Below are 133,639 nucleotides of genomic sequence, written 5' to 3' on the forward strand. Positions count from 1 at the left end.
AAAAGTAAAAGTCGTATTGACAAAATTCTTTCACCGTGAGCGACAGCAATGTCTAGTCTACCTAATTCTCAGTTTTCATGCCTGTGGAGCTTATTATATGGACGTGGTGACAGTGGAAAGACACCATGCTCTTCTGATTTTCAAACGAACCTTCTGAGCCATTTTAACATTAGAGTCTATGGAAGAGTTGGAGGGAGGAGGCTGTGCATTGGTGACATTTATGAAAGAACCATAACACCTAGGACAATAGTAAACACATTGGATGAAAGAGGACAGCCATGGCTACGTTTTGAGGGTAAAATCATACCTGTAGAGCAAACGCTGCGGACACAGCAGCAGTTTTAAAAAAGATTTTAAGATAAATTTTTTTGCTCCTCTCACTCTAGCAGTTGAGCTGTCTCACTCTAGCCCCAACATTCCGTCCCATACACACCCATTATAAATTTTGAAACGGGTGAAAAAACATCATGAAACTTAAACTGGAACTGAAGAAAAAGTATAATAGATATTGAAAAGATAAATACAAGTTGAATAGTTGAATGTCTTGTCTTCATTTTAAAGTTTGAATGGTGGCTCTATGTCAATGTATGTGGAAGTAGTAAGAGTTTAAAAATGAGTAAGTTGAATGAGAATTTGAAGGGTCTCCCCATTGAAATACATGGGAAATTTTTGTTGAATAAAGTTGAATAAAATTAAAAATATAAATGTTAAAAATGAGAAAAATAGAAGCAGTCATGTCCAAAATAATAGGAATCTAACGATGTTTGAATGGTTTTTCTAAGTTGAACGGTTTTGAAGGAGTTAGATGCCAAAAAACGTACGGAATATGGAATAATAGATAATAAGAAAGATTAGAATAACAATACTGTGAATGCTTTTCAAGCATTCACACTAATAACTAGAAAGTGCATTTTCTGAAGAAACTGCAGTGTGAATGCTTGAATCTGAATGTATGCACTGAAATGAATTAATTGCTGAATTTTGAGTTAAAAATATTGAATGAAATAAAAAAAAAAAACAAAACAAAAAACCAAATTTAACCTGAAAACAAAGGTGCTGAACTGCTAAAAGCTGAAGGTTACACAGAAGAAGAAGTTGGAAAAAAAGCTGAAAATGTTTTAATTGTAAATTAGAAAAACCTAAGAAATGAGAAAAGAACATTTAGAGTCAGAAAACATCTGAAAGAATATTAAAAGGTCATATTCTTTGAATCACTGAATGACTCAAATGTGATCCCTCCACTTGGACCCACACAGTTTAAAAAGTTTACATCTCTGAGCTTTGAAAGACAAGATGTTGGAAAAAGAACAACGATGGCAACGTTTTGAGGGTAAAATGATGGCTGTAACACTGTGGACACAGCAGCAGTTGAAAGAGAAGTGCTTAAGATGAATCTTGGTACAGTGGCAGGCAGAGCTCGTTAAGCAGGCAGGTGTGAGCCTGGTTGCTATAGTGACTGCACCCAACGGCTCCATACACACGTACACAGACATGCGCCTCACTTTTGCTGCTTAAAATGAACAGAAAAGTCAGGCCGAAACAAATCGCTCCCAAATGAAAAGTACATGTCGTACTGACAAAATTCTTTCACCGTGAGCGACAGCCATGTCTAGTCTACCTAATTCTCAGTTTTCATGCCTGTGGAGTTTATTATATGGACGTGGTGACAGTGTAAAGACACCATGCTCTTCTGATTTTCAAACGAACCTTCTGAGCCATTTTAACATTAGAGTCTATGGAAGAGTTGGAGGGAGGAGGCTGTGCATTGGTGACATTTATGAAAGAACCATAACACCTAGGACAATAGTAAACACATTGGATGAAAGAGGACAGCCATGGCTACGTTTTGAGGGTAAAATCATACCTGTAGAGCAAACGCTGCGGACACAGCAGCAGTTTTAAAAAAGATTTTAAGATTAATTTTTTTGCTCCTCTCACTCTAGCAGTTGAGCTGCCTCACTCTAGCCCCAACATTCCGTCCCATACACACCCATTATAAACTCTGAAACGGGTGAAAAAACATCATGAAACTTAAACTGGAACTGAAGAAAAAGTATAATAGATATTGAAAAGATAAATACAAGTTGAATAGTTGAATGTCTTGTCTTCGTTTTAAAGTTTGAATGGTGGCTCTATGTCAATGTATGTGGAAGTAGTAAGAGTTTAAAAATGAGTAAGTTGAATGAGGATTTGAAGGGTCTCCCCATTGAAATACATTATAAATTTTTGTTGAATAAAGTTGAATAAAATTAAAAATATAAATGTTAAAAATATGAAAAATAGAAGCAGTGTTGTCCAAAAGAATAGGAATCTAACGGTGTTTGAATGGTTTTTCTAAGTTGAACGGTTTTGAAGGAGTAGGCTTTCAAAAAACGTACGGAAAAATAATAAAATATAATAATAAAGATTAGAAGAACAATACTGTGAATGCTTTTCAAGCATTCACACTAATAAAGATTAGAAGAACAATACTGTGAATGCTTTTCAAGCATTCACACTAATAACTAGAAAGTGCATTTTCTGAAGAAACTGCAGTGTGAATGCTTGAATCTGAATGTATGCACTGAAATGAATTAATTGCTGAATTTTGAGTTAAAAATATTGAATGAGATTAAAAAAAAAACAAAAAAAACCCGAATTTAACCTGAAAACAAAGGTGCTGAACTGCTAAAAGCTGAAGGTTACACAGAAGAAGGAGTTGGAAAAAAACTGAAAATGTTTTAATTGTAAATTAGAAAAACCTAAGAAATGAGAAAAGAACATTTAGAGTCAGAAAACATCTGAAAGAATATTAAAAGGTCATATTCTTTGAATCACTGAATGACTCAAATGTGATCCCTCCACTTTGATCCACACAGTTTAAAAAGTTTACATCTCTGAGCTTTGAAAGACAAGATGTTGGAAAAAGAACAACGATGGCGACGTTTTGAGGGTAAAATGATGGCTGTGACACTGTGGACACAGCAGCAGTTGAAAGAGAAGTGTTTAAGATGAATCTTGGCAGAGTGAGAGAGAGAGCTCGTTAAGCAGGCAGGTGTGAGCCTGGTTGCTATAGTGACTGCACCCAATGGCTCCATACACACGACACAGACATGCGCCTCACTTTTGCTGCTTAAAATGAACAGAAAAGTCAGGCCGAAACAAATCGTTCCCAAATTAAAAGTAAAAGTCGTATTGACAAAATTCTTTCACTGTGAGCAACAGCAATGTCTAATCTACCAAATTCTCAGTTTTCATGTCTGTGGAGTTTATTATATGGACGTGGTGACAGTGGAAAGACACCATGCTCTTCTGATTTTCAAACGAACCTTCTGAGCCATTTTAACATTAGAGTCTATGGAAGAGTTGGAGGGAGGAGGCTGTGCATTGGTGACATTTATGAAAGAACCATAACACCTAGTACAATAGTAAACACATTGGATGAAAGAGGACAGCCATGGCTACGTTTTGAGGGTAAAATCATACCTGTAGAGCAAACGCTGCGGACACAGCAGCAGTTTTAAAAAAGGTTTTAAGATTAATTTTTTTGCTCCTCTCACTCTAGCAGTTGAGCTGCCTCACTCTAGCCCCAACATTCCGTCCCATACACACCCATTATAAACTCTGAAACGGGTGAAAAAACATCATGAAACTTAAACTGGAACTGAAGAAAAAGTATAATAGATATTGAAAAGATAAATGCAAGTTGAATAGTTGAATGTCTTGTCTTCGTTTTAAAGTTTGAATGGTGGCTCTATGTCAATGTATGTGGAAGTAGTAAGAGTTTAAAAATGAGTAAGTTGAATGAGGATTTGAAGGGTCTCCCCATTGAAATACATTATAAATTTTTGTTGAATAAAGTTGAATAAAATTAAAAATATAAATGTTAAAAATATGAAAAATGGAAGCAGTGTTGTCCAAAAGAATAGGAATCTAACGGTGTTGGAATGGTTTTTCTAAGTTGAACGGTTTTGAAGGAGTAGGATTACAAAAAACGTACGGAATACAGAATAAAATATAATAATAATAATAAAGATTACAACAACAATACTGTGAATGCTTTTCAAGCATTCACACTAATAAAGATTAGAAGAACAATACTGTGAATGCTTTTCAAGCATTCACACTAATAACTGAAGGTTAAATGCAGCAAATATGTCCTGTTTTAAGCCAGGCACTTAGACCTCCACTCCGCTGCGTCTCAGCGACCATCGGTCTGGCACAAAGGGCACCAGAGCCAGAGTGGGGGAGAGGCGAGCTGGAACAAACCATTTTGGGAGGAGGGGTATCTATGCTTTTGTTGTTAAAATATTACATCTCAACCAAGTACTGTGTGCCTTCTATATTTTTTTGTAGTGTATCACACACAAAAAAATATGACAATATCATGTACCAAATATTGTCAAAAAAGTAAGAAATCTTTGGGGGGAGCTTTGGCACCCCCAAAATGGGCTAAAAATGCCCCTGATCATACCTATGTTTTATCACGGGAGGAAGGGTCCCATTCACCAAAGAAGCGATAAAGCAAAGCAAAAAAGTCAACGCAACCAGCATCTGAATAAAATGCCATCCTCTTCATCCTCACCTCAAGCCTTACCTCCTGAACTGAAGTAAAAGCTCTAAAACACAAACATTTTCAGAAATATGCCTATTTATTCCCAATGTTGTCAAAATTAATTATTATTAGGAGATTAGACATGTAACCCTCCCGTCTCTGGACAATTGATAGCGAGTCGGCTAAACAGCAACAATAGCTAGTTAATAGCTGTAGAAATCATGCCAGCTAATGTTAGGCTAGAGTGACCTATAAATCACACTTTCCCTCTGATAAATAGTGATTACATTCTCATATAGTATGAGAGTTTTTTTCACTAAATGTCCGAGTCTAACTATGCTGCATCCACTTCAAAGACAGTTTCACTAAGGCTAACTAACAGCAGCTAACACCGGCTAACAGCTAACAGAGACTAGCAGCAGCAAAAACAGCAGCACTTAAAGACAAAACTGTTGAGGGTATCCTCAAAAACTCATCTCAGTATTGCTGTCATCGAACAGACGTGAGCTTCACTGAGTCGTATCAGACTCTTTACCTAAAGTTTTAAAGCCTGGACACTTGTGATACCACTGATTTCCTTTTTGATCTGGTATTGATGATACTGATTGGGTAATACTTTGTACAAAAACCTAAAGTGTTTGGAAAATCAAAAACATTGTATTTCAAACCATACCTTTAAATGGATACAAGACATCAGCCTACTTCTTCTTATTGTTTAATTATGAAGAATTGTCATATAAAAAATGAAAAACCTGACAAGTCAGTGACTGCATTTTTCAATCAAAACAAATATGACTAATTGAAAATAACAATAAAGCTGAGAAACACTTTATAGGTATATTTTAAAGATGCATATTTATATAATTTATGATCATTTGAGTTGTATTATTATTTTTAAAAGGCCTAAAATGGCTGTTTTACTGCAAGTATGCAGTATATTTTAATGACACCTAGCCTATATAATCTACTTTAAACGCTCTACTCTACAACCTTTCCTGGCTAAAACTAGGCCAACTCACATTGATGTGAGTGATCCCTGGTGCACACATAATACTCCAAGCTAAACTGTAGCTTGCATTTATTTCATTACTTATTTAATAACTATATTTATTATTGTAAATCTGAAAAAATGGGATTCCGTAGTTTTAAGGAATTCCCATTGTTTAAACATCAACACAAAAACCTAACTTAGACCTAAGTCACTTCAAAAATTCAGAAACAGTGCTACACGTCGCTAACAGCACCACCTTTTCTCACTCTGTACATGGATAGCGCCTGCCTACAGCGCCAAATGACTCCGCAAGCTGTCTTGCCCTAGCAGCACCTGTCCCTCTCGTCCTCTTCAGTTCGCATCATCATATACTCATCATCAGGTTCTGTGCCACAATTTACTTTTCTATGTGTTTGACAAGGTTTGTGGTCTTGCCACGTGTGTCACAAACCACGTCTTGGCTGTTTGTAAAGCTGAAATAGTTTTGCACATGACTCTGCTTACGATCAGCCATTATTGTCAACTAAGTCATTGAGTACACGTGAGTCGCTGCACCATCACAGTCTATCAAATCATGTCAATCATGTGCCTTTTCTTTCATGTCTGCATATTGTTTTTGATTCAGATCATGGAAAAACAATTCCTCCTCCACCCACTAGCTGCTGCCAGCATAACTCAGATCTCAGACGATAACTACTGTTGGTCTGGTTCACATAGATCAAATTATTTAAATTACTGAGAACTCTGGTGTTTTACTCTTAAAACCAAAAGATGAAGCACTGAAAAGAAATAATGTGCTTTAGCCACTAATTCTGTGGACCAACATAATATTTCACTCTCATAATTTTTTATTCTGCAGTGCTTTTACAAAGTCTGCAATTTATCAAAACATATTCTCATTTCAGGAAACAGCAATTTTTAACGAGATGCAAAAGATTTTGACGCAGGATAAAGTCAGTGTTTTAAAAAGAGTTAGCATGTTTTTCATTAGGCCTAACAGTTGCCTTCAGTTTGATTCAAAACTGAACAGACTGAAGAAGTTCATGGTTTTGTTTGTGTGGGTTTACTGTTATTGTTTTTTTCTTTTTGTACATGTTGTACCTTTGCTTTTACATTTTAGTACACCACACTTTTATTTACTGCGCCTGAGTGTTCACAGTGCTTTGAAATATGCTTGGGAAAGAGATGACATTTGAACCAGTGTCTCATATAATTATTATGCGAGTGGCTCTGAGCATGATGAAAGTAGTCTGTGAATCTATTTCATCCTTTGTGTCAGGAATCGCTGTGCGGCAGGCAGGAGTTGGACCCAAAATGCAGGACTCACAGACTCGGGGAGGTGAACTCAAAACACAGCTTTATTTGCTGGGAGAACAAACATACAAACTAGACTAAACTGGGAAACCATAAACTAAGAACTCACAGGGAGATCCACACACAGCATGAGGGACGACGTCACGCCGAACAGAGGGAGACGCAGACAGAAATACACAGAGGGTAAACGAGGAAAGTGGGAACACACGGGGAACACAGGTGACACTGATAATCATAACGAGACAGGGCGGGGTGAACTGAACATGACATGTACGGGCGTGAGAGTCACAAAGTAAACAGGAAGTGCACAGAGGTTCAGACAGGAGGAGAGAGAGCACGGGGAAAACACAGACATAACGGGCTGGGGAAACATGAAACAACCACAAAGGGAGACGAGGGCTCATAAATACACAGGGCACACAGGGGGGAGAGAGAGAGCACGGGGAGAACTTGGACATAATGGGCAGGGGAAACATGGAATAAAACATAAGGAGAGACGAGGGCTCACAGATACACAGAGGGGCACACAGGGGGTAAAAGCCATGAAGGGAAAACACTTAGGGAACAACACAACAGGGCAACTCAGAAAACATGGCCTAAATAAGGAACAAAATACAAACATACAAGAAAACTAAGAACACTGGGCCAACATGGCCCAGGACCATGACACTTTGTCCATCACTTTGTTCCAGACTGAAATGTATCAACTATTAGTGTCCATGAGGCTAAATTTTGTTATTTTCTAACCCCCTAAATTCAAATTCTAAGCTTTGATTTATCCAGTTATTACCTCAACATAGTGGTTGCATTGACAAATGTTTTGCAGGGACATACAAAACTTAAGACCTTGTCATTATTTTCCTCTTCCGTCATCATGAGGCTTATGTTTTTGTTTTCTAGTGCAACTTCCTAACTCCACATTCATATTCCTTAAGAACTGTAATCACCTCCTAATATAGCAGTGAGATCTTTCTACTGATTTATGACTAAATATCTGTAAACAGCATTTCTAGTCACCCTCAGCTTTACTTTGTATCAGGTTCTAATTAGCGAGCATGAAACACGAAGCAAAGATGGTAGCAGTGATAATTGCTCAGCGTCAGTATGTTCACATTGCCACTGGGGGCATGTGGGCCTGCTAATATTTAGCTGAAAGCACAGCTATCCATTATTAGAGTCTCACAGAGCTACTCGCATGGCTGTAAAGTGTTTTTCGAGATAGTCGACTCTTCGCCTTGAGATTTAAACCCTAACGTGATTTTTAAAGTCGTGCAAGAACATCACACGCATACGCACAAAGAAGAAAAAGCAAACACACTAAAGCAGTTACCCTTCCATGTACACACAAAACGTGACCGTTACGAGATTGTAAATGTCAGCCACAGAGTGCCTCTGATGATGTCATTGCACTTACTTTTGCTGACTGATGACAGCTCTTTGTTCCCTGAGATACAGGCACACTTGCCCATAGATCCAGAATAAGAAACCGCAGGCACAACCAAGACACTTTCCCACGAGAAGCCAAGAAAGATACACAAACATTGTGGAGCTTAAATGCATTTCTATGTCTGTGTTTTCAGCATTTAATAAAAGTCATGTCAGGGCAGATGTCAGCTGACTCCTCATTGAAGATTTAGACCTTCTGAGTACATAGGAGCCAGTGGTCAGACTTTAAAAGCCTACAGTCTGGTCGGGTGAGGCTTACACAAAAGCGCTTCCTCTCTATTGAAAGACACACAATGGCAGAGGCCCTTTTTGAGACTTTTGCTTTGAGGGTAAATTATGCAACTTAATGGATTCATCTCTGGTCCTGTTTGCTGAGATAGAAGGAATGGAAGGAGCACAGCAAAATGTCTCTGAATGTGGAGAATTACAAGTGGGATGAAGGGATGTAAGAATTGGAGTGAACGAGAGGAAGGAAAAAGGGGGAGATGGGATATCTCAGAGGTGAAGCTACAGCCACAGGCTTTAAAGCTGTAAATCCACCTTTCTTGCAGAGATGTGGGTTTTTCATTTTTGTTCTAGCTACCTTCCCATTGCACCTCCCCGATTTTCCCTGATCACACACACACGCACATAAGCATGAACACTAACATAAATGCTGAATCACACTCCTAACAGCCTTTCTGCTGCACTATCAATACAATCCAGCAAATTATGTGGAATAGCCTGCAGTAAAACAGCAGAAGAAAACATGCTCACAGGCTCATCACAAGGGAACTATTTAATATCAGTGAAGGTTCATTAAAATGACCTGTGAACAAATACCTTTCATCTTCTACTTCATTCCATTTCCACTTTGAAATATGAAATTTCAGCATTCATGGCAAATTTCATAAACATTTGTAACGTGCAGAAGAATTTCTGAAAGTCTAGAGAGACAAATGTTGAAATCCTTGATTTTTGCTCCCTGTGAAAAACAATAGTAAATCTTCTTTTGACTTAAAAAAATAATCTTAAACGCAACAGAAGACTTCTTCCTTTGGGCATGCTACACCTCTCCAACAAGTAGCTTCTGTGTAAGCATTCTCACTAAAAACCAAACACACAAAAAGCACTAAACAAATACCTTTGCCTTGAGTCTGCTTTGATGCAGGAACAAACTAGAAGGGCACACAGAGAGCACATCCTTTCCCAAAACCAAAGTTCTGTATTACAGTTTTAACAGCTCAGTTCCTCCACAGGTATGTCAGGAGCACTCTATATTTTCTTGATAGTTGCCTTCAGTTCCTTCTAACTAATCCTCTGCACTCACTGATTCACTAACTGTCCTCTATCCGACCTCCTCTCTCTCTCATTTTCTTCATTCGTGAGCTCCTCAAAGAATTCCTTCCACCTTCCCAGCACACTCTCTTCCCTTGTTAGTACATTTCCATCTCTATCCTTACCCTGACCTGCTTCAAATCTTTTGCAGTCCAATCTTTCTGCCTGTCTAGTTGATAAAGCCTTTTTTTCCCTTTACTTGAGTGTCCAGCCTCATGTACAACTCACCTTAAGCCTTTGGATTTGCCACCTCTCTATTAGACAGGAGGAACTTCCCAGTACTGTTTACTTTCTTCATCTCCCTGACTATCCCACTTTTTCTTTGCCAGCCTCTTTCCATGAATACTTTCCAGTATTTCCTCATCCCATCACCAAGTCTCCTTGTTCTCTGCCCAAGGACACACCAAACCCCTCCTTGACAACTATGTACACTTTTATATGTTACCCTATGTTCCTCACTCTTCCATAAATGTGTATTCACCACAATCATTTCATCAGTTTTTTCACAGTCCAAAACCATCTGTCCTTCCACATTTCTCTCCTGAACACCATAGTAACCCATCACATCCTCATCACCTCTGTTTACTTGACCTACATATGTCCTCTGAAGTCTATCAATCACCAGTGGTGACCGGACTTCATCCAGCTTACGCCATAGTTCTTTTTCCTACTTTAACTGACACCCAACATGTGAGTCATACACAATCACAACATTCAGCTTCACCCCTTCAATTTCTAGCTTCAGGTTCTGCCCGACACTCTCTTCACCTCAGCCTGCCACAAGCCACTATGTAGTCCCCGGCCCAGATAAAGGCGGAGGGTTACATCAAGAAAGGCATCCATGCCAAATCAAACATGCAGATCACCGTTTCACCTGTAACCTAACTGACTCTGAGACCAGGCCATTACTTCATATGGTGTAGGTAACTTGCTCAGCAAAGGCACCATTAATGCTAAATGACGCTTGAATGATGAAGTTTTGGAGCAACGTTTTCCAAAAACACCTTTCTTGCTTCACTAACGCAAAATTAAACCCCATTCTTCATGTATTCCTTTGTAAAGGACACCAAATACTGAAACTTTAAGCCCTGCCTTTCTGAAGCCCAGACTTGTCACCCACTGAAATCCTGCTGCACAGTGTGAAATGAAGGACCAAGACAGTTGAGCAGCTATCAGGCAAGAATGGGAAAACAGTTTGCCTTCAAATCTACAGCAATAGGTCTCCTCAGTTCCCAAACACATGCAGAGTGTTATTTTAAAAAGAAAAGGTGATGCAACACAGTGGTAAACATGCCCCTATCACAACGTTTTTGAAACATGCATTAAATTGAAACTGAGCACTTTTTTAAGCAATTCGTTTTCTCATTTTCAATTAATATTGGCAATTCGCAGTTAAGTACAAATTATATGAAAATACTTACATTTTGTTTATAATTGACTATTTTGGAGGAAACTCGGTTATGTTATGTAACTTTTCTTTGATGCATCTGACTTCACTGCTTTTCTTTGACTGTGGAACAGAGAACTACATAACCCGAAGGAATAATTACATTAATCACACTCACCATGTCACCCTCATGAAGTTTTAACATCTGATGTAATTATTATTTTTTCAACTTGGGAGGTTTGGCATTGCAAGTAATTATAGAAAGTGGCAAAAGAGAGGAGAAAGGAATACTGGGCTGGATCTCTGATGCCTCGCGGAAGCTGCATTTGATCTGCTCTAGCACCACGATACCAGATCCTTAGAAACCCACTGAGCTAGGCAGAGACTCGTGATACGGTCAATTAATGTTACAATACTCTAAATGTCAAAAGTGTAAAATCCAAAACATAGTGTCTCATTTTTTATTTCTCTTGTGTCAGAAAGCAGAGGTACTCTAAAGGACAATTCTTGAGTCAGCTCTTGATTAAATAGATCTATGGATCAATTTTTCATCCTAAAACCTCTTTTTCAAATGACTAGAGGAAATTACTTCAGAGTTTGTCAAAGGTCTCCTCTCTCTTCCCTCTCTCTGTCTCTCGCTCCTTTGCTTTCTCTTTGCTTGCATCACTCACATCTGCCTTTGTAGAGTGCATAAGTAAAAAGACGGCACTAATAAAAGAGCAGCCATCCAGAGCTGACTGATTGAATTAATAAGCAACATAATCATGGCTGATCTGTAAAGTTATCTACAAGCCAAAGCATTAGGGGAGTTCGGTGTAGCACACTGGAGTGCGTCTGGCTGCCTGTCACATCTCTGCATCTGCTTTCTGCTGCTGTCAATCGTACCCTCGCCTAATTGCTTGAGATAGAGGATTGCAAATGGTCTTAAAGAGCTCCCTCTCTATTTAATTTGCATCCAATAAAAAGTTTGAGATGCCTGGCTTGTTTATGCCTGTCTGCTTTGAATGTTTACTTCTGTGGAATCAAAATAAACAACAATTTCGAGTACCATAGATTTCTGAAGCCGAGTTGCTCTTGCAGTTATTGTTTGAGAAGGTTTACTTTTGGCTGTCATCAAACGGCAGAATTCCGTATTTGACGACTGGCTCGCGTCGCCATTAGAGAAGCTTTTTGTCCGTGTGTCATTTGCGTGGCATCTGAAGCATCCAAGCCAGGAGAATAGTGTGCTTCATCAGTGATTTGAATTCAAATTCATGGCTTCGAGGCTCTGAGTTAACAGTGGCTTAAAAGACAGAACATCAGTCAGCTAGCCTTTATCGTAATGTCGTTGGAATGCTTCAGACAAAATCGCTCTCATTGTGAGCGGACTTCAGTGATCCCTTTAGTGATGCATGGCCGTGAGGCTGGCATTTGTGGCTTGGAGTAAAATACAGCTGCTGAATGAAGTGCTATGGGAATTGATATTCCCCTAGCGATGGCTTTAGTGAGTGTCAATTACATCATATTATTAATTACATTCCCATGAGCCTCGGCTGTACTTTGTGTTTGGTGGGAGCTAGGAAAAGCTGCTAACACTCTCAAATAAGGTGACGAAGAAAGCAACATAAAGCGATAAACAGCTCCATATTAGGGTTCCCTTTTGAGCACATTAGTATCTTGACAGTAGTGTTAAAACATGACTGTGTTCAAGTGCAGCTTATCCACTGTTTAAAGGTAATTTTATACAGTCTATGGAGACGCAGGCTGTAGGATGCTACTGTAGAAAATGCTTTTTGAGAATTTGAAGGCAGAAACCTCATTATTTTAGCATAATTGAGGGTGAGTGAGGTTATAATGTTCAAGGACAGAGCCACATTCAGAACAACCAATATAGGCTAGTACTTGGTAGTTATTTTACACTGATAAATAAAACAAGCCTGTGCATGTGCCCCGTATAGGCACGTGTTTGATCCAATGACGTTATGATTATTGCGCAGCGTGGTCCCTCAAAAAGTTAAAAATGTGCTGTGTTTTTGCTTTATATGCAAAGACAGTGTTTATATAGAAGCATGCAGATGCATGCCTTTTATGAACAATGCCATAGTAAAGGTTTGGCTAACTTGACAGAAAGGATCCGAACATTTTTTTTTGTCTAAATGATAAGCTCCTCCTTGCTTAAGAGTTGCTATGGCAGTAGAAAGGCTGAAGATAAACCGAGATCCAGTGCTGACATCATGTCTCTCTCTTTGATTACGCCTACACAGAAATACCATTAAACTGCTTCACACCATTGACCGCACATTTGACATGGTAAGAAATTCTGCACACTCATTAATGCTTACACCCCTGGCTGTACCTCAGGCTGTGACCATGTTAATAATTTCTGTGTAGATCTATATATTTACAAGATTCCTGCATCACAGTTAGGAATGTTTGAAAGTTTGAATTGGATTATGGATTAGCATGTTTCTCGTGTGGGTGCTCAACACCTTAGAAAACAGGATTCAAGACTGTCCTAAACAGTAATAAATTCAAATAATAAGATTTTGACAGTTTCCAAACCCACGTGCAAGGGCTAGCACCTCAAAATAACCATGCCCATAAATTCAGAGAGACTCATTATTACCACTCACAGTATAAAAGATTCTGAAAAGCTTCTGGGTCTGGAAACTGATGGTGCGTTCCTGAATAAGTTGGACGTTGGAATTTCTGAGCTCCCAGCCAGAATTTTAATCTAGACTACCACCTTTAATTCGAATTTCCTAGTCAGAAAGCCAGAGCTGCCTCAGCAACCGTAAGCTAACAATCAAAAGATGGTTGAAGTGAATATAAACAGCTGTAAAACTTTTAATTTCCCCTGCCACTGTTGTATATTTGTAAATATGCAAAAATGGAGCACTTTAAAACTGACCAAGTTATATCCATGATAAGTTCTACCTTGCTATGAACTAAAACCAACCCTGTTCTTCATGCTTTCTCTAGAAAATGCTAATGCTAACCTCAATCAGTTTAGATATCTGGAAATGCCTTTAACCAGGGGTGTCAAATGTGTGAGCTATGAGAACTTTTATGTGTACATTTATCAATTTTACATTTAAAATTGAACTTATTTATCTTATATTAGGATACCTCGGGGATTAAATGTGTAGTTACACTAACAGAAAGTGAAGTTTTAGTCATCTGGCCCACTTAAGATCAATCTGTGTTGCATGTAGCAAATGAGTTTCACATCCCTGCCCTAAACCTTTAAACCTGCATTCTTTTTAAAGTCCACCAGGGAGCGATAGCTTCGGTTGCAACAGGAGTTTCAGTTGTACATGTACAGACATTTATGGGAAGACAGCCCTCTGTGAACGATATCCTGCCAAGCTTATGGTCTCAGTCACTCATTTATAAAATGGACTCACACTGAGACCATTTTATGAATGCTATGTTGTAATTTTGCTAACCGCTTGCGATCGACAAATCACTAGCCAATGATGGCAGGTTAGTCAGACCATTCCCTCATCTGGTTTGAAAATATCAAGATGCTGAGGGCAAAAACAGGACTTTACAAACCAGGGGGTGACGTCATGGTAACTACATCCCTCTTTTACGCTTTCTTTTACTGACAGCGAGAGAGCTAAATGCTCAAAAGTGCGGTTTAGAGCAGATGCACTCTAAAGAAGTTATGGTCTTGGGTATGTCTAATTGAATCTGCAAGAAACATTTACATAAATGTGCTGCTACCAAAAAATAAATTAATAAAAAATTGAGAAAGCCAGAAATGTTACTTATGCAACATTTGAAGATCTTGGTTTAGGATTAAAATAAGTGCTTAATTCACTTTAAAGGTCATCATTGTTACATTAAAAAAACAACCCTGTATGAATAGAGCATGCACAGAACAACAGCTGTACGTGACGCCCTGGCTTGAGAAAGTGTTTGTGATTTTTTCTTCCTTTTAATTATTTATATTTTTTCTAAATTACACTGTGACTTTACTTTGATTTTCCATTAGAAGAAAGGCTGAAGATAAACCGAGATCCAGAGCTGACATCATGTCTCTCTCTTAGCATTACGCCTACACAGAAATACCATTAAACTGCTTCACACCATTGGCCACACATTCGACATGGCAAGAAATTCTACACACTCATTAATGCTTACACCCCTGGCTGTACCTCAGGCTGTGATCATATTATTAATTTCTACGAAGAGGGATCTATGTATATCTATCCACAAAATTCCTGTAAATAATTGGTGTTTGTGGTGGAGAGCAGCAGTGTGAAAGAGTCACTGATACCCAGTCTATTAACTTGTTGACACTTTGGGGTCGGTCTGACTCTGGGCTAATGTGGAGTGTGACCGAGCAGAACCATCTTCATTATCCTGGCGTAATGTTTCATTGCTTCAGGCTTGTGCACTGATGGCTAGCCACCCACTCCTGTGCCTGTACCTCTCTTCTACTACTGCCCCATGTAACTGTCTGTTCTGTGAACGGCTGCTTGACATTCAGCGCTTTTTTATGTATATGTAGAGATATATATATATATAAACATAAAAGAAAATCACTGACTTCAAGTTTCTTCTCACCCTTCCATCCGTCCATTCATTCTTCCATCCATTCATCCATCTCCTTCTACTTCCATCCTTCTCAGTAGTGTCAGAGCTTTCTTGCATCATCTTTCTTTGGTGTATGTGCGCTCATTTTTCTTCCTCTCATTTTGCTTTGCCTTGAGATGCTGCCATATGTCTGCATCCTCTGGCCTGACTGCGCTTTGTATTATTTGTACATCTTCTTCACAATTTTGCAGGGCTAAATCACAGCTGCTCTCTGTAATTTTCTCTTTCCTCTGACTTATTTTGTCGCCTTTGCACTTTGGGGTTTTCAACTGATTTTAAGGTAACAGACTCGGCCAGCGGGGCGTCTCTTGATAGCTGAAAAGAATTTGTGATTGACAGCTGCTTGAAAATATTATATTTCCATGTCAAAAGAGACAGTTATGCATTCCTCTTATATCGGAAAAGCAGCGCTATAAAGCTCAAAATTGCATGTTATGCTTTTAGTACAATTTCACCATTCGTAGCTGTGTCGGGCTGTCAGAAGAGTACAGCCTTTGAAACATGTCCCAGTTTTACTTTATTTGCATTCTTGATACTTATTGTAAATCACTGCACATCTACACGAGCGGTGCCAATTAAAGTTCAGGGCGTAAACAGCTTTGGAATCATTATGCATTAGAGGAATATCAAGCAATATGATGCTGTCCAGAAGAATCTCTCACTGTCTTTCTACTGTTTCCCAAGACTGTCATTTTGTCACTTGGTCTGTCGGGAGCTCTTAAATCAAACTAACATGATGTATTAAGAAAAAACAAACTCAGAATAAATGATGCAGAAGCAAGGAGTAGAAAGAATGCAAAGCAAAAATAAAACAGAACAGTCAGCCAGGTGCAGACAGTTGATTTAAATACAAAACATGACCTTTACAGTGCATTCACTCTGGCTTTCCTGCTCTAATAAGGTATAAACACCACATCCTAATCTTTGAATGCCTTATTTTTCCTCTTTGTATCACTGAAGTAACTGCAGCAAAAAATAATAGATAAAAGTGTAAAACTCATTTGCTTTTTGTACCAAAAATACACAAAGCAGCAAATCTAAAGGGACCTGAAAATGAAAAGGTAATGCATCACAAACAAGACACAAGGGGGGAGGGAAAATGAATAAAATACTATCTGATTTGTTGCCATTCATTAAATTATGCTGTTTGTGTCTGGAAAGTCTAAATCTATAAAATAAGACAGGTAGTTTTAGTAGTGACAGCATAGCTTTGTAAGTTGAGTGTTTATATTAGAGGCTGTGGATGGACTCCAAACACTGTACTCAATGGACAGATGTATACTTGCATAAGCTGATGACATGAAGACTCCAGCGACACTTAAACAAACAGCTTTTGGCTTGTGGCCTTCATCAGGGTCATTGCTAAATACATAATTTAACTAAATGGGTCATTTAATCATCAGGGTCATTTAACTAAATACAAAAATTTAGTCAAAAACATAGATTTTTGTATTGTTTCTCCCTCTTTTAACGTCCCTGTACTTTAGTTTTATATAAACTTATTTGCATTTGTCAGTGTAATTTTGATTATGTATTTCTTTTAGACCTGCAGGGAAGTTTTCTTTTATTATTTTTCCCCCTTTTAATCTGTAGTGGTTCAGTCCAGAATCTATTTGGGCTGTAGCTTAACCAATTAACCAATTAGCCAGTACCACCTCGTTAAATGTTAATTGGTCAGTTTGTTTATTTGTGAAGGTGTGACTGGTCCTGTTTTTTATTTAAACAAAAACTGTGTTGCTGGAGTCTTCACGTCATCAGATCTTTGTCCTCTCCATGCATTTTGGAAGTAGGTGAAGTTGTGCCAGAAAAATGTGTTGCTATACATGTATAAGCTCCCAAAAGACTTTGTAAAAAATCTGTTTTAAATAGACATGCTAAATCAAAGCTGATTCTAAAAAACGATGCATCTTTAATAGTTTAAATTGCAAGAATTCAAGAAGCTTTTCGTGTGGTTGTGGTTGAGATTTGATTGACAAGCTGTTGATTTAAATTCAAAAGCACTCCCATTTTGGAAACTGAAAACCAACTATTTCAATGTGGACTGAATTGACGAAATGGAAACAGACTAATACTTACATTTAGTTGAAGACTCAAAATGCTTTTGCAAGTGTCATTCACTCAATCATATAACATTTTTATCTTTGTCTAAGTGCTTTCTAACATTTGGATACATCCTGAGCAACTTGGGGTCCAGTATCTTGCCCACGGGTACTTTGGCCTGCAGACTGACAGAGGCAGAAACTTACTTTACTAAAATGTTGTATTTCAATAGAACAGTTTTGCTCGTAAGATACAGAAAAAAAAAAGATATAGAGGAACTCTTACTCATTATTAAGGCATGCAGCTGGAGAAGCTGTGTCAACACATCCACTCACTCCCAGTGAGTGTGACCTGATAAAGACCATCCTCGTGCTTTCTGCTGTAATTGGAGGAGGCTAAAGTCCATTCTCTCCTAAGGTCAGCCTTGCTAAACCTGCAGGGGAAAAAGTTCAGCTGGATGACAATGGAGACAAAAATGCAGGCTGCCTACCAACTTAACTTATTAATCTTGCAACTCAACCACTGTTAATGTTGCTGATCTACAAAGGGAAGCTTGTCAATTCACGTTTGATAATGCAGGCCAGCAAAAAACAAACAGTTACTGTAGCTGCCATGTGGTTGATGCTAAACTAGCAACTATTACAGCTGCAATGTAGTAAAAGAACTCCGTTCCATCAAACATTATCACTGAAACTGTCATTATAAAAGTACTCTAATGAGAGAGAGTCTGACTGAAAAAAACAAAAGAAAAATTAACGCTCAAAAATTAAAATAAAAAAATATGCACCAGAGTGATAAATGACTGGTAAGACAGGAGACAGAATACTTGCAGACCAAAACAAAAATACATGTCAGGAGACATTTGGGGTAGTGGATAGCACAATCACTAACACACAGACTCCAGTAATTTCAGAGAATCCTTTGTTTTTCAAGTCACCTCTGTTTTTGTTTTTGTTTTTCCTTTTTCCATCGCTCTTTATTTAGGGTAAGGCACTAAAGTCAGAGTTCAAACACAGGCATTCACCCACCATAACACACGTTAAAGGGCAGTATTTCCCACAGATATTTCTTTATTACTTTGGCTGAATGCACAGCAACAGTCATGTCCCTGAACTCTGTCAGACTGTCTTTAAAATGTGAAGGCTATAATGTATTGACCAAGCATCAGTCTGTGATGATTTGAGAGTGTGAACGGGGTGTATAAACATTAAAAAGAGTAAACTCTGTGTTCCATGGGTGTCAACAACTCTATTCAATCTGCCAGCTGCAAATAAAGGGAGAATAAAAGCAACAGGGTATGTAATACAAAAGGACCTGACACACAGCGTTGCAGCATAGATGAATGTTTATTTACAGTGTTTCTTTGCCACTTTGTGTTTGCACAGCTTTCCAGCTGCCTCCTCCAGCTCAGCACACCACACAGCTCACTCGTCAGGTCCTGGCATTCTATTCAAATAAGGGAGGCATGATTACATGCTGGAAATATGGAAATCTGCAGAGTCGGTGTCAGCCTCAACTGACACCACACCTTGAACCCCGACCCCAACCCAGAAGCGGGAGAATGTTTGGATGCGATGGAGCCACTGGAGTGGGGCATGGTCCGAACAGAGGGTGAATGGACGTTCCAGGAAGTACAGCAAGTATTATCAAAGAGAGTCAAGTGCTCTCACCAGATGGCCAGGAACTCCTTCTCTACTGTACTGTACCTGGCCTCTCTCAGCTCTAACAAATCCCCACTGATATATTTCAGAGGGCAATTGACCCCCGCTTACCTGCTGGGATAAAACAGCCACCTGCCTTCCGTTCAAGATCAGAATGCAGACTGAAGGGGAGGGAGAAGTTAGGAGTGTGGAGCAGCATTTCCCTACAGAGAGCCTTCTTTACCTGCACGAATGCTGCCTGGCACTGCTCTGTCGACTGGACCAGATCTGGGGTGACTTTTCAGGGGAGGTCAGTCAAAGGTCTAGTCAGCTCTGCAACAGTTCTTGAGACAAGAGAATCAGTTGGTAGCCCTTGGTTAAATCCATTGTCATGAAGAAATGACCAGTCCCTAACTGGCCCATGAACCATCGACCTGAGCATGGCATAAAATCGTGGCATCTCTTTCACTTTGTGGTTGTCAGCACAATGTTATAGACCCACCTTTCTTCACCACAAGAACTGTGGGGCTACACCACGCACTGTGGGACTGTTCTGTTACTCCCATCTTCAGCAGTTCCCCCATTTCCTCCTAACTATTTCTCTTTTTTCCCTTTTTTGTCTTCTGTCCAGGAAGCTGGTCGAGTCCTGAATGCACCATCACATCAGGGCGCATTTCAAAATGGTGCTCTATGAGCGAGGTATGACTAGGTAGGTGGGAGGTAACACATGTGCAAAACACTGCTGCAGTCCAGCACCATCCACTCTCTGAACCTGTGTGACATGGTCATCACAATGGAGGGAGATAGGAATGGTGGAATTCGGCACCTCCGGCCCCAACTCATCTCTTTCCTTCACCGAAGAAGTGGCCTAAGCCTCTCCATGCTTTGAGCAGGTAAAGGTGTTAAACTTTTGTGGCTACTCCCCTGTCTGACCGCACCACCTCGTAGAGGCAGCTTTTTAGCACCAACAACTGGATGTGTTCCTTTTCCATTCAAGTGTCACAGATCACTAGATGCAATCTGTCTGTCACCATCGCAAAATGCGAGTAGGTTAGCGCTACATCAGGGCACACCATTTGACCAATGATTTTCATCACCTGGTCAAAGGCTGAGCTTAGAGTATCGTCTTGAGACTGCTCTGGTGGGAAACCTCCCATTGTGTGAACCGCTGGAAACAGTGAGGCCTCCCAGGAAGGCCCACCTATCTAATCCTCCCCAGAGTCACCGTCAGACGACCTCTTTGCCCTTTCACAATGCCCCTGGGCAACGCAGGGTTGGGTGGATCAGGACTTCGTGTAGCCTGAGTCCAACAAAGCTGCGTATACACCCTTGATGCGTTACTGAGACAATGTATGTTGGAGGGTTGACAACACTGTCCCACCCCCATCCGTGGGCATTCCCGGTGGACATGTCCCAGTCGCTCTGCAGCAATGGCCCATGGTGGTGCTGATGGATCCAGGAGGGGACAGTCCGGTATCGCCCAGCGGATGTCCCCCAAAAAAGTTGAGGGTGTTACGTCCAGGTGGCTGGAAGGCAGCGTGGACCCAAATGCAAGACTCAGTGCTGAGGCAAGAATACCTTTTCACTACTTTTACTTTTACTACTACAATTTACAGTGACATGGTTTGAATTTAGGAGCCCTGGTTTGGTTGTGTGAGTAGCAGAGAGTCTCTGGGGAAAGGGACACTGGTGGGACAGTGATGTTGGTGCGGAGCAACTAGGTCCTCAAACAGCTTCAACTAGCACACCTTAACCCTGCAGACGGTCAAGCTATTGCTGTTGTACCGTTGCTTGTTCCTGATGCACAGCTCCGACACTACTTTTACCACTTTTTTGGTCATGGATCCATCATCCCATGACTGGGTTGCAGCACCTCTTTTGATACAAAAGGACCAACACACAGTGTTGCAATATGGATGAATGTTTATTGACAGTGTTTTTTCTCCAGGGCAACACATCAGTCAGCTCTATTGTCAGGTCACGGCACCCTACTCAAATAGGACAGGCATGATAAGATGATGAAAATCTGCTGTGTTGGTCAGCCTCCCTTGACACCATACCCTGAACCCACTGCTCCACCCCTCCCCTATAGCTAAGCTGCAAACTACACCCTACCATGGAGTATATGTATACATACATACATACATGCAGTTGAATGCACTTGAATCCAAGAGGTAAAGGCTTGCTTGTTAATTTGCTATTATATCTAAACCAGTGATATTAAATTCAAGCATGCACATCAAATATAACATGAACTTTAAAAAAATTATTGCTGTATAATTCATAATCTTAAACTCACTGTTGGAATCGCAGTCTTGAGCTGCTGTTATTACTTTGTTTTTTTATTTACTAGAATGGTCACAGTTTAAACCTTGCGGCTCTCAATCAAAACAACTCAGAAGACCTTAATGGTTTCCTCACAGTGTGAAAAAGACAGAAATAACACCCAGCAGGTTAAGAACGGCTCCCCCAGGGAGCCTCCCCATTTTTCTAATTATTGACTGCCAAATTTCACATGTCATTTAATGTGTTACAACAGTCTCCTCTGTACGTTGAAAGCTTGTTTACCAGCAGAAGAACAAGCTGATCCTCTGATACACTGACAGTAACAATCACTTGTTCATTGCTCTTCAGTTCGACACCCTAAATCAATTTCACGTGTTGTGATTGCCTGAAATGCCAAAAAGGTCTCTGTCATCATGTTTGACATGTCTGCACTGCTGATGACAACAATCAACTGATTTTTTATTTTATTTTAGGTTTTTTTTAATGTAGTTTGTTTAGTAAGACCTTGAGATATTTCCCTATTTGACCTTAAAATGTCAAATCATAGATTGTGTGGCGTGCATGCTTTTATTTTCTCAAACAGCCTTGAACTTCAGCAGTATTTGAACTTTTTTTTCTCTCTCAGCTCAGGTTTGTGGCTGGTCTCCCCGTGCAATGATTCCCTTTGCACGGGCCCCGTAGCTAATCAAAGCCTCTCTTTCTGCTTGGCTGTCATGCACACAAATTCCCAACAGCACATCCTTATTAGCCCTGAGTTTAAAGCGCACCAAAGTCAACTGACAGGCCCTCCAGGCCCCACAAGAGCAATTCTTAAGAAGTGTTTCATTCTGTGTCTGTCAGACACATGTGAATCTGAGTTGATGACTTTGCATCTTGTGTCTGAGCGTTCCTCCTCCCACCTTGGCATACGTATTCATGGTGTAATAATTTTACTGGAGGTGGATGTCAGCTACTTTTTATGGCAGCTATAATAGCTTTGACCCAAGCAAGGTCAAATTTGAGCTGAAGATCAAACAAAAATGTTCACAGACATTTTTGATAAGATCACCACCAAGTGTCCCACTTCTGCCCCGAAACTAGATCCATGTTTCTGTTTTTTGGTGGCAGGTGATAAGCCACTGAGGTGCATGTTTTTTTTTTTTTCTTACCTCAGGGTTTAAGTGAACTGATGGTGCTGTAAATGGATAATCTTCTAAAGAATGAAATGGCTCTCTTGACAGCAGGAACTCCAAACTTTAAAATCCCTGTATGCTGTTGCCATCTCAAGCTGTGGGAGGAAAGCATAACCTGCTGCAAACATCTGCGGGGTGGGGGGGGGGGTACTGCTTTTATTTATAATTTTACATTTGAAGAGTAGTCCCTAATTTTTAAGCAGGTGCTCATTAGAATAAGCCACTGAAAGATCCCTGAAAGACTGAAAGCATGAGCTTAAAAACTGTACTTAGGCAGATATACAGTTAGCTTAGACAGAGACGATATTGCATAAAAATCTGAGGAACTAAAGCGTTGTTGTTTTTTAACGCAAACCCTTCATTTCAAGGGCTCAAAAGTAATTGGACAATTTAAATTAAAAAAAATTTAATGTTCATTTCATTTCAACTTGGTTGGAAACCTTTTACTGGCAATGACAGCCTGAGGTCTTGAACTCATAGATATCACCAGATGCTGGGTTTCTTCCTTTTTAATGCTCTGCCAGGCTTTTACTGCAGCAGCTTTCAGTTGCTGCTTGTTTGAGGGCCTTTGTGTCCGAAGTTTAGTCTTAAGTGAGATGCATGCTCAGTCGGGTTAAGATCAGGTGACTGACTTGGCCATTCAAAATTATTCCACTTCTTTGCTTTAACTTCTGGGTTGCTTTGCCTATATGTTTTGGGTCATTGTCCATCTGTATTATGAAATTCCGCCCTATCAATTTGACTGCATTTAGCTGGATTTGAGCAGAAATTATGTCTCTGAAAAACTCAGAATTCATTCAGCTGCTTCTGTCCTGTGTCACATCATCCATAAAAACTAGTGTCCCAGGGCTACTGGCACCCATGCATGCCCACACTGCCTCCACCGTGCTTTACAGATAATATGGTATGTTTGGATCAGGACTACCAAACTGTAGATTTTGTCACTCCTATGTTGTAGTCATTTCTCAGATGTTTTTTTCTGTTTTTGCTGCTTAAGGATGGCTTGTTTCACCTGAATGGAGAGCTCCTTTGACCGCATGTTGTCTGTTCAAAGCAAAATCTTCCAATTGCAAGCACCACACCTCAAATCAACTCCAGCCCTTTTATCTGCTTAATTGATAATGATATAACAAAGGAATTGTCCACACACGCCCATAAAATTGCCTTTGAGTCAGATGTCCAATTACTTCTGGTCCCTTTAAAAAGAGGGTGGTACATGTTAATGAGCAGAAACTCCTAAATCCTTCATCCAATTTGAATGTGGATGCCCTTAAATAAAAGCTGAGAGTCCACACATTATGTCCATGCTTATTATATAACTATAACTGGAATATGTTTCAGTAAAAAGGTAAAAAAAAAAAAAAAAAACTGGGACAGTCTCCAAATATATATGGACATAACTGTATGAAAATATGAAATTCTAAAATCTTGTTGTAATAATTTAAAAACTTATACAAAAAGATTTTGTAGATTTCATAAAAGTTACTTCCAGTTTAAACTTGTAACTTGGCTTGGCCTCAAGGTTTTTTTGGTTTTGCCCTGGTGATCTCACAACTCGTCTCAGACTTGTGGATATGTAAGTACTCTCAAAGTTGTGTGAATCCTATCAAGTTCTGTCAGATCATCCTCCTGCTGTGAGCACCTATGTGCTTGCACCAGAGCTCATTCTGTTCTTCGGCGGTGACAAGCCGATGGATTATTCAATACTATAATGAATGAGGTGTCACAAACATTAAGCTCTGCTGTTGGGCAGAATGATTTCTCTCTGTCTGGGTCTGCCTAGCTATACATTGCTCTTATTGATTATGATGAGACTTTCTCCTCCAGTTATTACAATATTGATCTCAGACAAATGCAGAAGAACAGAGTGAATAGACCAGGGAAGTTTCAGAGGCTGAGAAACTAAGAGCAGAGGCAGCAAAAAGAATTGATGGATAGAGCACATACCAGCACACTAAGCTAATTTTGATATTTCATAGAGATCAATCCAAAGCTATTCAATTATTTGTTTGCTTGTTTTATTTTGTTCTGAGGTCTTTATTATGGGAGGCGACACACCAGGATTGGTTACTCTAAAGTTTGGCCTTATCAACAAAACTCTATTGTATTTTATTTTATTCATTTATATGTGTATTTATTTATCTTGTTAGGTATGGAAATCAATTAGTCATTTATTTTATTTTTGTACAAGCTTAATCTCAGATTTTCTCATAAGATCAGCTATTGCTTGTCTGTTTTTGTACTCACTGGCTAAAATAGTTTTTGGAACCATCAAGTACGCCAGCTAATGGTTAGCTAGTACTGTTTTTGTTGTAGCCAGCAACTGTTAGCTACAGCAAAAAAGAGCTTCAAAATTATGGTATGAATCAGCTGAGGAATTTTTATATTTGTAGCTTTTTTTGTTGTTGTTATTGTTGGTGTGATTTCTTTTGATTTCTAGGAAATCAAAAAGAACTAAATGTGTAACTTGAGGACATTTTGTTTTTGGTTACTGGCTAGATGTGTTTGGGTTGGGAGTGTTCTGCTGCATCCTACAGGAAGTGGTTTAGTCCAAACATCAGATCACGTTGTGCCGTATCATTGGTTTGGAATCTAAGCAAGGCTGTCTTCTTCAAAGCTTCTTGGTACAGATGCTCTGGTTCATACCTGAGTACAATGAATATGCTCACATCTGGACAAAGGGGTAGAATGAAACAGACTTCTTCAGTTGAATGGACTAAACAGGACAGGTGTGAAAACACCCTTAAGGTTTTAAGGCTTTTACTCATAAAATTGTGTCAAAAGTTACATGCCTAAAATTTGTGCAAATATTTTGTGCTTTAAAATATTTTTCAGACTAAATTATTCTTAATGCAACAACTCACAAATGTGAACAAACAGATCTGACCAATCAGACCACAGCATTTGGCAACAAGTGCACTCGTAGCTCAAACATGCACCAGTACTGAATATACAATGATATGAAAATAATAAATTAATGCTACTTTGCTCAGTCACAGAGCTAGATGCTGCTCAGCTCTCTGAAAATGTTTCTCTGCCTCCTCAGACGAGATCTCAACTCTGCCAACAATACTTCACAGTGACGTCCTGAAATATGTACGAAAGCAGAATCTCCATTTCTTCCTTTTACTTGTTCAGAACTATCAGAACCACCTCATCATCGCTTGTTGTTGACTTCATATATTTCACTGTGCATTTTTTGAGAATTTTCCTTCTTCTTTAAGTCTGTAAATACCAGGGGTCCCCGATCCCAGTCCGCAAGGGCCGGTGTCCCTGCAGGTTTTAGATCTTACCCTGGGTCAGCACACTTGAATCACATGATTAGTTCATGGCCTCTGGGGAACTTCAAGCCATGTTGAGAAGGTAAGTTATCCGTTTAAATCAGCTGTGATGGAGGACACGTCTAAAACCTGCAGGGACACCGGCCCTCGTGGACTGGGATTGGGGACCCCTGGTATATACATTACACGGCAGGTTCACATCTGAAAAATTTTGAATTAAGTGTCACTTTTTCACAACGCCCTAGGTGACTAACAGCTTTTAGACACAACTTTTTTCAAGGCATCTAAAAGTGTCAAAGACTACAGTTTCTCAAACAGCCGTTTTAGGCTGTTTACCAATGTGAGTCATTCAATCTATCTACACTTAGGTTTTAATTAAAATGACTCATTTTAGAGCAGAAACACACATTTTTACCTCCTGGTAGAAAAAACTGATTGACAATTAATAGATAATTTCCTTCTCTGTGGTGACTGTAGATGGGTGTATTTTATTGTATTACCAACTTGTTTAAATTGTATTAAGGCAAAGTTTGACACAATTACAAGTGATAGGCTTCTTCGAGTGAGGAGTGGGTTCTGTTTTATCTAGTTCAGCATTCGGTTATGGTGACATATGCTTGAATGAGTCAGTTGTTCAGTTTCTCTGGCAGCTACATTGTATTTGTCTGTCCAAACACACTCACAGGCAGCTTTAAGAAATCCAACAGAGCAATGGCCTCAACGCTCAACTTGAGTGTTTGTAGCAGCAGTCCACAGATCAGTGGGTGATGTCATGGTGGGTGACTCATGAAGTTCCTGATGCCGTCTGTACATCAGGGTCTACTCTTGTAGATATTTGCTTTTAACCATGGAGCCTTTTGTGCATTAACTTTATTTCTTTGACGTGTGTTTTGACGTTTTTGGTTGCATGTTGAGCTCTGAGCGACATCATATACGGCAAAACCATTTGGGACATTTTTGTTGAAAAGAATCTAAACTTCTGAGTTGGCATTTTACGTGAAATGAAACTGCACACGCTAATACACATTCTTTAACTTCTCATTCTACAAGCTGGGAACTGACACAAGATCGCGTCACCATTGGTTGTATATCACAGGATATAATGCCTGACCTTTTAAAACACTTGACAGTGAGGAGGACATACTCCTCTATTATGTGTCTATTCCATTAGTCTGGTGCAAGCTAGTAAATATAGCTAGTTAATGTTAGCACTGGTTTACAATATTCATGAAATTTCCGCCCCTGTTTAATCAGTGAAACATTCACTGGCTGTCTCTTGTGTATGCACAGTTGTGGAAGTGACAGTATAGCATTTCATACTGAAAATGCAACTAAGTATCATGATGATCACATCGTATTATCTGGCCTTCTGAATATCTTTGATCTCAAGATTATACTCAGACTCAACTCTGCAGGGCTCTCCTGTATTTTTTAATGAATTCCGTGGTTTCGAGTAGTTTTCAGGTCTTTGCTGTGACTGTCCTCAGTGTGTCCCTGACTGTCTCCCTTTACTTTGTCTCTAAACCCAAACTCTACTGTCTCAAGGTCTGGGGAGGATTGCATCACCCTAGTTCATTTCTGTGGCTGTGTGCTCTGTCCATAGAGCTCAGTAAAGCAGAGAGCCAGTCTCTCTCCTAACTCAGCCTCCCCTGGTGTGTGACCTCAATTACAGAGGCAGAGAGATTATGGGTCAGAATTAATACCACTCTTAATCTGTACACTCCTCTCCAACTCCGTCTATCTGCTCTTATCCGCTGTCTTTAGCGTCTTGATTCAATGCCAGTTTAATAAACACAATAGTTTGATCACTCGTTCTTCCATCAAATGTGCACAGACATCAACTTTCTTCCTCTTACTTGATCTGTATGTTGTTGTTTTTTTGTTTTGTTTTATACAATACAGCACTGATTTTGTTGATCCATAATGCTGCGGGGAGAGTACAGACAGGAGAGACCATATTTGTCCCATATTGGCTTCTTTTTGTTGGTTCCCTGTTAAATTTAAAATCAAATCCTCACATACAAAGTGTTGATTAATCAGGCCATATTTCAACTTAAAGACGTCATATTACTCGTATTACTGTATGGCTGCTAGGATATTTAAAACTGAAATGGGAGGCAGAGCCTTCAGCTTTCAGGCCCCTCTTCTCTGAAACCAGACCCCAGTTTGGACTCAGGATACAGACACCCTCTCCTCATATTGATAAAATCTACTTGCATAATAACTAAGCAAAATCTACTTAGTTATTATGCAAAACTATCAAATTTACACATAGTGGAAACATGTTGTAGGCCACAGGACAAAACCATTGCATTTTGGTGCAGATCTATTTCTTTTTTAAGGAGGGCAATGGACTTTTTAATCAGTTTGTTTAACGCAATTTTGCAGAGTGAGAAGATCCATGAGAAATGGAGAATAAGTGTACTGGTACAGATTTTCAAGAACAAGTGCTGAGCTGCTGTAACTACAGAAGGATAAAACTGATGAGCCACATAATGATGCTATGGCAACGAGTTGTTGAAGAGAGAACTGACGATCAGCAAGAAGCGGTATGGCTACATGCTGAGAACAACCACGAGAGATGCAATGTTTACTTTGAGACTACTGATGAAGAAAGAGCAGGACAGAAGGAGTTGCACTGTGTCTTTGATGATCTAGAGAAAGCATATGATAGGGTAACAAGAGAGGAACTGTATCATGAGGAAGTCAGGAGTTGAAGAGAAGAATGTGAAGGTGGTGCCAGACATTAATGAAGGACAGAAAGAAAGTGGAGATTTGTATGGTAGGAGCCACAGATGGGTTTACATCAGGGATCAGCTCAGGGCCCCTTCTTCTTTGCACAGGTGATGGACAGGTTGACAGATGAGGTCAGGGAGGAGTCTCCGTGGACTATGATGTTTGCAGATGACATTGAGATCTGTAGTGAAAGGGAGCAGCTAGAAGAGAGTTTTGGAGGTATACTCAGGAGAGAAGAGCAAGACAGAATAAATCTGTGTGAATGGGAGGGAGACAGGTGTAACGGTGAAGCAGCAAGGTGTAGAGATACTGAAAGCAGTTGAGTTTAAATACATGGGGTCAACCATCCAAGGCAACAGACAGTGTACAAGACAGGTGAAGGACAGAGCAAAAACATGGTGAAGTAGATGGAATCAAGTTTCAGTGATTTGTGAAATATTGCAGCATGAGTGAAGGAGAAGGTTTACAAGATACTGAGACCTGCTATGATTTGTGTGTTTGAATATGATGGCACAAAGTTACAATAAAACGTCTTTAAAAGAAAGAGGTTAATATAAGTTAGGAAAGTGCAAAATCAGTCAGGATGACTGGTGAGATTTGAGGTCTTATTCGGGCAAAAATCCCCTGTCCTTCCAAGACAGGAGGGCGAGCTGGAGGTGACAGAGTTGAAGATATAAAAACATTTTTTATTTTTTGGGGGGAGTGGCAGAAGGGACAGGACTAGAACTGAATATATCAGAGGGACAGCTCAGGTTAAGTAATTCCAAGACAAAGATAGAGAGGCAAAGGTGGTTTGGACATGAGCAGAGGAGAGATGGTGGATATATTAAACAAAGGATGCTGACTGTGGAGCTGCCAGACTGGAGAAAAAGAGGAAGAGCACTGAGAAGATTCACGATGTAGGAAAGGAGGACATACAGAGATCTGATGATGGATGCAAGGGATGGGGTCAGACGGAGGTAGATAATCCCATGTGGCAGCTGCTAAAGGGAGCTGCTGCAAGAAGAAAAAACTGAGATTTACTAGGATTTTTTCTTTTTTTTTCTTTTTTGAATTAGAAAACTTCCTCGGGTTTTTGTTTCCCTGTTCAAACTGTTTCAAAACATGTTGCTAGCATCAGTTTCAAAATAAGTATACATTTTTAGTTTTGATGACTGAGAGCCAACATATGATTGCAGGTCACACAGTGAGTTTCGCTTGTGTAATGATGACAGCATGTCTTCATATCTTACAGCCACTTTTAGCACTTGTTTGTAATTTAAGACAATGAACTTGGCAGTAGTACAGTAGTGCATTGTATTTCCTTGCTGGAGTCAAAGACCTGTCTTTTAAGCCATGGGATGTAAATGGACGGCAGCACAGTGGTTAGCACTGTTGCCGCACAGCAAGAAGGTCCTGAGTTCAATTCCACCATCTTTCTGTGTGGAGCTTGCGTGGGTTCCCTCCAGGTACTCTGGCTTCCTCCTACCGTCCAAAAGACATGCAGTTTGTGGGGATAGGTTAATTGATCGATCCAAATTGCCTATAGGTGTGAATGTGGGTGCAAATGGTTGTCTGTCTCTGCGACAGACTGGCGACCTGTCCAGGGTGTACCCTGCCTCTCACCCTATGACAGTTGGGATAGGCTCCAGCACCCCCTGTGACCCTGAAAAGGATAAGCGAATGGATGGATGGATTTAAATGGACCACTGCTTACATATATATTTACTAATTTCAAGTAGATGTGGTACATAATACTGCGTTTTAACCCAAAGTTGGAGGCGTAGCATCATTCTCCAGTGATACAAGGTAATCAGCATTATTAACTTAATTAATCAAATCTTACTCTTTAACAAATAAAAATCAGCATGTAGATGATGGACAAGAACCTCAGCTCATTTGACTGACAAGTTCTACATGCATAATGTTAAAATGAATACAGTTCTCTCTCTCTCACTCATGCCCTACCAAAAAACCCTGCAAGTCATTATTGAGCAATAATTAAATCAGAATTTACAACAAAAGCTCAGTCTTGTGCTGTCGATTCATCTTGAGTAACAATAACACATTGTAAATGCAGAAAACAGAAACAGGAGAATAGAAATTTCCCCTTCCCGATAGTACTGCATAGGTTTGTTAATAACCACATCATTGTGAAGAAGACCTGCAATTAATTTTAACTCCCTTAATAAATGAAAGATGCCATTCAAAATAATAAAAAAGACTTTATGTGCAGTTGTAGATCAAATGCTTTTTGAAAAAATTTAAAAACACACACATACATAGAAGTGCGTCGTCTGTGAAATCAGCTGTTTGGTCATCTTAATGATTCTTTTTGTCCTCATTCACATCAGTTTTCAGTTGTTCTGCTAAGTTTTTAATTAATTTGTTTCAAGGCCACTGTGTGCATTTAAGAAAATGAAACAAAGTGTGAAACGCAGAGAGAAAAAGAAAGTGGGAGAGAGATAGAAAGAGGGATGGGTGTTCTTTTGATTTCTAAATGAAGAAAACTTCCTCAGCCTTTAAAAGCTCAGTGGCTCACCATCTACCCACATTACAAACCCCAGCAGCAGTCTGAATTTGAGGGATAAAATAGTGGCATAATGGGGACTCTGCGATGTTTCTGTTCTCCTTGAACCTTGATGAGGTCTACACCATGCTGCTACTTCTGGACTTCTTCTTCTTAAAAAAAAAGAGCAGTTCACTGTCAGCGGCGGTGCACATATCTTCACGCACAACGATGTGCAATTTGACGCCTTGTTGCCAAAGAACTCATCAGAAGTGTCCCAGTTGAGCCGCAGTGAACATAACCCATTTTATACACTTAAAATAGTCCCCGCGAGGAGTAGCATGACATGGTCAGACAGTCCCAGCAGAGTTCGCTGAAGCGAGCTTGAGTGTTTTGTCCACAGGGACATGTCATCTGTGGCTTGCCAGGGAACTTAAAAGGCGGGTTGGGGTGCTTAATATGACTACGTATGTTAACAGTGACTGCAACTGAGGACATGAGGTGAGTCATTTCACAAAAGTAGGCAGCGGCTTCCAGTAGGATGTATACAAAGGTCACGACAATAGGAATGAACCCCAAAGGAAGAATGGACTTTGTTTGTGCTTCCAGTCAAGGGAATAAAATTGTAAAAGGCAGGAAAGGGAGAAACGGCAGCAGCAGTGCATAACCACGAAGCAAATAACCTCACCTTTAAAATTAAAGTCACTTGTCAACATGAAAAATAGTGTGGAATGGCGGAGTGTAAGCTCTGGTGCAGGTTTTCAGTCCTAATAGTTTGCAAGTAGTCCTGCTTACACTTGTTGGATATTAAATGTTTTTCCTTTCGTGTTTAATTCTCACTCTCGTCTATTTGGGGCTTTGCCAAAATTTTGAGGAAAGCCTTGTCGATTTGAACAATGTTTGGGAGCGTCCAGCTTAGGATCGCTAATGAGTGGCACACCAGCAGTGAGGTTGAAGGGGTCAAAGACGCAGCTGCTGAAACAAGAAAAGTCAGATCTCTAACAGCACCGAGTGCCTCAGGAGGAGATGAAAAAACAAAACTTTAAGCCCTTCGTTTACTGATGTTTGGTGATTTCACATACTGGTTCGAACATTAAGTTTATTATCAGCTGAGATCCTCATCGGTGTCTAGTTCAGCAGTGGAAAAGGAACACTTAAACATTCAAATTAACAGATAAAAGAATTTAATCTGTTAATTTTGTAGCTTTTAACCAGCAAGAAAAGGGCTGGTGATCATATTAATAGTAATAATATTATTGTTGATCTCTTTTTATTAATTATCAGCACTGTGCCACTTAGCGGAGGGAAGAGAGAGAGAGAGCATAGCCCAATTATAAATTAGTAATATTTCTTCTGGGTTTTATGGAGGAAAGAGAATTGATATCAGAATTCATGTATAAAGTCATGCGTCATAAAATATTAAATAATGTATATATACATAGCCTTGGGCGCAGCAACCCATCATCTCATCCACATTCTGTGCTGCCATTTCTGAATTACATCTGCTGATAATTATATTTGAGGGGCTTATTACATGTCTAGATTCATCTGCACAACATAATCCTTGAGTTGACCAAGGACCCCTTCATGTAAAATTATTAAAACCCGAATATATAAAACCGTTACTCACTGAAGAGGAGCACAGTTGTTCTTCTGTGTGGTTAAAAAATGAGGTAGCGTGTGGTTTAAATCAGGGGTGACTCAGACTGGTTTAGTATAATTTGTGGAGACCATCTGGCTACGTCGGTGCCACCAGCTAAAGTAGAGTTTCTCACAGACCACGAGAACAAATGGTATCACGTTACAGGATGTAATAACAGCAGTGTAAAAGCCCATTACTGACAGAGACTTTCCATATGAATTTTGTCAGTTACATGTTCCCAGTGGCCTTGTGGAGTTGTTTAAATGGGAAGGGGGCGGGACTTGGGAGGGACTTTAGAGGTGGTTGCATGTAACACTAGAGTTATTGTGTCTGTTCCTGGCCCTCACAGCACCTGTCCCAAAAGGCAAATTAATCCCACAACCAAAACATATCCCTCTCTCTCTTGCTGTGCACAGACATGACACATCTGTCTCAGCCATTATCCGTGGCGTGACATGTTGCTGGGATACATCACATGACACCTTCACATGGAGGATATAGTTACTGCAGCATTTGGTCTCACATCTTATGCATGATGCTTCTTTCATCCCCCCCCCCCCCCCCCCCCCCCACACACACACACACACACACACCAGCTATCTCCTCATATGACCTCACTCAAAACACTTTCTTCATAGAAAAATGTTGTTGAGAGTTGTTCATGACACGGCACTTGAAGACGGAACAAGGGGGGGAGAAATAAGACCTTGAAATTGCTTTGGTATCATGAAGTGAATAGCACTCTTTTTCTTTCTTTGGAAAGTGTGCATTTCACTATCTTGTGGAAAGAAAAAAAAAGACCCAGAGCAAAACCAGTGCGTGACTATATCCATGTGGTGCAGTGCTCAGTGCTCAGGTGGTGGCTGCCCTGATGAGACATGGCTGTTGGCTGTTCTCAGTCCAGTGAAACAGCATCATCAGTGGCCAATCACAAGGTCCTGCACACGACCCTGAAGATCAAAACCACAGGGACTGAGCGTGTCTGTAAAGCCGCTTTTCACGCTTACTTACATAAATGTAACAGATGTACAAAAGTGTAGAAATGTTGCCTTTTTTTTTTTTCACCCAGCAATATGTTGTCTTTTCTTGCCTCAGACATTCTTGGCTGATAATATTTTCAAGTTCCTATTTCTCTTCTGTACCGCTGGAGACAAATCTACTCCACCATCTCCTTTGATATACTGCCTGCTGAAAAGAAAAATAGGAGTGAGAAATAAGTAATAGATTCTTTCCTGGGGACGAATACATAGCTCGTGAGTGGGAACACATAAAGAACTTCACATTAATTGGAACTCTTTGAACTTTACATTTTGAAGGCAGTAGGCTATTTGTTTTATTTATTTTATTTATTCTTTTTTTTTTTTTGCAAATAGAAAATTGGTACTTTTCAGCTCTAAATAAAAAGACTTGCATATTATGTATATTTTAGGTTAGATAAGCATGTATTATATGGATAAATAAATGACTAGTCTCAATGTGAAGGTGCACAAACAACTAACAAACCAGTCATTATTGCCATATATTCCCTTTCAAATATCATCCTCACTGCCCCATACCTGCAGCTAAGGTGTTTTGGATGTTTAGGTAAAGTAGGATCGAGGCAAGAAGGCAGGGAAAAGACTTCGGAGATGGTTGTGTGCATAACTGTGGAAGCAGGGAAAAGCTGAGTAGAAGGAATAGACTATACGGACTGTCTCTGCACCTATTTCAACCTGCTCAGTGAGCCATGTGCTCAGTCCTGTAAACTGCAGTGCTGCTTTATTACTTTGTCAGTCTCCTTAAGTGGCTTTTGCACTGTGGAAAAAAATAGGGAGACATGTCTGACAGAGGATGTCCAACAGAGAGTGTAGAGATTACTGGAGACACTGCACCGGGAAAAAAAAAAGGGAAATTATATTTTGCTGTTTTGTGAGCACCGTATCTTCAGCCTTGCCAAGTTTTTTTTCTTCTTCTTAATGTGCTATAAGCGTTGTATCAATCCGAGCAACCAGAATCACGCGGCACTCCTGCGGAGGGCTTTAATCTCACTTTACTGTGCCCATAGTTAAAACTGTTCTGTCATCTTCTCATCCCCCTAAGGAGTCCTGAGGGAGCGGAGACAATTTATTTCTCATACCAAATCCCAGTTCAGTTCTTTTAATAAAATTCAAGCAAGTAATAAAAGACATCTCAAACACACCACTCTTAAGCTACCTTTCAGAAAAGGGAGGGTTTGGATGGCTACGGTCGCTGTCTGAATTGCAGGAGAATAATGATGATACAGGGAGATAATTTCACTCCAGCACTTTCCTGGAAACTCAAATCAAAATAAAACATATTTTTCATTCCTTTGTGTGATTTCCGTAACGATTAAACATCACAGTTTTGCAGTGAGTGAGTGAAAATTTGGGAATTTGGGAATCCAGTTAGACAGTGCCACCTCTTGGCAAAAATAGGCACACTTTTCTTCATGCGGTCCGTACAACTGCCAGAATTATGCTCACTGTACAATTTATCCATGCAAAACCAACTGACTCAGTGTATTTGTGAAGGAAAGAACATAGAAGGGAAAAGGTTTCACCATAAAAACAACCACGACACACAAAAAACATTCACACGTTCTACTGGGACAAAGGTGTGGATGTATATATGTTTAATATTTATATAATATTTCTATATATTAAGCTTTTATGTATTTAATAACAACAATGCAAGGACTAAGATCTACACTCAACTTAAAGATAGGAACTAAACTACTGCAGTGAAACATCATTTTGCTGCAGAAATGATTGCCTTGTCTACTTTACCCTGCAATACACTGGCGTCCCATTCAGTTTGTACCCTTTCTCTCCTCCTGCAGGAGGGCTGCAATAGACGCCAGCCCTCCTGCAGCCCTGGATTTTTTTCTGTCCATCCATCCATTCATTTTTTTTGAGCAGTAAAGTTGTGTATTGGCTACTACTGTTGTCTTACAGCAGGCAAGTCCTGGGTTCAAATCCATCATCCCACCAGGGCCAGTTTGCGTGCTTTCCCTGTGTCTGTGATGAATGGTTCCTTTTCATTTCAAACTGAAATACGAGCTGTTTATAAATACCAGATCTATTTATTCATTACAGCGTAACAAATGTTAAAGAGGAACATGTGAAAGTTTATCGATCCCTCCTTGCCCACTGTTGATGCATCAGCCTGTGTGAGGTTTGTCGTGAGACTGTATCTTTTCGTCTCCGTGTGCACAAAGCATGGCATGAGAAAAATCTTAGCGCTTGAAGAATGACCTTTCTTTATGATCAAAGGGCAGTTGGCAGGTTTCATGTTGGTTTTAGCGGCTGCTCAGAGTTGGTGTACTATTTCAAGGGTGCATGCTGGTCATGGATTTATTGATGGTGCTCAAAACTCTGTCATTAGTTAAGTCTTTGGAAAAAGTGGCTTTAGATTTCCACTAACTTACAACTTTTGAGCTTCAGCATGAGGCAAGCCACACTGCATTTGTAGTTGAAAAAGCTTCCATTTTTATTTTGTGAGTCTCCGTGTAATACCTAAACCATTATGTGAATCGTTAGATTTTAAATTAGGAAAAAAGAGTAGTATAGATAAAAATTCTGCGCCAGTACTCGTGTGCAGCGTGGTGGAAATCCCAAAGCCAGTGACACTGCTGATTTTGACAGACAAGGACATGATGAGCTATGTCAGCTCTGCACCAGTGAAGCGGGGTTGAGCACAGATGCCAGTGACAGGAGCTGGGCAGGCAATCAAGTAACATTCATTATTGGTACAAGAAAGAACCATAATGATTCTGCTCTTTTCAAACTCACTGCTGACTTAGATATTGCTGCAATAAGTAGCTATTGTTTCTCTATAATAAATTGCAGATTTTAACAGAGCAGTGACAGGATTCACTGGAGCATGAACTTGGCATTAATATCCCCATCAAAGTCTTCAATACATCTGATGCACAGCAAATTAATCTGAGATTGATCCTGATTTCTATCAAAGCTTTAATTTTTTTCATTATAATGTTACTGTCTGTGTAGTAGAAGAAAGTCTAACCAACATCATCCTGTCATTCTCAGGGGAAAGCAGACACAAAAGAAAGAAAGATTTTTTAAAAAAAAGGCTTCAGGTGTGCAATCAGGTCATCATTAAGCAGAGAAATTAGTGGTTAAACCACTGTTGTGCAAATGGCCTAAACTCTCACTGTGACTTGATGAAAATATTTAAAAGAGATGGAAAAGCATAAAGGTATGCTTCTACTCAGAGACTTTTAGGATTAAGCTGAACTCTAGTGTTCAGTCCATATTAGTAAAGAAAGGCATTGCACGCTCACATTTGAAAACACAGAGCTCATCATAATGATTTGATTGGACAACAAACATCCCAGTGTTTTGTTCTAATTTCCCCTGGCATCAGTTGCTTTAACTCTGATCCTCTGGGGATGCTACCCTGTAGAAATCGGGGATCAATCCACTTCATAGCAGGGTTAAGCCCGGGTTGGTGGTGGGGATATTTGAAGTTCTGAGTGTGAAGTAGCAGTAAGCTGTGGGCCAACAGAGCTGTAAGCCTTGAGCTAACAGGCGTCTCAACCAACAGCTAAATATAGAGTGAAAAGTCCTGATGATGCTGCGATGTCTTCATCCAGTATTTGATTGCAGACATGAAAGCAGGGTGGTACTTCTCCCAATTGTATTTAAAAACCAATGAGCATCCTGGACAGCAGTACTCAATGTGATTGCTACAAAACAGTTGTGAGATGGGCCTTTATTAGTTTAAATACCTCATTTTTTATTATCTTTATTTCTATTACAAACAGCCTTATTTATTTAGACAAAAAAGAAACTGCCTCGAAGCTTCCTATAAGACGAGGTAGCCCTTACAGAGCTGCACTGGCTCGGAAAATAAGTTAGTGTGTTTAAAATAACAGCTGCGGTGCACTGAATTGCTGAGGTAACGCAGTTAAGGTCCTATTCAGACTGCCATGACTCCGGTGCATGCGTTGGCAAGATGATATTTATGGATCTTGACATTATTAATATTATTTAAATGGCTTAAGAGATTTATAAAATGATGCATTGCCCTTTCGAACAAATAATAATTGACTGTTTAATCATTTCACCTGCAGAGCAATCATTCAAAATAATATTACCGCTGTTATGTACAGTGTCATTAGAGGACCACGAATAAATTGTTGCCCTGGGGTCTTTTGGGAGGTAAATGGAGTCATAATTTTTTTATTAAATTAATTGATCGAACACATTTTTCTTTAGACAGGGTCTTTAGTGATTTTTTTGTTGGTGTATCATTCTTTACTAAAAAAGAACATCTTGTCCCTCATTATAGCCCACAGGGTTTTCTTGATGTCATCAGCTGCTATGAAAAATACAAAACATTTGATCATCACAGAGATTCAAACTTCAGACATATTGATCTGTCCAGGTAGAAAGCAGAAACAATAGTGGCTTTATTTCACTTGCTTTGATGGAAATGAATGTGCGGGTGCACTTGAGAGGCAATAACAGAACAACATGCAAAAAGGAAAGTTTTTATTTGTTTTTTTAAGGTAGTAGCCACAGACCATCCCCCTCTCTTTATCCATCCTGGGTGATTTTTCTCTAGTTTTGCTTTTTCTGTCAATACTGTGAGCATGAGAGCGGCATTCTTGTTGCACAGATAGCCTCACTCCTCCAGGATATGTGCCATCACAAAAAGGTTTGCTGTTTCTCCTAGTGCAGTGTCAAGAGTGTGGAGGATACAAGAGACGGGCCACTACATGAGGAGAGGACAAAAATCCAGGACAGATCCATTTTTTATGTCCTGTAACGTGCGGTGGAGATGAAGCCAGCCGCGGAGGTGTGCAGGTGTATAGCGAATGAGCAACAGCTTCTGACTTTCCAAAAAGTACTCATTTATTTACAATATCAAAAATAAAAGTGCTACCTCTACCACACATTACTAAAGAGCACACTAGTCCGCGTACACACGGGAACATCCATTACAGGAGGAGTGCGAAGAAGAACAAAAAGGGGGTGACACCAGTCGTGAGACAGGAGGCGCCGCCATGTGGTGATACACTGCATTACGATAGTAACTGTTACAGTCCTTTTATGCAAAATCTTAGAAATGAACGAGGGTGTACTTTCCTTTTTACCAATTTTTACCTTTTTACTAGTTTTGAGACGGAATATTGACAGAGAGGGTTTTATTTTGGAGGAAAAGCGGAAGAGGAAGAGGGACAGCCTCTTTGAAACTTCCACCAATAGCGTACTTGCTTGGTAAAATATGAAAATGGCGGCTCTCTGTAGTGAGTTTGGGGATCTGTTACAAATCAAAAAACAGCTAATATCGGTGATATCGCTTTGCAAAGAAAGAGGACTTTTACACAGCGCAAAGTGGTGAGACTCCCAGTGAATAATGTGCCATTAGCTGGCTGTCTTTTTGCTCTTTACAGTAAGCGTTGACGTCTAGTTACGTGTTAGCTGCGTTAGCACTGATAAAAAAAATCAGTCTCTGTATTAGCTAGCTGTTTATTGCCGTTAACTTTGCTGTCAGTGTCACCTTAAACATAAGCAGACCGTATATGTAGATTTACTAGTTGTGTTGACAAAGTCCACTATGTGTAACGTCAGTGTTGCCTGTGCCTGAGGTATAACTTGGTTCAGGTCGTCTCTCTAGTCAGTTGTTTTTGATCAGTAAATTAAAACTGGGGAGTTTAGATGAATGGAAATAAACGAACTGATGTCAGATGAGGAAGAAATCTAATGCTAAATGTTGCACTTAGGTGTTAATATTAAAATTGCGGTTGTTCCTTTACATTTTAGGGCTTCTGAATTGGCATTTGCTTTGGATCCTCTGCCAAAGGATGAACTGCCACCAACATCCCCTTTAACAGAGGTTTGTAAAACTGTCATGATTGAGGACCCTTCTGGGTTTCAGTTGTTACTGATGTTTCTTTTTCTTATTTCTTCGTTCTTTCACATGCAGTACAGTTTGTTCCAGTTCTTCATTCGTGTCTGTGAAACGGTGCAAAATTGTCACTTGTAAACACGTGTTTTATAGCTCCATTATTACTACATTACATTGGAATCTGATATGTTACCTGTGGCATGACTCCCGTCTTGTGGAGGACAACCCTTAATGCTTTATGGCTCAGGTCTAGTTTTATGTTTGGACTCCTCCAGAAATACTAGTGCAAGTGAACTGCAGATCCAGAGTGCTTAAGGTTTTGCACAAACCGGTCCGATGTCGTGCAAACCTCCCTGGAGTATTATTTTCATAGAAAAATCGACACCCTGGTTGTGCAAGAAAATTGAACTCTAGGCTCATCAGTGAGTTTTAATGCCACTGGAGTATAATCGAGATTTTAACTGGGTGTTAAAAGGTTAGTACATTTACTAAAATGGATCGAAATAGCAATTAGTAATTAAAGTGCCGTATTTGTTGTATTTTCATCAATGACACTTGCGTGTTTGTGTATACACTTGAAGGTGTAGAATCTCCAAATAAACCCCAGTGCCAGTGTCTATTGTGATAAAGGAAGAAGTCACTCAGTGGCATTGTGGGAACTCTGATGTTTTACTGTTTAGTTAACAGGTGTGTAGAACAGGAATTGGCTATATCAAGATTTGTCTGCGCACACAATCTTTTCAAAATGTGTTTGTCTTTAATTTTGATCGTTTAGGATATGTGGATATGGGTGTGGTGATAATTTTCATACTATACTATAATATGAATAAATAATGATCTGGAATTTATCTAAAGTTTGATAAGAATTAAAAGACAATAAAGACAGACAGATTTTCTGGCAGGTGGCAGAATATTATTTTTCACATGTGTATATTGCCCCCTGTTGACAGTTCTTGCAATGTAGATATTAAGATGATCTTGTAATAACTTAATGATGTTATTCAAATGGCTCTTATTTGTCATCATGCAGGAAGATGCACAAGACCTGGATGCACTTACACTGGCCAAATCATACTTTGACCTGAAAGAATATGATCGTGCTGCTTACTTTCTGAAAGGCTGTCGCAGTCAGAAAGCTTATTTCCTCTATATGTATTCTCGCTATCTGGTAAGATTCTGTAGATGTCGAGCATGCCCACGTCCTTTTGATCCTTCCTTTTTATTTCATAGGAAGCCCGATTTTACTTTGATCGTTGCATTTGTAACACATTTTGTCATTGTCCTTCTGTTTTTTCTTTTTTCAGTCGGGCGAGAAAAAGAAGGATGATGAGACTGTGGACAGCCTGGGTGAGGAATTCTTCTTTTAGACCCATAAAAGATAAAAATGAGGAATTGTATTAGTCTTTATAGCTTATTTATATATTTTCTGTGTTTTAGGCCCTCTGGAGAAGGGTCAGGTGCGCAATGAAGCTTTGCGCGAGCTAAGGGTCGAGCTCAGTAAGAAGCATACTGCAGGAGAGTTGGACGGCTTCACCCTCTATCTGTAAGATTGCTAAGATAAGATAAGATAAGATAACCTTTATTAGTCCCACACGTGGGAAATTTGTTTTGTCACAGCAGGAAGTGGACAGTGCAAAAGTTATGACGCAAAAATTAGAATACAATAAGAATAAATACAGTACACAGCTGTACAGAATAGAATAAAATAATATACTATATACAGTAGAATAAAATAGAATAAAAATATACAATAAGATAAAAATAGAATACGAATGCTATATACAACTGAGTAAAAATACAACGATGCCAGAAAAGATTATTGCACTTAGTGTTATTGCACATGTGTGGATGTGTGTGTTTGTTCAGTTAAAGTCTTTGTTGTGGAGTCTGACAGCAGTGGGGAGGAAAGACCTGCGAAATCTCTCCGTCCCACACCGTGGGTGCCGCAGTCTCCCACTGAAGGAGCTGCTCAGTGCTGTCAGAGTCTCCTGCATGGGGTGGGAGACGTTGTCCAACAGGGATGACAGCTTAGCCGCCATTCTCCTGTCACTCACCACCTCCACTGGGTCCAGAGGGCATCCTAGAACAGAGCTGGCCCTTCGGATCACCCTGTTCAGTCTCTTCCTGTCCCCAGCAGAGATGCTGCCGCCCCAGCAGACCACACCATAAAAGATAGCAGAAGCCACCACAGAGTCATAGAAGGTCTTCAGGAGTGGGCCCTCCACCCCAAACGACCTGAGTCTCCGCAGCAGGTACAGCCTGCTCTGCCCTTTCCTGTAGAGGGCGTCTGAGTTATGAGTCCAGTCCAGTCTGTTGTTCAGATGAACACCAAGGTACCTGTAGCTGTCCACAGCCTCAATGTCCATACCCTGGATGTTCAGTGGTTGCAGTGGAGAATGCTTGTGCCTGCGGAAGTCTACCACCAGCTCCTTGGTTTTACTGGCGTTGATCTGGAGGTAGTTCAGCTGGCACCAGTCCACAAAGTCTTGGGTCAGTCCTCTGTACTCCTTGTCGTCCCCATCAGTGATGAGGCCGACTATTGCAGAGTCATCAGAGAACTTCTGCAGAAAACACTGGGTGGAATTGTGGGAGAAGTCTGCAGTGTAGATGGTGAAGAGGAACGGAGCCAGAACCGTTCCCTGTGGGGCCCCCGTACTGCAGACGACCCTGTCCGACACACAGCCCTGAGTCCTCACATACTGTGGTCGGTCGGTGAGGTAGTCCAAAATCCAGGTAGTGAGGTGATGGTCCACTCCAGAGTTCTCCAGCTTGTCCTTCAGAACCGAGGGAAGAATGGTGTTGAAGGCACTGGAGAAATCAAAGAACATGATTCTCACAGTGCTTCCAGCGGTCTCCAGGTGAGCGAGGGAACGATGTAGGAGGTGAATGACGGCATCATCCGCTCCAATGCCAGGCTGGTAGGCAAACTGAAGTGGGTCCAGTGATGAGCTTGTTAGGCGCCGAAGCTGAGCCAGGACCAACCGCTCCAGGGTCTTCATCAGGTGGGATGTCAGAGCCACCGGCCTGTAGCTGTTGAGGTCCTTGGGGCGTGAAGTCTTTGGCACTGGTACAACACAGGAGGTTTTCCAGAGCTGTGGGACTCTTCCCAACCTCAGGCTCAGGTTGAAGAGGTGCTCCATCACCCCACACAGTTGGTCCGCGCAGGACCTGACGACCCTCGAGCTGATGCCATCTGGGCCCGCTGCCTTCTTGCCATTAATCCTCCTCAGTTCCCTCCTAACCTGGGTGGTTGAGAGAGACAGGCTGGAGCCTTGTGTTGAGTGTGTATTGGATGCTGTTGTTGGGGGTGGGGAGGAGTGAGCAGGGTGAATAGAGGAGGTGTGAAGTGTCTGAGGTGGAACAGCAGCAGTGGGGGTGGGTGAGTCTGCAGCCGATGTTGGAGACTGTCTCATGGTTGAATCAAATCTGTTGAAGAAATGATTCAGTTCATTTGCCCACCTCACATCCCTCCCAGGCAGAGAGTTCTGCTGTTTGTGGCCTGAGATGGTTCTGAGGCCTCTCCAGACTTCACCAACGTTGTTTTGCTGAAGCTGGTTCTCCATCTTCTGCCTGTAGCTGTCCTTCCCATTCCTTATCAGTCCCCTCAACTCTCTCTGCACCCTTTTCAACTCCTCTTTGTCTTTGGATTTGAAGGCCCTCCTCTTCTGCTTGAGGACAGCTTTAATTTCTGGGGTAATCCAAGGTTTGTTGTTGGAGAAACACCGTACAGTCCTGGTAGGTACGGTGTTATCCACACAGAAATTAATATAGTCAGTAATGCATGTAGTAAGGCTCCTCCATAGTGAAACACATTACTGCCATTATGCAGACGTATACAGTGGATTACTTACAGATGATATCATGTTTGTGTCTGTGTGAACACACAGGTATGGGGTGGTTCTAAGAAAGCTGGATCTTCCGAAAGAGGCCGTGGACGTGTTTGTTGAGGGAATACATGCACTTCCACTGCACTGGGGCGCATGGCTGGAGCTCAGTAACCTTGTCACCAATATTGAAATGGTAACAAGCCTTATGTTCTGACACACAGAAACTGTGGAAACTGATAGCATTTATTTCCATAAGCTAACTCACCAAATCCACAGCAACAGTTTCAATTAAAAAATCACTCCTTTTTTAAAAATAATTTTAAAATACAGGGTCCACATATTCAGTAAATGTTCAGAAATATTTCACCTTGAAGTGACTCTGTCTGCTTCTACCGCTTCCCCTCAGCTGAAGTCACTGTCTCTGCCAGACTGCTGGATTAAAGACTTCTTCATGGCCCACATGTACACAGAGCTGCAGATGATCAAAGAAGCATTGCAAAAATACCAGAACCTAATAGAGGCTGGCTTTTCGAAAAGTACCTACATCATCTCACAGATTGCTGTGGCCTACCACAATATCAGAGGTTTGTTTTTTTCTCTACTTTTTCAGTGGAAATTTTGAATTTCTGATGAATGGCATGTAAGCGGGCCTAGTCTTACAGCACGCTGTCTCCCCTTCTTTCAGATATTGATCAAGCTTTGGCTCTGTTCAATGAGCTGAGGGAGCAGGATCCGTATCGTATCGACAACATGGACACATTCTCAAATCTGCTTTATGTCAAAGTAAGTGTATGCCAATTGCAATGTGAGATCTGAAGAACATTAGTCAGTAATCAGTATGACTGATGTGGTTTGCACAAAGACATGGGGGCCAGTTTCTGTATTATTTCAGTGAGGGGTCAAAGGAAAAAAAATTGTAGAAAATAGGAAAGTCAGTATCATAACTGAAATTTTGTAGTGTTGCTGATTGTAATCATGTTTCCACAGAGCATGAAGCCAGAGTTGAGCTATTTGGCCCACAACCTGGTGGAGATTGACAAGTACAGAGTGGAGACGTGCTGCGTTATCGGTAAGCATTGAACTAATGAGATTAGAGGTCACCGGCTGCAAGAGGACATTACTTATGCTAGTTTTAAAACAAATGGATCGTTCATTATGTACATGTAATCCATAATATATGTTGTAAAAGAAAACTAGTGTTTCCTGTACTGCAGTAAGTCGTGTGTCTGATCTACAGGTAACTATTACAGCTTACGCTCTCAGCATGAGAAAGCAGCTCTCTACTTCCAGCGGGCCCTCAAACTGAACCCTCGCTGTCTCGGTGCCTGGACACTCATGGGACACGAGTACATGGAAATGAAAAACACTTCAGCTGCCATTCAAGCCTACAGGTCAGTCTGGATATCTCATAGTCGCGCTCAGCATCTGCATCATCAGGATGTATTTATTATCAGGTGACACAGGTCTGGAGGTTTAAACGGATTTATGATTTTAGTCTCGTGTCCTTTTTCTTCCTCAGACATGCCATTGAAGTGAATAAGCGAGACTACCGTGCCTGGTATGGTCTTGGTCAGACATACGAGATCCTCAAGATGCCCTTTTACTGTTTGTACTATTATCGAAAGGCTCACCAGCTCAGGTTTGGACTTAAGCTAAGCAGATGATATTTCATGCTGCTGTTATAAAGAATGGACGGTTTTTGGAAGAAAACTTATACATATATATAAACACTTGTTGGTTTTTTTTCTCAGGCCGAATGACTCTCGCATGTTGGTCGCACTGGGTGAAAGCTACGAAAAACTGTCACAGCAAGCCGAAGCCAAGAAGGTGCACATCTACCCATTGCCAGTAATTAACAGTAGTTTCTGTAGTCAGTTCCAAAGCTTTTTTCTTGATTCTAACTTGTGTCATGGATTTATTTTTGTGAAGTGTTACTGGAGAGCATATTCTGTCGGAGATGTAGAGAAAATGGCTCTGCTCAAACTGGCAAAGTAAGTGTTTATCACTATATTGAGCTGAACAACAGTGCTCTGAAGAAACGAGGCTCTGATCTGCTGCTCGATATTTATTTTCCTTTTTTATATATTTATTTTTCTGGTTGTTTGTTATTTTTGTCAGGCTCCACGAACAGCTGAATGAGTCTGACGATGCTGCCCAGTGTTACATGCTTTACATTCAAGACATTTTCTCTTGTGGGGTAAGCACTTTAAATTAAGCTCTGACACTCATATTCTCAGGGTCTAGGATTGCGATGATTTGCTCTTTCAAGTGAGATCACGATGCTTCAGCTTGCTATTATTATGTATTATTATTAATTTGTTTCATGTGATAGAGCCTGACTGGCAAGCAAAGATGACTTGGTAAACTGTAATCCAGGTTTTGTCTCCCAGCGTCACTGAAGGGGCTTTAGATCCAGTCTATTAATGCGTGTGGATTTGGAATCGGCAATCATTAATGGGTTTCATTTTATCTACTACAAACAAAAATGGGCCAGCATGTTTCTTTTCCTGGGGACCAGACAGAGTTTTAGACGGTAAACAAAGGCCAGATCTTGAAAAAGGCATTTCACTTTTTTAAATTGTCTGGTTTACAGTGAAAAGGTTCATTAAATAAAATAATCCCTTTAAATGCTATATCAACTTTAGCCTACATCCACACAGTGTCTGTCTGATTATCACTGCTGCGCAGGCAACTGATTTAACACAATGTTTTATGTTGTAAATATTGACTCCAGACAACTGTTCAGCCGTCATCAAAATCCAGCATTACCCTTACAATACATGATCATAAATATGAAGGAAATCCAATTATGCTGTTATCTAGGTGATCTCTATAAACCGATTCTTTAATATAGAGAAACTGTTGACAGTGTTTTGAACATTTGGACAGGCTTCAGTTGCATGCAAGTGAAGCCTGTGTAGAGGAACGTGTCACATGACTAACATAACTTAGCTATTGTTCTGCAACAATTTAGCTTTTAATACTTTGTGTGTATTAATAAATAATGTCCAGAGCAATGAAAATCTTGACCCAAGTATTGGTTAAATTATTAGAAGGCCTCCAAAATTAGCTGTTGCCCCCCCCCAGGGCCAAAGCCAGCAGATTGAGTTATCTCTGCAAGCAAAAACAGACTTAAATACCAATGAAATACAGAAATGCATCATTGCATCAGTTCATTTTCTGCTGTTTTACTCGTGTGTTAATTAGCCAAATGGGAACAATTAAGAGGATGACATCGGTGGCTGGAGGTTCCAGCCCTCTGGCTCTGTTTTTCCCACTTGTGCTCCAGGTCATGTGTTGCATTAATATAAAGGAATATAGTTCTAACCAAACTAAGTCTTGTCAGGAACAACTGGAGCATGCTGAGGTGAGCACAGCCCTGCGGTACCTGGGCCAGTACTATTTCAAGAACAAGCTCTATGATGAGGCATCCCTTTGCGCTCAGCGCTGTTGTGACTACAATGACGTAAGTGTTCCTGTACGATTTGAGCATCTTGTTTTAGTTGCTGTTGTGTGGTCGGTACTGATCGGTCATGCCTCGTCTTGCAGGCACGTGAGGAAGGAAAGGCTCTGTTGCGGCAGATCTCACAGGTCAGAGATCAAATCGAGACACCTTCAGCAGACCTGTTTGCACCACTCTCAAACAACAACACTCCAGTCAGGAGGGTGTCTCCCCTGAATCTCATCTCATTTACACCCTGACACCAACTCTCTTCTTCATTGGCTTAAAAAAATATGGACAATTTACCTATCTTGTGACATGAAACTGCTCTGAAGGTTATCTTGACGAGGGCTGCGTTGGAATTTACATAATAAACTGCATTTGTTTTTGTAAAACTAGCAATCCTGACCATTTTTGTCCAGCCCATGACATTGTCTTTGCTGGAAATGTGAAAACAATCAGCGTACCTGCAGTAAGCACTGGACAGGTCAGTATGCACGGTGCAGCATCGCATACAGTAAATACCCATTTCTTGTTTTTGGTAAGGTTTAATGGTCAATAGTGCAATACTACAAAAAGAATCCCAAATAAAATGTTCAAGAGCAAACAGACAAGATTAACATGTATATATGAATGAACGAACACACACACACAGTCTAAAGTTTACAGCACAGAGCATACAAATGGGAATTTGACTTCTCACTTCATTGCTCATCGGTACGGTTTATGTGTAAATAGTTTACAGCAGTCTTTGCAGGGACTGACTGGAAAGGGTAAAATAATTTACTACAGTTTTAAAGCATGATTATATTCAGGCTGCTCAAATGTGTTTGTAGGATTTATATTGAGTGGTGGAGGGAGAGTACAGCACAAAGGCACAAAGTGGAGTTGCAGAGGCAGAGCAGGTTGATTAACACACATGCACTATTTTAACCATACAGTCACTAAGCAGCTTTACCTCAGCTTAAAGCATTAACAGTTCAGTTGATGCCAATAATATAGTTAAAGTAGAAAAACATAAAAAAATATTATAAAGACAACAGCAACTTAGTTTGCTTTAAAGTTCAGTACTTCCCCCTGAGATTACGAGGGGTGACGACCGGACTAGGAAGTGGAGATGGCTGACGGGACCGCAAAATCCTTGAGGAGGGGGTCAGATTTGCATCCTCGGCAGCACGGGTGTTGTATTTACGTGTTGGGGTGCGAGATGGGAACAGAGACTGGAAAAACTGTCGTTTTTGCGGCGGACGGTTTTCGGGGTCGCTCGGTGCGCCGGCGCCACAGCCTCTCCTTTTGCAGGAGCCCGGCATGCTGGGGGCAGCAAAGCCAGACGGGGGCAGCTGGGGAGGGAGGGACTGTGTTTGGGCCAGGGTCTGCGCTTTCCGCCTCAAGTCGGCTTTGACCAGCATCAGGTCGTTCTGGAGCTCCATAAGGATCTGGCCCTGAGAAGAAGAAGTCAGTTGACAGGGGGTGAGGTTAGACAGGAGCAGAGAGGGAAGGGAGGGCTGTTTAGTTTCAGAAGGTGAGGCAAAAAGCAACAGCTAAACATGCTCTAGCTCATTGACAGCTTTGTGCAGATGTTAGAAACCTTGTTTTAGTTTAAAATCTGCCGGTGCAAGTGAGTTAGGAGAAGAAAACGACAGTTTAAAATGAGAACTGCTCATAATATAATGCAGGTTTTTTTTTTTGTTTTTTTTTTTAAAGAGTTCATGCATTTTATCCTCACAAGCTGCTTCTAACTAGGAGGAAAAAGCGCTTTTAAACTCTGCACTGATGGAAATTTAACATGCAGTTTGCAAAATGTGTTCAATACTTTCTCAGCTGTTGCAGAACACAGAGGGCTGAGCACCCTGTTAAATAATTTAAAGAAAATCTTAGTTTACAAGTAAAACTGAATGTGCAAATTGCACACTGCACATTGCTTGACTCTACCTGTTTGGCTAAAGTCTCATCTGCAGCTGTTAAAGCGTGGCGCAGCCTCTCCCCTCCTGTGTTGCGACAGCAGGCTCTTTCACCAGACTGCAGGTCCACCCCCAGCCTCTGCAGATTGAGGCGCAGCTGACGCAGGTTCTGTTGTAAAAAACAAGAAATATATACACACATACAAATTTTAATCTTTCAAACAGTCCAGAGACTCACATGCAGCAGTGAGTTTGTGTAGAGCATGTACTGACCCGCTGACCCTCCTCCAGCTTGCGGTCAGCAGCAGAGGTGAGATTGCCAGCACTACCTGGCACTTCTAGCTGCATCTTAAGCTTTGTCACCTCTGCACAGACAAACAGAACAAATCAGTCAGCCATCATGAACAATATCCTTGTGCATATAATCAGAAATCTTCCAGTCAGACTGTACCTTGAGTCTTGGTGCACAGCTCAGTGCGGCACTGGTCGAGTTCAGTGCGCAGTCTGCCGAGCTCATTCTGCGTACTGACGCGCTGAGAGCGGCGAGGGCCCTCAGAGTCTCCAGGTGGCGCCGTCATGGGGGCTGCTTCATTTGCCTTCTTTTTTTCCTCAAGAGCAGCAGACAGAGCTTCAATCTCCTGATCACGTTCCTGGGAGAACAGAAATAAATTTGGTAGAGATTCAGCGAGAGCATCGCAAACAGTTGCGAATGCTTAATTTGCAGAGAATGCAAAGCATTACAAACTTTCAAGTCATTAACTGACCTTTAGCTCCTGGGTGTAGAATTTCTTCAGGTGTTTCTGCAGGCTATTTATCTTGTCTTCATACCTCTCTTCAATGAGCGCCCTCTCAGCATCCAGTGTCTCACTACAGGGTGAGAAGATATAAAATGTTGCTATATGTAGTCATTACAAAAACAGTTAAACAACACATTTCTCCCAAATCCCTGCCAAGAAAACACTATTAGATGTGCCTACTGCTCCTTACCACTAAAAAGTATTACAAAAAAAAGCCTTTAAATTGGCATTTCAGATTCAAACAAGCACCCACACACACCTGAAACCATCTTGCATTCTAGAGATGACCTCCATCATCTCAGAGACCACCTGCTCTCTCACATTTGCTTCTAGGACTTCTTTCTCTTCCCGCTGGCGCTGCACCTCTCTCTTCAGAACATCAATGGCCTGCAGCAAAGCCTTAATGTAGAACAGTCGGCTGTTAGAACAATAGATTTTTGACAGTTTTTGACACATTTAAGATGTTACGGTTACTTGGTTTAAGTAGTGTTTCAAAATAAAAGGTTGATTTATTTTGTCAGTGAAATAAAAGTGCTTAATATTTAGGTGTTACATAAAAAGCAGAGGATGTTACCTTAGTATCTAACATGGTGATATCTCCATCGTCGACATCACTCTCATCCTCTTCCTCCTCCATCACCGTGCTGTCATTACCATTTCCTGTTGGATCACGAAGTAAAGACAGGATGTAGGCCACTCTGGTCTTCGTGGACGGGCCGTGGACGAGCTTAAAGAAGAGAAACGGCACATTTGATTGATCTCACACAGGACGCAAAACTAAACCAGCCACTCAGGTACTCGTGTACAAATGAGTTTCTTACTTGGGTAGCAATAGCAGAGAATTTGAGGGCCTGGAGGGTCTCGTCATAGATGGATGCACATGGATTGATGTTGACCACCATGGTGGAGGTTCCTCGCCCACAGAAGAAACCCTGCAGGACACGGGTCAGCTTACTGTCCCTGAAAGGCACCACTTGAGGAGGCCGTAACCTGTTGATGCAGTAGGAAAACATTAAAACCCATTTGGTCATTAAATCTTTATATGTACAATAGCAAAAAACAAAAACGCCCTAAAAGCTGTAAAAGTTGATTTAGTGCAGGAAATCCACACGCCATAAATTAGCGGATCAATAATTTAATTACTGCAGAAGCTGACGTGAAGAAAATTTATAGCAATTTAGCATTTTCGATCTTGAGAGCAGAAAAGCAGTAAAAAGCTCCACAAGATGATCTGTTTCAACCATTTCTCTAATTTACTACACCACCTAAACATTTTAAAACGTACTTATTGCTCTGGTTGTGCCTCAGGGCAGCAATGCAGCGCCCCAGTGTTAGGAGGGAGGTGTTAATGTTGTTGGCCTCCTTCATCCTCTCACCATTACGCTGATCTTTACAGCGTTCGGACCCAGCCAAATCACACACAGTCAGCCTAAAAAGGAGACAGACTTACATTATCACCTTTACAAACTCTAATCAATATAAGTTAAAATGACCCAAAACTGAAATCAAGACTGGGTAATTAAAAGCCAACTTACTCGCTGATGTGCATGGCCTGGCCTGAATTTGCTCCAGGGTGGACGTGCAGGACACGGAGGGAAAAGATGCTGTGGCTGTGTAAGTGATACGTTTATGATCAGAGTGTCCACAAGTGTAACTCAAATTAAGGTTTCAATAGGTAAACACGTCATTTAACATGCTCCTACCTGCGACTGGAGTTCTGGTTGAGGTGAGTGCTGGCGAAGCTTTGGTTGCGACGCCCAACTCTCAGAATCCTCCAGGCTTCCTCGGCGCTGCGGATCTGGATCCAGGTCAGGTCTGATACAACAGGAAGAAGCACAATGTGGTGCACGTGAAGGAGCTGCAGCAGTAGTTACACATGCTGTTATGCAGGAAACACATGAATTAAGCTAACGTAGTGTTCAAAGTCGTGACCATCTTTTGCACAGTTCTTTATTCATGCACTCATTCATTGTGGTGTGTTGTTCCACTCCCACAAACACAAAGTCTACAAAGACTGCAGGTAGAGTTGAGGAAAATGAAAGAAGCAATTTACAGTTTTTAAACATCATTTCCTGCCTGATGAAGCGTAACATACATCAGATGAGAGCGGCTGCCTGGTGGGAATGAGCCTCAGGAAGTTCAGGCCAACATACTTTGATCTAGTTTTAACTCCATTCCTGTGAATGAGCCACTGTTACCTTTCACGTAGGGGTTGCCCTGCTTGTCGTCGCTTAGCCGCAATGTGACTCTCTTCCGGGGCTGCTGGGAGGGCGAGGCGTCCAGTAGGTCGTACAGGAACTCGTTGTAGATTTCATAAAAGGACACCCAGATTGAAAACTGCACTCCTTCCTCGAGATCTTCCCCTCCGCTGTGCGACAGGCTGTCCGGCTCCAGACAAACACTGTCCGTGTCTGCAGAGGCAAATTAAAAGTCACATGTTTGTTTTGTTTTTTTAAGGCAGTAATGATTTTAATATAAAGAAAGCAGTGTTTAAACTGGAAATTGGTATGTGCTGCACAAACAACGCTGATGTTGACTTCTTATATTGTAAACAGTGCTGTGTACTCATCAAACACCAACTATTCTACTCCAAATACAGCATGTGGTGCGTTTAGCAGAAAATTGACTCCATTTAGGAATGAAAATCCTCACCTTCCAGCTGAGTGCCAAAGGTAGTGGTAGCAGACAGTCCTCCGATGCCACTATCCCAGCTTGTGGTGGTGCCAGTGCAACGAGAATTCCCATCCTGAAATCCACAAGAGGAAGGAGAATCAGAAGATGCATAATTCATCTGCAGGAAAACATTTAACCAAGTAGCAGTCTGCAAGGAAAAGAACATGCCAAATATACCAAAGTGTAGTCACATACGTTTGGAGCACCACAATGTCCAAATGCATCCTAAAATTCACCTTGTTGCTACAATGTGTTCCAGAGTAATGCTGTAAGGCCTTTAAAAGTCATATTTATGTTTACCTCTTTGAGCAGAGAGTTTCTGCGGATTTCCTCTGCCTTGACCTCATTGGCACTGAGCTGCCTCACATCCTGGTATAAGACAGGCTTCAGGTTCATGCCACCGTACAGACGGCCCTGCAGTTTCCTAAACAGGGACACTAAAGCCCGGGGCAGCAGGCCTGCCTCTCGACCGCTGCCTGCAGGCCAAAGTTTGACAAGCATGGTTTATGTTGTGCGATTACATAACGAACAAACCTCATAATTAACCCTGGGATTTATGTGTCCAAGTAATATCTGCAGAACAGAAAATAACTCACCCTGAATGGTGTACGTCTTTCCAGAATTGGTTACACCATAAGTGTAGAGAAGTCTATTTTCTCCTCGAAGCACATCGTTTATCATCGCCTTCATTGTGCTCTCATAAAACTGTTGCTGCGCTGTCTCAGGACCAAATATCTAAGGGGACATTTAAAGAAAAAAAAAAACAACATCTTCACTGGTCTGTTTCACTCCAGCATTCTCATTTTCTTCAAGTTCTTCTCTGAAAATATTATTACGTGATTACTACAGTTTTTTTCTGAATGGGTTTTCAGTTTTGGAAACAGTATGTTTAAGTAAAGAGGAGCTACACATACGACTCTCCTACCTTCGTGAAACTGAACTTGTGAATACTCGGAGTGATGCCTCGTTCTGCTGCTCTCATGTTCTGAGAGTCATTTGGAGCTTTAAGCAGCAGGGTCTCTTCGTCTTGGATAGCCACACAACCCTAAAAGAAAAACAAAATAGACTCAAGTACAGTTTCAGAGTATTGAAAGCTTTTATCCTAGAAGAAACAAAAATGTTGACCTTAATGTCTTACCTGCTCTTCCCCTCTGGATCTCTCCGTGTCAGTAAGTGGTCGGATGCGCAGGAAAACCTTCACCCTCTCGGTGGCCCCTTCATCGCAGCTTTGAGATTTCACTGCTACTTTCTAAACACACAAGCATCTTTGTAAATGTTTTGATGGTAGAATGGAAAAATATTAACACCACCAAACTGCAATCCCAGGGTTTAGAATTTTACATATTGCATCTCGCTCTACTGCAATACCCATCTGGGCTTTTAATGCCTATTTAAGCCTGCCAGACTGAAGAAAGCAGCTGTGTTTAAGAATCAGAGAGGTATAGCAAGTGAACTGGAAAAGTGTCAGAATGATGTAGTTTAAACAGAATGTTTCCCTGCCTCCCTTTCTTTTTTGGGGGGGCTGTTATTCATCTCCTCTGAAGGAAAAGAGAGGTATGAAATTATGGCTTTGAAAAACAGTTACACCTCTGGCAATATTGATCAATTATATATATATAGACACACACAAAAAACAAAAAAAATCTCATATAGATTTGTTCTGAACATGTTTTGTTATACCTGAGGGACATATGATTTATTTTTTTTTTGGGAACTCTTACCGGCCCTGTAATGGATGGCCTGGTGTCCAGGCCCGGGGAAATAACAGAGATCTCTGGTAGACGTGGTCTGGCCAAACCTCCGTGCTCTGCTGCTGTAGATTCAAACACAGCCATTTCCTCCTCATCAGAGGGGCATCCACACGGAGATGACAAAGACAGCGCCATGCCCGTCTATCTGTTCCAAGGATAACACGTTTTCATTAGTATGTAGTAATTCTATTAAAAGGGGATTACAAAATGTTTCAAACATGGGCTTGACTTAGGGCGTGTGCACAAGTCACTTTGAAAGGATAATATAGGCTTGTGTTGGAAAAAAAACAGCAATATACAACATAAAAGATGAAAAACTAAACACACTCACACAAGTGTCTGTGTTGTTTGTAATAATGATGTAATGATGTTATTCTCTGCTCAAGCATTTCATTGCTATGAATTAGTTAAACATGGGTGTGTCGTCATCAAACAAGCTGACAGGTAAAGGAACACTAGTTTACTGTTTAAAGCCAAATTGAACCTGCTTAAGTAGTCAAACAGGAAATATTTCCCAGGCTTTCACCAGACCAGGCAAGTTTGGCATTAGTGCTGATCAATACAACTGCTCTACAGCAGGTCCTGTCATGCTTAGTCTTTGTAGCTATTACGATGAGCGAGTTTAGAAGTCTCGGTTTTTCAATTTCATTCCCTTTTTTTAATCCAAATGGTATTTCGTGTTACACTGAGCAGCATTTAAAAAGTATCAAATCCACGTTTAGCATTCAAAAAAAAAAAAAAAATCACTCGAGCCATCTTCACCTTTCACTGCTTGTTACAGCAAGAAGACTTTGTGCTTTCAAAAAGTGTCTCAGCACTGAGTGCAACTAAAATAAAAACCTCAGTGCTGAACCTTTACATGTGCAAGTAGCCATGTTTAGCCTCCAGTAAGCACGTAGTAAACGGAGCCTATATTGCAGTGAATTAAACAGAGTCACTTTAATGTTTATACTAGCTAACATACATTTAATAACAATGATTTCTACTACAAGTACCAATATATGCTAACAAAGAGACTTGCTTCCTGGTTTTAAATGGGAAAATCGTGCAGTCACTCAAAACCAAAAACAAGCACACAAAAAACGTAGATATTGCATTTAGCTTAACACACACTTACATAACTCCGTCAAACAGTTATAGTTACAATCTAATATTATTTTTGTAACTATTACGTTATCTTGTTTAACGTCGTATTGCCCACGTTTAAGTAAAACTCACTTTAACTTTCCTGGAATGTCCAAAATGTGCCTGGTTTCCTGTAAGCTCGTTAGCTTAATGTTTACGATAGATCGCCAAAAGCCAACGTTGAGGTAAAACTGTATAAGTTCAACAAACCCTCCTCGTCTCTTAGCACCAGCTGAGCCGCTTTACCCGATTGCTTTTTGGGTTTTTGAACAATGCGCTTCCCCACAGGGAGAGTCGCCGATTGGTTAAAGTGTATCGCCGTCTTCCCTTTGATTGGTTAACAGGGCCTCGCATGGCGCATGGGCTTTGGAATATGACGTCGCGAGAGGGGGTGCGGCCAGGATTTTTGGTCGAGGTGCCATTTTAGTAGGCCAAACAAAGCGAGCGAAAGCACACGAATAATATCCGCTATGGTTCGTACTTGCTGTGTGATGGGTTGTAACGTTAGATCGCACGACCGGCAAGGGAATAAGCTTGAAAATGGGCTGTCTTTTCATTGTTTCCCCACCTGGAAGCAAAACCAGGGAGCTCATGTGTCGGATGTTACCAAAAGAAGGCGTATAGCCTGGATAGCAGCTGTGAGACGAGCTGATATCCAGTTCTCTACCATCCCCAGATATCTGTTGGTGTGTTCCAGACATTTTCATTCGGGTAAGTTCTAAATAAGTTCATATTACTCTGTATAGCCTATTAGTTTTATTTCGCTCTGAAGTCATAGCAAATTAGAACAAATATCTCAATGTGTGATTTTACAGGACTGCGTTCTATTTATAGAGTTGCTAATTACTTAGCATAATTGCAGGCAAACCAGCCTATGAAATGGATGAAACAAATCCTGACTGGGTTCCAACGCTATACATGGGGCACTCCGAAATCCCTGCTTCAAACTTGGACCGTCACAGACGACGAATGCGACGGAAGCAGCAAAGAGCAGCAGTCGGAGGTAAATACAACTCCCACCAACATAAAAAAATGCTCTCACTGTCCGGTAATCAGCTCATAGCTTTTTGATGAGTCATGCACTTTTAAGTGGGCTTCTGGTGAACATTTGCCTTATGCACTCATTGTATCTGACAGGCTTTAGTAATGGAGGAGCAGAGTGTGAAGGTGAGGCCTGCATAGACGTTACATGAAGAGCTGCCAGAGATGGACATGACAGAAGACCGACACCTTAATCACCACGTGATGGAGGCTGTGGCCAAGAGTGGAGGCTGAGGTAGTAGCAACAAATGTAGAAAATGGAGATGGGACAGAGAGAGATGCAGAAGCTAAAAGACAGCCGATGGATTGTGTGTGCTGTGAACAGAGCAGAAACCAGCTGTTGGAGGAGAACAGAACGCGTGAATCACAGTTGAAAAAGACAGCTGAATGAAAAATGTTTTAAAGGATGACACCAAAAAAGTAAAATATTATACTGGAATACCTTGTTTTGCTATTTTACTCTCCTTATTCAACAATGTAAAAGCTTTCCTGCCAGCATCAAAGAAACCGTGGCATTTCCAAATGCTTTTACTCACTCTTCCGCCTTACATTTGATCTTCCTGTCCAGCATCTTTGTGTGCAGAGGTTAAGATCCCCGCATTTACAAAAGGCTTCTGTCAACTTGATGCCAAGGACATTGAAGATACAAGAGCTATTGCCCACCTAATAATTCATGTCGAGCGAGTTGTAGGTAGTTTACGCAACAGGTATAAAATGCTGCATACCTCCATGCCAATCAGATTACTTCTTTAATGTGAGGGTGAAGAGGAGGCCCTTCAGGATAAGATAGTAAAGGTTTGCTGCGTTTTGGTGAACATGTGCCCCATTGTGGTAGTAAAACCAAGGGAAAATGAAACTTGCTCTTAAGTACTATTAAAAGTCTTGTGCTGTGTATATGTAGTTATAATTTTTCAAAAGATACAGTAAATTTACAGAATGTTAGTGAGTGTTATTATGTAAATGCTGTCAATATTTTATGTAAAAAAATTTGTCAGTTGTAAACCATAAACGACATTGATTCTACATTGTAACTGATTTGATGTTCTATAAAGTGGTTTTAATAACAGGCAAAAATTTGTTTGTTTCTTTATTCATCTTTTAAACAGTGGTACTTAGTAAGTACATATTCAGTAAATGAAAATTATTTGCATGGCAATGCACTTCAGGCATCAATCTAGACCCCCTAAATAAAAAGTTATGGGGCATTCAGAACAGAACTATGCTCGGAGAAATATTTTCCCACCAGTTCTGGAAGGCACACTTTTTTTTTTTTTCTTTTTTTTGAAGAACTCTTGTGCTCTCTTCAAACGTGGTTCCCAGAAATCTACATCAGGGAAGATGTGTACCACAGCCATGTCTCTTTGAGTCCATGCAACGAGGTCACAGTGGTTGGAGCTGGTGACAAAGTGTTTGCACCTGTAAGTAGTAGGGGTGCGCCCTCTTTAAGTGAAGTCCATTTGCAGCTGACTCCAGGCAGAAGTCTTTATCCTGTGCATCCAATGCCTGCTTAATGCTGTCCGTTGTGTATTTAAAAGGACACTTAATCTCCAGGCACCACTCCCCACAACAGTCACACATTGTGAGATGCTCCAAGTTCAAGAAAAATTGTGTTCACAATAAAACTGCATAAACAAACCTGCAGTTTGTAGTGATGTGCTGCAATTTTTTGGGTGTAGGCCTTTCATGCATCCTCTTCATGCTCCACTCCCCATCTTGTTTGTGTAACAGACAGTTTTCAGGGTAGCTCACACAATTAACAACACTTTGGGCTGGTGTTTCCAAACTTGTGGCAAATACAGCGTGCATCACCGAAGCTGTGATTCTTCCTGCACACCATCGAAACCAACTTCTTGTGCTGAAGTCTTGTGTGTCCTTCAGTAGCTTCTGCCTGCTCTTCAGTCACTGTTGCAGCATTTAGACACTTTACACAGTGCAGCTGTAGAACTGTAAGGCCAAGGAACTGTGTGCCTTTGTTGTGTAAAAATGCCAGAGACTGGGGTAATGTAGGTGAATATACAGTGTATTTAGTGTGATATTTCTCAGTTCCTGACAAACCCACAGCTTTACTGTGTTCCAGCAGTGTATCCAATAGCAGTGACAACTCCTCCAGAGTAGCAGGTGGAATTTTTCTTTTTTGAGGACGGCTTCTTTTGCCTTTCACTACAGACGGCCTGTTTATGTTTTTATCGAGAGCATTTTTTAAAAACGGTGCCTGCTTAAACAAAGCACACATTTCATTGGTTCCTCTCATATCACGTGCTGTAAGTAAATGTGGCATTTGATCATAGCGTGGAGGCAGCATGGCTGTGTATGGGCATGTTTACAAAGGTTGTCATAGGGAAGGTATGTAAGAAAGAAAAAACTGAAAATAGGGAGACAGGAGTCAAAGTGCAGAGTATCTCATTCAAAACTTATAATGCCTTTTTAATTTCATGCATATCAAATGTTTACAGCAATAGAAAATTATTACTTTAAAGTCCATTTAATAACACAGTATTGGCTATATTGGCAGTTAAGTACAAGGCAAACAAACTAAACCCATGCCATTACAATGTATTCTGTACAGAAAAATAAAAGAGTTGAATTGCATTTAAACATGAAGGAATCGTGAGTAATATGACTCTGTCACATAAAAGAAATGGGCATCGTGAGTACAATTCCTTTTGAACAACTGTGACAGGATGATCACAAAATCCCCCTTCAGGGCTCAGCATAGGGGATCATCTGCCTCCATCTCACCCTGTCCCTAGCATACATTTCTGTCCTCCTATTTCACTACATGAACCTTCCATGAACCCTCTCTGTGGTCTTCCTTTTTTCCTCCTCCCTGGAAGTTCCATCTTCAACATCTTTTGTCCAGTGTATCCACCATCCCTCTTCTGCACATGTCCAGGCCATCTTGGCTCTCTGACTTTGTGTCCAAATGGCTCAACCTGAGCTGTCCTTCTGTCCATTCTGGTCGCTTCTACTAAAAACATTGTCATCTTAAACTCTGTTGTTCACAAAATCCAAATTTCTTTAGATTTTCTACCATTTAATATATAAGCTAAATGTTTTAGGGGTTTTTTTGTTATATAATACTAATAACTATGTGATTATACTTGAAATACTTGCTGAATCCTTCCTCATTCTTTCCTTTAATTAATACTTATAAGAAACAGTAATATAAAAGCAGAGTATTGCATAAAGCCTTGCATTGCTGGATGCTGCCAAATAAAAGTTTGTGAATTCCTGAGACAATCACCATTGTGAGATTTATGCAAATCAGGTATTCTTTTTAAAATTTATGTCATTAAATACACTATGTATTTATCCAGTTACGTCTTGTCCGGGTTTCGTGCTTTGCTCCATAGCAGCAGCGATGCTGTGAATACTGACTCGATCGTGTGAATTTTCAAGCCTTTGTTTCTGCACACTGTGGCGAACACCATAACAAAAGTAGATGATCAAACCTGTTCCAAATTTTAAAAGAAACGTAGCGGTCACACATATAAAAAGAGATATTTTTGCACATGTATAATCTTTTTTATGTATTCTGTAGCAGAAATGTGCTGCACATACCTACTCCCATCCACACTGTATAGCGGATCCAAGTGTCTGATCCAAGCTGAGCCATTAGATGGACATTGACAAAGGTACTAAAAATAGGAAGTAATGGGACAAAAGGAACCTGGGGATATAAAAGAGGAGAAGCATTGTTAAAAGATATTAAAGGAAAAAAAAAACCCAAACCCCCCAAAATTCAGAACTTTGGAGCTTAAAAAATAAATAAACATGTAATGATAATACAGGTTGGCTAAATTTCTGTTTCTATTTCTATGCTTTCATTAATCAGTCTTCACTGTCTTTCTTTCATACCATGAAAGCAGCTTCTGCTGTATTCTGCGGTTGCCTCCAGACGATGAGGATGATTAGAAAAATCATTGCTACTATCACAGAAAGACAAAGTATGCTCCACCACTCCAGGGCTTGCAGGTAATCTACAGCCTCAGATACGAAGACGCTGAGAACAACTGCTAAAAAGACTGAGGAGAATCAATACGTTTGAGTTCTATTAATCAAAAATTAAATCAATAAAAAGTACAGTACAACAGAAAGATGATGACTCACTAATAACAAAAGTTAAAAGGGACACATTTTTTGATGTCCTTGTAGTGGCTTGGTATGGAGGACATAATATCCCTCCAATGGTAAAAGGTTCTGCTTTGCTTAGACTAGAATCATCACTGAGGTCAGTTTGATACCTGTAAAATTAAGGAAATATAATTTTAAAAAAGTGAAAACATTTAAGGTTTTTAGTTATTTCTACTTATAATATTCTCGTAAAGCACCAAATTATTATATTCCTGTTTTTTTTTTTTCTTGTTCACATCCTGGAGTCTATTTTTAATGTCTGAACAACACACATCAAGTCAACAGCACTTCATTACATGATCTTTTGTAATTATAAGCGACTGATTAAAGTAAAGAAAACCTGATGTCTTCATAAACTCTTCAAACAAGCAAACCCTGAGTCATTCATCTGTTTAATTTCATTACGCTCATTATTGTGCATTGTTATTTCCCTATCTAGCGTACTCACACATTTTATGACAGTAATATGACCGTATCATAGTCAATATTTTGAGGTTGTTGAGCCATTTTGTGACTGACCTGTGTATCTAAACATATTATTAGGTATACTGTAAGCATCATAGAAGGCAGTAATAATATTAATTCATTTGTATAAACAACTTAATTCCGTCTCTTATCACAGGTTCTTCGTAACCACTCATAAAAGGTAAGCTTCTTTCAATAACAAATATACAACCTTGTCTATACATATATGTCTTGAGTGACCGCTTATTTCTCTATACAGTGGCTTGCAAAAGTATTCGGCTCCCTTAAACTTTTCCAGATTTTGTCACATTACAGCCACAAACATGAATCAATTTTATTGGAGTTCCACGTGAAAGACCAACACAAAGTGGTGTACACGTGAGAAGTGGAACGAAAATCATACATGATTCCAAACATTTTTTACAAATAAATAACTGCAAAGTGGGGTGTGCATAATTATTCAGCCCCCTGAGTCACTACTTATTAGAACCACCTTTTGCTGTAATTACAGCTGCCAGTCTTTTAGGGTCTGTCTCTACCAGCTTTGCACATCTAGAGACTGAAATCTTTGCCCATTCTTCTTTGCAAAACAGCTCCAGCTCAGTCAGATTAGATGGACAGCGTTTGTGAACAGCAGTTTTCAGATCTTGCCACAGATTGGATTTAGATCTGGACTTTGACTGGGCCGTTCTAACACATGGATATGTTTTGTTTTAAACCTTTCCATTGTTGCCCTGGCTTTATGTTTAGGGTTGTTGTCCTGCTGGAAGGTGAACCTCCGCCCCAGTCTCAAGTCTTTTGCAGACTCCAAGAGGTTTTCTTCCAAGATTGCCCTGTATTTGGCTCCATCCAGCTTCTCATCAACTCTGACCAGCTTCCCTGTCCCTGCTGAAGAGAAGCACCCCCAGAGCATGATGCTGCCACCACCATGTTTGACAGTGGGGATGGTGTGTTCAGAGTGATGTGCAGTGTTAGTTTTCTGCCACACATAGCGTTTTGCATTTTGGCCAAAAAGTTCCATTTTGGTCTCATCTGACCAGAGCAGCTTCTTCCACATGTTTGCTGTGTCCCCCACATGGCTTGTGGAAAACTGCAAACGGGACTTCTTGTGGTTTTCTGTTAACAATGGCTTTCTTCTTACCACTCTTCCATAAAGGCCAACTTTGTGCACTGCACGACTAATAGTTGTCCTATGGACAGATTCCCCCACCTGAGCTGTAGATCTGCAGCTCATCCAGAGTCACCATGGGCCTCTTGGCTGCATTTCTGATCAGCGCTCTCCTTGTTCGGCCTGTGAGTTTAGGTGGACGGCCTTGTCTTGGTAGGTTTACAGTTGTGCCATACTCCTTCCATTTCTGAATGATCGCTTGAACAGTGCTCCGTGGGATGTTCAAGGCTTGGGAAATCTTTTTGTAGCCTAAGCCTGCTTTAAATTTCTCAATAACTTTATCCCTGACCTGTCTGCTGTGTTCTTTGGACTTCATGGTGTTGTTGCTCCCAATAGAGCAGCTGTATTTGTACTGACATTAGATTACACACAGGTGCACTCTATTCAGTCATTAGCACTCATCAGGCAATGTCTATGGGCAACTGACTGCACTCAGACCAAAGGGGGCTGAATAATTATGCACACCCCACTTTGCAGTTATTTATTTGTAAAAAATGTTTGGAATCATGTATGATTTTCGTTCCACTTCTCATGTGTACACCACTTTGTATTGGTCTTTCACGTGGAATTCCAATAAAATTAATTCATGTTTGTGGCTGTAATGTGACAAAAAGTGGAAAAGTTCAAGGGGGCCAAATACTTTTGCAAGCCACTGTATTTTGTTAAGCCCTAGCAGCCTTAACTAATGAGCCACCACTGGTTGCCACTCAGTTTAGACAAGATCTCCAACAGCACTGGCTATAAGCCCCACAACATGACAAGGTCTCCACCGTGTTTTAGCTGCAGACATCACTCCATAAGACCTGTTGTCACTGGTTTTTAGTCTAGCTCTTGTCTTGTGTTGAGGTATTTGGCAAAGCTCAGCATTTACTCCTTGCTCCCTTCATTAAAATCACTTTTGAAGGGGAGCCATCATTCCAGTGAGATCATCCAGTGGCTGGAACAACTGAGGGGACAGATGAATCTCTCAAATCCTGTGTTGGCTCTTTGTATATTTTGACTTTCAGATACTGTTCATTAGCTAATATTTCAAGCCATGTCTTCTTTTGTCCTCCACATTTCCAGTTTCTTCACTTATTAAAGACAAACTGGACGCCATGCCAAGATTGTGGTGTAGTGTTGTGTTTGGCATGCTGAACCTTTATGCAGGATTCAGAGGCAGAACTGGACTCAAAAAGACTTACAGGAAAGCCACAAACTAGAAAACCTGGAAACTCAGAATGGAATTAATAATCAACTAGGCGAACAAAACACGAGGGAGACAAAGCATGATGGTGGCTGGTACAAGGAACTAAGGAAACTGAGGTCTTAAATATACACTTGAGGCAAACAGGGAGATGAAACACGTAAGTGAACACAGCTGAACTAAATCAGGGAAACAAGACAGAGCAAAACTGACACAGGAGGTGAGACTATCAAAATAAGAGAGGAAGCATAAACACAGGGACGGAAACACAGACTCAAGACATACAACCCAAGGCAAGGAAAGGGTAAACAAACACAGAGGCATGACTGAGACAAGGGAGAGCGAGCAAGCACGGGACAGAAAGAGAGAGAGAGAGAGAGAGGACACGAGGGGTGACTAACATAACGAGAAATCAAGAACTATAACCAAACTCAGAAGCACAAGAGAACAATACACTCATTAGCCATATATACATAAATCATCTTATACTTCTCCAAAGAAATAACTAACAAGTCCAAGCAAACTGTAATACTGGGTTAAAGACAAAGATGTGCCAATTTCTGGCTAATAGCTCTTTGTGTTATCTTTGGCATTAACTGGAAAAAAATAGCAACCAATGATGTTTGGGGGGGGGGGGTGTCTGACAGGCTGCTAGGAACAAAGTGCGTCAAGATACAGTTTTAAACTGATGCTTTGTCTGTTAGACATATTACCATTTCATCCTTTCAGTTAGAAACCCTTTTATATTTGAAGGATTCATAGGTTAGTGATTGAACAAACAAAAAACATTCCTCTGAAAATGGTCAGGTACAAGGACTGAACTAAAACTGAGTGAAAACAGCCAGTGTGCAAAGAAAAACTTTGAAAGACCTTCAGAAAGCTGGACAACTAATGGTGAAGAACACTTTTAAAAAACGCAAGAAAGTCTTGTTTGTTAGGTGCAAAATATACCAATAATAAGCAGTAATAAGTGCAGTGCCAACATGCATACTTGTGATCATCTGTACCTTAATATGAGAATGCAAATGGCAACAAGTGTGTAGGCAAACAGGGTTCCAATCGACATCATGTCAACCAACGACTTCAGGTCAAACAATAAAGCCATGATAGCTGCAAAGAAGTAGGAGAAATTAAATATGTTTATAAATTCTGCAACCATTTTATCAGCGTAGTAGCTGATGGCCTTAACAAAATCAAATAATTAATAATAATAATTATATTATAATCTCTTCTAAAGTTAGTTATACCTGCTACGACCCCTGAAGCCAGTGTAGCAATGACAGGACTTTGTCTGTCACTCATGTTACTGAGAGGTCTGAAGAGCAGTCCATCCCGGGCCATGGCAAAGAGAACACGAGGCATCGGGAACATTGATCCTAGAAGGCTTCGGAAAAAAGCTCATAGCTCATTAACAGCAATTCAGTTATTCTCGTGTCCCTGTTTTAATTCCTAGTAATGATCCCAGTGATTTTATTTGGTGTATGTGCTATAAATGTCACCAAAGGGGTATTGTAATGTATAAAGAATTGTAGGTTTGTTTATACGTGATACTTCATGCATTATACCTTGTTGAGAGCGCACAGAGTGATCCCACAGCAACTGCATACTTTGCAGGGCCCCAACCGATGTATGTAAAGGCTACAGGCAGTGGGCTGTGAACGCTGAGCAAATAGTATGGCATCAAAAGAGTCAGGGTGGCAGACACACCAAAATAAGCCAAGAAGCAGATAAGGAGAGACGCCACAATCCCGAGTGGGATTGACTTCTGAGGGTTCTGAACCTCCTCTCCTAAAGAAAAACACAAAATTATCCCAGTGTGGTTTATGCCATCATTTAATCTTTAGATGCGTTTTTATGACATAGCACCATGTCTATAAAATAAACTATTTTACAAAATGTATATGCTGTAGAGAATATTCTAGTGTCCAAAGATCTCTGTGTTTTTCTGGACAATTGAAATTGCCACAAACATCTTCTGATGTCATTGTGATCAAATTTTCACTTTCCTTATGCAGTGCATTATAATTACTGGCTTTGCACTTAAATTCTAAAAGTTACCTGTTGTTGCAATGCAGTCAAATCCAACAAATGCATAAAAGCAAGTGGCTGCTCCTGCTAATGTCCCCTCAAAACCAAAAGGGAAAAATCCTCCGCTGCCATATGTGGTGGTTTTATTCAGGGTCGTATAGTTCCTGTAAACAGTGATCAACAGTCAAGCAGCTAAAAAAAAGAAAGAAAAATACAGCAGAAGCCAAAATAACGGGGCAGGGGGAGGCCATACTCGGATTGGTTTGGAAGGGTGTCTTCATATCTGTACCAGTTGTTGATGTCCCCCTTTATGAACCCAGAGAGGATAACAAAGAGCAACACCAAGATGTTAACTGCTGTAAAAACTTTATTTACAGTGGCCGATTCTTTAACACCAAATGCAAGAATCCCTAGAAAGAAAAATATATAAGAATTAATTTCACCATGTCAATGAACCTAGTGGAAACTCATTTGTCAAATATTTACTTTAGTCAAAAATATGTAGGACACTTTAACCTCTTGTGTTTGTTTGTTTTTAATCATTTTTTAAACTTACAATAAACTAAGAGTACCTGTATTATGTTAATAAATAATTAGGTTTTTAGTATATGAAACTTACCTGCCAAGAGCATAATGATACCTGCTGCAAAGAAGTCTGGATAGGGAGCCAATCCAGGTAAATCCATTGCAACCTGTTTGCCTAAAGAGTTGGCAATGACATTTCCAATGAGATCATCAAAGGTCCCACTCCATGCTCTGGCTACACTTGATGTCCCTTAACAACAGAAGCCATTAGCAAACAATACCCAGTGTTACTTAAAATCACTTGACAAATATTATTTTAATCTATGATTTTTCCAGGATTAATATTCATTCAATGGCCTTATTGTTACCTATGACATAAGACAGCAGGAGGTTCCAGCCTGTGACAAAAGCCCATATCTCACCCACAGTCACGTAGCTATAGAGATAAGCAGAGCCAGTTTTGGGAACACGAGCTCCAAATTCAGCATAACACAGTCCTGCAAAGATGGAGGCCACTGCTGCTATCAGGAAGGAGATTATGATACTAGGCCCGGCCACAGCTCTGGCCACTTCTCCTGAAAGCACATACACACCGGCCCCCAGTGTGCTGCCGACCCCAAGAGCCACCAAATCAAGGGTAGTCAGACACCGGCGAAAGTTGGACACTTCACCCTCAGGCTCCAGAGGTTTTCTACGTGAAATATTCTGCAGAAACTGCAGCACCTTTGCACCGGACATCTGTGATAATTAGGAATTATTCAGTTAATTGTGTGGGTACTAGAAGAAAATCAAAACTTGAGAACTGGCAGTGAGAAAATTGTGAATACAACCAGGACTAGATTTTAATTATTTTTATGCTGTTATCTGATCAAACAAAGTAAATTTGTTTTGTTTTACAGTTCATTTAATCCGAGTTGGTAAATGATAAATGGACTAGTTCTTACGTAGCACTGTTCTGCTCTACTTGAGCACTCAAAGCCTTTATGCATTTAATAATAATTATTATTAGTGTATAAATCACCATATGACTTCACAAATGAACAAGCTCACGTTTCATACCATCAACAGTAAGCTACAACTACACATACAGAGACTTTACTGAACAGTAGAGACTATAAGCACTAATTTTTACTTTGTTATTCATGCAAGAATTTGACAAGTATATTTCATGGTCTATTTGCTGAGTAAATGAGGGCAGATAGTGCTTTATCATTATAAATTTATGATTTTACAGTGTTTATATAATGTACCGATGATTCACCGTGACTCAGATAAGATGTCATTACAAAATAAGCCATGCACACTAATTACACAAACTAACAAACTGAGATTACAGCTGATATATTAAAGTCACATCAATAAAAAAAGAGAGGCATTCCTACCTTTCTAGCTAAACTCTGTGTGAGTCTGTTTTGATCTGTCCCACTCCACACTGTGTATGAGAATAAATTCATTCACCGTGAACTCTTCACAGCCCAACATTTTTTTACACATTATGTTACATTTCAGACTTATGTGCCATTTCTGAAAAAGAGGGGATCAGAATGATTTGTGTGAGCACTCACATATCAAGACTTTATAAAGGTGGGAGCAAGTGGGAAAAAACTTATTTTAGCTGTTTTTTGTGCGTAGATGACACTTATACTAAACATGTTTTTACATTTGAATTAAACTGAATGCTATAAAAAAAAAAGCTATTGAAACCTTAATGATGAATTGCTCTTACTGATTCATACATTCGGTCATAAAGATGTGCTGGTGAATTTATTAATTCACTTTATAATTTATTTTTGCTTCAAATCTAGAAACACATTTACTCATTTATTGTCATTTCTTTCAATAATATGTGAACAAATTAAGCATGCACTAATTTGCTGTAAGATTATTGGCCTCATTTAACAAATGCTACTGTTAATGGTTCTCACAGTACTTTATACGCCTGCTGATTAGCATACCAAGGTCTGCACTGTAGTATGACGACCTTCCTCTAGCTATAAAGAAGTTGACTGAAACTTAGAACAGACTTATTAGACTTATTGTAACCTCTGGAGAGCTTCTGTGTGCCTGATGTCTCGTGAACACACAGTCGCCTTGGGACCCTGGTAAGTCAACACGTTGTAAAGTGAAATGGTTTTCACTGGAGACATCTCCTCAGCAACAAATTGACTTGTTCATCAGAGCGGGATTCAACTAATTGTTTGGAGAACAATTAGTTGAACATAAGGGTACAATCCATTGCTTCCAGGAGTTCATGGAATCACAATGCAGATGAAATACAATAAAAATGTAAACGTGAAAAAGGCACTTAGTTATTACATAATAAAAATAGTAATACTACTACTATTAATAATATTACACAGAACCCTGTTCCAAATCCAGTTTAAAATACCATTTTTATCAAAGCCCATACAGAAAGGCAATCTCCACAACTCGTCTTTTTTAATCCAACAATGAGGCTGTGTACTAGGAAATACATTAATTTTCATTTGTAATAGCGTAGACAAAAGAATAGATTTTAAGCCCCAACCTATCCTCTGCCACTTTAGATGTGATTTCTTTCAGGAGGAGTGAACTGTGAGCTGACTTCATTAGCTGAAGGAAATGGCCTATCCTTCTCTTTGTTAATGATTCATCTGCAGAAAGAGGTTCAGAAGCCAGCAGCATTGTCTAGCGAAATCATTCAGCAGTCAGGATATTTTGGAAAAAGTCCTTAAAATCGACGAATAGCTGCAAATTGACTGTTTCACATGTCTTTAAGTAATACTCGGGAATTTGGGAGGTAAGTTTTATTTGAGTTTATATGCCATATTTTTGTTGTTTTAAATGGATGTTTAAAAAGCAGGACATTATTTTAACCAATAGACCCATAACTACTTTCTAATTTAGGTTTTTAATCATTTGAAACCAGTAATAAAACCATGGTTACTGGCTTTATTGATTTTAAAACACTTTTGAATCGATTTTTAATCACAGTTTAGTTAAAACTGTTCTTTGAATTAACTGAGTTACTTTCTGTTTTTTTAACATTTACCTGCAAGATGTAATAAATCCTAATTGTAGAAAATTGATGTGTTTTTTTTTTTGTTTCTCCTTAGTGCAATAAAAATTCTTCTTCTCCGTAATGTGGCAAACAATGGCTCCTAGGGGTTGTAGTTGCTTCATTATCACGGCTCTGCCCCAGCATTTTTCCAGCAGTATTAACCAGCTGCAGCAGGGCCGCTATGGCTTTTCTCCATGGTGACTGGGTTCACTGGCCATAGCATTTGCAGGAAGGTCATTAGAGTGTGACTTCTCTCTTGGCTCATGTATATCCTGTGCTTGTTTCAGTTCATCTAGGATATTTCAAGAACACTATGACACTGTTAGTGAGGTGTGAAATGTTTAAATTTATCTCTTCTTAGAATTACAACTAAAGAAGTCAGCTCATTAAGAAAAATCCTAACTCTTAGAAAACTTCTGTATCTGAGTGGTCTGGCTCAAGCAAGAAATATAGCCTTAGGCCATGATGGCTCATTACAATATTTTGTCCCTGCTTAAGCTGGAAAATGAACTCAATAATTGGAGTTAAGTCAGTATTACACACTCGGCATATTCCTGTGTTTTTCTGAATTAAAAACAGAAAACTCTAACGATTTCACCAGTGGTACTTATTTCTAACCAATGAGTTGTTCATCTCTGTGTTTCAAACAGGTAGACCTTCATCAGCATAAACATGAATAACACAAAACAACCCAGCAGGCAGATTGATGGGAGAAGTTAATATTGAAATTTTCTTCACCCTAGGAAGTCACAGAAAACAATCGTATCCAATCAAAGACAAAAAAAGATGAGACTGCTTCTGTATTATTTGACACTGCTGGGGTCCAGTTATGTGATTTCAACGTACGGACCCCACCAGAGAGCACAGATGACTGGTGATATTTTACTTGGAGGTCTTTTCCCCTTACACTTTGGCATTGCATCCAAAGATCAAGACCTTGCAGCCCGGCCAGAATCCACTCAGTGTGTCAGGTAATTTATGCTCTGAGGTAACAAAAAACCCTTTTGCAAACCAAGTGTGTCATACTCATGCCTTTTTTCTTTGCACAGGTTCAATTTCCGTGGTTTTCGTTGGCTCCAGGCCATGATTTTCGCGATTGAAGAGATTAACAACAGCAGTACGCTCCTTCCCAACATCACGCTGGGCTACAGGATTTTTGACACTTGCAACACTGTGTCAAAAGCCTTGGAAGCCACCCTAAGTTTTGTGGCCCAAAATAAGATCGACTCTTTAAATTTAGATGAGTTTTGCAACTGTACTGATCACATACCATCAACCATTGCAGTAGTAGGAGCTGCTGGATCTGCTGTCTCCACAGCAGTTGCAAACTTGCTGGGTCTATTTTATATCCCTCAGGTGAGTTGCTGGGTAATAGCTATGTCAACAACACATCATTACTTCATTATCTACATCCATAAAAATTAAGTCTACATATAATGATTTTCGTGTTTGTTCAATAAATGATTTGAAAGTGGTTAAAGATAATTAAGAAGATGCAATGAAAACCTGATAGATTAACTGAGCAATTTCCTGTTTCAGATCAGTTATGCCTCGTCTAGCCGCCTACTGAGCAACAAGAATCAGTACAAGTCCTTCATGAGAACCATTCCTACAGATGAGTACCAGGCCACAGCCATGGCAGACATTATTGAGTACTTTCAGTGGAACTGGGTCATTGCTGTGGCCTCCGATGATGAGTATGGGCGTCCAGGGATTGAAAAGTTTGAGAAGGAGATGGAAGAGCGAGACATCTGCATTCATCTAAATGAACTTATTTCTCAGTATTTTGAGGATCACGAAATCAAAGCACTGGCTGACAGGATTGAAAATTCCACAGCTAAAGTAATCGTTGTGTTCGCCAGTGGCCCAGATGTCGAACCTCTAATCAAAGAGATGGTTAGGAGAAACATCACAGATCGGATCTGGTTAGCCAGTGAAGCTTGGGCAATCTCCTCCCTTGTTGCTAAACCAGAATATCTTGATGTTATGGCAGGGACTATTGGTTTTGCTCTAAAGGCAGGTCGTATACCTGGCTTTAGAGAGTTCTTACGGCACGTCCAACCAAAGAAAGACAGTCATAATGAATTTGTCAGAGAGTTTTGGGAAGAAACTTTCAACTGCTATCTAGAAGATAGCCCGAGATTCCAAGAAAGTGAGAATGGCAGCACTAGTTTCAGGCCTTTGTGTAGTGGTGAGGAGGACATCGCAAGTGTTGAAACACCATACCTGGACTACAAACACCTTCGTATCTCCTATAACGTTTATGTTGCAGTTTATTCCATAGCACAGGCGCTACAGGACATACTCACATGCACACCTGGACGTGGACTTTTTGCAAACAATTCCTGCGCAGATATAAAAAAAATGGAAGCATGGCAGGTACAATGTATTTAATTTATGTTTAATAAAAGGAGTTAAATATTAGATATGCCAATGTGTGAATGATGAAAGCATGTTCTTCTATTTCTCAGGTCCTTAAGCAGCTTAGGCATTTGAACTACACCAACAGCATGGGAGAAAAGATGCGCTTTGACGAGAACTCAGATATGGAAGCAAATTACACCATTATAAACTGGCACAGGTCTACTGAAGATGGCTCTGTGGTTTTTGAGGAGGTTGGATATTACAACATGCATGCCAAGAGAGGAGCCAAGCTGTTCATTGACAGGACAAAGATTCTTTGGAATGGCTATAGCACAGAGGTCAGTGAAACTCTTTTGTATATCCATTAAAACACTGTTATTTCTTGTCATTAAGGAAAAACAAGGGAACGCGGCTCTGACTTATCAGTGTCTCAGCTGATAAATGGTACTTTTTAAGGTAAAACAGCTGCCTGCATAAGTACTATCGGAGCAATAAGAGTGAACCAAAACTAAAGTTGTGATTTTATGTGAAGCTAAATACAGATGTCACCTTTGTGGTTGTGGATTACCATTTTTCAGCTCCGAGTTTTGCATTTTAGCCCTTGCCATCTGGGAAGTAGTCCCCCTGTTGGCCTCCTTTCTCTCCACCACTGGAAATGCAGTGTATGGCCCACCTTACAGGGCCAGTATTTGAGACTCACATGTATGGTATAGTTTCCACATCCATAAGTCAGGTGGTGTCTGCTTCAGTCTCTGTTATGTAAGATGGTGTGTGTGAAGTCCCATGCCTTCCGCTTCTGTAACGTAGACTTCTTTTTAAATTAGTACTGGGGGATTTCTTTATTTCTATTTTACATTTGAATGCCCATCTAAATCAACCCCTCTCATTAACCTTCCTGTTATTTTATCTTCTAAAGGTGCCATTCTCTAACTGCAGCGAGGACTGTGAACCTGGCACAAGAAAGGGGATCATAGACAGCATGCCTACTTGCTGCTTTGAATGCACAGAGTGTTCTGATGGTGAATACAGTAATCATAAAGGTATGTAGGTAGATGCAAAACACTCTCTGTTAATGTTAGACTTGATGAATGATAGAGTTTTAACACAGTTTCTCTTATACAGATGCCAGTGTTTGTGCCAAGTGTCCAAATAACTCCTGGTCAAACGGGAACCACACATTCTGTTTCCTCAAGGAAGTCGAGTTTCTCTCCTGGACAGAACCATTTGGGATAGCTCTGGCTATATGTGCAGTACTGGGTGTTGTCTTGACAGCCTTTGTGATTGGAGTCTTTGTCAGATTTCGCAACACCCCAATTGTGAAGGCCACAAACCGAGAACTATCATATGTGCTCCTTTTCTCACTTATCTGTTGCTTCTCCAGCTCTCTCATCTTTATTGGAGAGCCACAAGACTGGACATGCCGTTTACGCCAACCCGCCTTTGGGGTCAGTTTTGTTCTCTGCATCTCCTGCATCCTTGTCAAAACTAACAGAGTCCTTTTGGTATTTGAGGCCAAGATTCCTACGAGTCTCCATCGTAAATGGTGGGGATTGAATCTGCAGTTTCTCCTGGTGTTTCTGTGCACATTTGTCCAAGTCATGATATGTGTGGTCTGGCTTTACAACGCCCCTCCTTCTAGTTACCAAAATCATGACATCGATGAGATCATTTTTATCACATGCAATGAGGGCTCTGTGATGGCTCTTGGGTTTTTAATTGGCTACACGTGCATATTGGCAGCCATATGTTTCTTCTTTGCATTTAAGTCACGGAAGCTTCCAGAAAACTTTACAGAGGCCAAGTTCATTACTTTTAGCATGCTCATATTCTTTATTGTTTGGATCTCTTTTATTCCTGCATACTTCAGTACTTACGGCAAGTTTGTTTCAGCTGTGGAGGTCATTGCTATCCTGGCATCTAGCTTTGGGATGCTAGCCTGTATCTTCTTCAACAAGGTCTACATCATCCTCTTCAAACCCTCCAGGAACACGATTGAGGAAGTCAGATGCAGCACTGCAGCCCATGCTTTCAAAGTGGCTGCCAAAGCTACATTAAAACACAGCACAACTTCAAGAAAAAAGTCCGGCAGCCTCGGTGGGTCTTCTGCCTCAACTCCTTCCTCATCCATCAGCGTCAAGACCAATGGCAATGACTACGACACTGCCTCAGGAAAGCACAGGCCAAGGGTGAGCTTTGGGAGTGGAACAGTTACTTTGTCCTTGAGTTTCGAGGAGTCCAGGAGGAGTTCTCTGATGTGATTGCTAGGTGTTGATGTGTCACCTTCACTGATCCAAATTAAGTAGGAGTGTATTTTTTTTAGACTTTGTTTTGGAATTTATTTTAATGTAGATTTTTTTCTTTAAATTTTTTCCCTCTCCATATTTTATCAGAATGATCAGTCAAAACAATATACTGTCTATGAATTCTGTTACTTTTAGTATTTCTGATTAATGTTAACTCTGCTAATATGGTAAAACACAGCAATACAAGCAAAATTTCCAATTGTTGCCTGTTCTTTAAAGGATTATCCACTTTCTAAAAGGCGTTCGCACTGTTTTGTGGCACAATGTTCCCTCCTCTGATAAATATCCTCCTATATTCCCTCTATTATATTTTGTTATGACACTATGAGCTTGTAAAATACAAACTAACTACCTATAATGTTATGTATATAATAAAAATGAACCAAGATGCAAGTAAAAATTACCTAAATTCTCTTGGAAATAGATCTTATTACTAGAAAATCTGGTGAACACACTGACTAAAGGGGATTCTGGTCTTTCTAAGAACTTGCTCTGCTTGTGGTTTGCTTATCACAAGTATCTGACAACTGCAAACAGTGCAGGCCTGTCTCGCATGTTAATGTCATTCGTGCAGTAATCCTGCCCTGCAGTCATTTCTTTACAATGGTGGTGTGAGGAGTAGCCATCTGCTTGCCAACTGTAAAATCTGTAACTTTTCTAAACTCTATGGTACGTGTTTATTTCAGGGCTGCAGAGATACTTTTACATATAAAGCTGTTTAACAAATCACTGAACGTTTATTGAACAGACGATACAGTACACCCATAAATGTACATGTTCGTGGGTGTACTGAGCACAAATAATAGTATAATAGTGGCTATGTGGAGTCTGCTCTCAAAAACATCCCATCATTTGTTACCAGAATATTGTGAAAGAGCACCTTGTACCTTTACAAAGCTAATGATATTTTTTGTGAACTTTCTACTTTAAATTAAGGTTTAACTCCTTAAGAATGATAAAGAATAGAGAACTGAGTATTAACATGTATATGAAATTATCAACACAAAAGTGAAATACAATAGAGAAGGTATCATAATGTAAGACTTCTTTGATGGTGCAGAATCTCCTGAAACTCAATACAACAAATTACATTTACAACCCTTAAAAGAAATGAATACAGGGAGACATTAAAAAAGGACAAATCCAGTTTTTTAGAGTACCCCACATTTAATCAAAATTATTACTTTGGAATGACCTCAACTGGTCAGTAAATGACAAACCACAATATAGTTGAGTTTCAGCAGTTCAATCTGAATATATAGTCAAAAATGTCTCTTGTCAGTTCATCAAGTCTGAGCTACACCAGAAGGAAGTGCATGTTTCAAATGAATACTGTTAATGGATGTTTGGCCAGTTATGAAATGAAATTGTTTCTTTAATTCTCCTGTTGTGAATGTTTAATGTGTGTATTTAATAAAGGCGGAGATAGCCACGATGGTTTACATATTATTAGTGTCAGTACACTGACGTTGTCTATTTTTCTGACTTAGATGAAAGTCCAGTCATATTTTATGACTAATTAAAACAGAAATTATATAGCCCACACTGTGTGAACATGAAAGCCAAGACTTGGAAAATTTATAGCTCAACACCACCATCTAGGAACGCAGCCAAGGAAATATTCCTCTGAAAAGTAGTGACATCTATTGTTTCAGTGCCCTCTACAACTGAAGTCAAAACCACAACCCCACATCCAAGTCTCAAAATATAATAAAATCCCACGAGCTATGTAATAGCATATTAATATAATATAATACATGTACACTATGTTACAAAAATAAGGTAAAAGGGCATCTCACAAGCACCAGACCTCCCACATGTCTCAATAAGAGGTCAGTGTGCTCAGTTATTCAGGACCACACTCGACCTGAAACTGACTGAGGTGCAGCTGGACAACCAACTCCTCTGTTGACAGGAAGAAACGAGCTTTATCTGTAGAGGCTCAAATATAGCTCTGCAGCACGACCAGCATGTTGCTGACATCTGAACTCTAGGGTGGGATGAACCATAGACTGAGCAAAATAACCAGGAAGCATTGCATGCTGTGCACATCTGTCAAAGCTTGCCCTAGCTGAAAAAGGAGAGGGTTTTGTCAAAGTACTGTAATTATTCAAATGGAAAACACTGGCACACCTGCAAGTGGAAATAGGAAATTTGATTGAATTTTAACTACAGTGGAGTAGAAATTTACCCTTTCACAAAGTTTATTTAAGCTAAATCTTTCATATTTTATTCACATAAAAATCTCACAAAATTAAACGTGGAAAGAGAAAAGACTGGAAAGCAAACTTTCAAAGGCTGTAGTGCTGTTGCATTTAGCTTTTCTACAAGCTGTTTACTTATGACTCTCCATCAATGCTCAGAATTAGCAAAAACAACAACAACAACAAATAGAAACAAATTAAAAACCCCGAGTACAAAATCCAAATTCAAATAAATAAACAAGTCCATATTATAGTCAATTTATACCAATTTGCATAGGTAGAATAGACACAAATTAAGCTAAAGTCATTTATAAGACATCTTAAGTGGGAATAAAGATAAGATAAAACCTTTTAATCTTGTTAGAGATTCTTCTGCTTTTTTTTTTTTTTAGAAATATGAGCAGAATCAGAAGCACTGTGTGTAGAGCAATGACTGCATAGTAGTGAAAATTTATAAACTAACGTAACAACAGTTAAAAATGTATCCGTGAGTTTTGTCCTCCAGTAGTTTTTGGTGTCATCAACAGATCGCAAACTTCAATTTTGAAATTTTCACAACGGAAGTATTTATGTGACGCACATCATCATCATCAACTCGCAGACTTTCTGCCTCAACAGAAAAACGGCGTTCATGAGGCATAAGCAAATAATATAAAAAGCAGAAATTAAAGAAGATTTACTCATAATAAATAATATAACCGTTAAACCCCCGCCGCCCGAGATCTCTTCAAGGTCTTAAAGGTAAAACTTTATTATGAAATGCGTGGAACGGAAGTCCTTACTAATTTACGTTTACTTGACTGGTGGGCTTGTAGACGGGCTAATTACAGCGATGTTGTAGTCTATGAAAGGCTACTTAAGTATCAGGTAAGGAAATTGGTGTTTTGCGCTAAATTGAAATAAGGCCAGACTGTACTCGGCTTCCAAGACACGTGTCTCTTTTAATGCTAATGTTTTATTTTTAATAGCCGTTATATCCGCATTCGTCAGCTAGCTAGCAGGTAAGCTATAACTACAGGTGGCGTTTATGTGAGGGCGTCAACGTGTAAGTTGTGAGCTTCTGCAATCATAAAAAGGACTGCAGTCAAAAGAGAGAGGAGCTGGCACAAGTATAAGGAAAACAAAAAGGTACTGTTTCGTTGATCTGCACCTCGTGTTATGGACGAACTAGTCGACGTTAGCTTGACTGTGTTCTCAAAATTAACTCAGAGAAATCTTACTAAAAATGGCAGAACATTAATATTTAAATTGTAAAACGCTTTCCTGCTAACGATCCTGCTAGCATCCCAAGAGAGGACAACCATGCTAGCAATAGCATAATGGCTTTCATGTGTTTTGTTTGTCGCTGGTTGTGAGTTAAAAAATTATCATAATAATGTTAACGGAAAAAGAGTTAGCGTTAATTGTTATGTCAGCTGATGGCATCTGTGTTTGATTTAATGGAGAGAGTGTATTATTATAGTAGTATGTCAATGAAACTGGAGTGTTACTCTGTTTTACATGTTTTTGGTTTAAATAGGAGACCTAGAAAAAAAGGCCAATTAATTAATCTCCTCTGTAATGGACATTTGTTTTTGGTCTATGTCTTTTGACTTATTTGAGCTACCCTACTAAATCCTGATGTACTCAATGGAGGCCATCCAGGGCTTTCAATTGGTCTCTCGTGTGTTTGGCTGGGCTCTTTTAGTTCGAAAGAGGAAGGAAATCACAAAAAAGGTTCAGCTTTTTTTCCCCCTCGGTTCTCAGGAGGATCTAAAGAAAATTACTTCTATTAACAAGCAGTCCACAGTTTTGATCAACTTATCAGCTGTTTCTATATCTTCGGGCATTTTCTGTTTTTTGAAACGGGATAGTTTGTTTTATTATGCAGTCATTTTCTGTAATGAATACTTTACCAGCGAAACTACCATCTGAGCAATAATCTGCTCAAGTGGTAGTACAGGTTCAGAAAGTACACGTATCAGTTCAAGTAACACAGTAAGCTGGTTCCTTAATGTGGCTTTTCCTGCTAATGTGTCACATATTGTTAGCTAAAACCTGCCCTCAAAATGTGTTGCATGTTTCCAAGCAAAAATGCACCCTTTTTTTGGTTCTAACATTTTTATTTTCTGTTCATCTATTCCCAGTTGGTGGAGTGCCCAAGCTTATGGCCCCCCGTCTAAAAGTGGAGTTTTCTGATTCACCAATGGAATTTCACAAATAAGTGCTTGCTCTATATTATAGTGACTATAATAATTAGTTTCTATATAGTCAAGGAGCATGTCTCATCAGCATGGGATGACTGGTCAGCGACTCTATGGCTGTCACTGTTTTTGCTGAAACGTTCTTTGTGAAAGAAGTAGTGTAAACTATAGCTTACAGAATCTACATTCACTTTTTCTGCCTTCACATCAGCAAAGTCACATAGCCATGGGCTATTGTTCAAGTTCGAGGAAGATTTCACGCAAGAGCAAGTACGTCATACTGCTGATTCTTGTGCTGTCAGTACTGGCATGGATAGCAATATTTTCAAGAGAGATGGTGAAACCTATCTGGCATTACCCCGGCACTCAACAAACTCATGTCAAAGAAGAGAGTCAGAGGAACGAGGTCGACTTGCAGATAGAAGCAGCTAATGAAATAAATACACCACCACAAAAAACCAAGTGCCCTCAGGAGTCACCATTGCTGAGTAAGTATAGAACAAAATGCTATTTAGATGCCTTTGTATAGATGAAAGAACTACCATGTAACTCAAGGAATCCATCAATCAACCCTTTATGTTAGTTTGTTTATGTTAGTTTGTTAACAAGTGTTAATACACATTAAAACAAATGTTCACTGTTAAACATGTGAATTAGGGCTGCACGATTTTGCATAAAATGAGAATCACGATTTTTTTGGCTTAGAATTGAGATCACGATTCTCTCACGATTTTCTTTTCCAGTATAAATACTTATTGCACTTATTAACTGCACATCAACTTCGTAACAGTTGAGACTGAACATAAAAACAATAAATGTCTCACGTTTTGTTGTTGTACTGCTTGAAATTCCGTCTCCACCGTTGCTCGACACTGCGTGTATAGAGCAGGTAGTGCAACAATAGAAAAATAGTTGCGGGACGGCACTGTGTAGCGTTTGTCTAGGGTGTTGATCATTTTCCTAAATCCCTCGTTTAGCACAGTGTTGATGGGAGCCATATCTTTGGTCAGGTGATAAGTAATAGCCTCCGTAATTTCTTTGTGCCTGCGGGAGTTCGACGTGTATAGGGAAGCGCTGTATAAGGTTCCCGATATTGATATTTGAGTGGTTGACCGGAACGGATTTTCTCCTGTCACTTTCTCGTCATCCCTGACGTGCTCTCCGTTGTTTTTTCCCTGCTAATTTTAGCATCACATGGCACAGCTTCTGTATCACGTGGTATAAGGCTCCGCCCTTGTCATTTGTTGAGCAGGAAGAGTGAGCGCTTGTTTTCATGCAGATTACGCCCCGGATCAAAACGCGGTACAGTCGTCGTCGTCTTTTTTTCTTTCTTTCTTTTTTTTTTTTTTTTTTTTTTTTTTAATCGTTGTCATTTGGAAATGAGATTGCACATAAGTATGAATCGAGATCGCGATTTTCTAACGATTAATCGTGCAGCCCTAATGTGAATGTTGTTTCTCTAGTGGGGGCTGTGAAACTGTCCTTTGAGTCGTCTCTGAAACTGAAGGATGTAGAGAAAGACAACAAAGAAGTAAATGAAGGCGAGTATGAGCCCTCGGATTGCACAGCGAGGCAGAGTGTAGCAATCCTCATCCCTCATCGCAACCGAGAGCGACACCTCCTCTACCTCCTGCATCACTTGCACCCCTTCTTGCAGAGACAGCAACTACACTATGCCATTTATGTCATCCAGCAGGTATTTGTCACCTTTGTGCACAGTTTTTATATAAGGTCATGCTAATTCAGTTCTTATGCTTGTGGAACAGACATTTCTGTTTTATTTTGCATAAAGCTGTTGAAACTTCCTGGTTACATACATAGTGTTACTTTGTAACACTATAAAGAAAAAATATAACCGGTAACACTGAAGGAACTGTGTTCTGAAAAACCAACAGGCAACAGTTCACACTCTTACATGATCTAATACTTTTATTTGGAGTTAACTTTAATTTAGCTCTTGAACTTAACTGGCAGAGTGAATCTTAAACTGCCTCTGCTCATGGCTTTAATGATTCTCAGCTCTGCTTTCATATGTACCTATTTTCAGTGATATCCACTTTTAATAGCAAGAAACTAACGAGCCATATTCTTTTTTTTCTTTTTTTCTCTCTCTCTCTTTTTGCCATATTTTTCAAGTAACCTATATTTGACAACAGCATAGTTAAACTGGAAATTCTGTTTTTGATGTGCCAGCCGAATGGCCCCATGTGCCCATCCCAATAAAAAAAAATACTACAGGCACCCCTGTTAGTAAAGTACTAGAATTTCAATCACTAAAACTGAAGCACAAACCTCTTGGACAGTCAGTACCACACAGCAAGCTGTAGTGTTTGTTAACTGATTCCATTAAAAGTCCTCCAAAAGGGACTGGCATCTTGACATAGATTTGGTGGGTGTGTCTGCATGTATGTAGTGACTGCAAACAGGAAAAGCAAGTATGTCAGATATCATCTGTTCTCTCATGTCTCCAAAGTTTCTTGCGGAGAAGTTAAGAATAAGTAAAGATGTTAATCTTATCAATGCTAATAATAGTTCGCTGTCCAACTTAATAGTCCCACTCAGTGGATTAAAATTTTATGGCCTATGTATGGGGTTTTTCTTTCTTTTTATTTTTTTTATATGATTAAGTTCGAGCTGGAGTTGGACAGCACAGTGGTTAACACGGTTTCCTCACAACATGAAGGCCCTCAATTCAAACCACCATCTGGCCGGGGGCTTTATGAGCAAAGTTTCTGTTGTTCAGCCTAACACTAACCCTCTGTGTTCCAGCTTCCTCTTACACTCCACAGTTAGTGGGGTTAGGTGAATTGGTGTTTCTAATTTAACCACAGATTTGAATGTGGGTGTGACTGGTCATCTGTCTCTCTATGATAGCTCTGCATCAGACTGCCGAGCTGTCCAGTAATGTACCCTGCCTCTTGCTCTATGGTAGCTGGGAATAGACTCCACCCCCCCGGATCACTGTATTTGATATGCGGAGGAAAGTGGATGGATGGAGTTATTTGAGTTAGTCAGTGAATTATTGTAGCCCTAGATATGAAATGAATGCACCCACCTTATGGCTTCTGTACAGGAGGAACCCAAAACTGGACTAGAGGAACACATTTTTTTTTGGCACTTTCAGGGTGACTTTCAGTAATGAATAGCTTTATTCTTGATAAAGAAAGATATGCAGCATTAAATCATACTTTGTCCCTAATCACTTTTACATGTAAAAGCCTTTTTTTTTTTTTTTTTTTTTTTTTCTTTGCAGTGAGTAATGCCAGCCCATCACATACACCAGGAGAACACAGACATCTGCAACAAGCTCTGAACTTTCCACAGTGTCTTGCATGTTGTAATCTTTGTACTTTCTTTTTTTCTTTTTTAAAGGCTGGTGATGTAACTTTTAATCGTGCCAAGTTACTAAATATTGGATACTTGGAGGCACTAAAAGACTACAACTGGGATTGCTTCATCTTCCATGATGTGGACCTGGTACCTGAAAATGATCATAATTTATATGTTTGTGACATGCAGCCCAAACACTTGGTGGTTGGCCGCAATGTAACGGGATACAGGTAAGAATGACTAAGAGGAAATTTACTGTAAGTCATGAAGAGTCATGGAAAAAAGCAATGCTTTGTTTTTCCACATGTGCCATTCTCTTTCCTATGATGATACATTCAGAGGTTTTATTGTCTTTAATTTTTTTCTCATGTTTGTTCACTTTCAGGCTGCGTTATAAAGGCTACTTTGGAGGAGTCACTGCCTTAAGCAGAGACCAGTTTTTTAAAGTGAATGGGTTTTCAAATGCATACTGGGGCTGGGGTGGAGAAGATGATGACCTTCGCATCAGGTGAGGCATGAATAAGTGAAAACATGACTACATTTTAAACATTGCTGGTAGTACGTATTCATTCAGCATGCATGTTTTTGTCTCATGCAGGGTTGAGCTACAGAAAATGAAGATCGTTCGGCCGCCCGCTGACGTAGCTCGCTACACGATGGTGTTTCACAAACGAGACAGTGGCAATGAAGTAAACCGGGACAGGTCAGTAGTGTAGAGATGGCAATAACGTGTGTGTAGCATGTTACAGGTCATTTCATAGTATGGATTTGTGCTTTTCAGGATGAGGTTGTTGGGTCGAACACCACAGTCATGGAGGAAAGATGGACTCAACAGCTGCTCATATAAGACTTTATCAGTTGAGAGGATGCCTCTCTATGTGAATGTTACTGTGGACATTGGCAAGCCATGAAGTTGAAGTCTTAAATAGAAAGCCTTCCTGTGACCAAAAATACTTTGCTATATTTACAGATACCAGAGTGCAGGAAAACTGCTACACATGCAGAAGACAATATGTTGAGCATGCAAAATGCACATTGTTTTGATTTAGTTTAAATACTAGAATCAAATTAAACCAGCAGCTGCATTCAGAGTTAGCTGAAACATTTGAGTTACGTCCAATCTTCATGGTGTTACCAGCATGCAAAAAAACCAAAAGATTTTTCTGACAAGGAAAGTTTAGCTTTTGTCAGAAAAGTATCCAAATCCCTCATTTGAAATGGTCTAAAGCATTAAAAAGTCATATATGATAGTTAAAATCGGTGCACATTTTTCTTTCTCCATTTAAATAATCTTTGTGCCTTACAATGGCTAACTACACATTTTCCTCATCAACCATTATGAGCTTATCTACTATAAATATGCAACTTAGTCCCAACCCCGGCATTTCACAGTTGGCTGCTAGGTTGGCAGTTGGCTAACTCTTGATTTATGAGCATTCCTCAACTCTGCTCTTGTGAGAGACCCGACTCGGGTCCACACCTCTAGTCTGTCATGTTAAGAAGCAGAGTAAAAACAAATGCTTAGGGGAGAGAAAATATCATGGCGGACATCAGTATTGACAGTGCCAGGAGCACACTGGATAACTGCTTGGTTCTGGTTAAACTAAACTAAACTGTGTAGATGGATTTACAGTCATTGATATTTATTACACATTTATTACATGTAATAAGTTCCCATCAATTCGAGGAACACTTTCTTCACCTGTCTGGCCTACCCTCTGCTTTATCCGTGTCTCTGTAATACAAGCCGAGCTCAGCAGAGACACATACACAGTGCAGCAGTGGAGAGGAGGGGTGCAAGTAAAGTAAACCACAGAAAACAAACTGATGGCTTATAATGTGCTGCTACTGCTGGATAAACCTCTTTTCTTATCTGCAGCTCTGCCTCACCCTACCTGGCAATTTCAAATATTTTGATAGGGCTTCAGCTGCCAAACATTGATTAATTTACGTTCCTGCCTTAACATTTGTTAACAGAGTGTATCTTGTGTTTTTATTATGAGTGCAATATCATATAACTCTTCCTACAGTTACAGTTTGGCAGTTACGATTGTTATGATTTTTTTTGACATGCATCTCAATCTAACACCTCTTAGATGTTTGCTTCTGTTTTTCCACTCCACTAACCCAGCACGTCACAGTATATTTTCCCCCAGCTTTAACTTTAACTTGAGCAACTGGCTCATGAGTCAGATAACTGAGAAGACATCTGACACAGTTAGTGTTCAAGTCTGATAGCGGTTTATTATTGGATTATGAATGTAATGTGCACTAAAGCTGTATTATTAATTTTGATACATCCCCAAACTACAAACTAGCTTAAATTACTACTTAAAAAGTAATTTGAATACAAAAGCACAAAGTGCCTAATAAACAGCACACATTTAAATCATCATTTAGTTGTTTATAGATAAATTACACCTGTATTTATGGGATTCAACACTTGGTTTCTCACTTTTCTAGCAAAAACAAGGACATGTTTGGAATGTTAGTAAAATCACAGTAATCATAGTAATGATGCTATCTAAGGTCTTCCTTATTCTAAATTTGGCAGCAGTATTCTAGCGTTTGTATGCTTTTTATGCTTGCTTTGTTCAGTGAGTGGTAAACAACCACTTTAAGTGCAGCATGATAATCGTCTTTTTCACCACTACTACATCAGATTAAGCAGAAAGATTAAAATCTCATGCAATAATATATAAAGGATTCCATTCAGATATGTCATTTTGAAAATGAAAGGACTTAAGAGTTAGGAGTTAGGAAAAAAAAAACAGGGTGATGTAATAAAGGAATTCAAAGAGTTAATTATACCAGTCATTCTGAAAACAAGTATAGGACAGTAAGCTGCCTTATTATCACGATTGCTATTGATGAAACCTGTGCATTTTCACACCATAATACTGTGAATATTGGTCAATTAGAAGGTCAACTATGCTTAAGTAGTGTTTTTAGTGCACACTGTAAGCTCCTCTAGGATCACAGTAAATCATCCTACATTAAAATTGCTATGAAAAACAGATTTGCTGCATTAATACACACAACTACAAAATTAGCCCCATGAGCCATGTTTTGTGATGCAGCATGGTTCTTATAACGACTAACATGATTTTTATCTAGTAGAAAATGTTGGGTGGTGGATTATTTATTATTATTATTTACTGGCATCTCAGACTGGAGCAAATTGCATACGTGCTTTGATCATTGCATTGTTTGATACACAAATTTGTCATGTTTTTTTTATTTGAACGCAAGGTAGTATAGCTGTGAACTTGCTATTAAGATATGTTCTTATTTGTATCTTTTTCAATGAGCAATATTCGTAACTATACTGGGATATAGATTACTTCTGCTGTTACACGATTGTGAGTTACAGGTCGCAATGAAGTGTGTGTGTGTGTGTGTGTGTGTGTGTGTGTGTGAGAATTCTTGCACTGCTCATGAACCAACTACTCTTTAAATCTGCGGTGTGTTGTAGCCATTATGAATACAAGTTCTCTGTGTTGGTGGCCATACTGTCTGTTATTGTAGTTCTATTTCCACTCCTTGATGAATGTTATGTATGTTTGTTTGTTTTTATATGTACTGTGGTTTAAAATCTTTTATTTTATATGACTGAAACATTTGAAGTAGTTACATTTTCAACTGTAACTTGATCAGGACTGACAAAATCATGTTGTGATATTGTAGCATTAAGAACCTTAAACTTAAATTCTCTTGAATTCAGTTTATACTTTGAAATTCAAAGTAGTTTTATTGTGTAGTTTTTGTTTAGAATTTTGTTTTGGATTATGGGATTTCTGAAGAAGAAAAGGGATACAATTTGACTTGAAATGGTATTTTCTCTTTAGACAACGTAATAAAAATATTTTCTCTTATGAACAGTTTTATGATTTTGTGTTTCAGTGTTTAAAATACAGTTTGGGATCATCTTGTACAATATACTGTATTGTTTAATTTATGGGGAAAAGGTATTTCTCTGTTTTAATATAAAAAATACAGTCTGGCTAAACTAATAATACAAAACCAGTTTTCTCATCTTTACTAAAAACACTCTTTTATCATTTACTGGCTGAAAAATTCTAAAACCTTCAGATTAATGAGTTGTTTATTTCCAAAAAGGAAGTGTGTCAAATAAGGCTGTGAGAGTGGAGGTATGGGTTATAGACAAGTTACTCTAAATGGAGCAATAAAAAAAAACAAAAAACTGTCTGCTTGGAAAGCCAGAAGGAAAGAGTGATTCATTTATCAGAACTTAGAAATTATGTCAATATTTTTTATGGTAATTCTATTTTAATGAAGAGAGAGAAAATATCAAATACCTCCCCCAAAATTCCAAGGTTATGAAAAGATTTCCAGAAGGACACATCCCCCAGCATGCACCTATTCCAGGAAGGCAGTACAATACAATAAAAACTAAAACAAACAGAATGGGGAAAAAGTACATTTGCCAGGGTTGTTACAATAGTAAGTAAACAATTAATGAACATCCGTTTGTCCCCCTTCCACTAACCTGTTCAATCAACAATTACTCAAACACGCATGCATTTATATTTTTATGTTGTATTTATTAGATACTCTTGATTTGTGTGCATGGAATGAAAGATTCTGAGTCTTAGCTAGAATTATGGCTCCCCCACATTGCCACACAGAATACAATCAATCGATCACAATACTTCTGATCTCAACTTAACTTATGTTTATAAAGCACAGCTTCCTATAGAATCAGTTTATTCCAGTCCAAACTCAATCTTCATGGGTAAGGCCAAAGAGGTCATGAGATCATGGAGTGGCCAGGCCAGTCTGCAGACCTCAGTCCCATAGAACATCTGTGGAGGAAGCTGAAGCTTGGCTAAGAAAACTAAAGGACTTCAAGTTTCTGTAAAGAGAAGTAGACCAAAATCCTTCCTGAGATGTGTGCAGACCTGGTGACCAACTTATAACTTCTATGTATTGTTTTTTTGTTTGTTTTTTTCTGGATTTTTAGTTGGTTTAGTTTATTTGGTTTATTTATTTTTCTTGCCATTAAAATTAAACAGTCTCTAATTTTGTATTAGTTTATTTCTTTTTAAGTGAGCAAACTTACAAATTCACCAGGGGATCAAATAATTATTTCCCGCACCATAAATATGCACAAAGCTGGAAAAGACTTCAAAGGCACGTCAGGAGAGCAGAGTGTTTATCAGTTTCACAATAAGACAAATTATGTACAAATGAAGGGAACTTGGGCCTGCTCTAAATTATTTAGTAACAACAGTCTGCAAAGATCTTATGCAGTGCACGCCATGCACATCTGAGAGAAATGAAAAGCTGAACCTGAGGATAACAGGAAAAACAACTGTGGAAAATAATTAACCAAAAGCAAGTGTTCATCTCAGAGGACGAAGGAAGGAAGCTTTGCTTTTTGGAAATGATTTCTAACGTCATATCTGGAGGAAAAGTGCACTGCACATCAACACAAAATACCAAAATGTCCTTGTTTGGGCCTCCTGTGATTACCACAGGACCCCGATCTTATGCACTTGTTAAAAAAAATGGGAACGGTCAAGTCAAAGTACTATTAGGCACTTAATGTTCATAATTAATAAGAAGGTAAAGAAAATGCAGGTTATTGCTACTAGAGGTCTGAGTTGCCAGAATCACTGCCCTACACAGTGAACGGTCACTGAATGTGTTCAGTAAAGACGTGCAATGTCCAGCTGTTTGTGACGCATTCAATTTTGTACATACCTATAATAATGGATTGGATTTATATAGCGCTTTTCAAGGCACCCAAAGCGCTTTACAATACCACTATTCATTCACTCTCACATTCATACACTGGTGGAGGCAAGCCACAGTTGTAGCCACAGCTGCCCTGGGGCAGACTGACAGAAGCGAGGCTGCCATATCGCGCCATCGGCCCCTCTGGCCAACACCAGTAGGCAAGTAGGGTAAAGTGTCTTGCCCAGGGACACAACGACCAGGACAGAGAGCCCAGGGATCGAACCGGCGACCTTCCGGTTACAGATGCGATTCCCAACCCCCTGAGCCACGGTCGCCCCTATGCATATTTGTTGTAACTGTGCATTACATAAGAAGCACAACCTCACTGTGCAACTTGCTGTAGTGCAAAGATTTGACCAGAGGAGGGCGTGGAGAGCACAACTTCCAGTTTAAAGAGGACATCTCAAGGTATTTAAGAAAATTGCATTTATTGCCAAACAACTGGGACAACAGTGGCCTCAATTCATTATAATAATAATAACAGGATTAAGCTCAGACATGGAACAATAAAAGAAAATAAAACAATAAATGATCTTTCTTGATGTTCAAATAATGTAAACTTATATCTTATTTTCTAGGATTCTAATATTCCTGCTTAGTTAGAAAACATGGCCTAATCAGGTTTGGCGTGAATAGGCTATGCAAACAAAGGGTTAGACTCTCTGTTGATATAGTTTAAGCAAATTGACATAGCACCTCACGCCTATTTAAATCACTAAAGCCAACATAGCCACCTGTCTCGCATCAAATACAGCTGAAATATCAATCTTCTGTCTTGAAAACCTTATATCCTCATGCAAAATCAACAGTTTTTTGTATATATAAAGAACATTTTCTACCTAGTTGTGTCATTTCCCTTCTTCCACATTTAGCTGGAGCCAAATTGTGCTGCAGATCTACCAAGGCATTGCATCACTCTGAGAACATGGAGAACTTGTTCTAAAAGACTCAAAGTAAGGACAAGAATAACTCCTTATTAGTCGCACACACAATGAAATGGTCTCTTAGCATAGACACTTTTTTTATTATTAACCAGTGCAAAGAAAGAGCGGGATGTCTGAGGCTTTGTATGAACAGCATGATGTCATCTCCTCTTCCTATGGTGCAGAATGAAAGCTTTGTCTTGCTGAGGCCAAGCTTGGTCATGTAGCTCACATGTGACATTCACAAAACACTCACAAAAATATCAACTCTGCGAGCTGTGATCTACTCAACAAACCACACAGTGCAGATATTTAAAAAAAAGGTCCACAGCTACCTGCTGTGTGTACCTCGTTGTTCTTGCTTTTAAATACTATATGGCTTGTGTAAGAGCTCCTTTGTCAGATGTTCTCATTTCTATTTGTAGCAGAACAGTCATTTAAGTATGTGGAAGTTTCCTCTTTTTTCTCCAGTTGTTTCAAACTGTTCAGTTACGCAGGTCAGATGAGTTGAATCTGAATTTTGTGTGTGTGTGTGTGTGTAGGTGTGTTTGTGCCTGGATGTCAGTATCAGCCATGTCTGTTTAGAACAAATAGATCCTGGGAAAAGGATTCCTTGTTTTCATAAATACGTAGAAGTGAGAACAGATGGATGGATTAACAAAATGTTCTCAGAGGGAAAAAAAAAAAAGAAAGACATGGAAACTGGCATTTTTGACAGCTGTAGTAAAAAGTGGTGGTTAATGTTTTAGAGAAAGAAAGGATTATTTGTATGTAAAGAATCCGCATAGAATCATCACCCAAGTCTGCCGTTTTCTCTCTGCTCTACTGAGAATTCGAGCTTCTGTCAACTCATTGTTTTGGTTTTCCGGCCTGTTATTTTACTTTGGTTCACTCACACTGCTTGTGTTAGCGACTGGGCGGGAGGCAGACAATGTCAGCAATGAGCTGGTAAACAGAGCCGAGCATTTAACAGCCAAGGAGCCAGATATTTCCCCAGGGAGCAGGAGGAGGCCAGAACACAGCTAAAAGAAGCATGATTATTAGACTTATTAGGCTTAAGTTATGGGGTGGACAAAAAGCAAAACTCTAGATTAATGCTAACGTTACTGCATATCTCCTAGACGTGTAAAAGGCAGCACTACTCCCTATCTGGTTTACCATTAAAAAGTGATACCAGGCTTATGTTTTTAATGTTTGGTTTGCAGCTTGTTATTTTATAGCTTTTTATTTCTGTATAGGAAAAAGTTGCTTTTACTCCAAATCAGTTTTTCAAGTTACGTAAGGCTGGTTTAACATGCTCTTTGGTGTCTGCATATGCATGTTTTTCTGGCAGGAGTAAATGGTTTTAATTCGATAAATGTCTACAGTTAATAAATCATTGCACTCGGTGGTTTGTCAGGGGGAATCGGCGATTATGTCCAAAAATGTCACTTCATGGAAAATTCAGTTTTTCACGGCTTTAAAATTCCAAGCCTCATTTGCGGAATATGTTTCTTGGGGTCTGTAATTTTCCCTGTTAAACCGTCAGAGTTCCACAACGCTCAAGAATGCACTCACTGGCCATTTTATTAGGTATAATCATATCACAGTGACTAAACGCATTAAGGCATGTAGTCATGGTCAAGATGATTTGCTGTAGTTCACACCGAGCATCAGAATGGGGTAGCAGCTGATTTCAGTCATTTTGAACATAGAATGGTTGTTGTACAAATCGCTGATCTGGCATTTTGTCCCACACAATCACCTCTATGGGTTACAGAGAATAGTCTGAAAAACAAGAAATTGTGGATTTAGAGTTCATAATGATGTCAGTGGTGTAGTGGTCTATGGGCCTCTTAGTAACAACTGAGCATAAACACCACAGCCTACCTGAATATTATGCTGACCATGCCCATACTTTTAGGGCTACAGCGTACTCATCTTCTGATGTCTGGAGAGAAGCAGGAGATTCACCTCATGGATGTACAGCTGACAAATCTGCAATAACTGTGTGATGCTGTCATATTTATACGGACAAAACCCTGGAATGTTTCCATGAAAAATTAAGGCAGTTCTAAAGGCAAAAGTAGGGCCCAACCCAATACATATAAGGTGTACCTTATATTGTGGCAGGTGAATGTATAGACTCACTATTTATGGAGTTGGGCATAATGACCCCTGCAATTGTGTTTGTATTACATGGAAAATATTACATAGAAATCATTTACATTCTATAACTAACACGACTCAGTGTTTTAGCCATTAATTCATTATTTGTTTGAATAGAAACTGAACTGAAAAAGACAAAGATTACATATGTAGCAGTTAGTAACAAGAACCATGTGTTGTCCATCTCGCCACGCCACCCCTCCCCATTTCCCCCCATTTCCCATCTGTGCCCTTCAGGCCCTTACTTCAGTCAACTCCCACTTCCCTCTTCCTTCAGAACCCGTCTGTTTTTGTTTTCGAGCCGGAGCTCTTTGCACAGGAAACTGTATACATTGGGAGCATTCAGGAAGGCAGAGAGAAGTTTTCCCGTTAGCTCCAGGTTTGGGCACATCAAAAAAAATACAGAGAAGAAGAGAGTAATTACTAAACTAGGAGAGAAACACAAGTGTCAGCTGTTCTCACTCCCTTAACTTCACATCCCTCCCCTTGCATAGTCTCAGCATTTAAAAAATCCCAGGCATACCACTGCCACAAATCAACACGTTTACGTGAATGTATTTATTTGTGAAATTAGAGAAATCTGTGTAAAACTAGGGCCATTCTTCATTGGGGGGGTTCTTGCCCCTCTTGACGCATGTTCGTCTTAGCTACAGAGAATCTGTGAAGAAAAGGAGACAGTGTGGAATGAAGGAAAAGAGGAGGAGAAAGAAGGAGCAGAGCGAGACTGGTTGGGGGTTAAAGAAAAACGACAGGAAACCGACGGATCCTAACGCAGTTTCTGCAGAGCTTTCAGAGATAATGCCACATTCTAGAGAACCAACAGTCACACCGTGTCTTTTTTGTGTTTGGTCTTCTGTTAAAGTGACAACACTCTAAAGGACTTCAAGTTTAAAAAGTGACGTCACTTCTCCTCTCCTCTTCCAGCAGTGTGGTCAGACAGAATGTGAGCGGATGCAGATTTTTTGGGAGCTATTTGCTGGGATTTCTATGTGGCTGCTTTTTGATCTACTAACTCAACTTTCTTGAGGTCATATGGATCATTCGGTGTGCTCTCAAGGAACCTTTTGCTTTAATCATCTGGACTACTAACTGGATCCACATGAAGAATAAAGGGACGAAGCAGAAGACCAAGAAGAAAGGAAGTGAAAATGCGTTCGGCTGTGACCTGATAGAACATCTCCAGAATTCAGGACAAGATGGTAAACTCTTTTCTTTCTTTTTAAAAATTGCTTCCTTGAAATCTAATTCTACTTTACCAGAACTGTTGCTAAACTTCAAACTATTCCTATTAATAAGTATTTCCCATACAGATAGAGGCTAATGAAGATAATGAGGGTAATAGGCTTTACTAGTCATTTCTTATGTTGTTGTAGCTATTTTAACAGAAAAATTGTATGAGTAGAAGACAAAACATTCCTTCATGTAATAAACACAGTCTTTGTTCAGCAGTTACATATACACACTGTATGTATCCAAGTTTTTTACATTTAGTAAGGTCATTCATTCACCCACTGACTAAATTAAATGGTCATTTGCGACGTTGGGTGTGGCTCTTACATTTTTGTGTCAGTTTCCTATGGTGGCTATAGTTCCTATGAGTAATTCTGTGCCTACCAAAAGACTTGCTAGGACTGCGGCTCCCTGCTTCTGTGAGAAAATAACGAGCCAAGAAAAACAGACCAGAAACAAAGACTTCCCGACTCATTCAACAGATTGTTCAACTAACCGGGTTTTCATTAGCTTTCTGGGGTTTTTCGTGTCCGTTTATGTCATCCTCGTTCTTTTATCACCACCGTCATATGCGAGGTTTGACATCATATGTTAAATATGAAAAGAGTGAAGAAAAAACCCTCCCACGTGCAGATATGAATAGCTACGCAGAGGGTAACTTTAAAGATGACCTGTTACAGTGGACACACTGCAAGGCGGGGTATTCAACACAGGAAGTGAGGGAGGAGGTATAGGTTGTACTCCTATGTCATGGAAGCATATTGGGCTTTTGTACTCTTAGTGACTCTCCATGAAAGTAGCTGAACACCCCTGAGAGCAACCGGCAAACTCACAGCAACACAACATAGATGATAAGTTGAGTAAAGGCTCAAAAACCTATATATTTTGACGCATTTGAAAGTGTTTTCTGTATTGCTCTTCTTGGTATGGTTAAGTGCTGAAACAGCTTTAAAAGCACAGCGTTGTGCACAAGTGACAATAATGCATTCAGCACACTTGTACATCTACAATAAATGGTATTTGACAGAAAATACTCTCAACTTTTGCATTTTTAAGATTAACTTTAATCTAAACTGTCAAAAAAAAAGCAAATGATAAATAATAGTTGATAATATTTAATGAATAAATATTGATTTGATGCCAAGAAAGTTTAAAACATACACTTCCTGTCTAGATGAAGTAAGGTTTTTTTCAGTTTTTCACATTAGGAATGTGATGTTGGCTCTGTAAAATAACAGCATCAAATACTTTGGTCCACGTACAACTGTTTCTGTAACATGTTCAGTGTTTAATGAAACATTTAAGATGACAGTAGCAAGATGTGCAAATACCTGTTTTTTACAAAGTTTCGTGTATTGATTTGTTGCCACATGCAGTCAAATCCTGTTTCCGAGGCTTCTTTGTAAAACAGATGAAAATCAAATTGCGTTTTGTCCTTCTGCGAGAGGCAGAAATCTTCTCTAAGTCGGGAAACGCGGAGGCACAAAATGGAAACTCCAGAGTGCCTCATCGTCCAGAATTTAACCACAAGCATGCTATTAAAAGTCCAATTAAGTCAGAAGGAAGAGAATTTAAATAGCAGATTGTTGGTGTCTGTGGTGATGAATGAGAGACTAACTCCTGCAAGTAATATTCAGGCATTCATTTTGTTGAGGACACAGTCTATGTTTTGTTTGCGAGATCATTCGTTTTGTACGAAAAAAAACTGAAACATTACATAAAATTCAATATCTAAAAAAGCTAAATGTTGATTAAAACTTTTTAATTTGTTTTATATTCAAACTTTTATTTCAGGCAAACAAAAACATGGTATGCTTATTTTATTTTTTTTACTATTTCAGCCCTTATCAGTCAGAGTCCTAAAAGAACACCTTCCAATCAACAGATATGAGTAGACTTTTAATTTGGAATGTAACCTTTAGCTTCCTGAGACCTGTGTTTATGTTTAAGTTGCATTTTTTTTCCAATGCTAATTTCTCTAAGCTATATGGAAGTAGTTAATGAGTGAGTATAAAGATAAGTATAAAGACTAAACTTTGTAGAGACTAAAGAAGTCTGTCCTTCTATGGGGCAGTGTGTTTATTTTACAACATAACACAATAATGTCACAATATTGTAATAAAGTATATTATGGCCTCTTCTTTAAGTTTGTATTCAACCTAATAACGTAGTTTTGCAGCAATGGCAAGTGTGTATATGTAAGTATCTATGAAAAAGAAATTCTTCAGGAACTGTGGTGGTGAAAAATATGCATGGCTTTTTTCCAAGCTACCAGTTCCTTTGGCAATAAGTCAAAAAGTTGATTTCGGACACTGCTTTCAGTTTCCTGTCACACTTTGACTATTTAGCCTATGAAACTGACAAGACACAGTTAAACAGTTCAACACCTGCCACTATCATACGTTTTCTGATAGGCTAACATCAGCAAGCGTTTACACTACTGTACAGTCAATATAACTACAAATGGAATAAGTTGGGGACTGACATTCAGTCATAAGTAGCAATATACTTTTAAGACTTGTAAGTCAGTATAGGAACCTTAAATACTCATTTAAAATAATAATGCCTTAATGAAATTCTTTCATCTTTAAGTACGACAAATAAACATGTCAAATACATTCTATAAACCTTCATAATGCACAGTTAATTAATGATAATAATTAATGACAGCAGTTTGCTGATCTGCGTGAAACTCGGAAGATGAAAAATCTGATTAAATGTTGGAGGTCATTTCTATTATTCAGAAGTTTTTTAAAGCAAGAGTAAGCTGACCCAGGAAGTGACTTGCAGTCAATTTTTATTTTCATAATTAGTTAAAGGGAAGCTGCGATCGGATCGTATGGTTGCAGTCCATTCTCATAAGGTTTTAAAATAGTGGAGCAAGACAAAGTTGTGTTCAGAAGGTGATGTGCCGTCGTTTAGAAAGCTGCGCAGGTCAGTGGTAACATTTCAAAAGCCGTTTTCTATTAGAGGAAATGTCGTAAGTAATCCCAGCTACAAGGACTGGGTGTGTCAACTTTCCTCTGAAACAAACAAACCATTTTTAACTTCCTGTCCACCTACAATCACCAGCCCCAAGGAGTCGAAAACGGTCATAGTGGAACAAACCACATACCATGAAGTCGACCGTATGCATTGTTACTGTGGAAAGTTAAACGTACAGCAATTTCCTCCCCTTGCTTTTCCGATTAATGCAATGTGGATATGTGTAAAGGAAAAAAAAAAAAGGTGAAACACGATGAAATATAATCGTTCAGGTTTCTCTACAATTAACATTGTTTCTTTAATGAAGTTCCTCAGGTCCTGAAGAAATGTGCAGAGTTTATTGAGAAACATGGGATTGTGGACGGGATCTACAGACTGTCGGGGGTTACCTCAAATATCCAGCGTCTCAGGTACTCCTACCATACTTTTTTGAAGATTTGCAACAATTAGACATGACATGCTAAGAATTACGATTTAAAATCTTAGACTAATCCTGATGGTCTGTATGTATCGCCTCTGTTTATATGCAGCTTCTCTGAACAGTTACTGGTGTATGTATTCTTCTTGAAAGAAACAACACACATAAATCATCTGCGTTATGCAAGTGTTTCCTTAGATCTTTTTTGCATCTTTTTTGCATCTTTGCTGGTGATTTTTCCCCCCCCAAAATAACACAAGTCAACTGAATAGACTTAAATCTTACCAGCTACATTCTGCAATCGTAGTTAGCAGGGGTGTTAAACAATCAAAGCATTCAGCTAAGTCTGTGTGTGTGTTTGTGTGTAGGCAGGAATTTTGTTCTGAGGCGTGCCCTGACCTTACAAAGGAAGTGTACCTCCAGGACATCCACTGTGTGGGTTCCTTATGTAAGCTGTACTTCAGGGAGCTACCCAATCCTCTGCTCACATATGAGCTTTACAGCAAATTCACCGTGAGTACATTCAAGTCACATCTGCTGTCGTGATGGGGGAGGGGGGATCCTGTGTGACACAGAAGTGGTTTGACTGCACGTTCAGCTGGTCATATGTCACTCACAAGGGTACAATTAGCAGATATCAGCTTCATATTGGCTAATTTGCATTTAAATGGTATTTTTTGACCTAATGACACTATTCATAAAGAGTTTTTCATGTTTATAACAGCTGTAATTTTACAGTAATGACAACAATAACCACTTCCAAAAAATGTGTTACTCATGAAAAAAACTTAATTTAAAGATGAAAAACATCTTGTCTGTTTCACTGTTGCATAAGATGCACAACGAAGTTAGAAAAACACAGTTAAAGTGTAATCACATCTTCATAAATTCAGATTTTTAGCACCGAACATTTGTGAATTTTCTGGATAAAATGCAGGCAAGAAAGTAGGAAAGAAGGAAACAGGAATATCAAACTCTAAGATCAGGATCATATTTTCTGCCCAGCGTTCTGTGTACTTTCACGGGGCATTTGCATACCTTGGCATTCATACATTTCGTGCCGCTGGTTCCTGAAAAACTGCAGGACTCCAGTGTTTTAGGAAAAATCTGCCCTTCGCACGGTGCACTAAAAACATCATAAGAACAGTTTAGAAAACTTTATTGTTTTCTTTAAAAGAACAAAGTTGGTGCTAAATTGCTTTCAGATTGCAAACGTTGCTCCTTTTTTTGCATAAAACGTTATTTTTAGGTGGACGGTTTGTACTTTGACTGTTTGAGTTAAATGCAACTTACAAAAGCTCAGCTGTTTGAAGCTCCACTGCATTCGTTTTACAGCAAACATACCAACCTATGCTTGTCTGTTAACAGGGCTAACAGCCCTGACAGCTAGATTTTTTTTTTACCCTACAGATAATTATAACATTAATCATATCGAGTGTAATCTAAGATAAAAAAAAAAAGAAAAAGAAAGTTCAATGTTGTTTTAGTGCAGGGCAATCTAGTCGTTCTGCAGCTATATTAAGGTTTTCTCTGATTAATGATTAGAGAGCTGCAGAGAAAACGCTAATGCTTTTTTAAAAATATAATGGTACTCTATAATTCAAACAATCTTCTAATGTACTTCCTCTAACATATACTTAAAAGAATGCTGGCGTTCATGTATCTCAAAGTAACAAAATTAGGCTGACGTGAATTATTTTGTGCGGTTCGCATGCAGGAAGTGGTCTCAGTCCAGGACGATCATGAGAGACTTTTACACATTCAGAAGGTCATCAAAGAACTGCCGACTGCTCACTTCAGGTGAACCTTTAACTTCTTAAACTTTAATGGATGTGACAGTCGTCCTGCTGACAAACTCTTTACTGTGTTTGACTAATCGTGTTTAAATAAGTGTGAAAACACATTTTTTCTCACCTATCCTTAGGACTCTGGAGTACCTTGCAAAGCACTTGTCTCACCTCGCTACCCTGAGCACCCAAACAAACATGCATACACGTAACCTTGCTTTGGTGTGGGCTCCAAATCTGCTGAGGTGCGTTTAGATGTGGTTGAGACACATTATACGCCATCCAGTGTCAATGCAAGTTTTTACTGTTGGGTTTCAACACTTGTTTTTGTATTTCCTTTTTTAGATCTAAAGACATTGAGGCTTCATCTGGTAATGGAGACATGGCTTTCCAGGAGGTGCGGATACAGCAGTCGGTGGTTGAGTTTATTTTAAACCACGCAGATCAGATCTTCAGCAGTGAACAAATTCAAGTCAAAGAAGGTATGACACTTCTTTTGCTGAGGAGAAATGTTGAGCTGAAGCATTTTCTCAGTTACCAGCGCAAAAAACAACATTTTATATTTCTCCAGGACCGGTTTCGAAGTGTGGGGAAAAGTACGCCACGCTCCCCATCAGTGGCCAGTGTGGGCCAATGAAGTTGATGAGTTTGGAAGAAGCTCAGGCTCGCTCCTTAAGTCCAGACCACCCTCTCCATAAAGAACGCCAGCGAGAGAACAGTTTGCCTGATACAAGCACGGCCACGCTCTATCACACCGTCATAGACATATCAGACAACAAGTAAGATTTGGCCTCAGCCTCACGTGTGTTTAAAGTGCTGTGATGCTGTGACATGTGACAGATGCCAGTGAGCTTAATCTTCTCTCTTCGTTTGTCAGGAGAAAGTTTTCTGGGAAATCGAAGAAGTGGAAGTCTATCTTTAACATCGGAAGGTCTTTGGACCCAAAGGGAAAACTTAGCCGGAATGGCAGTGTGCTCATAAGAGCACAGGGAATGACAGGTAAAGATTCCCACAGGAGAGAACTATTTAAAGGAAAACTAGCTAAATATACGTCCCCACCGGGCAACATGAACAGCCAAGCAAGTTAGAAACAGTTGGACAACATGATTTGCCTTTTCCTTTGACCTTCTTTAATGATGTTTCAAAATTATGCAGGCCTTAAAGCGAATATCCAGCCCATGCTAGTTAGTGTTAATTTAATATTTCTTTTTTGTTTTCTTACAGAAAAAGCTGCTCTCCGTCCATCCAGGAGCATGGAGTCCTTGTACACAGGTGGGGCTTAAACCTTGTTGTAACTATTTGCATGGAACTGAAACAAACTGCATAAATTTTGGATGTTTTAATTTAGCAAAAGACTTTCTCTTTGCCTCGTTATAAGAGAGTACCATTGCATATACTGTAGTTCTCAGAAATCGTGTGTGTAAAAGGGCATGACATTTTCTTATGCTAATATTTATCACTTTTGGACTTTGAATTGCAGATGATGACAGAACAGGAAGCAATAGTCCAGCTGGTGGACCAGGCAGTATTTTCATTCCGGATGTAAAATCCAGAACGCTGGGATCCGACTCGCTCTGTGACATCAGCGAACATGATCAAAACTGGGAGTTTAAAGGGAAGAACACTGGGGGGGCAACGGGTGGCTGGAATGTCAGCGAGAACCAGAAGGGCTCTGAGCCCCCTCAGAAAAACCTGCCAGAGCAGCTCAAGGTGTTTAAAGGTGACGACCTCGGTGGCTACAAGCCCACCTCCCCAAAAAACAGGAGGATGTTGTACTCGGCTTCCTCACACAACAGCTCCTCCCGACCCTCCTTTCCAGGAAGTTTCTTCCCACTGGAGTCTTCGCCGAGGCATCAGCGCAGAGCCGTCAACATATCTGAGCCTTTTGCTGTGTCTGTACCTCTGCGTGTGTCAGCAGTTATCAGCTCTAACAGCACGCCATGCAGAGGGCACGGCAAAGAAAAAGCAGCTACTCTGAAACCCTGCAAAGAGACTTCAGAGCAGAGCGGCAACAGTGGAAAGAGCAACACTTTCCCCCAACTGGAACGGAAGAGGCAGGAAAGAGCAGAGAAGAATAACGTAGAGGAGGTGACGTCCAGGGTATCGTCACAAGGTAAGGCCATCTTCCTTTTTTTGTGTGAATTGTTGCTCACATCTAAAGTCATACTTGTGTAACCGGTTGCAATGAAAACAAAAAACATGTTTTATTCAGATATAAGGAAAGAAATGGTCCAAGACGGTCAAGGAGAGAGGAATATTTCTCAACTGGAACTGCAGTCCCTTGCAAATGCAAGAGAAGGCAAAGATGCAGCGCCATCTTCTGGGAAAGAACTGCACAACCTGCCCACAGAGAAGCAACTGGTAATCATCTCCGATTACAGATGTTGTCTTTTATTATAGTTCAGGTGTAACACTCCATAATAATTTGTGAAATTAATTTTTTTTTAAGGAATAAGTACTGTATTTGCTAGTATTATTAGTATTTTGCGTCACGTTATTTACTCAGGTTTAGCCTTTTTTACAAAAAGGAACTAACCAGACCCAATAACACTGCTTTAAAATACCAGAAATGTTTTAGTGTGGTAACCCAGTTGTTCTTGCTCATGTACATTTGCTGTAATTTGTTACTCTTTGCTAATCTTTGCTTGCTTATCCCTTATAACTTCCCAGGATAAGAGATCTTCTACTGGCAAAGACCTGTGGTCTGACCTAAACCAGGAACTGAAAATAACTGAACCCGAATTTGACCTGCTGGATGAAAATGTTAAACAAGTTAACGTCTCAACAAGCACTTGTGTGAACACTAAGTTAACAATGGATGTTAAGGCGAAGCGCAGCCGCAGCTCTCCATCTCTGTCTTTGCTATGTAGAGAGCAGTCTTCAAATACCTCTCGGAGTGATTGTGAAGTCGTCGCAAAGAAGCAGCCTTCAGAATCAGACATCTTACTGTCTCTTCACAAAACTGCACCGCCTACTGACACGATGGATGAGAAAGAGAAGAAACTGAATCTTAAAATCCCACCCTTAAACAAAGATAACTCAGTTTACACCAAGCAGAGCCAGCTTTGTCCAAAGAAAGCCAGTTCAGACCAAGTCATAAATCATTTAAGAATTGAGGATGTTCTTGTGGTTGCAGATAATATAGACAGCAAATCTCACAAACACGAAATTCCTCAGGAGAACCAAAATGCCTTCAGTGATGGAGCGAAGAAAGTTATGATTCCTGAGTTGGAGATCCCTCAGAGGCTTCCAGTGTGTTTGGAGGAGAAACGTAACACACTGGAGCTGCCGAACCTCGACGATGATGAAGGAGGGACTTCAGAGGAGCTGGACCTGGTGGAGCCCTGGGAGGATATTAGCTCCACTAAGCAGTGGGTTACAAGCCCACTCCACTCACCTGATCTGGAGCACTTATTTAACCACCTGTCACCCTTCAGCTCACACGGGGAAACTTTGAGCTTAGAGGTGGAGAAGAGCTCATCTCCTCAAGCTGATAACAACAAGTTCTTCAGGAGCACCGAATGCTCTCCAGGAAACCTCCTTCAGACTACAAACAGCAAACCAGAAACAACGTGGATGTACGTTCCTTCGGCACCTACACGGTCGAGCTTGAACAGCAATAGCACAACACAACCTCAAACGGAAAAGTGCAGCACAACAAAATCGAAGAACACAGCGTCATCTCAGAGGTTTAATAGACAAATGTCGTATGAGGCAGCAGCTTCAGAGAAAAGAGAGGAGAAATGCTTTTCTAAACACAGGCCGTGTTCGCTTAACTTGGATCTGGGACATAGGTATATCAGAGACATTTCTAATCAGCAAAACCGTACTTCATCAGAGTTTTCCTCCTGTCAGAGGGGGCTAATGGCCTCATCTGGAGCTGTGAACAACGGGCTGCCCTCAGAGTTGGAGCTGTTTCTGAACGATCGGCAGGCGCCTCTCCGGCGAAACTCGGCCCCGGTCAGCGTGTCTTCTGTGCGGACAGCCTTCATGATAAAAACGTGCCAGGCCAAAGCTGTCCCTGTCATCCCCCCAAAGGTGCAGTACAGCCAGATACCTCACTGCAGACCCGAGAATGAATTTGACAGGGTGAAGGAACAAGAAAAGGAGAATCCTAAAGTGAGCACGGAGAAAAGCAATGCTGCACCTCCTCCGAGCGTGTCAGACCTAAAGGAGGAGCTGGAGAATAAAGAGCCAGCCCCCATACTCCAAAAACAGCCAAGTGTTGAGAAATCTGCCGAGTCTTTGAAGATCTCATCCACTCCAGAATTGCCTGTGATAACCAGGAGGCACACACCCAGCCTGGAAGTGTTTGTGGATTGTCCCAGACCCAGCAGAGGGAACCTCTTACAAAGACCGTCCTTTAGGAACAGACAGAGACCTCAAAGTCTTATCCTGCTCAGCCCTCCGTTTCCCATCATGGACTATCCGACGTCGGGGGATGACGGCAAGCTCCTTTCACCCATCAAGAGCCTGAATGACGCGTCAGCAGCGAATGTCTTTTCTAAAGAGATGGCCGAAAATTTCAGGACAACAGAGGGGATCGCTCTTCAGAATAAAATGACTATCCCAAAAAGCGGACAGAGACTGGAAACGTCAACCAGCTGCTTCTACCAGCCACAGAGAAGGTCGATGATATTTGACAGCAGGAGCCACAGGCAGATTGAGTGACTGGAGATCCACTCAGCGACCATGTATGTAAATAGATGCGATACATCAAGATCCCAAGGAAGATGATATGATAACCTGTTGTAAATTGTATGACTCACACATTCCTTGAAAGGCGGTTTAAAAACAGGAAGTAAGTGGGAAAGAGGAAAAGGAAGCCACGATGTGCCTGAGTGCCATTTATCCTTGAGTGACATCTGCAACCAATGTTTTTTTTAAGTCTCCATTAGTCTATTATTTTGGTCTCTATTGTGTTAGAGATTGATTTGCTGTCATCTAATTGTTTTTAGCTCATTTAGGAAATTTATGTAAAATTCATTTTAGGATAACAGACATTCTGTCTCATTCCCAAGGCATGTTATGATATATATCCTACCCTGTCAAAGAGAATCACTGCCAGACTGGAAAGTATGAAAAGCATCCTTTTGCTATTAAAACTGCAACTTGCAAACTGGCTGCCGGGCAGCTTTTGTCATAGATGGAATAGTGAGCTGTGCTAAATATTTTCTGATGAATGAAAAATCACTATTGACCTTTTAAACCGCAAAAAAAGGAAAACAAAATCTTAACTCAGGGTTGAAAAACTGGTTGTTTATCCAGAGGCTTGAAGTACCATTTTAACCATACACAGCTTCAAAATCCAAGTTATACATGAAAGTAAAATGTTACCAGCAACACAGACCTCTGAAAAAAATGTCCCTTTTAAACTTGTATGGAGTCATTTGGTGTAGCAGTGTCTAAACCACATTTTACTACCACAGTTAGAAGTGAAACCCGAGGGGTCTGGAGATGATTAACGAAGTAGGAAAGAAAACGAAGGGAATATCTGTTGCACTGATTAGTAGATGTTTTTGTGCATAAAAGGGTTAGTAGCTGTATCTGTCTGATATAACAGAAATGTAGTTCAGTAAAGTAGAAGTATGGAGAAGTTTAAAGATATGAAATGGAAATATTCAAGTCAGGTACACTTAGTTCAAAATGGTCAGGTTAGGAAGGTTTGGTATGGAGTAAGTAGGTAATCCATCCTCACACGCATATTTAAAGAAATACATGGACAGCAGATAAGCACAATGTACCATAGTGAAGACATAAATAATAAACTAGAGGATCCACACAGCAGCATGTAGGATTTTAAAATAACTATACTATGACTTGCGTACATGAGTTATCGCTGCAGGAACAAAGCTGGGTTTTTTAAAACAATGCTGTTCTGCACTTTGGGACGCGGAGCCTTTCTCCAGAAGAAAAAAACTGAAACTCACGATCAAAGCGGTGCCGTAGACGCGGCTCACCCGTCAGCCCGTTAGACCATTTGATTCAGTGAGTTTCTGTTCTTTATAGATAAATATGACACTGAGGAAAAGGGCAAAGCAGCCCCAACAAAAGCATGATACAATAAACTCAAGGTGGCTTTATCAATGTGCAAATATGACAGATGATAGAATATGGGTTTGTTTTTTTTACACGCAGCTTTTTACAGTTTATTAAGATCAGCTTTAAATCAATAATTATTCCAAGAAATGTATAAAACTGAAGATATTCCCTCTTAACCCCTAGTGAATGGATATTTGATGCATGAGTTTTGGGGAATTGTAAAATTAAAGAAAAATACATTGCACAATACAAAAAAAGCAAATTAAAACAAATGAGAGCTCATTTATGCAAAATCATATTTCATTTTTGTTTAGTTAAGTCAATAAACACTTTTTTCCACCATAAAGTTGAATATTTTACTATCATTTCATTTTTCAGGATTTAAATGGATGTTGGATGTAAACATCTGTGTATGAGTACATTTTCTAAAATCATGGATCATAATAATTATCTTCAATTTTTAAAAATAGTAGAATATAATGAAATCATCAATGTACCAGCTTGTGATCAGTCTCATTATCCTGGAGTCATCCAACAACACCACAGTCATCTGGATACGTTAACTTGTCCTGTGTTCATACCCGCCCTGTCACATGTTTTTGCATGGGATAAACAATAACAGTGAGATAATAATATGGACATTTCAGTTATCTGTTAGTTGCATCCAGTCAATTTGCAAGTCAAGAATCCAGCCCACAAGATTTTTATTGAGGCCAAATTGTTCGAATAGTTTGCTGATTTAACTCTAAGGCAGAAATGTGCTGAAGGTTGAAGAAAAATTGACCCACAGCAGATGAGCATACCTTTACGATTTCTGCTCCTCTATGCGGTCTGTAAGCAAGCTCCACGGGTTGCATTGACTAATCACTGATGGTTAGTCATTTGTTATGGAGAGAGCTGAGTCTGCAGGAGCGCTGTCTGGATTCTGGTACACTCATTTCTAAAAATGTCAGAATACAGACACTGGAAAGAAACCTGTCCCATACTCGTGAGCGATGTGATGGCACCGCATGAGATTATGACCTTTTTACATACTTGTGTCAACCTAGTTTGTTCTCAATAGCCTGAATACAGATCTCAAGCCTGATCCTTTACAGGAAAATGACTTTATTTATTCCTTTATGAAGTTTCACGTGACTTAACGTAAACCTGATACTGTATATTACACATGCAACGACAGGCTTAGTGAAGAGCTGGTGGCTGTTTGTTTTTTTTAAAGAAGTATTTAAAAGGAAATTTCTATCAGCACATGAATTAAGAGCTTTAATTCCTGTGTCACTTTTTTCTGTAATATGATTGAATGGATTTCACTTTGGATTTAATGAGAGGGTTTTATTTGGTCATCTGATGATGTGATCAGCGCTGCTCGTCAGACAGTAAACTGGAGCTTGAGTTTGTGCGTGCTGACTGTATTCACTGTGCTTGGATCTTAATGGTGCTTTGTGTAAAAGTCGAATAACACCATCTCCGTTTTACATTTTCTGCTATTTTTGAGTGAACAGCCCAAAAAAAGAAGAATTTTTTTTAAATCACTTTGTATGTTAAATTGTATTTAAGATGTCCTTCATGTAATTAAAAGTTGCGGTGTTTTTATACTGTAGTTTGGACAGCCTGGATGTGTGATTCGTGTCATAGTGTTTAATTACTTTGTAACTCATGTATACTTGTTGATACTGAAAATTATTGATTGAATTGCGTGTAATCATGGAGTGGGGGGAGCCTTCGAGATGAGCTTTGCCTTAATTATCTGATTATGGCACCTAAAGTAATGTACATAAGATGAGTTTTGTTACAACAGAAAGCTATGAAAATAAAATGTTCAAAAAAAAAAAATTACATAAATCAGCGTGTCAATGACTGTTATTAAATCACGGCATGTCCAGCTCACCACTTCAGAGCTAGAGTTTAATTATTTGTTAATTATTAGTTTACTGACGTTTCCACTTTGACAGCATGAAGTGTTTTGGTACCCCCTGACAATGAAAGCAACCAATCCCAAAAATGCAAAAGAAAGAAATACTTCTAAATATTTTAAGGAAGAAAACTTTTCATTTGGCTATATTTTCCAAAGAAAAAGTTTGGGTTCCTTAAGTTCTTAGTCATAATTCCCCTCAGAATCACAGCTTTCAGCTCTTTGTTATTTCAAAAGGCTTCTAGCTCTGTGATCTTTCACCACTGCTGTTTTATATTGGTAAACATTTGGAAATGATCCCCTTTCTGTCTTTGGTGTTTTCTCTTTTTTTACATACTCGAGAATTTGCTGATATCCAATGTAAGTCTGTTCTTTTCTCATCCAGTAAATTGTCCCCTGACCCAGTGGCTGCAACACCAGCAAATTCTGTTTTCATTTCAAAACTTCACAGACTCCATAAAAAACCCACCAAACATTTTCAGATGCTTGTTGTTTATTTTATTTCATCATCAAAGTTTTCGGTGATGACTGTAACAAGGCCCACCCATACAAAGCTGATTCAAGTCTGAGATTTTGGTAAAAGTCATGAGTGCTGCACATATTTTGTGTAACGCTCCTTTTCACCACTTTGACATGGCACAAAGGATCAGTACACCAAGTTCGCTTTAAATATTGAAACAAACGCTTCATCTTTAACTTTGTAACTTTTTGGTGATAACTTCATCTTCTACTTTACAGTAAGAGACCACCATTGCTTCTCTATCACTTTGAAAGGTACATGCAGGCTGAATACAGTTTAATAGGTTTTTAAAGAGTGCCCTCCTGACTGTTTTTCTGCCCTTCTTAAAAAATGTATCTGGATCTTAGTGCCAATCTTCACAAGTAGATGGTTAGATAGGAATTCTCTGTTTTCCTCTCCTTTTCAAAGCAGCTCCCTGAAAGGAGAATAACAGAGCTGACCGGTGCTGCTGCCTGAATAAGAAGTATTCCTGTAAGGGGCCCCCCCGAGATTTTTCATGTCAAAACTCTGTAAGCCTGGTGGAACACACGCTTCCATTTTAATCTCCTGGCTCTGTGCTTTGCCACCAGGTGACGCTCCTGCTTCACAGTGCACATCCGCGCAAGCCACCCAGCTGCGGAACAAACAAACAGACAAACGCGCTGAAAACGGAGAAAGTGTGCGCTCCAGGCACGTGAAAGTGTTTCAGCTGCTTGGCATACAAGGCGATGGAGATGGTAGAGGTGTGGTGCCCTTTATCTGTCGGCCTAGAGAATCACTCGGGTTGTCTGTCACTTTGGTTCCAGAGTGTTTTTAGTGCGTGTACTTTGCGCGTGTTTGTGCGTCTTTAGGGGAAAGACAACCGCTTGTACTCTCTCCTGACCCCCTTTTTTTATTATTATTATTAAAAAAGGGTTTCCTTCTGCATGCCCACACAGTAACAGCATAAGGTCTACGTACTGCAGCAGCATCTCAGCAACAATTCTGCTACTACCTGGAACAGAAACTGACAGAATGCTTTAAAACGCAATGACACACAAGTCTTTTTTAACACCATCAAAAGCAAATGAAAACTGTAATTGATTTTTTTTCTTCTTTCTAACCTAGACATAATAAATAGGCCACCACCAACACCAACATGTTTCTTTTTCGCATCTCAGTGCGCACGGCACAGTTCTGTTATCCCCAGTTTTTATGTCTAAGTCTGATATTTACATCAGTGGCCTGTGTGCAGGTGCCACAGTCAAACGCCGACAGAAAACAAATACGTTTCTTTGTCCAAATGTCAAATCTCATACCTATTTAGACAGAAAAAAAAGACAAATCATCCTCGGAGGCATTCAGGTTGCGTCAGTGGTGGCGCTCGCAGAGGTCTCTTCCATGTCTGAGCAGTTCATTATTTCTCAACCTTTGACACTGCTTGTGTATGGGCCGAGAATTAAAAAGGCGTATTCTGAGCACACTGAAAAAGGCAAGCAGAGCACAGTGCGCGCATTGAATATTCAATTAGCGAGGGGCGACTGAGGAAAAGTGAAGCTGCGTGCCAGTCCTTCATCTTACACTGCTGATTAGCTGTTAAACAGATTATATACAGTTGAATAGGTTCAAATGTTGCAGCAGAATGCAGCCGGAGTTCAAGGCAATGACGAGCGGTTTTCTTCCTTGCCACTTCAGCAAGCTCAACACACTTTGTCACCAACAACAGCTCCGTAATGAAACGTGTTGCTTTTGCGGGGTTTTTTTTCTGTCTTTTTTTTTAATAACATTCATTTTATAACACAGCGTGAGCAGCTGAACCCATTTCCAGTCCATCAGTGCAGGTCGAGATGTTAGTTGAAGCTGCAGCGAAATATAAAATGATAACCGTGATAGACTGCAGACTGCGGGGATAATATTTTTCTGCCTTCTAAATGTTAAAGCAAAATTAAACCTTTTTTTTTTTTCATTTATAACCACACAAACAAACCCACTATAGTTTTATCAGTAAACGCGTTCCTTAGGCTTACTGACAAAAACTGTTACAAGTCTTTTAAAAACGCCTCACATCCTCAAGTGATGAAATGTTAAGCTAAAAGTGTATTAAAATCACTAAAGTCCTGATTGAAAATTATCTACTGGAAGTCATTTCCCCCCTTCCAGCAGTAAGTCTGGACTCTGCATTTATAAACCAAGTTGGAAGTGTGGAACAGCTTGTATTTATTTCTTAAGGCGAGAGTAAATAAACACCTTAAAGTGTGTAAAAGTTTACAAACTGTTTTGTAAAAAGTTAGTGAGTTAACTTGTTAAGATTTACTACACACTTTTTACTAAGCTGGATAAGTTTAAAGTAGTTGAATGTGCAGTGCCACAGCAAGCCACGCGGGTCCAAAAGAGCTCTCATTGAGAAGCCACGTGTCCGTTTCCAAAGCCTCTCCAACTTAACCACCTCCTTTGTACGACTAACCCACATCGGCAGCGTCCCTCCACATAAAGGGATTTGCAATTTCAAGATATTTCAGCTTAAATGTTTTTGACAGTTCCCTCGCTTTTACCTCGGCTTGGTTATTTTAACTGTGCCAAATGGGTCACCTTGGGTTGCTGTCTGCGCGCAAAGGGCTTTTGCGCGCATTCAGTCTGAATTTTTTCCAACTTTCCTTGACGGGGAAACCAGCTGCTGGTCGTGAAAAGACGGCTTATTAATTGTCCTTTGTCATGCAGAATTGCTTGATTTCTAAAGAAACGTACAAAGGCTCTTTTTCAGGATTCAAGTATTTTGTTTCGTGCGTATTTTCAAACCATCGAATCAGCTGCAGCGCCGCGCCGTCTACCAGACTCTCAGGTACTGACTGCCTGCTCCCTTTGTCCCCTTTTAATGCTGTTGTAAATCGTGCAGACTGATTTGTTACAAGCTGTTCTTTTAATCTGATAGATAAGAGACATGTCAAAGAAAAGCCGTAAATAAAAAATTAGCCAGAATAAAGACAAGGGCGAGTCTGCTAGATGGGCGCCTGTTGACTCAAGCGGCTCTCCAGCGTCAGGGGAGCCCTCTCCTCAGCTCCGTCAAGGTTACGTCCACAATTCCCTTTTCTTCTTTTTAAAAAGACACCGTAGTCCTTTTTGCTTCAATGAATTGATCGGCACAAAATTAAGAATAAATAAATTGAGCATTTGAAGCACCGAGCGTATAAGCTCCCCCAGGGCGCATACCCCCGGGCTATTGAATGGATAAAGGGCGCTTTGCAGAGGACGTTGTGAGCAAAATGGAGCTCTATGGTGCAATTAACAAAATGGTCTAATCCCATATCTTAACAAATGCAAATATTAGAGTTTTGTTAAAATGGTTAAGTGAACAATTAAATGAAAGTTTACAAGTGGAACTTCACATCCAAATAAGGCACGCTGATGCAGATAACGTGCTGTACGCAATTTAGGAACAGTTTTTAGTCTCTTTAGAAAACTCTAGCAGTACGTTTATACGGAGTAAATATAATTTAAAGCCTATTCAGCCTAATAAATATGACTTGGGCAGTCAAAGGCTCTAAAGAACAGCCGCTGTTGCGGTGCGTAAAACGGGCAAAGAAATATGGAACTATACACCTAACTCATAGTTTGATTTTTTGGACGTTTTTTATTTATAACATAATATTTATTTTAAACTGAAATAAAAAGAAAATTACACATACACTGATTTTACACTCGTTTTTCACCAGGAGAGCATTTTAGTTTTTTCCTAGAAGACTGGGTTTCTTTTTTTAACACTTACACCCCCGGAGAGCAGTCATTTCGGGGTAGTACCTTAGACCCCCGCGGAGTCATCATTTTGCGTTTCTACCTTTAAAAGCCGGAGAGCAGTCAAATGCTGGAAGTGGAAGCTAAATTGGCTAGTCATTCATATGTATATTGGGTCGTTACCTAGGAATTCTGGAGGGAGGGGATTGGGGGAGAAATCAACACACATGAGTCTAGGTCCTTTGTTGCTGACATTTATTGATAAAAACAGTAGTTTCATTTCATGTTATTTCCTTTTTCATTTCAAGCAAGGAAGTGGATGTAGTTAGTAAGTAAGATATTTCAGACATTATTCTGACACAGAGGAGGAGATACTGGAATTATAATTAGTATCTATGCATGCATTTGTGATTTTGTTTGACCTTCCCATTGCTCACAATTTGAATTTGTTCACACTGCAGATGAGTGTCTCAGTCCCCAAACAAGCTCTCTTTTTCGGTGGAGAAGCAGTCTCCTCATCCGCAGTGAGTGTGGAGAAATCAACACACATGAGTCTAGGTCCTTTGTTGCTGACATTTATTGATAAAAACAGTAGTTTCATTTCATGTTATTTCCTTTTTCATTTCAAGCAAGGAAGTGGATGTAGTTAGTAAGTAAGATATTTCAGACATTATTCTGACACAGAGGAGGAGATACTGGAATTATAATTAGTATCTATGCATGCATTTGTGATTTTGTTTGACCTTCCCATTGCTTACAGTACAAAAAACCAACCATTTGTACACATATGTACTAATAATAATAAAAAGTGAGTGCAACACTGCAACCCGTCACCCCGTCGTTCAGTGGTCGTTGATCAGTGGTCCATTGTGGCACCATTCAGAGCACTGGTACAATAGTACCAGCAAGATATGGGAAGACATTGCAAATGTACTTGGATTTTAGGTTGCAAGCCACCCAAAACTTGATCCCAAACTTGTCAGGTTTACTTGCAAACACTTGGAGTGTTTCAGTATGCCATCTTAGGGAGAACTCAACACACATGTAGGTCCTTTGTTGCTGACATTTATTGATGAAAATAGAAAAAAAACCAACCGTTTGTACACATGTTTACAAATAATAACAAAAATTGAGTGAGTACATTACAACATTTTCAGCAATCACTCACAATCCTGGCACTGCCACGGTATCTGTCGCCTGCATTTACCACATGTGTACCTGTAGCAGTGAACACATCGCACAGTGGCCTGATTTTTTTTGCATCTGTGTTTGACCTGACACGTGGCCCTTTTTCCAGGGCTCGGTGTGGAGGGTTGTGTCCGAAGCAACTGTTCTTTTCTTTCCTTCTTCGCAGCTACATGAGAGTGAGCCAATTCGGTTGCAAGGGCTACCAGGAAGTCCACCCGTCTTTCCTTCGTCCCGGTGCATTCTTGATACAGCACATGTGCATTCAGTGCTGCCATGTCAATCATGTTATAAAACACGGCAACTGGCCAGCGCCGTGTTCCTTTGCGGACAGTGTACTCCCGAACCATCTGGTCCATCACATCCACGCCACACTTTGTCTTGTTGTAAAGGGTGACAGTGTTTGGCTTCCTTTTGGTAGTGTTTTCGGTCTGAACCACGCTGTGCATGCTGCTAAGAATATATACTGTCTTCTTCCGTTTGGCCGCATACGCCGTCAGCGTGGCAGCAGAGGTTGAAAACACCTAAGAAATAAGATAAATTGTTAATTCCATAGCCCTTTTACACACAATGAAACACATAAACATAGAACCACAAAAGACCTGCAACATACCTGAGTGGTGAATTCATTGCGATCTGTCTGTCTAGTGGATTGAGGAATTTCCCTGCGAATCTTGTTGACTGTGCCGAGGATGGTGGTTTTCCGTCTAAGAAGTTTTTGCGCAAGTGAAAGCGATGTGAAAAAATTGTCAGTGGTAACATTTCTGCCCTTGTCCAGGAATGGTTCCATCAGCCTCATAACTACATTTTCGGAAAGTCTCTCCCCAGTGGGACGATTGGGGTCCTTGCCAAGATATGGGAAGACATTGCAAATGTACTTGGATTTTAGGTCGCAAGCCACCCAAAACTTGATCCCAAACTTGTCCGGTTTACTGGCAATATACTGCAGGAAACTGCACCGAGTTTTTGATGGGAAAAGCTGTTCATTGATGGTGATATGTAGACCAGGGTTGTAGCACGTGATGCAGTTGGTGACAAATGATCCCCACACACTGGAAATTGCTGCGAACTTATCAGTCTTTGCTCGATCACAGCGGGTGGACTTGTCATCAAAGCGTAGGTGTTGCATGATGTCTTGGAAGCGGTTTCGTGCCATAGTTCCAATTATCTGTGGGTTTCCCAGGTTTGCTGACCAGCAGTCATTTACAGATGGAACCCTGTAAACCCCCCGCAAGATGACAATAGCAATAAATGCCATTAGTTCAGGGAGGTCCATGAACCAACAAACATGCTCCGTTTGCTGTGCATGTTGAATAGTCCATTCTTGAATGCTACGAAGCATGTCAAGAGTGATGAAACACAGGAAGCTCTGAAGGCGACTCAAGATACTTCTCCTGGCCTTAGCCGTTGGCTCTCCATCTGCAGCGTACGGTTCTATAGGGGTGAAAGGGAGACGGGTCCCCACATGTTCTTCACGCCACACTGTGCCATCTTTCGCTGTCTCAGTCCCCAAACAAGCTCTCTTTTTCGGTGGAGAAGCAGTCTCCTCATCTGCAGTGTGAACAAATTCAAATTGTGAGCAATGGGAAGGTCAAACAAAATCACAAATGCATGCATAGATACTAATTATAATTCCAGTATCTCCTCCTCTGTGTCAGAATAATGTCTGAAATATCTTACTTACTAACTACATCCACTTCCTTGCTTGAAATGAAAAAGGAAATAACATGAAATGAAACTAACCGGAAGACTGATCAGACAGCTCTGAGTCCGAATCCGGCTGAACTTCTAGGTCTTCTCCATCCGAGTCACAAGGGTCGACTTCCGCCAGGATCATTTCCAACGCCTGCTGGGTGGTGAGTCTTCTCTGCATTTTCTTTCCTTGGAGAGGAGGTCCGTACACCACAGGATTCTTCAGGGCAATGAAGGGTTAGGCTAAGTGCAGTGAGATTGTATCATATATATACCCTTGATCACAATTGATCAGTGGGGTCAGGTCACACTGATCAGCGGGGTCACACCCCCGTCGTTCAGTGGTCGTTGATCAGTGGTGCCACAATGGACCACAGAACGACGGGGTGACGGGTTTCCTGCAGTATATTGCAAGTAAACCTGACAAGTTTGGGATCAAGTTTTGGGTGGCTTGCAACCTAAAATCCAAGTACATTTGCAATGTCTTCCCATATCTTGCTGGTACTATTGTACCAGTGCTCTGAATGGTGCCACAATGGACCACTGATCAACGACCACTGAACGACGGGGTGATGGGTTGCAGTGTTGCACTCACTTTTTATTATTATTAGTACATATGTGTACAAATGGTTGGTTTTTTGTACTGTAAGCAATGGGAAGGTCAAACAAAATCACAAATGCATGCATAGATACTAATTATAATTCCAGTATCTCCTCCTCTGTGTCAGAATAATGTCTGAAATATCTTACTTACTAACTACATCCACTTCCTTGCTTGAAATGAAAAAGGAAATAACATGAAATGAAACTACTGTTTTTATCAATAAATGTCAGCAACAAAGGACCTAGACTCATGTGTGTTGATTTCTCCACACTCACTGCGGATGAGGAGACTGCTTCTCCACCGAAAAAGAGAGCTTGTTTGGGGACTGAGACACTCATCTGCAGTGTGAACAAATTCAAATTGTGAGCAATGGGAAGGTCAAACAAAATCACAAATGCATGCATAGATACTAATTATAATTCCAGTATCTCCTCCTCTGTGTCAGAATAATGTCTGAAATATCTTACTTACTAACTACATCCACTTCCTTGCTTGAAATGAAAAAGGAAATAACATGAAATGAAACTACTGTTTTTATCAATAAATGTCAGCAACAAAGGACCTAGACTCATGTGTGTTGATTTCTCCCCCAATCCCCTCCCTCCAGAATTCCTAGGTAACGACCCAATATACATATGAATGACTAGCCAATTTAGCTTCCACTTCCAGCATTTGACTGCTCTCCGGCTTTTAAAGGTAGAAACGCAAAATGATGACTCCGCGGGGGTCTCAGGTAGAAGCCTTCTTGACTTGACTGCTCTCCGGCTTTTAAAGGTAGAACGGTAGAAGCTGGGAATTCCAGTGTTAACACTTACACCCCCGGAGAGCAGTCATTTCGGGGTAGTACCTTAGACCCCCGCGGAGTCATCATTTTGCGTTTCTACCTTTAAAAGCCGGAGAGCAGTCAAATGCTGGAAGTGGAAGCTAAATTGGCTAGTCATTCATATGTATATTGGGTCGTTACCTAGGAATTCTGGAGGGAGGGGATTGGGGGAGAAATCAACACACATGAGTCTAGGTCCTTTGTTGCTGACATTTATTGATAAAAACAGTAGTTTCATTTCATGTTATTTCCTTTTTCATTTCAAGCAAGGAAGTGGATGTAGTTAGTAAGTAAGATATTTCAGACATTATTCTGACACAGAGGAGGAGATACTGGAATTATAATTAGTATCTATGCATGCATTTGTGATTTTGTTTGACCTTCCCATTGCTCACAATTTGAATTTGTTCACACTGCAGATGAGTGTCTCAGTCCCCAAACAAGCTCTCTTTTTCGGTGGAGAAGCAGTCTCCTCATCCGCAGTGAGTGTGGAGAAATCAACACACATGAGTCTAGGTCCTTTGTTGCTGACATTTATTGATAAAAACAGTAGTTTCATTTCATGTTATTTCCTTTTTCATTTCAAGCAAGGAAGTGGATGTAGTTAGTAAGTAAGATATTTCAGACATTATTCTGACACAGAGGAGGAGATACTGGAATTATAATTAGTATCTATGCATGCATTTGTGATTTTGTTTGACCTTCCCATTGCTTACAGTACAAAAAACCAACCATTTGTACACATATGTACTAATAATAATAAAAAGTGAGTGCAACACTGCAACCCGTCACCCCGTCGTTCAGTGGTCGTTGATCAGTGGTCCATTGTGGCACCATTCAGAGCACTGGTACAATAGTACCAGCAAGATATGGGAAGACATTGCAAATGTACTTGGATTTTAGGTTGCAAGCCACCCAAAACTTGATCCCAAACTTGTCAGGTTTACTTGCAAACACTTGGAGTGTTTCAGTATGCCATCTTAGGGAGAACTCAACACACATGTAGGTCCTTTGTTGCTGACATTTATTGATGAAAATAGAAAAAAAACCAACCGTTTGTACACATGTTTACAAATAATAACAAAAATTGAGTGAGTACATTACAACATTTTCAGCAATCACTCACAATCCTGGCACTGCCACGGTATCTGTCGCCTGCATTTACCACATGTGTACCTGTAGCAGTGAACACATCGCACAGTGGCCTGATTTTTTTTGCATCTGTGTTTGACCTGACACGTGGCCCTTTTTCCAGGGCTCGGTGTGGAGGGTTGTGTCCGAAGCAACTGTTCTTTTCTTTCCTTCTTCGCAGCTACATGAGAGTGAGCCAATTCGGTTGCAAGGGCTACCAGGAAGTCCACCCGTCTTTCCTTCGTCCCGGTGCATTCTTGATACAGCACATGTGCATTCAGTGCTGCCATGTCAATCATGTTATAAAACACGGCAACTGGCCAGCGCCGTGTTCCTTTGCGGACAGTGTACTCCCGAACCATCTGGTCCATCACATCCACGCCACACTTTGTCTTGTTGTAAAGGGTGACAGTGTTTGGCTTCCTTTTGGTAGTGTTTTCGGTCTGAACCACGCTGTGCATGCTGCTAAGAATATATACTGTCTTCTTCCGTTTGGCCGCATACGCCGTCAGCGTGGCAGCAGAGGTTGAAAACACCTAAGAAATAAGATAAATTGTTAATTCCATAGCCCTTTTACACACAATGAAACACATAAACATAGAACCACAAAAGACCTGCAACATACCTGAGTGGTGAATTCATTGCGATCTGTCTGTCTAGTGGATTGAGGAATTTCCCTGCGAATCTTGTTGACTGTGCCGAGGATGGTGGTTTTCCGTCTAAGAAGTTTTTGCGCAAGTGAAAGCGATGTGAAAAAATTGTCAGTGGTAACATTTCTGCCCTTGTCCAGGAATGGTTCCATCAGCCTCATAACTACATTTTCGGAAAGTCTCTCCCCAGTGGGACGATTGGGGTCCTTGCCAAGATATGGGAAGACATTGCAAATGTACTTGGATTTTAGGTCGCAAGCCACCCAAAACTTGATCCCAAACTTGTCCGGTTTACTGGCAATATACTGCAGGAAACTGCACCGAGTTTTTGATGGGAAAAGCTGTTCATTGATGGTGATATGTAGACCAGGGTTGTAGCACGTGATGCAGTTGGTGACAAATGATCCCCACACACTGGAAATTGCTGCGAACTTATCAGTCTTTGCTCGATCACAGCGGGTGGACTTGTCATCAAAGCGTAGGTGTTGCATGATGTCTTGGAAGCGGTTTCGTGCCATAGTTCCAATTATCTGTGGGTTTCCCAGGTTTGCTGACCAGCAGTCATTTACAGATGGAACCCTGTAAACCCCCCGCAAGATGACAATAGCAATAAATGCCATTAGTTCAGGGAGGTCCATGAACCAACAAACATGCTCCGTTTGCTGTGCATGTTGAATAGTCCATTCTTGAATGCTACGAAGCATGTCAAGAGTGATGAAACACAGGAAGCTCTGAAGGCGACTCAAGATACTTCTCCTGGCCTTAGCCGTTGGCTCTCCATCTGCAGCGTACGGTTCTATAGGGGTGAAAGGGAGACGGGTCCCCACATGTTCTTCACGCCACACTGTGCCATCTTTCGCTGTCTCAGTCCCCAAACAAGCTCTCTTTTTCGGTGGAGAAGCAGTCTCCTCATCTGCAGTGTGAACAAATTCAAATTGTGAGCAATGGGAAGGTCAAACAAAATCACAAATGCATGCATAGATACTAATTATAATTCCAGTATCTCCTCCTCTGTGTCAGAATAATGTCTGAAATATCTTACTTACTAACTACATCCACTTCCTTGCTTGAAATGAAAAAGGAAATAACATGAAATGAAACTAACCGGAAGACTGATCAGACAGCTCTGAGTCCGAATCCGGCTGAACTTCTAGGTCTTCTCCATCCGAGTCACAAGGGTCGACTTCCGCCAGGATCATTTCCAACGCCTGCTGGGTGGTGAGTCTTCTCTGCATTTTCTTTCCTTGGAGAGGAGGTCCGTACACCACAGGATTCTTCAGGGCAATGAAGGGTTAGGCTAAGTGCAGTGAGATTGTATCATATATATACCCTTGATCACAATTGATCAGTGGGGTCAGGTCACACTGATCAGCGGGGTCACACCCCCGTCGTTCAGTGGTCGTTGATCAGTGGTGCCACAATGGACCACAGAACGACGGGGTGACGGGTTTCCTGCAGTATATTGCAAGTAAACCTGACAAGTTTGGGATCAAGTTTTGGGTGGCTTGCAACCTAAAATCCAAGTACATTTGCAATGTCTTCCCATATCTTGCTGGTACTATTGTACCAGTGCTCTGAATGGTGCCACAATGGACCACTGATCAACGACCACTGAACGACGGGGTGATGGGTTGCAGTGTTGCACTCACTTTTTATTATTATTAGTACATATGTGTACAAATGGTTGGTTTTTTGTACTGTAAGCAATGGGAAGGTCAAACAAAATCACAAATGCATGCATAGATACTAATTATAATTCCAGTATCTCCTCCTCTGTGTCAGAATAATGTCTGAAATATCTTACTTACTAACTACATCCACTTCCTTGCTTGAAATGAAAAAGGAAATAACATGAAATGAAACTACTGTTTTTATCAATAAATGTCAGCAACAAAGGACCTAGACTCATGTGTGTTGATTTCTCCACACTCACTGCGGATGAGGAGACTGCTTCTCCACCGAAAAAGAGAGCTTGTTTGGGGACTGAGACACTCATCTGCAGTGTGAACAAATTCAAATTGTGAGCAATGGGAAGGTCAAACAAAATCACAAATGCATGCATAGATACTAATTATAATTCCAGTATCTCCTCCTCTGTGTCAGAATAATGTCTGAAATATCTTACTTACTAACTACATCCACTTCCTTGCTTGAAATGAAAAAGGAAATAACATGAAATGAAACTACTGTTTTTATCAATAAATGTCAGCAACAAAGGACCTAGACTCATGTGTGTTGATTTCTCCCCCAATCCCCTCCCTCCAGAATTCCTAGGTAACGACCCAATATACATATGAATGACTAGCCAATTTAGCTTCCACTTCCAGCATTTGACTGCTCTCCGGCTTTTAAAGGTAGAAACGCAAAATGATGACTCCGCGGGGGTCTCAGGTAGAAGCCTTCTTGACTTGACTGCTCTCCGGCTTTTAAAGGTAGAACGGTAGAAGCTGGGAATTCCAGTGTTAAGGGCTGCCGCGTATTATTTGACAAATAATTCATTTGGCTGGTTTAAATCATTAACAATTTTTTTTTTAAAAATGCTATGCTAATTAATATTTTTTTATGTTATCAAGTTACACGTGTCGAGTTTTAATAGGTTTGTATGGGGCTAAAGCACACAGAGTTTATAAAACCGACAACAATCTTGTGCACAGTGCTCCGTTAACAATTAGAACAATCTGGGTCACGGACACTAAACTGCGTCCTTTTCTCATTTATTTTCATGTTAGATCGATATCTTAAGTTATGCGCATTCCTGATGCACCATTATACACCCACAGTGATTATTTACTCGGTCACACGAGACAGATCGTTTCAGCTGGGATGAAACTTTGGGGGGGGGAAAGCTCAGAAGGGCCAGGCAGCTATAGCTGGGTCGAGTGCCCCCCAGGGAAAGCGCGTAAGAGGTGTCCACGATAATGCATTTATCGCTTCTGAGTGATAAAGATTATGAAGTACTTAATTTACTCCTTCTTAGGCACGTAATATCCAACGCGCTTCTTCGATGCAAAAGAACATTTTATTTGTGTGTACGACGCAGGGCAGTCTGGGAATCTCACGGGGGGAAATAGTAACACCAAATTTGTTTTGGGTTTCTGTGGGGGAAAATTAACTCTGTTAAGCACCTTTAAAATCTCCCCAAAGCACCAACACACCCTGCAACCAGCAGCTTTAACGTTTCGTGAGGGAATTTTAAAATATGCGTGTTTAATTTGCACAGAAACAGTCTAAGTTCTGAAAAGCCGAGCAAAGCGAACGTTTTCACCTAAGCGCAGCTATCCAAAGTTTTAATATGTGAATGTCCCTATATCTTATTTCTTAGTTTAAATAAAGGATACTAGATACAATTTCGAATATTTGTAATTGTACCTTTTTGGCTTTTTCCTTTTAAATTAATACCCAAACTAATATTTTCAGCCGGAAAACAGAATACAGAATGTTTGTCCCCGTGCGCATTCAGTGGTGCGCAAAAAAACATAAAATAATAACCCACAAGACAACGCAGTCTACCGCTCAGAAATATTTTATTTAAGTATGAACATTTTTAAATAAATAAATATTTTTTTTTTTCAATTACACTGAGGATATAATTTCAGAGTGGTGTCGGCGGATTTCTCTCCAGCTTTCCATATTTTAAGTCACAGTTCCATCCACATAGAATGAATCTAACCAGTATTTACCAAGTATAGTACAAAATACTGTCTTCCCCAAAATACTCATTAACAATGTTGCTATTGTTTGTTTGGGGTTTTTTTTTTTTTTTTTTGGGGGGGGGGGGGGGGGGGGGAGGGTATCTTTACAAATATGCCTACCATATTCATCGGATTGGCAACAACAAGTGACTGTTTTCAGAAAAAACTACATACAAAACGTACAACATGTATACAGCTATACAATAATTCAGGGAAGTCCCCTGATTTTAAAATATTCTCTGTCTATGTACAGTCGACTGAACACAAGTGGAACAGTCTGTTTGTTTTTGGCTGTATTCAAAATCATCAGGAGCAAAATCTTTCAGAAAGGGGGGATCAAAGAGGGGGGCGTTCAGGGGGAGACGGACAGGTCCACATCTTCCTTTTCGGACGAGGAAGGAGATATGGGAATGTCATCATCCTCTTCCTCCGAGCATCTGGCGGTTGACAGGGACGAGCATTTGCAGTTATGTGATCCAGTCCTTTGGCCGCTGCTCTTTCCCTCCTTTTTGTGCTTCACTCTGCGGTTCTGGAACCAGATTTTCACCTGCTTCTCGGACAAGTTCAGGTACGTGGCGATCTCAATGCGCCTCAGTCTGGAGAGGTACATGTTGGAGGTGAACTCTCGCTCCAGCTCCAAAAGTTGCGTGCTGGTGAAGGCGGTGCGCATGCGCTTGCTGCTCTGAAGTTTGCCGTTACTGTTTTCTGAGAAAACAAACATAAACTGTGAGCCACGGGGGGGAAATTGTGGAAACAAATTTAATAAAGCGTTTTCTGAACTCGATCAGTAGTTAAAACAGCCTCTACTCACCGATGGAGATGCAGTGGAACTGTCGAGGGTCTGGGACCGAGTAGGCAGCCTGGTATATCCCCGGTCCGTGGCTGAGGTTGACGCTGTTGGATGAAGAGTGTTGCCTCGACAGAGCCGAGTGGCAGTACTGTGAGCTGAAGGGAGGAAACGATGCTTTGAGAAGCGGCAGCGTCGGTGGAGATGGATGGAGCTGGGAGGCGGTCATGCACAGCGGGCAGAAGCACAAAAGCCCGGCTTTCCTCGAGTGGCAGGAGCCTGGCAGCCCGTGCGCGTGATGCGGCGAGTGCACAGCGTACGGGAATAAAGGTGGGTTGTTCTCGTTCCCTTTGTCGTTGGCCTCCCTTAAAATCAAGGAATCCACGAGAAAAGATCTCGGCATGTTTGCAAACTTGTTGCTCGGCGTGCTCGAAAGTTGAAGTCGTTCGTGCTCGTTTGGTTGCGTCAGCGTGCTCTCTCCGGGACTGTGGACAGCGAAGTGGTGCTGAAGGCGCACAGCCTCTCCTTAAATAGCTGCCGTGGACTCGGTTCGGCCATGTGACGGTTACGCTGTAAGCGGCCAAGAGCTCTCAATAGGGTTTTGTGCCTTTCTCTCGGCATTCCCACTGCACGCTTCCCCATTATTTCACTTGTTAACTAAATGAACTGCATAATGTAGTCTATTCTTGTCAGCCCCACCCACGCCGCAAGAGGCGGCACAGCCCATTCTCCCTTTTATCATCATTCTCATTTTATCATAGAGACGAGCTTAAATTTGCGAGAGAAAACGTTTCTGTTACATTTGGAGAGCCGGCGTGCATTCAAGTTTTGTCTTAGACATTAACCAGTGTGTCTGAGTTAAAGTCTAAAGTAGGTCTGCGTGTCCCGGGGCGAGAGGTAGAGGTGGAGAGTCGCTGGCACACATTTACATTTATTCAAATATTTCAATCCAGCAGGTAAATTAGAGAGCGATTTCCCCGCAGTTGCTTTTAAAAATCAAAAGTTAATCGCGTCTATATTTGGTGGAGCTGTCAAGGCAAAGCCGCCAAGTATTGTTAAAGTTTTTCTTTTTTTTAATTAACACCAGAAAACACCCATGATTCCAAAACCTACGTCTTTTCTTTCTTTCTTTTTTCCTCATTATTTGCGTCTGCATCCCGGCAGGTCCGTGTGTCTACTTTACTGACAGTGCAGAAAGAATAAGAAAAAAACATAAACGCAACAGCTGAATGTAAAGTTTATGCATATCCATTTTAGGGTTAATGTGTCATTTCTGGGCACAAAAAAAGGGACAAGTCATTGCCTGAAGCCAGTGCTGTTAAAGAGCAGTGATTAATTCCTTTGCTCGGGCCCCTGCCGAGTCGGGGGAAAGAATATGTAAAAATAACCAGGTTTTCACTCCGCGGCCCTTATTGAATGTCATTGTGGAGGGTTTTCAATGAGAGAGAAAGAGAGTCGAATTAAAGTGTGTGACAGCGGCGGATAGACCCAACAAAGGCGACTCTGTCATAGAGGAGCCCAGTGCGCGGTGCGTGAAGCCCCCGCCTCGCGCTCTGATTGAATTAAGTAATAGGAAAACATTTTCTTTCACTTTAAGGCTTTCTGAACAAGACCTTCAAAGAGACTTGGAGCCGTAATATGTGAGTAAATAGTGGAATGCGATTCTTCTTCTGCAGAGCTGCTTCTTTCCTAAGCACACAACGTTAAAGTACGACTAGACATGACATAAAAGGCGAAACTCGACGCTTGTTTTCCCCTCTTTTTCTTTCCTTCTGATGTTCCTATACTTGACACGAAGGCCATCTTTTTTTTTAATGTAAGAAAGGCTCCTCGTTGTCGCTTTATTGTTTACGTGTTATGCTTTAAGCATCATTTGCCATAAATTGTCACGTCCAGGGAATTAGTCCTTCAGCTCCACACAACACAGCCACATGACGGTGTGATGCTATCTGTTCTCTCCTCATAAAAGAGGCTTAATGCGCTCAGCTTCACACCGCTAATCTTCCATAAAAAATAAAAAAAACAAGACCTGTAATTAGGTGGCGCCATTAAAGTAGTTACAAATTAGGAGCAGTTAAATCCTTTAACGAGATCTCGTCATTAGGACAAAAACCTGTTATATGCGCGAGAGCCATTTTCAGATTTATTTATTTTTTGCATTAGTCCATCCTTTCATTTCCTGCCAGGAATGAGCCACTAGTCTGTCAATCTTGCTGCAATCTCTGAAACCTGTAAATACGAATCTGCCGCTTTTATTACGATTCCTAATTAGTTAATACGTTAATGACTTGTTTTCATCATACCTCAAAACACTCACCGAGAGCTTGCCAGCTTGTGCGCTAAAGCCCCCCTAAAATAAAATAATAATAGTAATAATAATAATAATAATAATAATGATAATGATGATGATGATGATGATGATGAAAAAGGAGGGGTAAAACGCGTCGCTCTCTTTTTCAATTCAGGCCTCTAATCGCTTCAGATTTGAAAAGAATTATGCCTCATATCAAGCTTTCTCAGATATGCAGCCTACGCGGTGGCAGCTTGACGCATTGCTCAACATAAAGATGTTATCAGAGGCCCTAATTTTCAAATTATGTGCAGCAGTCATCCCGTGGATAGGAATAGAGGTTTCATGGGTCCTCTCGCAGGGGAGGCTTATCCTAATTTGCAATCCCAACTGGAGACTGACAAATAGTTTTGACCTCCCTCTGGAGGCGCGGGCCAGAAGTGCAAAGAATCTCATCCTCCATAATCACTTGTTACTGAGATAAGTAATCGAGGGAAAATAGCCTGCTCACATTATAACGGCTCATTTTTGCACTAGTTCCAAGCTACAAAAATACACCTGTAGGCACTTATAAGGTTTATGCATCATCACCTCCACATCCACATGCACTTTTCTTTTTCTGTTAATTTATTTAATGTTTTGTAACAAACCAGTGAGCCGGACTAATTCAGCATAGCTTCATGCGTTCAGTAACTAGCAGCTGTGGGTTGGTAAAGCTTCTTAACATTAATGTTTGATGGGGAGGGGAAGCCATACCCCTGAAATAGTAAATTATTTATAAGATATTAAGTTGGAACAATTGCCATCACTCAAATTCATCCCTGATGATAACACTGACCAGTGCCTGCTGTGCTGTTGGAGAAGCACATTTTCAGGGGCTTTTACGCAATTATACCCAAAGATCTCGTGCCTGATGACATAAAGAGAGCAGTCTGTTTATGGAGATGTAGTCAATATCTCCTTTTCTTTTTGGTATGAATAATTCATAGTTTAAGACACTATCCCTCCCTCACTTAATATGTACACACACTTAAACACCCACACATCTCTAATACAAATGATGGTTTTAGCTGACAGTGTAACAGGATTTAAGGTCCCAGTGGGGTTTGGCCCAGCCGCGGATGGGCGCTGTGACTGTCGACGTGACACAGAGGGCCGGCTGCCCCTCCTAATCTCCCCCTGAGGCAACATCACAGGCTGCAGATCCTGCTGCACCTCTATGGACGCACAAAGGCCTGATTATCATTCATATGCTCACCAGAAACACCAGTCCAATAGATAACAGATGACACGTAAGTACCAGCTGAATGGTGCAATATGTTTAGGCTGCTGGAGTCTATAGGGACTAATGAATCCTTAAGAGAGAGGGAGACGGACAAAGAGAAGCTGTCAGTCAAGGTACCATAATGTGACAGATATAAGGCTCTACAGGTGAATTGGGACTTGAGCAGACCAGAGAAGTTTTGTGTTAAATATTCTGTTGAAAATGTAAGTGTCATGTTTTTATGGGTTTTCAACATTCAAACAGATCTGTAATGAAAATTTCAGATAGATAGATAGATAGATAGATAGATAGATAGATAGATAGATAGATAGATAGATAGATAGATAGATAGATAGATACATACCTTTTTTTAGGGGCATGTCAGTGATTATTTTGATTTGAGGAAAAATTCGAAAATGTATAATCACAACTTAACTCAGCTTGGCCTCACAATTAAACAGATCAAATTTAAGCTTTAACAGTTTCAAGAAACTGCTAAGTGAGACTTACATTTTCAACACTTCTGATATACAGTTCTTAAAAAATGTTGTTTTTTTTGTTGAAATTTTTATAGTCTCAAAAATGAATGTTTTGTCCTTGAGTCGGGTTTGTACATTTGTTGACATCTGGTTGCCTTTTTACTGATGAGAAAAACTCAAAATACCATGTCTATGAACTTTTTTTACATTCCCTGTTTCAATGTTGCTGCATCAGGAGAGGAGATCAGGCAAACCAGCAACATTTTACAAATCAGTACATTACAAAACATATGCATTATGGTTTGCCTTTTTGTAAAACTGATTTTTAAAGGAATCATATTCAGAAGATCAGAAATGTGTCGAAATGTGATTAAAACTGATTATTCCATTCTTGTTTCCATTCTGAAAATAGTGGAATACGTCAGGTTTTCTTTGGAGTTTCGTCTTTGGCCCAACACTGATATGTATAACTTGGACCATTTTTATTGATATGAATGTAACATTTCCAGAAACATTCAATCCAAATGCTCTGCCACAATATTCCCTCTCAATCAGTTTTCATCTGTAAACAAGTACAAGTACACAACCCTTTTGTTTCAGCACAAATCAAAGCTTAGATTTGTGTAAACCATGCACAACACTTTTTATTGTAGCTGCAGATCTCTCTAAAGATGAAGAGGACTGATGATTAAGGCAAGTGAAGTAAAAAATATAAACAAGTCAAATGATGATGAGATCAGCCAAGCGGTGAAGATGTATTTGGAGTAGACTGTGGCATTTGTGGTCTAAATGTAACCTCATTATTGGCTGATAACTGATCAGAAATCACTGCATCCTGATATGAAGCATTGCCTTCTTATCTTGCTGTCCTAGCTGTTAGCAAAGTCCCAAGTAAATATATAGCATTTTTAATGTTTTAATAAAACCTTTAAAATCGTGTATAACTTGTTGTCCCTCCCTTCTTAATTCATTTTTCTGTAATTTTCAAATGTTTTCTGATTGCTTGAAATACTCAACTACACTCTCTAATCATCAGTAACATGAGCAGAATCTTTGTCACTTAGTTATTTTTTATTACTGTAACTAGGTTCACAAATTGCAGGATAAATGTCTGACATTTGACCACAAGCTGAGCCTGAATGTCTGGGTTGCTCGCTAATATATTTAATATTCACAATTAAATCTGCTGAGAATTTTAAAATATATATTTGTGTCAAATGAGGCGGTGTGAAAAGGGAAGAGTCGATTGGACCCAAAAGTGCAGACTCTCAGAAAACTTAACTTAAAAGCAGCTTTATTGCTGGAATGCCAAAAATACAAAACTAAACTATGAGGCACAGGAAAACTAGACAAACAGGCAGCACACACAGCACGGGAATGATGGAGATTGCAACACAGGACAGAGGAAGACGCAGACATTAATACACACAAGAGCTGTGTCCCAAAGCGTAGGCTGCATCCTTCGGAGGCCGCATTTGAAGGCCGATTACGTCACAGCCAGGCGACGAAGGCTGTCCCAATTCGTCAACTCCTTCAAATGCGGCCGACAAATGCGTCCTTCATTTCCCCGAATTTGAAGGATGGGTCGGGTGTTTCCTTCGTGTCCCACCATATCCCAGAATTCATAGCGCGGCCCAGCCAATTCCAGTTTCCAACAATGGCAGCCGGGTCACAAAATAATATTTTCAGGCGAGAAAGTAGCCGTGTAAACTTCAAATATCTGCTTGGTTTATCAAGACACGCATATTTGCAAAAGTGCTCCGACGTTTTCGGAGACGTCTGTTACTCACCCGCTCGATAGCTAGCCGGGGGGTTCAATGGTCACTCGAACCGGCGAGAGCAGCGGACTCCCGGCTTCGTCATTTTCAGACCCCCGCTCTTTCGCTACTCAGGTTAAACATGATATATAAGTCACTCGGATAACTTGTTTGGCTTTTTTCGGTGTTTTACTTGTTGCGGAATAAATCGGTTTGGCTGAGATCAAACTTATTAGATTGGATTAAATAAAACTTTATTAATCCTCTGGGGGGGTTTCTCCAGGATTTTCACACAGCTGAATAAACGTCAAACAGAAAACTGAATAAACAGAAGTTTGAGACGGTCGAGAATTTACGCCAGTGTCCTGTTATATTTTAGATAGCAAGGAGCAGACGGCTGAGTTTATTAAACTTCACCGAGACAGCGGTGACGCAACTCTGAAGGCTAGACTGTCCCATTTCACAGCCTCGCACTTCTGTCCTTCTCGGTCTTCGAAGGACCCGGCCCACGTAGACCGCGAAGGCCAGGTTCTTCGAAGACAGAGAAGGCCGGAAGTGCGAGGATGCGGCCTACGTTTTGGGACACAGCTATTGACAAACGGGGTAACACACCACAGGAGGGAACACAGCTGAACGTAATCTAACTAACGAGACAGGAACAAGGCTGAACATGAAGATCACAGGACAAATGACTGTCAAAGTAAAGCAGGAAGTGACAAGCACACTGATACAGAAACTAAGATACAGGAACTTGACAGGAAAAAGTAAACCACAAAGAAAAAAGTGACTTAACACAGGAGATGACACAGAAACACATAGGGGGCACAGGAAAAACTAACTTACAGAGGTGCATCCAGCAAATTGAAAACCTCACAGTGAATCAATATTGGGATGAACATAAAAATATACAGAAGGTATGAACACATAGGTCTAAAAATACAAATCTAAAGTGTTTCTAGAATGAGCAGCAAACCAGCGGATGTGTTGATGACATGTTAAAAAGTTTGGCTCTTCCCTGACGGTGAATCTGCTTGCTGCATCGATCCCTCAGTCAGACATGTAGAGCCTCTCTGATCTGGTTGAGTCCAGGTCAAGTGCTGTTGCTAGGTGCATCGTCAAAGCTATGTCTGTCTCTACACAGCTGGCCACACAGAGCGTCTCGCTGACAGCCACACTGTGAGTGCCAGCGACTGGTGCAGTTATGAATTACTGCTAATTATGACAAAAACAGATCCTTGGAATGTTTTGAATGGATGAATAACCTATTTATTTATAAACTATTAAAAATGAAAATAAGTGGTTATTTAGATTTATCTTTTGCATGAATGTGTGGATGAAGTGAGCTATGATGCATTTTCTGTCCTGGCTGAGAACGTGGCAGTTAAAGGTAAAAAGAAATACACGTGGACCAAAAATCAAACAGAGGAAGATATAGAAGTGCCAAAAACCCCATAAGACTAAGACATGCTCAACCTCCCTGTCAACAATAAGCTTGTATGAGTGTGTGTGAATGAAATGATGAACAAATTTACATACAGGTAAAAATTCAATATACCTAAATGTTATCATAGAGCCTCTGAAAATTACTGTACATCATCTTTTGCCCTTTACTAACTAGAGGTTGCAAATTTTGATACCGTTCAATCCAAAAATCCCTGGTTTGTGTAGCTTTTATTTTTAGCATTGTGATTAGTTTTGTATACTACTGCTGACGCATCACTGGAAAAACAATGAGAAAAATCCATAAGAATTTACAGTTTCCTCCAGTGAATATTAAATAGTATTGTTTCATATTGAAGACTTGTACAGATCATATAATTTAATCACGAGCCTGGGGCTTTGGGCATTTTTCTCACTCAATGTCATATATAGCTAAAAGGAAAAAGGGGCCTTTGCCTATTTTGACAAAAAAACAAATGAGAAATAGATGCTAACTTGGCAGCCTGGCCTCAGTAATGAGCCCATTTACATCTAAATGTGACGACGCTATGGGAACTAAAATGGTCAAGCGCACTTTTCCCTGAACTTTTTGACTTCTACCGACTTTGCCGTTCGTTCCAGTATACAAAGCATTTGTTCGCTAATGAATTTTCAAATTGTGCTGTTTAACGTCAAAGTTGCCCCAGTCCTTGCACTCACTCCTCATAAATGAAAAATAATTAGAAATCGTGCTGTGCTCAGAATTATTATTAGACAAACCATTAGAGGTCTAAATATCTTTGGATGATTTCAAATTTCCTTTTGATGTGAATCCATTGGTTCTGCTATAGTTATGTCTCAAACGTTCCCTTTGACCCTATTCATGTGAAGGCCTTGAAATGTTCTTCAAAAGGGTTTGTTACCCTGCGGAGGTCAGTAGGCTATTACGTATGGCTGACTCACATTTTTCCAAATCAGCAGACTTTTGGCCTAGAAATAACAGGTCAAACCAATGAATTTAATGAACTCTCCCAGACACAATGAATGCCTCTTGCCATTTGAACCCCAATAAAGGGATATGGGCAGGTCAGCAAGCCCTTTCAAGGGGTTTGTACACAAATGTGACAGAATGCAGTTGCTTCAGTGTCTGCGCTGACAAGTTGTTCAAAGTGCTGGGGATGTCAGAGATAGTGCCTTCATCCACACTGCTCCCTTTGTTCCCTATTTTGTGTCCGTTGCGCTTTCACAAGTCCCACAAGTACAAAAGCCAAAGAATGCAAAGCGTCTTTTGCGATGTTGTGTTTGCCTCATTTCTCTTCGCCGAATGTTATGCTGTAGGCGCGCATGTTGGAGACTTTTTTGTAGAGAAAACAAAGCTGAATTACGGTGCAGAACAACTTCTGATGGTGACGGGCTGCTCCTCCCTCCTTTTCACCACTTTACTTTTCTGATCCTCCCCTCTTTCTCTCCCCTCATTCACTTTTTTTTCTCGAAGATTTGATTTTTGATCCTTTGATGTTTCCAGTGGGATTTCTTCTACAGCTTAGAGATGAAGATTTTCAACTGAATTAACAACTATTTTACATTTTGTGTTTAACTTTTTAAAAATGTCCGTGTATTGATGGGCATTTTCTTGATGCAGCTGCCTGGCTGGTTTTCGCTTGGCAGAAAAAAAAACAATCTTGCAATCATACGGTGTTGGAGTGTTCACTTAATTGAATCAATTGGAAACCCATGGGAAATCACAGAGGGGGGTAAGTGTTTGGGTGGAGGGAGGTCAGAGACTTAGAGCAGCAAAAAGAGGGGGAATAGACACCCACCAAAACTACCCATGTTACCATTAAGTACTCAGTTTTAGCTCAGCAGTTTATAATTACCCCCATCTCAGCGTTTTCCTCTAAAGGAGCAAGATGAGGAAGCAGAGACTAAAGCCACTGTGATTCTTTAAAGTTTGTTTTTTTTCATTAATGACCTCCTGCAGCTTGGCCCATTTCCTCTCCATTCATCTCACATTAGCCTCCATTCAAGAGTCACTATTGTTTTTGGAATTGTTTTCATTTTTTAGGATACAAAGGTTTGAGTGTCGACACTTTCAATTACTTTTTTTTTTTCAAACTCTGATGGTACAACTTTTTATGCACATGATGTTTTAGACGTGTAATGAAAACAGAGGGAAAAGTTTTTAATGATTCTGTTTAAAACCTTAAGGAAAAATAGATTTTTCAACTGTAACTACACTTTAACTGTTTGAGTTTCCTGAGTGGCAGGCATACTTTCGGGGCAAAGAGCGAGAAAGTGAAGAACATTTGCATGAATGAGAGTAGACGTCTGCGTGATTTTCATAACTGAGTACCCCCCCCTATTTTTTTTAAATTTCCATTGTAAACATTGTGATTTGGAGTCAGCTTTTGTTTCATTTTTTTTTCTGTCCCACTTCGTGGTTGTTGTGGTTGCGCTAGTCTTACCCCTCACCCCCCACCTCAGTCTAATGACCTCTGCAATGGCTTTTAACTCAGTCTGACACTCTGCTTTTGACAAAAACTGGGAATATATGGCTCCGTCTTAACGTCTCTCAAGAGTTATGACGTAAGCAGTGTGAAAAAGAGATTTAGGCTAATTCAATGTCCATAATATAACCATATATGTGAGAGCTAGTGTGATGACGGGTCACTGCCCATCTCATGGGGTCCCCCAGTTTTCTGCAGATGCGCTCTATTGAGGAGGCGACACGCGGCGGGACGCTGCTGGGAGTTAGTTACTATTTCTCCATTACCATAGAAACTAACACACTGGCTTTCAGCTGGTCTAGGCCAGGGGTCCACTGACACCAACTTTCACACCACTCGAAGTCTTGACAAAACCCCAAATGGATCTCATCACACAGAATAATACCCATTTGTACCCAGCTCACACACAAAATGAGCTGCCAGCAAAATGCTATAACAACAAAAAATAAAGTGGCCCCATTTTTGGATGAACACACGTTTAGGAAAATATGTGCACTGTTACATGTTTGCGTATAAGCCAAGATGCAAGCAACAAGTTATAGATGAATGTATGAATGAATGTATCTACAGTATCTAGATGAATGCAATGTTATCTCCTCCCACTAAAAAATGTGATACAATGAAAAGATTTGCAGTTTTGTTCAGCCTTAATGGAATAATTTTCAATAAGCTAATTTATTTTCTTGTATAAGGGAAAAATAATGCCACTTCAATGTTTCTGTGGTCGTTAAAAAGCTACTGCAGGAAGTTGGGTGTACTTTTAGTCAGTATTTCAAGGATTCTATTGTCATTCGAAACACGTTAACATGAGGTGGAACGAAATTATGTACACACGGTCCTGGAGCGAAAAGAAACAAAACAATGAAGAAACAGATTTTTTTTTTAAGTAATAAATAAATAGTTGGTGTTTTTTTTTTTTAACAAACAGAAATAACAAGTAATAAACGGCCTGTATTTGTATAGTGCTTTACTTAGTCCCTATGGACCCCAAAGCGCTTTACACTACATTCAGTCGTCCACACATTCACACACTGGTGATGGCAAGCTACATTGTAGCCACGGCTGCCCTGGGGCGCACTGACAGAGGCGAGGCTGCTGGACACTGGCGACACAGAGCCCTCTGACCACCACCAGTAGGCAACGCGTGAAGTATCTTGCCCAAGGACACAACAACCGAGACTGTCGGAGCCGGGGCACGAACCAGCAACCTTCCAATTACAAGACGAATTGCTAACTCTTGAGCCATGATCGGCCCTTACATGAGGCCAAATCTTGGCCTCAAGTAAGACTGTGAGGCATTTCGGAGTCATTTTTGACCAGGATATGTCCTTTAATGCTCATATTTAACAAATATGTTGGCCAGCTTTCTTACATTTGTGCAAGATCTCTAAAATGAGAAACATCCTGTCTCAGAGTGATGCTTAACAACTAGTTCATGCATTTATTACTTCCAGACTGGACTACTGTAATTCATTATAACCAGGCTGTCCTAAAACTCCCTGAAAAGCTTTCAACTGATCCAAAATGCTGTGGCAAGAGTACTGGCAGGGACTAGAAAGAGAGAGCATATTCTAACAAACTGGCTTCTCTTCATCAGCTCCCGGTTAAATCCAGAATGTAATTTAAAATCCTTCTTCTCACACACAAGGCTTTGAATAATCAGGTCTAAGAGTTTTTAAAAGTAGAACAGGATTCGGTAGACAGACATCCTCTACTTTCAAGATTAGTCTTAAAACTTTCCTTTTAGATAAAGGCTGTATCAGGTAACCCTGTATCTCCCTTACTTACATTGCAATAGGCTAAAGTTGGTGGGGCAGTGTTGCTTCTTCACTCATCTTTTACACTCACTATGTGTTTATGCATTTAATTATCAGTAATTATTAATCTCTCTTCCACAGTGTGTCTTTTATCTTCTCTTCCTCCGCTCACCTCCAACTGAAAGCGGCGGATGGATGCCCCACCCTGACCTTGGTTCTGCCGGAGAGTTCTTCCTCTCAAAAGGAGGTTTTTCCTTTCCACTGTCACCAAGTGATTGCTCAAAATTGGTCATTGTTGGGTTTTCTCTCTATTATTGTGGGGTCTTTACCTTATAATATAAAGTTCACTGAAGCGTCTGCTGTTGTTATTTGGCGCTATATAAATAAAACTGAACTGAAATGAATTGAATTAAAAACACACTGACATCTGCTGATTCAGTTCAGTTCAGTGCATCCCTGACTTGGATCATTCTAACGATACAAAAGTTCACCTGCTATTGAAGGAAAACAGCTTCAGACTTTTCTGTTCCTGACACACCCTTAATGCAGCTGGGGTGGGTTGTGCCACTTTCTCCGCCCAAGCTTTCAACCATCAGATCCATTTAGGTTGATTTTGAACTCTCAAATTCCATCTCAAAAGCTGCGTGTTTCTGTGTATATTCCTGTGAAAGCGTAATCCTACCTGCCTTTGAACCCATCAATGCTTTTCACTCTCCCTGTGTACCCATACTTGTTGATAATATTTTAAAGTGGTCTACGAACAATGCCATATTGGGTGACGCTCATTTTTAAAGCTGTTTTTCTCCCACATATCTTTAATTTGTTTCCATACAACTATCAGGCTGGATATGCTTCAGGTGTTCTATTTAATTTTCTATTTTTACTTTTAACAGTAAGCCCACCTGTGGAGGATAGAACTTTTTTTTTTTTTGCTTATTCAACGATTCAACTGGCATGCAAACAAACATTACTTGACCTTTTTGCTGAGCTTGTTTCACTCATCTTTGTCTTTGCTTTTAACAAATGAGTTCTGTGATCAATTAAACTGGAGAAAGGTGTAACATTAATGATGGACCTGCTGATCATCATTTGTCCAAATACTTTTCTTCTGGTATTTATTGGTGCATGTTGATTGTTCCTCAAGGGAAACTCATTTATTTATTTTCACCTAAAATGTTTATTATAACTGTGCTAAAATATACAAATCAGATACAGCTCAATTTACCATTTCTGATATAACCTTATAAACCTAAAGATTTTGCATTTAATATTTTTTTTATTTTTCTATCTTACATGCTGTCCATTCATGAAAGTGAAATCTAGAGCTGCGCAACAATGTGGACTTCATGCCAGTGAATATACATTTTTGTCCATTCTTAATGTATATATTGCACGGTGTGGGTAATAATATAGGACTGTGGAAGGTATAAGGTCAGAGTTCACAATTGATCCTCTCACCCCTGGCAGGTGCAGCTCACAGGAGTGAGAGGAGCCGGCCCCTCATCTCTCCCACCTCTTCACGCTGCTCAGCAAGAGAAAAGGAGGAGTGTAAATGAGTGCACTCCAGAAAGCCATCACCTGCTCCCTCCACCCTCAAATCCCCACTAACTCTGCCAGACAGATATCCTACAACCCCAGCTCAAATTTCTCTGAATCTAGTTAATGACAGAGCCAGGGAGAAAGAGATGGACAGAGAGATGGCAAGAAAGTGACTGGGGAAGAGCTGAGCAGTTAAAGTTTCAGCTGTAACTATGCCCTCATTTTTTTTGGTTTATCTGTTTTTTTGTTTTAGTATGGAAACTTTTATCAGCAGCAAAATGTACATTTGTCATGCCCATAGAGAGAAATGAATTGGACTGGAAGGGCCATTGAGTTTGTGCGCACAGAGAGCCCAAGGGTGAGGTTGTGTATTGATGGGTGCCCCTCCCAGCTTCTCCCAGAATCCTCCTCTATTGTGACTTTGAGTGAATGTATCCTCTTGCTAAGGGCACTGGAATGTGTCTTCTCAACTCATGTGATGGATGGGGCCTTGTTTTGCACTCCTCCGCCCCTCCCTCTGAATCCCTCTTTCTCTCCCTCAGCCTTTGACTCTTTCATCACATCCTTTTATTGAGCACCAATAAAAGTCAGTGATTCTTCATCAGCTGTTGTGCAGATCTGAGGGCCGCTGTTATTTTTCATCTGGAGTGTGTCACACATCACCATTCAGCCGCTCCGTCACACAAATTCAGACATTGGCACGGAGGCAGAAGCAGGTGGAGATACACCATCAATGAATTATTCAAATGAGACACAGGGCATATCCTTTAAATTAAATTTAAATACTGGGATAATATTGTTTAGTGGGTCTCTATTGTCATGACATACCATTTTATCCTTAGCGAGTTAGAATAAAATAGCATTATTAAAAATCAATAGGGACGCTACAAAATCTTTTATAGCATATTTTTGAAGGCATCAAGAAAAACGGGACCTTTCACACTAGTACATAATTAAGATAATTTGAAAACATTAATACAAATTTCACTATCAAAATAAAAAGTAGAAAAAATAATTACAATTTTTTTTTATCAATGGAAACTACATGGATGTGGCATGTCGAGGCTACATATACTTACTGGCCACTTTACTAGGTGCATTTGTTTATTAAAGCATATACCTAATAAACCAACCACTTGGCAGCAATTCAATGCATTCACATCATCTTGACCATATAGACAACCTGCTGAAGTTCAAACTGAGCATCAGAATAGGGAACAAATATGATTTAAGTGACTTTGAGTGTGGCATGGTTGTTGATGCCAAACGAGCTGATCTGAGTATTTCATGAACTGCTGATCTACTGGAATGTCCTCACATATTTCTCACACAGGTGTTAAGAAAGAATGGTCTGAAAATACCAAAATATCCAGCGAGTGGAAGTTCTCTGAGTGAAAAAGCCATCTTGATGCCAGAGGTCAGAAGAG

At 40.2% G+C, this 133,639-nt stretch overlaps 8 protein-coding genes across 9 annotated transcripts; 5 read left to right on the plus strand and 3 right to left on the minus strand.

Annotated features, from left to right (window-relative positions):
- The first annotated feature begins 38,904 nt into the window (after positions 1–38,904).
- On the plus strand, positions 38,905–47,401 carry cdc23 (CDC23 (cell division cycle 23, yeast, homolog)). Its single transcript, XM_085470100.1, has 16 exons — positions 38,905–39,223; positions 39,650–39,722; positions 40,765–40,902; positions 41,039–41,081; positions 41,172–41,277; positions 43,622–43,754; positions 43,968–44,145; positions 44,247–44,344; positions 44,549–44,630; positions 44,799–44,952; positions 45,081–45,200; positions 45,313–45,388; positions 45,491–45,552; positions 45,680–45,758; positions 46,908–47,027; positions 47,111–47,401. The coding sequence occupies exons 1-16, from the start codon at positions 39,111–39,113 to the stop codon at positions 47,261–47,263; spliced, it is 1,728 nt and encodes a 575-aa protein (XP_085326226.1). The 5' UTR covers positions 38,905–39,110; the 3' UTR covers positions 47,264–47,401.
- A 27-nt stretch (positions 47,402–47,428) lies between these two features.
- On the minus strand, positions 47,429–55,467 carry kif20a (kinesin family member 20A). Its single transcript, XM_085470099.1, has 19 exons — positions 55,344–55,467; positions 54,096–54,270; positions 53,513–53,623; positions 53,300–53,419; positions 52,971–53,109; positions 52,675–52,850; positions 52,354–52,447; positions 51,900–52,112; positions 51,405–51,516; positions 51,237–51,311; positions 50,987–51,130; positions 50,523–50,691; positions 50,276–50,428; positions 49,961–50,100; positions 49,669–49,771; positions 49,356–49,554; positions 49,178–49,269; positions 48,936–49,073; positions 47,429–48,445 (listed from the first exon to the last, which is right to left on the minus strand). Exons 2-19 carry the CDS (start codon positions 54,258–54,260, stop codon positions 48,068–48,070), a joined length of 2,721 nt encoding a protein of 906 aa, XP_085326225.1. The 5' UTR covers positions 54,261–54,270; positions 55,344–55,467; the 3' UTR covers positions 47,429–48,067.
- A 21-nt stretch (positions 55,468–55,488) lies between these two features.
- On the plus strand, positions 55,489–56,618 carry LOC146700065 (uncharacterized). Its single transcript, XM_085470101.1, has 3 exons — positions 55,489–55,961; positions 56,113–56,253; positions 56,388–56,618. Exons 1-3 carry the CDS (start codon positions 55,721–55,723, stop codon positions 56,441–56,443), a joined length of 438 nt encoding a protein of 145 aa, XP_085326227.1. The 5' UTR covers positions 55,489–55,720; the 3' UTR covers positions 56,444–56,618.
- Positions 56,619–58,689: 2,071 nt separating this feature from the next.
- On the minus strand, positions 58,690–67,531 carry LOC146700066 (cationic amino acid transporter 2). Its single transcript, XM_085470102.1, has 12 exons — positions 67,180–67,531; positions 66,166–66,535; positions 65,892–66,047; positions 65,526–65,682; positions 65,303–65,436; positions 64,810–65,032; positions 64,492–64,628; positions 64,252–64,354; positions 60,402–60,535; positions 60,150–60,316; positions 59,853–59,961; positions 58,690–59,743 (listed from the first exon to the last, which is right to left on the minus strand). Exons 1-12 carry the CDS (start codon positions 67,249–67,251, stop codon positions 59,601–59,603), a joined length of 1,905 nt encoding a protein of 634 aa, XP_085326228.1. The 5' UTR covers positions 67,252–67,531; the 3' UTR covers positions 58,690–59,600.
- A 1,967-nt stretch (positions 67,532–69,498) lies between these two features.
- On the plus strand, positions 69,499–74,947 carry casr (calcium-sensing receptor). The gene is made up of 6 exons (XM_085470103.1): positions 69,499–69,808; positions 69,887–70,193; positions 70,377–71,216; positions 71,309–71,539; positions 72,118–72,241; positions 72,324–74,947. The coding sequence occupies exons 1-6, from the start codon at positions 69,624–69,626 to the stop codon at positions 73,457–73,459; spliced, it is 2,823 nt and encodes a 940-aa protein (XP_085326229.1). The 5' UTR covers positions 69,499–69,623; the 3' UTR covers positions 73,460–74,947.
- A 1,373-nt stretch (positions 74,948–76,320) lies between these two features.
- b4galt4 (UDP-Gal:betaGlcNAc beta 1,4- galactosyltransferase, polypeptide 4) lies at positions 76,321–85,096 on the plus strand. Of its 2 annotated transcripts, none has more exons than XM_085470104.1 (7): positions 76,321–76,575; positions 77,835–78,379; positions 79,355–79,587; positions 81,264–81,451; positions 81,607–81,729; positions 81,820–81,924; positions 82,003–85,096. In XM_085470104.1, exons 2-7 carry the CDS (start codon positions 78,118–78,120, stop codon positions 82,130–82,132), a joined length of 1,041 nt encoding a protein of 346 aa, XP_085326230.1. In that variant the 5' UTR covers positions 76,321–76,575; positions 77,835–78,117; the 3' UTR covers positions 82,133–85,096. The 2 variants fall into 2 exon arrangements, with proteins under 2 accessions (XP_085326230.1, XP_085326231.1); XM_085470105.1 differs by lacking the exon at positions 76,321–76,575 and adding an exon at positions 76,598–76,836.
- A 5,625-nt stretch (positions 85,097–90,721) lies between these two features.
- Positions 90,722–104,374, plus strand: arhgap31 (Rho GTPase activating protein 31). Its single transcript, XM_085470106.1, has 12 exons — positions 90,722–91,254; positions 94,578–94,680; positions 95,057–95,201; positions 96,406–96,488; positions 96,613–96,720; positions 96,821–96,957; positions 97,047–97,254; positions 97,353–97,474; positions 97,700–97,747; positions 97,956–98,588; positions 98,688–98,836; positions 99,146–104,374. Exons 1-12 carry the CDS (start codon positions 91,155–91,157, stop codon positions 101,144–101,146), a joined length of 3,837 nt encoding a protein of 1,278 aa, XP_085326232.1. The 5' UTR covers positions 90,722–91,154; the 3' UTR covers positions 101,147–104,374.
- A 14,119-nt stretch (positions 104,375–118,493) lies between these two features.
- On the minus strand, positions 118,494–121,515 carry gsx1 (GS homeobox 1). The gene is made up of 2 exons (XM_085470108.1): positions 119,225–121,515; positions 118,494–119,118 (listed from the first exon to the last, which is right to left on the minus strand). The coding sequence occupies exons 1-2, from the start codon at positions 119,601–119,603 to the stop codon at positions 118,766–118,768; spliced, it is 732 nt and encodes a 243-aa protein (XP_085326234.1). The 5' UTR covers positions 119,604–121,515; the 3' UTR covers positions 118,494–118,765.
- Positions 121,516–133,639: the final 12,124 nt, after the last annotated feature.

Source organism: Copadichromis virginalis, linkage group LG10 (genome assembly GCF_057382275.1).
Source record: "Copadichromis virginalis isolate Kocher_CV1m ecotype Utaka linkage group LG10, C_Virginalis_male_GT1.1, whole genome shotgun sequence".
NCBI lineage: Eukaryota > Metazoa > Chordata > Actinopteri > Cichliformes > Cichlidae > Copadichromis > Copadichromis virginalis.

Bases quoted from the DNA above. Each gene is read 5' to 3' on its own strand.
- cdc23 (XM_085470100.1), top strand. From the start codon at position 39,111: ATGAAAATGGCGGCTCTCTGTAGTGAGTTTGGGGATCTGTTACAAATC. The intron at 39,224-39,649 runs GTGAGACTCCCA...TTTACATTTTAG, and splicing joins CTTTTACACAGCGCAAAGTG to GGCTTCTGAATTGGCATTTG. The intron at 44,631-44,798 runs GTAAGCATTGAA...TCTGATCTACAG, and splicing joins GGAGACGTGCTGCGTTATCG to GTAACTATTACAGCTTACGC.
- kif20a (XM_085470099.1), bottom strand. From the start codon at position 54,260: ATGGCGCTGTCTTTGTCATCTCCGTGTGGATGCCCCTCTGATGAGGAG. The intron at 49,555-49,668 runs GTCAGTTAATGA...CTGTTCTCCCAG, and splicing joins TCTACACCCAGGAGCTAAAG to GAACGTGATCAGGAGATTGA. The intron at 48,446-48,935 runs GTAGAGTCAAGC...TCTTCTTCTCAG, and splicing joins ATGAGACTTTAGCCAAACAG to GGCCAGATCCTTATGGAGCT.
- LOC146700065 (XM_085470101.1), top strand. From the start codon at position 55,721: ATGGTTCGTACTTGCTGTGTGATGGGTTGTAACGTTAGATCGCACGAC. The intron at 55,962-56,112 runs GTAAGTTCTAAA...GCATAATTGCAG, and splicing joins TTCCAGACATTTTCATTCGG to GCAAACCAGCCTATGAAATG. The intron at 56,254-56,387 runs GTAAATACAACT...TGTATCTGACAG, and splicing joins GCAAAGAGCAGCAGTCGGAG to GCTTTAGTAATGGAGGAGCA.
- LOC146700066 (XM_085470102.1), bottom strand. From the start codon at position 67,251: ATGAATTTATTCTCATACACAGTGTGGAGTGGGACAGATCAAAACAGA. The intron at 66,048-66,165 runs GTAACAATAAGG...TCTGTTGTTAAG, and splicing joins CCTGCTGTCTTATGTCATAG to GGACATCAAGTGTAGCCAGA. The intron at 59,962-60,149 runs GTATGAAAGAAA...TTATATCCCCAG, and splicing joins CAGCAGAAGCTGCTTTCATG to GTTCCTTTTGTCCCATTACT.
- casr (XM_085470103.1), top strand. From the start codon at position 69,624: ATGAGACTGCTTCTGTATTATTTGACACTGCTGGGGTCCAGTTATGTG. The intron at 71,217-71,308 runs GTACAATGTATT...TCTATTTCTCAG, and splicing joins AAAAAATGGAAGCATGGCAG to GTCCTTAAGCAGCTTAGGCA. The intron at 71,540-72,117 runs GTCAGTGAAACT...TATCTTCTAAAG, and splicing joins GGAATGGCTATAGCACAGAG to GTGCCATTCTCTAACTGCAG.
- b4galt4 (XM_085470104.1), top strand. From the start codon at position 78,118: ATGGGCTATTGTTCAAGTTCGAGGAAGATTTCACGCAAGAGCAAGTAC. The intron at 81,452-81,606 runs GTAAGAATGACT...GTTCACTTTCAG, and splicing joins CGCAATGTAACGGGATACAG to GCTGCGTTATAAAGGCTACT. The intron at 81,925-82,002 runs GTCAGTAGTGTA...TGTGCTTTTCAG, and splicing joins AATGAAGTAAACCGGGACAG to GATGAGGTTGTTGGGTCGAA.
- arhgap31 (XM_085470106.1), top strand. From the start codon at position 91,155: ATGAAGAATAAAGGGACGAAGCAGAAGACCAAGAAGAAAGGAAGTGAA. The intron at 96,489-96,612 runs GTGAACCTTTAA...ACCTATCCTTAG, and splicing joins CTGCCGACTGCTCACTTCAG to GACTCTGGAGTACCTTGCAA. The intron at 96,721-96,820 runs GTGCGTTTAGAT...TTCCTTTTTTAG, and splicing joins TGGGCTCCAAATCTGCTGAG to ATCTAAAGACATTGAGGCTT.
- gsx1 (XM_085470108.1), bottom strand. From the start codon at position 119,603: ATGCCGAGATCTTTTCTCGTGGATTCCTTGATTTTAAGGGAGGCCAAC. The intron at 119,119-119,224 runs GTGAGTAGAGGC...TTGTTTTCTCAG, and splicing joins GTTCCACTGCATCTCCATCG to AAAACAGTAACGGCAAACTT.